The sequence below is a fragment of the Telmatherina bonti genome (assembly GCF_933228915.1).
Source record: "Telmatherina bonti genome assembly, chromosome: 15".
Lineage (NCBI taxonomy): Eukaryota > Metazoa > Chordata > Actinopteri > Atheriniformes > Telmatherinidae > Telmatherina > Telmatherina bonti.
Window position 1 is genome coordinate 28817988 of NC_136613.1, and position 144179 is coordinate 28962166.

General features: G+C 39.3%; 2 protein-coding genes and 1 long non-coding RNA gene across 4 annotated transcripts in view; 1 reads left to right on the forward strand and 2 right to left on the reverse strand.

Annotated features, from left to right (window-relative positions):
• Window positions 1-16195: 16195 nt before the first annotated feature.
• ramp1 (receptor activity modifying protein 1) lies at window positions 16196-112752 on the forward strand (the record flags this gene model as incomplete). The annotated part of the gene is made up of 3 exons (XM_079254550.1): window positions 16196-16253; window positions 78340-78475; window positions 112497-112752. The coding sequence occupies 3 exons, from the start codon at window positions 16196-16198 to the stop codon at window positions 112750-112752; spliced, it is 450 nt and encodes a 149-aa protein (XP_079110676.1).
• Window positions 59591-61335, reverse strand: LOC306766992. The gene is made up of 3 exons (XR_013771607.1): window positions 61235-61335; window positions 60693-60907; window positions 59591-59696 (listed from the first exon to the last, which is right to left on the reverse strand). It is a non-coding gene; the product is annotated as an uncharacterized lncRNA (long non-coding RNA).
• A 23240-nt stretch (window positions 112753-135992) lies between the features above and the next one.
• Window positions 135993-144179, reverse strand: part of ube2f (ubiquitin-conjugating enzyme E2F (putative)) — a 68547-nt gene continuing 60360 nt past the window's right edge. For both annotated transcript variants that reach the window (XM_079254824.1, XM_079254823.1), the window contains one exon: window positions 135993-136793. In XM_079254824.1, coding sequence (XP_079110950.1) covers window positions 136743-136793 — 51 coding nt within the window. In that variant the 3' untranslated portion in view covers window positions 135993-136742. The remainder of the gene's footprint in view (window positions 136794-144179) is intronic.

A 144179-nucleotide genomic window follows, 5' to 3' on the forward strand; every position in this document is an offset into this window, starting at 1 on the left:
ATGTCTGAACGTACAATGGTTTATATGGACTGGGATGTAATTCATTGGCATCTACATTTCCCTCTCCAAGATTTTTATGAACCCCTATATCCTCACAGAACAACAGTATTAACTAAGTAATCTGAGTGGGGGAACAGTGTCTATTCTTTTTCACCAATGGGAAAAATCTCCTTAAAACTCTGAAAGTTATGAGGTCATTGAGGAGCCCTTACCTTTGTTGAGGTTCTTCTGGTGGTCGGGTATTGTCAGACACCCTGCAGGTTGTAAAACTTTCTGAAAAGACCATAAATTTTGTCATTCACTATGTTGCTTTAAGTAATTCATGCAGTTAGAATAACTAATAATAAATTTTAGTGTTGATACTCTGAATGAAATAAAATAGAAAAAAATGCTTTATTTTTAAACCCAGAATACCAGGATAAAATTATTTATTTTCATGTTTGCTTTTAAAGTTTGATTTTATTGCCTAAAAGAAAAATAAATATTTATATTTACTATCATGTAAATAAAGTGCACACGCATTATAGGTGTGTTGGTGGGGATCTGGTATACACTGAAGCGTTTCCCTGTTGACCATCTGCTCTGTCTCTAGGCTAACCAGCTGCTAGTTTGTGTATCCTCACACACACACTGTGGTGGTATAGCAGCAAAGTGTCATATGTACAGAATATCCCACTTCCACACACACTCAGACATCCATGTAACAGGGCCAATTACTGGTCCACACATTTGTCTACTGGGTTTCCACTCAGTGCTAGCTTTCCTGTGTCTTTGTTATGGCCACATTGAAGGCATGAGTGGACATCATACCCTCCTGACTACCAGGAAAAAAAATGTGTAACTACAAATGTCCACTAAGGAAGATTTCTTTTTAAATATTGTGGTAAAACATAGTTATATTTATCTAAGAAATGATTAAATGTGTTTATAAGATATTCAATGGAAATATAACTACAAAATTTCAAGTAAAAATCAGCACAAAGAAAAGTATTATGCACTTTTGCTCTTCCCATAAAACATGCTTGTTGCAATGGAGGTCATTTTTCTTGAAGAGAAAGTTCACAAAGCATGTATTTGTACATGCCCTTGTTAACCAGTAGAAGGTAACCAATCACCGAACCTTATCCTCCGGGACGTCACAAGGATTTCCAAGTAGAAAAAACTCTCTAAATCGACGCGTTTTTCGTCGCCATGGAAACCAAATGGAGAGAATGCTGAAACTCAAACTCAAACATGCGTTTAGGTGATAAAAAAACAGTGCCATTCACATGTCTGATGAGGATTCAACACTGTAACACTGTAGAAAGCTCAGAAAACTCCAAATACCATAATAGCATCCCTTTAAAGGCCAAAAGGTGTTAGTTCAGTAGCATTCAGGGAGATGAAAATATTTAGGTTTACAAAGGTCCTCCACAGAGGACAAATTTGAACTACTGGTAGTCAGGAGGATATACAAGCTTCCACTCTGACACAGACACACACATGCATGCACATGTTCCACAGTGTCACACATACCACACTGCTCACACTGTAGAGTTAACGCAGTGGAAGGAGAGAATTTCTTCATCGCAGAGTCTGATAAGAAATGACTAAAGCTTTAATATGCAATATAGAAGTAATTTTCTGCATTTAACAAACGTACCTCCATGTGATGATGAGTCGGTGTGTGTGTGTACAGCGCTGCTGTCGGCCGATTAGGATGAAGGCTCTCAATGTCCTGTTCTGTGTCTGAGTCTCCTAGTTCACAACCCAGATCCTGGTATGAGTGTTTGTCATTAGTCAAGACTGACATGCAGTCAAGATCTGTGCAAAATCAGGAGAAAAAATGGTTAATCAGATTAAACCTGTCTGGTTTCTCCAACGCCACATTTAGTCTTCATCCCAGCACCGTGTGCTGTTTACACAAGATGGAGTTAGAAGTAAAAATGATCCCTCCTCTCGGTGTCATTGTGTTTCTGTGTCGCTGTTCTTGACACCGACTCTGACCCACAAACACATGAATGTTCTTAGTAGAGTGGTCACACATGCATTCACAAACAAGTCGGTCTTATACCTTCCTTCATGACTGGATGCTTTCAGTGCAACAGTAGAGGTTTTATGCTAAAAACCAGGATTAGAAAAGGAATGCAACTTATGTGCGTGTGTGTGAATGTGTGTGTATGTTAAGAGCTTATGTTGAAGTTATCTTGAAATCCTTGTATGATGCATATATATGTTGCATTAAGACATGAAATTTAATAAATAACTGATTAATTAATCAGTGCCCAAAGTAAAACCAGGAACCTTTTCGCTGAAAGCATTTTCTTCATTTGAGACTGAAAGGCTCAACTCTTATTTCTTACTGGCTGTTGCATTTCCAGGTCACATTTGCTGTGTTTTCCTGTAGAAAACCGTGAAACCAGAGAGCATCGTGGCAGCAGGAAACAGTGTTATACAGCAGGACTTAACAACATCGCTTTTATCTAATAAAACCTTTTTTTGCCTGTGTCATACAAAGAGATGATTATTTGTGTGCAAAGCAGATTGTGTGATCTTTTAAAATTGTGATTGTTCCTCCAGCTTTACACCAGCCAGAACAGATTTGTATTTAACCACATTTGGGGCGTTAAATCATATAATTGCATTAAACTGTTTCCCATTTATGTATCAAGGACTCATTAAGCTTTATTACCATTAACTCTCTTTCCTTTTGTTGCTGAGCTGTGGAGGCTGAACTTTAAATAATTGTGATTTTTTTTTCTGCAGAAAGAGCTGCTGGCTTCTTCTGAAAACAAGAGGATGAGTTGAGACTTCATTTGGATTTTAGAGATCAAGTTACCGCAGTGGGACAGGTTTGCACTGTGGCCTCAGAGCAAGGAGGTTGCTGGTTCAATCCTCGGCTGGGGCGAGGTTTGGACAGTGGTCTTTCTGTGTGGAGTCTGCATGTTCTCCCCGTGTATGCGTGGGTTCTCTCCGGGTTCTCTGGCTTCCTCCCACCGTCCAAAGACATGCATGTTAGGTTGATTGGTTACTCTAAATTGGTGAGTGGTTGTTTGTCTCTGTGAGTTAGATTTTGTGCGATAGACTGGTGAACTGTCCAGGGTGTACCCTGCCCTTCACCCAAATACTGCTGGGATAGGCTCCAGCTTCCCGGCGACCCATAGTTGGATTAAGCGGTTAGGAGAATGAATGAATGAAGTTGCTGCAGTGTTTGGTTGCGTTCATATTTACGGACTCATCTGCTTGAACGGTTCTCGTTATTTTAAGGCAGTGTTTCTAAAGTCCGGTCCTCAGGACCCCCCGGTCCTGCATGTTTTATAGGCAACCCTACTTTAACACACCTGAATGAAATAAAGGCTCGTTAACAGGCTGCAAAGAACTTGATGAGAAATCAATAATCTGACTCAGGTGCTTTGGAGGAGGATCATGTCTAAAACAGGCAGGGCGGGGGTGCTGAGGACTGGAATTGAGAAAGACTGTTTTAAAGTAATGAGCAGTTTAAATACCCAGCGCTTAAAGTGTATGTGCAGTTTAGTTTTTATACAGTTTTGGGTTCTGAAAACTGGAAGCAAATTTTATTTATAGGCTCTCACAGCTTTGAGTGGACCAAAATGAAATTTCATTCCCTTTTCTTCATGGTCAAATCTTTCTCTTGTGGTTAGAATTAGAACCAGCTGCGTCCAGCTGGACTCCCCCAGCACCTTCCTCTGATGTCCTCTACTGTTTGGTTTTGTGCTTGTGTTGTTCTCACTCATATGTACGTCGCTTTGGATAAAAGCTTCTGCTAAATGACTGTAGAATAGAACCATATTGATGATTAGTATGTAGTTAAAATGTTATATCACTGACACAACACATGAAGACTAATAAATAGAATGTGTGTTTGTTTTTCTTCACCTCATTTAGATATGGACCCAACTCCAGTTCTCAGTCCAAAGTGGCTTTCGAAGGTTAAGTCTTGGTTTTAGGATTAGTTATGGTGAGAATTAAGAACAAGGGTCAGGAATTCAGTTGTGAAAGTTAAAGAAGCACCATGGAACTTTAGTGGTGCCTCAGGACACTGCTGGGCAGCCTTGGCACCAGGAATGTATATGATAAATGTCACTGTTTGACTAAACCGACAGAAATGCATATTTTACGGTCAGAAAGTTGCATAGTGCTACTTTGAGTTTAAGGTGGGGATCAGAGCAAGGCCGGGTTATTCAATGGGCATTATAGGCACAGACCCAGGGGCCCACACCCACATGGGGCTCATGTGGGGCCCACCTAGAGCATAAACCAGCGGTTTGGACATGAAACAAAATGTGAATAAAAGCCAGATAGTTTCACTATAGTGTCTAGTGTACTGCTACTGGTACCATTGGCTGAGAGATGTTAGAAATGTTGTTTCACAGTGTGTCATTCACAATTTTCACAATGTTGCGATGGGGAAGGGGGCCCCTGGAACACTCTGGGCCCAGAGGCCTGTGCACTTTTAATCCGGCCCTGGGTCAGAGGATCTTATAGAGGAAGAACTTGGGTTTGTGTCTGTGTGTGTACTTGTACCTGAGTGACTCAGAGTCTCTATCAAAATCTGAATGATCTCCTCTCTCATGGAGCTGCTGACATTAGCTGCATAATGCAAAGCAAAACCGCCGCTGTGATCTGGAGTCCGCAGATCACTGATTGACAAATGAGAAGGAAGATAGGAAAAAACATTGGAGTGAAATCCTGTAATACAAGCTGCTTTCCATCCGAAGAATGTCTCCTTTTAATAAACCATCCTTCACACACCTTCTGCATTATGAAAATATAAACTTCCTTACCCTGAATGTCTCAGTAGCTCCTTGATCACCTCAACAGGTTTGTTTTCCCACGGCAACCACATGGCCATGCCCTCAAACAGGTCAATGTCTCTGATAGCGAGACTAACAGACATCACACCATCACTGTTTGGAACATTCACATCCACCCCATCCATTTGAGCCTGACACACAGAAACACACACAATTCACACACGCAATTAATGCTTCAGTCGGAGAAACACAGGGGAGTAAGTGTGTGCAGCAAACTGTGATGGCGGTAGGAGTGAAGACGAGGTTCTTTAAAGAGGGCAGCTTCAATCAATTAGCTGGAATGAAATCGCCCAGGCCAAATGAATGTGGGTCCTCATCACCTCATCACAACTACTGGAAAGATGAGTTATTTTTAGGCATCTTATGCACTGGAAACATGCAGGAGGAATACATTCATTCAGCAGAATAAAAACACATGCAAAGCGTTCCGGCTGTTGTTGACTTGTTTTGAAAAAGGCGCCTAAGGACTAGATATCATGTTTCCAGGCATACAGCCCCACAGGAACGCATTAAAGAGACGCTGTGCAACATTTTCTGTTGTTTACTGGCCAAAATCAATATTCATACACTTTTTTTTACATCATTGGTGTGTTCTGATCTCTTTTTTGTGTGTCTTACTTTTAATGTTGTTATTTTTCCATCCATCCATCCATCCATCTTCTGCCGCTTATCCGGGGTCGGGTCGCGGGGGCAGCAGCCTAAGCAGGGAAGCCCAGACTTCCCTCTCCCCAGCCACATTTGCCAACTCTGCGGGGGGGATCCCGAGGCGTTCCCAGGCCAGCCGAGAGATGTAATCCCTCCAGTGTGTCCTGGGTCTTCCCCGGGGTCTCCTCCCAGAGGGACGTGCCTGGAACACCTCACCAGGGAGGCGTCCAGGAGGCATCCTGACCAGATGCCCGAGCCACCTCAACTGGTTCCTCTCGATGCGAAGGAGCAGCGGCTCTACTCTGAGCCCCTCCCGGATGACTGAGCTCCTCACCCTATCTCTAAGGGAGAGCCCGGCCACCCTTCGGAGGAAACCCATTTTAGCCGCCTGTATACGAGATCTCGTTCTTTCGGTCACGACCCACAGCTCATGACCATAGGTGAGGGTAGGAACGTAGATCGACTGGTAAATCGAGAGCTTCACCTTCTGGCTCAGCTCCTTCTTCACCACGACAGACCGGTGCAGAGTCCGCATTACTGCAGACGCCGCACCGATCCGTCTGTCGATCTCGCGCTCCATCCTTCCCTCACTCTTGAAAATGACCCCGAGATATTTAAACTCCTCCACTTGAGGCAGGACCTGACTCCCGACCCGGAGAGGGCAATCCACCCTATTCCGGCTGAGGACCATGGTCTCAGATTTTGAGGTGCTGATTCCCATCCCAGCCGCTTCACACCCGGCCGCGAATCGCTCAAGCGAGAGCTGGAGATCACGACCAGATGAAGCCAACAGGACCACGTCATCCGCAAAAAGCAGGGACCCAATCCTGAGGCCACCAAGTCGGATCCCCTCAACACCTCGGCTGCGCCTAGAAATTCTGTCCATATAAGTTATGAACAGAATCGGTGATAAAGGGCAGCCTTGGCGGAGTCCAACCCTCACCGGAAACGAATCCGACTTACTACCGGCAATGCGGACCAAGCTCTGACACCTGTCGTACAGGGACCGGACAGCTCGTACAAGGGGGTCCGGTACCCCATACTCCCGGAGTACCCCCCACAGGAGCCCCCGGGGGACACGGTCGAATGCCTTCTCCAGGTCCACAAAGCACATGTAGACTGGTTGGGCAAACTCCCATGCCCCCTCCAGGACCCCAGAGAGGGTATAGAGCTGGTCCACTGTTCCGCGACCAGGACGAAAACCACACTGCTCCTCCTCAATCCGGGATTCGACTATCCGGCGGACCCTCCTCTCCAGGACCCCTGAATAGACCTTACCAGGGAGGCTGAGGAGTGTGATTGCCCTGTAATTGGAACACACCCTCCGGTCCCCCTTCTTAAAAAGGGGGACCACCACCCCAGTCTGCCAATCCAGCGGTACTGCCCCCGATGTCCACGCGATGCTGCAGAGGCGTGTCAGCCAGGACAGCCCCATAGCATCCAGAGCCTTAAGGAACTCCGGGCGGATCTCATCCACCCCCGGGGCCTCTCCGCCAAGGAGCTTTTTGACCACCTCAGCGACTTCAGCCCCAGAAATAGGAGAGTCCACCCCTGAGTCCACCAGCTCTGCTCCCTCATGGGAAGACGTGTTGGTAGGATTGAGGAGGTCTTCGAAGTATTCCCTCCACCGACCCACAACGTCCCGAGTTGAGGTCAGCAGCTACCCACCTCCACTGTACACAGTATTGATGGAGCACTGTTTCCCCCTCCTGAGCCGCCGGATGGTGGACCAGAATCTCCTTGAAGCCGTCCGGAAGTCTTTCTCCATGGCCTCACCGAACTCCTCCCATGCCCGAGTTTTTGCCTCGGCAACAGCCGAAGCCGCATGCCGCTTAGCCCGTCGGTACCCATCAGCTGCCTCCAGAGTCCCACAGGCCAAGAAGGCCCGATAGGACTCCTTCTTCAGCTTGACGGCATCCCTCACTGCTGGTGTCCACCAACGAGTCCTGGGATTACCGCCACGACAGGCACCAACGACCTTACAGCCACAGCTCCGGCTGGCCGCCTCAGCAATAGAGGCACGGAACACAGCCCATTCGGACTCAATGTCCCCCGCCTCACTCGGGACATGTTCGAAGCTCTGCTGAAGGTGGGAGTTGAAGCTCGCTCTGACAGGGGACTCAGCCAGACGTTCCCAGCAGACCCTCACAACACGTTTGGGCCTGCCAGCTCTGACCGGCTTCCTCCCCCACCATCTGAGCCAACTCACCACCAGGTGGTGATCAGTTGACAGCTCCGCCCCCCTCTTCACCCGAGTAGCCAAGGTATGTGGCCGCAGGTCCGACGATACGACTACAAAGTCGATCATCGAACTGCGGCCCAGGAAATCCTGATGCCAGGTGTACATATGGACACTCTTATGCTGGAACATGGTGTTCGTTATAGACAATCCATGACGAGCACAGAAGTCCAATAACAAAACACCATTTGGGTTCAGAGGGGGGGGACCATGCCTCCCAATCACTCCCCTCCAGGTCTCACTGTCATTGCCCACGTGAGCATTGAAGTCCCCCAGCAGAACAATGGAGTCCCCAGAAGGAGCACCCTCCAGCACTCCCTCCAAGGACCCCAGAAAGGGTGGGTACTCTGAACTGCTGTTTGGTGCATAAGCACAGACAACAGTCAGGACCCGTCCCCCCCACCCGGAGGCGGAGGGAAACTACCCTTTCATCCACCGGGGTAAACCCCAACATGCAGGCACCAAGCTGGGGGCTGATGAGAATACCCACACCTGCTCGGCGCCTCTCACCATGAGCAACTCCAGAGTGGAAGAAGGTCCAGCCCCTCTCGAGGGTACTGGTTCCAGAGCCCAAGCCATGCGTCGAGGTGAGTCCAACTATATCTAGTCGGAACCGCTCAACCTCGCGCACAAGCTCAGGCTCCTTCCCCACCAGAGAGGTGACGTTCCACGTCCCTAGAGCCAGCTTCTGCAGCCGGGGATCGGACCGCCAGGGTCCCCGCCCCTTGCTGCCGCCCAGCTCACATTGCACCCGACCCCTACGGGCTCCTCCCACAGATGGTGAGCCCACGGGAGGTGGGGCCCATGTAACCCTTTCGGGCTGAGCCCAAACGGGGCCCCATGGGCGAAAGCCCGGCCACCAGACGCTCGCTCTCGTACCCCACCTCCAGGCCTGGCTCCAGAGGGGGGTCCCGGTAACCCGCGTCCGGGCAAGGGAACATTCATGCCCAGTTTGGTCGTCATCATAGGGGTGTTGTTATTTTTATTGTTGTGAAATGTCCTCGAGGGATCTTGAAAGGCACCTGTTAATTTTAATTACTAAATTATATAAACCAGGAGTTCGTTTAATTGTTTCATATCTAGTTTTCTCTCCTTTATCCAGAATCCAAATGCTGCTGTTACTTCCATCTGGATGATCATTGGTACATCTGTTAGAAGTTGGACAATGCAGCTTTATCATAAACAACATTTACAGGAAAGCCTTTTTGTTGTCGCTGCTCTGTTTCTGTGATCGGGGAAATCCTCAAACACTCGGGTGGGACCGTAAGTATGTGTGTAAGACAGGCTTACCAACAGGTACTGCAGGGAGTGTAAGTCTCCCTGCCAGGCAGCCTGCAGCAGCTGAGCTTGGGGCTGCAGGTGAGGTCTTGACATCCACCCCACCAGTTTTTCCTGGAGCTCAGGTGGGCTTACGTGGAGCGCTGTCTGCTGGTTGCAGTTACACAAAGTCAGATCAGCCTCAGTCTTCAGCAGCTCCTTCACCACCTTTTAAAAAGCAAATGAACAACTTTTTATTTTATCATCAAGGAACATTTCTAAGTCATAAATGCAAGATGTTAGTTGAGGATTTTCAGCTCCTTTCCATTCACAAGGAGAGTCTCGCTTCTTTGTCATTCTGACGTCATATGGGTATTTTGAACATGGCTCCCCAAGGAGGATACAGAGGAGGTGCTAAAGGAGTTGAGTGGCTTTCACATCCACACATGTTTTTTGTTACTGGAGGGAAAAATACTCGCCTCACATTACAGGATTGTTTTGTGACACCAGCAGTTGGTGTTTTTAGGAGAACAAAGTGGTGCTAGGAGACAAACGCCTAACCCAGGAAGCAGAACACAACCTTATGCACAATTCTATACACACACACACACACACACCTAACTAACCTCAGTCATGTTGTAACGACAGGCAACAATGAGGGCAGTGCATCCTCGTTCCTCTTCATCTTCACTGTGGAAGGCCTCCAGCTCCTCCCAGCTCTCAGTTTGTGCTCCAGGGCTCATTGGAAAAACCATTTCATCATTTTCTTCCTCATGCTCTCTTTTTTGTCTATCACCATCATCATCATCGTCGTCATTCCCTCTCTTCTTACTCGTCTCCATCCCTCACAGGCTGCCGGTCATGCCTGTGTGAGCAGAAGCCAAAGACAGGAGCAACATCTGAGCTTGAACGGTCTTTCTACACACTCTTTGCTGTGTTTCCCTACAGGCTCGTTCTCTCAGCTCTATCTGGCAATCTGTTTGTTTGTGTGATTATGCTGTTAGCCCAGTGATGTAACTCTCTAATGACCCAGTGGTCCCTGAAGGGACCACACAGAGGCCACGATAGGAAATATTGTCTCACATTACAACTGCACGTGGGGCACCATCTAATAAGTCCACAGATGACATTGTACATATTTACATACTCATGGATCCAACCATAGTCTTTATTAATTTAGCATTTATAAGCTAAATTAAAAGAAGCCAATAGGATTGACTAAGGTTTTAAATGCTTTTTGATGTGTTTTGATGTTGCTCATCAGTAAAAATGTGTGTTTGAGCAATAAAAAAGTGTCTTTAGGGACTGAAAATCTTCTGGTTTAATGTTTGATGACAAAGAGTTCAAATAGCGGAATATCATCAACAATGAAATGGATGACTTAGACCAGCATAGAACATATAAAAAGTGCTCTTTGGTTATTAAATAGTAGCATCGTTACTTTCTACTGCTGATAGTCAGAGGCTGAAGAAGATGAAGACCAAAAAACTTTTTGTACTTACTGTATTTATTTCAAGCCGATCCTGGGTCTTGTCCGAGCTGCTGTGGGCACAAACAAACCCTTGATCCTTTTCAAAATGTTTCGCAGTTGAGTGTTTCCTCTCTTTCTTTCTTTTTGATCCTGCATGCTTCTTGCTGTGCGTTTACACTTGGTTGCCTTGGATACAGTCAGACAGACAAGCAATGCTTTCAAATACCTCCAGGCTATTTGTTGTTTTTGTTACCTGGCATATTATTATAACTGAACAAGACTTATTTGTTTTTATTATTATTATTATTATTATTATTATTATTATTATTATTATTATTATTATTATTATTATTATTATTATTTCATTTACTTTTTCTTTAAGCTAATGGCATTTACTCACGTGTAGGATGAGCTTTAGAGGGCTGAAGTTGCTTGCTTTCCAACTTTAAATGATGAATCTGTTTAATGGAAAAGATCATTTTATTATTCTCAAAATACAGTGGAAGGGGGGTAAGAAGGGTTAATGCATTTCAGTCTAATTTCTTTTACTTAGTTCACTCACTTTCATTGATATTCAGACCAATTCACAATAATCCTTTTCAATAAAACATATAAAAGTTAAACAAATGAAATCTGTTCAAATGATAGTTTAATCCTGGTCGTTATAATCAATTTAAGTCCATTAATTTAAAAATAGGTACCAGGCATATTAATGTACATACATGTATGTAATGTGTGTTCATGTAAATAGACAAGATTATAGCCTGTGATTCATTTCTAGCTTTGGTCTCTTGGCAGATAAATGGACTTAAAACAGTAAAGCACTATGATCTAATACACAGACAACTATTATAATATAATATAGGTGCAGAACATAACATTAGACACAAAAAGCAGATTTATCTCAAAAGATTGAAAATGAAAAGGGAACCTTTAGAATTTATCTTAAAATTTCAAATAACAAGCATGAGTGTTACGTGTGGTCGGTACATCGCTGGTGTGTCTTTTACCACTGCTTCAGGCTGTTTTAATGTTATGTGTAATTATCAACTTCTCTGATGGTTACAGATTATTTGTTCCAGGAATGTGTGCCTCTGAAGGACGAGACCATTTCCCAGAATTTTGTTTTCCATTCGGAAATATTACAGTCTTCTCTCATTGATGAATATTGGTGCTTAATGGTGAAAGTGCATGTCCATTCAGTACTTTAGAAATGCAACACGTGTCCGACAATATTATATAACTGTGCTGGAAATGTTCAGATATATGTATATTTTATGGAGAATCTGATGTTGAGATATGCTAGTGGTTGTATATGAGCAGGTTGTAAACAGTAGTTTAGATGAGAAAATGTTATAAGATGCATAGAAACCAAGGCTGAGCCTGAAGTAAGAGACAGATGTACGTGGCGGATAAGACGTAATTAGGTTTGTTACTATTTTTACATGTTCTTTAATGGTTTAGTAAAAATAAGGAATAAAAGAAAAAAACACAAAGTTATAATCCAATATAATTTATTATAATCATATTCATCCCAACATGTTATCCAAGTCAACAAATTCAGTCCAGTTCAATCCATTATTATCCAGTCAAATCCAGTTCAGTACAACCACACTCCAATTCAATCCAATTTATTATAATCAATCAATTCAGGCCAATATATATTATTCAAATGAAACAAATTCTATTGAATTTATCCTCTTTGGTGCCCCCAGCCCAGCAAATGCAGCTCCATTGTTCACACCTCTCACCAACCATCTCAGTCAGACAGTTATGAACCTTGGAGTGACGTTGGACAATAATCTCAGACTCAATAAACAAATAGACTCTGTGGTCAGGGCAAGCTTTTTTCAGCTTCGCCAGTTGGCCAAAATCAGATCCTTTCTCACTCGTCAAGACCTTGAAACAGCCATCCACGCATTCACGTTTGGACTATTGCAACGCCCTCTACATTGGACTCAGCCAGGCTTCTCTGCACCGTCTACAGCTTGTGCAGAATGCAGCTGCCCGCCTTCTCACCAACACACGCAAACATGACCATATCTCCCCTGTACTGTTCTCTCTACACTGGCTCCCGGTTCAGTTCAGAATTCAATTCAAAATCCTTCTGTTTGTTTTCTGCTCCATCCATGGACTTGCACCTCCGTACCTTTGCGACCTCCTGACTCCTCACCAGCCCAGCAGAGCCCTGCGCTCCTCTGATCAGCACCTCCTGGTGGTCCCTCGGTCTAGGTGTAAACAGTGGGGCGATCGGGCCTTCGCAGTGACAGGGCCCAAACTCTGGAACTCTCTGCCTCTGGAGTTACGCTCCATCATGGACCTGCCTCTGTTTAAGGCCAGGCTAAAGACTCATCTGTTTAGATCAGCCTTTGGCTGTTGAGATTTTTACATGTGAATGAACTGCTATTTTATATTTTTACTTGTTTTTATCTTTGTTCAGCACTTTGGTCAACTAAGGTTGTTGTAAAGCGCTTTATAAATAAAATTTGATTGATTGATTGATATTCAAAATGAAACAAAAACCATTTTAGTTTATTTAGTTCAACTTTAACTTTGATCAGGATCAATATAGTTAAAAACAATAAAAATAAAAAAAACAAACTTTGCATTGCCTGCAGCCCTGCATCGCAACACCTGCGTTCCACTGGACTCACAGCAGTCTGACTGGCACATATCTGGGATGTCCTCTACTGTTTAATGTCCTGCTTGTGTTGATCTCTCACATCCAGGTCGCTTTGGATAAAAGCATCTGCCAAATGACTGTGGAATAGAACAGAATTATACTCCATATTTTATGTGGAAAAGGAGCTTTGCATGATAGGAGGTCCTTCAGCCATCTACCCCTCCACAACACTTGACCATGAGACTAAATTTAAAAACAGGAGTGTTTGATGGTGGTAAGAGAGCTGATCAGACCGCCAGAGGCATCATGGTGTCACGGGGAATATGAGTGAACTGCATCAACTCGATGATCTGCTTCTATCCGCCCACCCAGCTCTTACATTCCCGCGAGCTGTTTGTCACTTCAGGAACCTGCTTTACTGTAAACATTGTGTGAGTAGATTTCTTTCAGATGTGCCAGATCCATTTAGCTTCCTTTGTAAAGTCTTTCTGCGTCGAGTGTTGTTGACTCAGTGTTCGGCTTTGTCTTCACAGGCCCTTCCTGACTGAACTTTTGCGAGGCCTGGCGTGGAGAAATATCCCATCTCTCTGTCAGAGGGAGATGATTTGACATGCCGAGTTTTCAACCAATTCAATCTGCTTTTTGTTTCTAAGCTTTAAAAAAAAACACACCATGTCATCACATGAAGCTACACAAAGGTGAGAATAACATTGACGCCTTGCAGATGAGTCATCTACATGCTTTTGATTCACATGAAAATGTATTTGAACTGAGCTCAAAGCAAGCTGCAGTCAAAGAGATGCAGCTGATATACACTTCAAAAAGCCACAGTTTCCCCTTCGTTAGGAGAGAAATGCTCAAATCCAGCTTCAAATGAGAATATTGTGCTTATCATGGAAAACAAAATCATTTGTCTTATGCACAATAAATTGTGTTTTTCTCTGATTAATCTTTCAGTACATTAAATTAGTTGTTTTGCGAATAAATAAAGAAACAGGAATAACAAGTAGTATAAAGGACCTTTAAGAAATTAGCAGTGGAAAATAAAGCATCACAAAAGAACAGGGCAGAGACACAGGCAGTTTATGCACTTTCCTAAAGTCTTGATGCAAACCTCATTTATTTATGTTTTGCTTTTAAGAATCCATATTTCAGCTTTTAGGTTTAGGTATGTATAGTGAGCAATAGCTGTCGTGCATATAGCTCTGCCGTGTGCGGTTTGACTTTAAAAAGCTGAGAAACTGGACAGGTAGAGGACAAACTAGTTCTGTGGAGTTAAAACCAACATCTATATCACATAAAAAAGCATTTGGATGTGTTGTCCTGATGGAAAACAGAACAGAAAACCCATTAAAGACCTGAGAAACAAAACTGTTCACTGAAGCCTCGTTGGAAATGGTGTCAGTGGAAGGGCTCAAGAAGCCAGTCTTTAGGAAGGGAAATATGGTGAAAAGAGTGAGCTATGAGCATAACAAATGTTGACAAGTCCTCGCCAAAGATGTGAGCTCAACATTGTTAAAGTAGCGTTGGATCATCCCAGCAGAAGTGGCATAAAAGGCAGAAAACTTCCACAGGGCGGCTTGGGGAAGTCCGTCAAGAGAGAACTTGGAGAATTTTTCCTTTACTTGAAGAAAGTTCAAAAGAGCTTGTCTGAAAGGGTTCAGATTGTGAGAAAGAATAAAAAGGCAAAGACCTTCAAATCGTCTCTGGTCTTTAAATGTTGAATTGGGCTCACCACTGCACATATTTTCTGCCTTTATCTGACATTTTATGAAAAACACAAAGCTCTGTTTAAACCCAGCCTTGCAATAAACGACACCGTATGAATTTCCACTGAGCCTCATAATAGCAGTGTGCTGAAGAGGTTTGAAGAGAATCCAGTGATGCGTTGATGAATAACTCAGATCAAAGAAAGTGTGCATTTGTTTCTCTGTTTATGTGCAAAAACAACTAAACTAAACTAAAAAAAAAACAACAAAAAAAAAACCTAGCAATTATCATGAAAAATGAAAGGAAGTTTGAAGTGTTTCCAGTGGTGCATTCAAGATCTAATTTATCGCCATAAAAGAGTGGTGTAGTTTGTTTTGGTTGTTTTTTCATCATCTATTTAAAAAACATCAATTCACCATATAAATATACATGAAATCATGGATGGAAATAAGACACAGCTTTAAGCTATGTAGTCCAATTAACATGTTGCTGTATAGTCCAGGTATTTAGTACAACTACCTTTTCAAGTCATTTTGTTGCAGTTCAAGCTTTCAGATTAAAACGTTTTCATTTAGTTTCTCAGTGGAAAAAGCATTTTTACATGTGAACACTAGATGGCGATGTTTGAACATATTCAGAGACAATTTAATCCTGCAGAAAAATACTGTAAACTGGCTGCACTGCACCTTCATCACTTCATACACACTTCATACACACTTCCATACACACTGATAGATTCAGTTAAAGATAGATTAAGGTTCAGACAGATGGAAATATGAAACTCAAAGAACACATTTAGACCCTTTGTGGTAAATTAGTTCTATCTATCTATCTATCTATCTATCTATCTATCTATCTATCTATCTATCTATCTATCTATCTATCTATCTATCTATCTATCTATCCAGTAATTTGCCTCGTGCCTCCTCATGTAGTCTATCTACAAAGAAGTGGAAAAGTAGCAGCAGTTAATCCCCCCCCCTCGCCCCGTCCAGCCTGTCCCCCATAGCCCTCCCCCCCATAGTCCTCCCTCTCCACGCTCCGCTGGTCCCAGGCTGGCGCGTCCCTTCCTCCCTTTTAACCATCTGGACGGGACGATTCGCTGGAAGGAAACAAACAACAAACAAACAAACAAACAAAAAGAAAAGAGCTCCAACTTCCCAACTCGGCATGTTTGACGGCGGGATGACACAGGATCGGTGACAGGAAGCCTCGGGGGAGTTGACGCACAGCGGGGACGCGGAGCGAGTCTCGGCTCTCCCCCGAGCACTTTGCGCGAGGTGAGGCGGCTCGTGTCGCGGATGGTTAACCACATCCCATGGATTTATCAACAAGCAGCCACTTTCTGATGCTAACGCTTCCTCTCTGAGCTACTCTTGGATCTCCTCTCTCCCTCCTCAAAACTTCAGTCTCCGGATCGTTTTGGGAGCGACAGGATGGGAACACACACCGGCTCGGCTCTGCAGAAACACACACTCCTCTGCTTCATCATAGGTGAGTCTCTCTCACTCCCCGGCTGCTGTTAACCTGCGCAGTAATGGATGAAATGTTTCCTTTGTGGGAAAACACCGCTGGAGAAATGGCAACATCTGACTGAGTGGATGGAAATGAGCGTAAAACTGTTGGACTGGGAGCTTCATGAAAGCAAATTGAATCACTATTGTGGACACTGAGGGACAAAGACAGGGACATTTGTTTTTATGCAGATAAGTTTTCAGCAGAATGAGAAGTTTATTGCAGTTAGTGGCTTATATCTAATAAATCTGTATTTAATGTGTTTAAAGTAACTCATAAAACCCAGTTTAATATTCAGTATGTCCAACACTTGGTTTTATTCTCCTACAAAATACATTGAAGGATTACATTAGGTATCCAGCACTCTGCTTTCCAAGTAAGCACAATAACCTTTGTTTAAACTGGAGGAAAGCAGCACTGAAAGGCATAAAATGTTTAAAGGAAACAACATTTAGACTTCTTCTTTTCAGAAAAAGGACTTTAAAACTATTCATTAAGAATCAAATGGTCTTTTTTTTTTTTTTTTTTTTTAATACACACAGCGGTGTAGTTCTGAATGTGGCATCAATGTTTAGAACAAGTGGATGAAGACGTGTGTATATTCCTGCACAGCATCATTTGTTTGTATAATTACCTAAGAGAGCAATTAAAAACCAGAAAGAAACCCTGGCAAACATTTCAGTAAGACTGAAGAAATACACCCACATCACTAACCCTACAGTCAAGAAGAAGCGGCTTATTTACAGATAACAAAACAACACAGATGTGACACAAAGCTGAGACTCTTATTTCTCCGAGTGCACCGGAAAACTCAGGCGAGATGAAAACCACCTGCATACGCTCAGATTTAAAAATGATCTGACATTTAGGTCGCAGTTCACCTGATCCTGCAGTTTTCTGTGGAATTACTGTCTATAAATCAGCCGGACATGTGGGTGTGGGCTCCTCCATGGGTGTTCCACTGGAGGGACTGTTAGTCTTTTGTGTGCTTTTAATGAAATCTCTAATTCTAGTGGAGATGTGGGGCCTGGCTGTAAGAGGACAGTCTGAGATCCTCAGCAACATCAGCAGCACTGAGACGATGAGGAAGGAGGCACTCAGTGGACAATGTGTGAGAAAAGAGAAATTATTGTATTTTTCCCTTTTTAAAATTTAAACAATTATTAATTTAATTTCATTCATCTATTTAAAAAGATTAAATCTTTATATTATATTATATTATATTATATTATATTATTATATATCATACTATATATATTATATTATATTATATATATTATATTATAATATATCATATTATATTATATTATATTATAATATATCATATTATAATATATCATATTATATTATATTATATTATATTATATTATATTATATTATATTATATGATATTATATGATATTATATTATATTATATTATATTATATCATATTATATGATATTATATCATATTATAATATATCATATTATATTATATTATAATATATTATATTATATTAATCATATTATATTATATTATATTATATTATATCATATTATTTTATATCTATTTTCTTTCTTTTTTTTTTTTACATTTAAATTTGAAGTTTTATTATAAACCAGTCTCAGAACGCAGTCTAAACACAGAAACACTTGTATGAAAGTAAAAAAAGAAATACCTGAATGAAGTCAGGAAATCTCTATTCCAGTCCAGTAAATTCGTCACGTAGCTTATCAGCAGGTCCCAGGTCGTGTTAAACATATTCCTGAAGCCTTTGGTGATATATCAGCATATCTTTTATCCATTGGTTCCACTACGGAGGGATTGCATACCTCCATTTTAATAGAAATCTTCTGCAGACCAGCAGAGAAGAAGAAGGAGCTGACCCTCCATGAGTGAGTGGGAAAGTTAATGTGTGTTTGAGCGGCTGTTACACCAAACCACGCTGCTGTTGGTGGCCTGATGTCACAATCAGAATCATTAGAAATGAAATCGACACAGATTCTTATACAAAGCCATCTGAGGCATGTACAGATAATATTCTGAGAAATAGAAAATATCCAGGAAGCAGCAGTTGTCTGGATGAACACGTCGCCTTCTGCAAACACTCCAACGGCCACCAGATCTCAGTCCAGCAGAGCAGCTTTGGGTTGTGGTGGAACTGGAGGTTCTCATCAGGAGTGTGCAGCGACTGTGATGCTTCATGTCAACATGGGGATAAAAATCTGATGGAAGTTTCTAAAACTTTGTTGAATCCAAGAAAAAAGCTGCTCTGAAGGCAAAACGGGGGGAAGGAAGTGTCCAGCGGCTGCTGAATACTGGGAGCTGTGGAGCCCTTCATGAATAGGTGTGTTCTTTCCAAATCATGTCAGATAAAGTTAATGTAACACACACACACACACACACACACACACACACACACACACACACACACACACACACACACACACACATATAACTGTCCATGATTTTCATGCCTCATTGTGCGATCAGTTAATCAACAATGTGACACAAAGTGATTTACATTAAAAACTTTATGAACCGACTAGAAACATTTTTACCAGTCAGATCACACATACACACAACTTACAACACACGCTGATCACACTCACACACATATTGTCTTTAGCAACACCTTCCTAACTCACTAAGTGTTGCTGTTTTGTTGCTGTTTTGAGCACTGAGTTTAGTTTGATGAGGAGAAATAATCCGGGGAGGATCCATCGCTTCCTTTTAAAGATGGCTTCTGGTCAGCCATGCTTCCGGCGTGTGTGCGTAAGCTGCACTGAGATGTGTGTAAAAGAGAAAATGTGACGCGGTCGGGATCCGGCAGAGGTTGAAAAGCTACAAACTGATTCCAGCCAGCAAGAATTAAACACAGCAACGTCCTTTAAACCATCAGGGTGCGGCCATTCCCACAAACACAGGTGTACATAAAGGAACACACACACACACACACACACACACACACACACACACACACACAGACAAACAGGACTACGACAGGAACAGAGGAGATGATAAAACACAAAGAACTAATCAGTCAAGCTGGGAGAATTCCTGACAATAAGTGAAGCACAGGCTTGATGTTTCTTTGTTTTTACCTTCTCATCGTGTTCAGAGCTTCGCCAGAAACCAGATAACCTCCACTTTACGGTCCGTCGGAACCTATTCATGTGACGTGTTGTCTGGACGGTCAGAGATCAGACGTGGTTTTGTTTATTCAAACAGTGACAGTGGAAGTCGGAGTGAAGAGCAGCCTGTCGACAAGAGGGAGCGGAGAGGTGAATATGTGAAGAGTTCAGAAAGAAACGAAGACAGCAAACGTTTATCATCTTCCTCATCTGCGTCTGCAGCCTTTTAATTCAACTTAACTTAATTTTTATAGAACAGATTCATTTAATCTCAACATAGAGTCCATATATAAACCAGACGATCCACATCAGTTTTTTATTTATTTATTCATTTTATTCAATAAATTAAAACATATGTTAAAATCTGAACTTATCTTCAAGTTAAATTTGAATAAAATAAGGAGTAGCTGAAGTCAATTCTTATATTATCTCCCCCCTTTTCACCCAACCATCAGTACAATATATAATCAAACAAACCAAAAATGTCTATAAAATGAAAATAAATCTTCAGAACTTAATCAGGTTCATGACATCCCACAGACTAAACACATCAGTTTCTTGTCATCCCCAGTTTACCACACATTTTTAAGCATTTTCTCACAACATTGGACATTTAGTAAATTTCACAGAATTCATAATATCTGTTTAAAAAAATCTTTATTTCTCCTTTTAAACAAGAATTTTGATGTTAATTCTTTCACTTCTTGGTCAAAATTAATCCATTTTTTTAAAAGAAATCCTAAAATACGGTGTCCTGAAAATACCCACATTTTTAAATTAATAATGACTTTCTTTCTTTATAAATATTTTCTGAATATTTTCTGGCAACAGATTTTTATTTGCTTTAAAACAATACAAGTAAAATGTTATAGTCTACTATTTCCTGAAATTTCAACAGTTTATATTACACAAATAATGGATTTGATGAATCTCAGTAAATGCTTCCAGTAATGATCCTAATGGCTCTTTTCTGCTAAATGAATAAAGGCTGTGTAACTGTTTTATATGTACTTCCCCGTACTTCAATGCAATACGACACATACGGAATGAACGATGCATTAAAAACATTATACAAAGCTTTACTGTCTAATGAACCTTTGATTTTGTGAAGAACTGCAATTGTTTTTGACAGTTTTAGTTTCGTATCATTTATGTGTTTTAACTTTTCATCAATTATTAGTTTGAGCCATAAAAACTGTGTTCATGTAAAATAATTCACAAAAACCTGCCTAGCTAAAGAAGCTGATGTTCGTGCTTATGATATTTGTTCAAACATACACAAAACTCAGTTTTTTCTACTAACTGAGGGAGAAATGTTTGTTTAAAAGGAATATCCAGAATCCAGCAGCCAAGACTGGGAAAGTGGATCATCCAGGTCCAGACAGTTGGGACTCCCTCAGAAGGATCTGGGGAAAATAATCAAGTCTTTTCTGGTTCTGGAGCGCTCCTGCTGTTTATATTGTGACCACGCTTTTGGCACACACTCTTCTGTTAAAGGTTAAAGAATAAGAGAGGCGGTTTAAGCTGATTTGAATAGTTTTATTCAGCTCCAGTCGAGGATTGAAAGGCATTAAATGCTCTGATTGTCGCTGTTTACTTCCACCGAGCCGTCGTATTCGCTCACATCGTCTTCCTCATGCCAATCACTAACTTATACATCGCTGTATGAATGGGCTTCATCTTGTGTTATGTTGGCGAGCGTCGCTGTTCAGTGATGGCTGCACTTTCTTCGACTTCCCTGACGACAACCACTGGAATGTTTTGCCCGTAGCTGAACTGCAATGTGAAGCCTGATGGCTGACCTCAGGATGACGTGTGTGGAGCAGCAACAACATGCTTCCTACCCCCAACCGGTGTGCTTGTAATAGACTTAAACACATTTACTGCTAATGTGAAGACGGACACGGACGTGCAGCGTCGCACATAAAGTGAAATACACACATATACACACTTACACGTTCTTTGTGATGCTCTAACTAAGCATTCAGGTAATCTTACTCAAATGTTCTGGATTCATACAGTTGTGAGTCATCACCGCAACCACGTTGCCTCATTTCTCTTTACATCTGTTTTTACCTCAAACGGCAGCTTTTAAAGTTCAGTAAAGATGCTTTTTCTGACCCCGCCAGCTGGTCATTGATAATTTTTTATCCTGGCTGACTAAGATTGATGGCACACTTTAATAAACAGAACATGCCATTTAAATAAAATCTATTAAATTCCCATTATAATCATTTGTCCTTTTCTCTTCTTTAATTTCCTGTGCTACTTCTTTGGTTCAGGGAGTACAGGATGGATAAGAGGGAAGAGAGCAGATCACTCTTCCTCCGTCCAAATGAAGGGCTTGCCTCAGAGAGTTGCGTTAATCCTCTTCCTCTGAGGTGATCATCTTTCAAGTGACAGCTCAGGATTCAGTTTGTATTCATTCCACATATTTCACTCAGAAGCAACTTAGTACAGAGAAGCGAGGTGACAAAAAGGAAACACTGTGGCATAATTTACAGGAAAACATCCGGAAAGTCAGACATTATGTTATTATTGTTGGCAAAGTAAATGGTACAATGTATGCCGGCTAAAGTATGAGGTTCAGACTGGATCATGGGCCTGTTTGGGTAACATTAGAATAAAGAAAGAAAGAAAAGATGCTTTAATTCATTTTGTTCAGGTGGATCATTCATACTTTCATAAATCCAGCTGTATCAAGGACTGTTTAAGCTCACAGGCTTTACCTGATTTAGTTTTATAAGAAAAAAAAAAGAAATAAGTTTGTTTACCTTTGGAATTAACAAGCTTTGTGAACTGGAGGCTGGAAGCACGTGGTCTTATCCTCATCCGTGTCGTGGTGCTCGGAAAACACACCCTGACTGAACACACACACAACAAACAGCACAGCCTCAGAAATGTGGTGGACTTGAATCTGGATTGCCAATAAGTAAAATATCAAGTTCTGTTTCTCATGTTGTTTTACAGTAAACCTGTTTTTTTGTGGATTAGATCGCAGGTGGAAACAGCAGCTTAACTTCAGCGCTGTTGTAAATCTGCTGCATTAATGGGACACTAAACTGATTTAGACTAAAGATTTGGTACAATCTGCTGGGGTTTCTTTTTTTTATTTTTATAAATATTATCACACCAAGATAAACAAATTTGTAATATTTCCTTGTTTTTTAATGGCTTGAAGTAATAGATCCTTAGGAAATGTTTAGATGCATCCATCTCCTCGATGGGAAGCCAACACATCAAGACCAAGAAATATGAAACAGTTATCAGCAGAGCCTTCAAAATATCTCTGCTTTCAGTACATGCCTGATTAAATAAATGTCACATATACTCACTATATTATCAGTCAATTCATTTTTCCACAAATCATAAAAGTGGTGTTAGCTCAATTCTTTCATCTCCTTTATTTCAAGATATTTTCCTCAAAGTACTATTGTACAGGTCTTCACATACCTCTCACTAGTGTCACCTTCTTGGTCAGTTTAGTCACTTTTACCTGAAGAAGATGGCAATGACTGAATGCTGACCTAGAGGTTTTTTAAAAAGCAGTTTATAAGCTAGTAAATGACGTTAGCGTGGCTTCATGCATGATTTACGTACAGTCCATGTTCAGAGTCGGCATTACTGCAGATAAGTTTCCCAACAAACAAGTTGGTTCAAGATTTCCCTGATAAAGCTTGAATTTCCTTAAGAACAAACCAACCATTTAAATAACCTAATCTGTAACAAAGGATTGCCATCAATGCAACGATTGTTGCCATGGTGTCGGTGAATGAAACTGAGTGGGCTCTCTTTGGCAGAAAATACGGTTTATGCCGATAAATTGTAGTTATCTCCTGGTATTTAACTGCATTACTAGTTTATTTCCATGCAGTGGATGTATATTTAAATGTTGGTATAGTAAAATAAAAAAAGTAAAATGAAAGCATGTTTGTATAGCCCACTGATTTAAAAGGTACTTAAACCTTTATTTAAGACTTTGAGACTGGAGAGGTTTATTATGATTTTTTTTCATTGATATATATATATATATATATATATATATATATATATATATATATACACAATATGTGGAATATCTCTGCTGACCAGGTCTGCTTTTATCAGTAAAGGTTTGGACTCTGGTTCAAGACCATACAAAAAGCATTATTTAGAAGCGTAAAGCGGCAAAAGGCTATAAAAGTCACCTACAACGATTTGGCTGTTCATCAGCCCTTATTAAAACAAATTGAAGTTGGAGGAAATTGAGGCCTGAAGCCTCTCGGAGTCGCATTCTGCAAGAAATATATAACCTGCCCAGCATGCAATAACACACAAAAGGTAATAGCGAAGCATCCTCTGAAATCTCCAGAATTATTGAACACAGACTGACCAGGGATTAATAAAATCTGCTGTAAAAAATGTGATTAATTCAGACTGCTGTTGGTGTGACTGGTGTTAAACTGGCACATAACGGCATAAATACACATAGCAAACACTGCAATTGCAATATTTTTTCATTTGTCAGGTCTAATTTTGGATTCCAACAGCTCTTTAGGGAAATAACTAAAACAGATAATGTACACCAACGCTTTCTATACACAGAATCGCAGGGATATTCGCCATCTTGGGTGTATCCGTGGCCTGTTTATGTCAGTTTGGCAGTGACACTCATCTTTTTAATTTCCACCTTATTCAGAATTTCTGACAATTGCTTCATCTTATAATTTTTGGAATATTTTATTAAAAAAAATGTTTTTCATCATGCCAAAACAACATGAATTAATGAGTCCAATTGACATGTTTCCTCACATAATGCCAAGAATACGTTTATCTATCAGAAATTAATCAATGTATATAAACAGATGATTTGTTTTCAGAACCAAAAAATATTAATAAATGTTTATTTGATAAAAAATGATCAGTTAGATAGTGTAGTTGCAGCTCACAGTTTTTAGATTTGCAGGGTTTAATTTGTAGAATGTCTGCATGAACATATAAGGATGTGTAGTTTTTAAGATTCATGCCAGGTGTAGGAACTTCCACTAAATACCAAAAGCAAAAAAAATACAACACCTGAAATTGGTTGCTGTGCAACCTGACTTTATTCCATCGTTCAGCAGATTGTAAGAGCCTTGTCACTGTGCGTGGAGGTGTAGACCCAAATGCAGGACAGAATGGAAGCCGATGGGTTGCGGGACCAGGTTTTATTCCTTAAACTAAAACTAAACTATACAAAAAACATGACAGAGACAAAACAGGTAACTACAGATAAGCTTGCAAAATGAACCAGCACTGAAGAACAGAAACCAAGTAGTATATATACACAGACACAGGTGGAATGACTTAACAGAATGAGTCCAGGTGAATCTAATGAACGGGAAATCAAAGCAGGAAACGAGACACGAGGGAACTAAACAAGGAAAATTACAAAATAAAACAGGAAACCAGAACTTAGAAAACACATGAAACATCAAATAATAACAAAGCTTAGCTATCAATAATCAGTGTCTCTGCTTCGTAATGACTTTTCACCACTCTGTTGTGCGAGTGAGTGGTGAGCAAGTTTCTTTTCAGAGTGTTGTAGACATGTTTTTATAATATAACACGTTTTTACCAGTTTACCAGTCAGAAATCTGAAAATGGGTCGCCCTGTGCTCCTAATGGCAGAGAAAGCTGTGGTGACACCACATGCACATTCTCTGTCTCTAATGTTTTGTGTTATTGGCAAAATTTCACATGTACTTTTATGCTCACTTGTGGATAAAAACTACCCTAATCTGTCACTTAGTTAGGAGTTTAAATGGCTATTAGTATAAATATCTAAATAGCCAATCACATGGCAGCAACTCGATACTCTTAGGCATGTACACATGGTGAAAACAACTTGCTGACAGTAGGAAACAGCTGATCTACTGGGATATTCATGTGTAGCCAGGTTTACAAAGAATGGTCTGAAACAGAGACAGTACCGACTTAGCACTGTTGATGGATAATTGTATGTTGCGTCAGTATGGGATTGCTTGACTGCTGCCCTTCCACTTGGAAGTGCGGTTGGTTGACTGATGTTCTTCTACCTCATACCACAGATCTTCTTGAAGGCAACAATGAGAACATAAAAAAGCTGCAGGCACAGACAGACAAACACCCCCCTGATGCTGATGCATTCTCAAGAGTCTGAGATGTTGCCACCAGACACAATAATGTAAATATTTATTTTGAGTTTTTGCCACAAGTCCAAGTTAAACTCTCAACAATCCAGAGGACATGGATGCACAGAATTTTGAGGAAGTATTGGGCTTTTTTCTGTGTCTGTTCTGCTTGAATAGAACATATAATTCTGCTGTAAAAGACTCAAGGGGACATTTTTAAGCAGCTTCATAAATCAGCGGGGGTGGATGGGAGCCAGTGACAGGTAGAATTGCTTTAAGAAGACAGAAAGAGATAAATGAGGTGGGCGGGGCTGGATGGTGAAAGTTTTAATAGTACTGATATATAACTGTGTTTGCTATGTATGCTGTATGTCCTTTGTGTGTTTGTGTGCAACCTGAACAACGGATCTGCCCCCGGGGCTTTGGCTGATTAGATAGATGGTTAGCGAGGGGTTTTGGAGGAGAGTGAAGCTGACAAAAGTAGCCATGCTCTGGTTCAATACAACTGCTTTTCACATTGTTTTAGAGTATTAAACACAAATTTAAAAAAACATACTTTGAATCCTATACTTTCCTTAGTGATTCTCGCCATCAGTTCTTTTTTCATTGGTATGAGCTAGCTTAATGGTACGAGCTAGCTCATAGTAAGCTAACATCATGTTTTTGTCCTGTTGGAGGATTTTTTTCAAAGGAGTGAATCCCATAATGAACTCAAATAATCACTATAGCTATTCCTAATGCAATGTATGGTTAGCTCTGATAAGAAAGTTTCTATACATTACTATCAATAGACTTTAGTTAGATCAGTAGTGTAGCTATATTTCTAACTGTTGCCTTTATGGTCTATTTCATACATATTCAACATGATTGATAAACCTGGAGGTTTGCTTATAATTTGTGTGTAATATTAACTATTTCCTGTCTGTCTTCAGTTTAGAGTAAAAGAGAGCATCTGGCATCATTCTTGCTGACACAAGTAATGGTTAGGTCTTTATACGTTAGTTGTAGATCAGTGGTTACACTGGAGGACAACCAGCTCTATAGTGAACCAAACCACTCATTTTTGTGTTTTACTGTCCCTCAATTCTTCCAACCTACCTACCAAACAAAATGCTGATGTATTTTGCATCAGTCTTCATAATGTTCGGTATTTGGACCACATGTGACCAGATGTAGGGAGCTGGTGTAGAAGTGCATGTTGTTTGGAAGAGTTGTTGGAGGTATATCATTGGAATGACACATCTCTATAAGGTTTACTAATTATGGCCCCAAAATTTTTGCTCTCTGGGATGGTACAGTGACTGCTTCATGATAGCTTCCACAAGCTGGCATTGGTGTGGACAGTGGAGGGAGTTTTTCATTTAAATGTCCTTTAAACAGACTTGTGCTGGGTGGGCAGATGTGACTCACATCAGGTGGTGACGTGGCTGGGTTTCAGCAGCCATGCTCATTGCATCAATGCCAAATGCCACCACCAATGTGTGAATGTTGAATGAAAAGTAGGCCTAATGTAATTCAGCGCATTCTCAATTCCTGCTTATTTACACACATAATCAGTGAAAAAAAAAACATTGCTCTTGTTACTATCCTGCATATTTTAAAGTTATACACCACAAAGCACATAGACAGAAAGGCAGTTTAAATAAAATATACATGTTGGCTGACTTAAGTGACTCAAGTGCACAATGAATTGCACTGTATTTGGTAACTTAGAAGTACTCTAACAAACTACTTTACTTAGTGAGTAACACAATTACATCACTTATTACTTTTTTAGAAATGTAATTCTGGAATATAATTTTTGTTTTTCAAGTAGTATTATCGAACACTGGTCATAGTAAACACTTGCATCAACAGAAATGCATTACTGAAGTATTATACTGCAGCTTACGTTAAAGTGAGATTAAGGTCAAGTGACTTAAATGGTTTGGGGAAAAGTATTGCTGACAGCAGCACGGCAGTCTTTTTCTGTTTTATTTATTTAAAATTTTTGAAGACTCCTTGGAGACAGAAAATTTACATATTCCAACCTAATGAAATAGCTTTAGTCACAATGTTGCTTGAGGGTTTGTAAACCTTCCATAATTTTCTGTATTTCTGCATATTTTCAGAACATATTTCCATAAAATTCCCAAACTAGAGAAGAAAGAGAGAACAAGAACCAAATTAAGTAAATGAGAAACACACACACACACACACACACACACACACACACACACGCATAGAGAAGAAAGAGAGAACTAGAACCAAATTAAGTAAATGAGAAAAAAAAAACACACACACACATATATATATATATGTGTGTGTGTGTGTGTGTTTCTCATTTACCTAATTTGGTTCTAGTTCCCTCTTTCTTCTCTAGTTTGGGAATATATATATATATATATATATATATATATATATATATATATATATATATATATATATATATATATAATATGTATGTGTGTGTGTATATTGCTTGTGTGCGTGTTGTGTGAAGTTGCTGGATAAAACATATGTTTGAATGTGTATCATGGCAACCACAAATGAGATTCCTGAGAGCCTCAGAAAATGTGAGCTGTTTCTGCTCATAGGCTGGAAACAATTGTAAAACTATTTGAGTACATGTTTTGGAGAAACTGTGGCCAATTAAGTCTGGCTTTTTCAGAGGTTTTCTGAGGACACTTACTGTGTCAATATGAGTTCTGCACATTTCTGTGACCACAATAGGGTGCAGGTGGAAAGCAGCGTACGGGTCAGCGGAATGGACTAACCCCATTAGCACACGCTCACGTATTCACCAGCTTCACATGCTCCAGAATATTTGACACATTTGTACATTGTCTCACCCGTTAATGATCGGGACGTTGTACTGGGGGCCGGGTTGGAAAATCGCAGTTGGAAATCTCGAGTGAATGATGCAGACGTGTGTGTTTCACCATTCCAGCATGTGTGACAGCAGCTTTTTATACTGGCTAATGTTAATGTTTACAAGTCTGCCAGTCTGTCTGGAAGCATCATAAATAACAACCCAACAGATGATTTCGGTTTAAGTGAGTCAGAAAAAAAACCTTTTGATTAAGCACAAGGTCTTTGCTCGTGCGTGAAACATGATGGCTGACCACAGTGACAAACCAACGTTCATGGAGCGATCATTCTGAATCATACCACTTAGTTATTGGGGAAATGTCAGGACGTTATTTCATTTGCTGAATCTCAACAGGAAGTTGAAGGTGCAGTGCAAGGATCCCAAATCCTGGTCCTCGAGGACCGGTGTCCTGCAGGTTTTCCAAGCGTCCCCGCTGCAACACACCTGATTCAAATCCATGTGTGTTTAGCAGACAGGTGCAGAGCTTGTCTGATTCTGAGTCAGGTGCGTTCCAACAGGAACACTTGGAAAACCTGCAGGACACTGGTCCTCCAGGAGTAGGTTGGGGAACCCTTGTGTAGTGGGACTAGTGAAAGACACACAAATTGTTCCAATAAAAAATGTTGAAAGAAGAATAAATCATGAGCATCATAGCAGAAATTGTGATATTTGCTACTGTCATCTTCTAATATTGCTGATTTACTCTGCATCTTTTCCTATAAAACTATAAGATAATAAGTAGGTAATTCCGCTATAAAGCTTACTATTTCAAATTTAATATTTGAAAAGACCAAGTCAATGTCGAGATGTCAGTGTCAGCCCAACAGAGCCATAAGATCTAAAGTGAGATGTTGACTAGAAGCAAACACACAACACCCCAAAACTAAAGCTGTCTTGTTTGGAAAAATGAGCTAAAATTCCCTCAGTCTGACAAACAATTAGAAGAAAGCTCAGACAACTCTTATGGATGCACAACCAAGTCATTAGAAATGAAAAGTTTCTGTAATCCTGGTATTAACACGCATGTAATACCAGTTGATTCTCAGCAGTTATGATTATTTCCCACATTTAATTTTGTTTTATCTGTTTTAGAAAATCAGATAATGTTCATGTCATTTTAATGGAACAAACAAGAAGATTGTATTGGGTTAGATTCACACATGTGTGTTTAAAACCTAGCTTAGAATTGATTCTGCGTGGTTCTTGTGGATGCTCCTAGTGGGATCAATTCACATCAGTCTCTTAACAGAAAACTGAAACCTTCATATGCAGGTTCATAAAATTGTACTTTCTCTAGATCAACCTTTCCAGGAGGCTCTTTTCTTTACATCGTGGGTTGACTCTGAATCAAACAAAAAGTTCAAGCTTAAAGAAAAGGCAAGACGTACTAAGCTGTAGCGAGGTCGCAAGCAAAACAGAATGCAGCGTTGTAATAATTTGAGTTAACTATTGTGTTTTCATGATCTTTGCAGGCCAAAACTGTAATTCATTTCCCAGTTTGTTCTTGAAATCCAAGAAGTGTGCCTCAAAGAGAAAGAAATCTGGTCAAACTGTTCACTTCAGGCAGCTGCTCCACATTTAACCTTACATAACAGCAACATAGTGAGCCCGTCACAGCGGTTCACTCAACCAGTGCATCGGGCTGGAATTTTCTTTTGAGGATTTTTATTTCTAGAGTTCACTCTGTTTCACATGAACCATGTGTCCGACTGGTTTGATAGAAAATATATCTAGAACTAGGCTGCTTAAATAACATGTTAATGGCAACAACCTGAGGGAGGTATACTTAAGGTGACCTCATACACTCTGGTGGAGGAGCTGTCTTTTTTTACGCTCTTATGCATCTTTATGCTGAGATGATCATTTTTAGCAGATTGTGGCTACTGGAGACAGTGTAGACAAGATGAAGTCATATTAAGAGCTTGTGCTAAATATTTCAGTTTGAGCTGAAAGATTTTCACAACTACTTGATTAATTGCCTTGACAGGCTCGATCCCCTGAGGATGAATCCTGTTGTTGCTGGTGATCCTGACATTTTCTGCATTTCCTCACAAGATTTACTTACCCTTTTGCATTAAATGCCACAATTGATTTCCCCATTAATTGGGTGAAGACACTCAGAAACCATCAGGAGGTATCATAATAACTCTGATGATCTTTAAATCTCTCAGATTAAAGTAAGAAGCCCACTGGATTTGGCTGCAAGTTGTGTTGTAGCTAACGCACTTAGCTACAATGGAGAAGATGGTTAATCTTCCGTCTTCTTAAAAAAGACATGCTAGCTTTGTCGCTCACTATGTTTACATGAAAAATAGAAATTTAGTTAGTCTGACTAAAACTGGAATTTTTAAAATATATATGTTAGCTGGATTTACACTTTCATTTACTGTATACGTTCAAATACATGTGGCCTAGGCGCCATTAGCATAGTCCGATTCCTGCTCTGGGCTTTGAGCTAAAAGTAACACATGAAGTCTATACAGCGAAGAACAAGAAGGACAAGAAGAAGAAGAAGAAGAAGATAAAGAAGACGAAAAAGAAATAATAAAATTTTATTGTTTAAAAGAAGTAAATACATTCATTCATTCTCCTAACCACTTAATCCAATTCAGGGTCGCAGGAGCCTATCCTAGCAGTCTTTGGGTGAAAGGCAGGGTACACCCTGGACAGCTCTCCAGTCCATCACAGGGCCACACAGAGACAAGAAAACCACTCATGCCCACTCCAAGGGGGAATTTAGCTAATTTTAGCCAATCAACCTAACATGCATGTCTTTGGATGGTAGGAGGAAGCCAAAGTACCTGGAGAGAACCCACGCATACACGGGGAGAACATGCAAACTCCAAACAGAAAAGCCACTGTCTAAACCTTGTCCTAGCCAAGGATTGAACCAGCAACCTTCTTGCTGTGAGGCCACAGTGCTAACCACCATGCCACCGTGCAGCCTAAGTAAATAACAGAACTGTCAAATTCACCCCTTGTCATAATCAAGTTCCAGTTAGGTTTTTGGTCCGTCATTAAATAGATCAACTGGAAAAGGTCCAATATAACAAGCTACAAAACAGAAAACAACATACCCTCGCAGAGTCAGACGTACTTCACCCAGTAAAATATAAATCTTCACCATTCCTTCTAAACCAACACAAAGCGGCCAGTTACATTGACCTAACTGAGCAAAAGTAGCTATAACTGTAGATATAGTAGATATAACTGCTATTTCGGAGTATATTTCTAAGCTAACACTATTAGCTCAAAGAACTTCTCCTTTTAGAAAATAATTTTCAGAGCTGCTGCAGCAACTTTTTGGAGCCGGAGTCTGGATAACTTATACATCAAAAGGTTTTGAATGAATGACTAATTGGCAGTATTAAAAACAGTGTTTCCATTTTAAAAGTTTGCTTGCGGTCGCTCACTTATAGACAGAAAAGTAAATGTTTACATTGCAAGCGGTACTTAATTTGATTTCTAACACATTTAATTTGTGTTATCATTGGATCTACTGCAGAGATTATGGATGTATATGTGTGATACAGAAAGGAGCCTTCTCGGTCAGTCTTTTTCTAGCTTAATAGGTTTTAAATAATGCATATGGCATTTTAGGGTAAGGAATCCCGGTGGCATTCACTCTCTGCACAGATCAGATTGAGGTCATGGATTTGAACTTTTGACCTTCAGTTCCTCCTTTCTGTTTGTACCAGAGGCTTCAGATTTCCTACACAAAGTGTGTCATGCAGGGTTTCAATGAACACTACCGGATATTAAATGTTTGCAGCCTCTTCATCGGTGGAAATCCTCTCTCATAGGTTACATTGAAAATAGCTCACATTGGAAATGTAAGTAGAAGTTTTTGAAAAGAAGAAAGGATATCATGAATTGAATAATACATAGAAGCTCCAATGAAAAGCCTTCCACCAGAGAGGCTTTGATTATGCCTCTTTCCACTGCTTCTGTAGCGTAACTTACCAATTTACTGGAGGGGATTTAGTATCAAATTGAGTGAGGCAGAGCAGAAAATCCCTAATTGGACCAAATGAAGGTGATTGTTTAGTACAATGACTTAGAACTGTAACAGCAGCCAGTATGCCAGACATGTCATGAAGTTTAGCACAAACTGAAGAGAAGAGGAAAATATATTCTAATGCCAGTGTCACTCGTTTGCCTCATTTATTTATTTGTGTCATATTTTACTATGTGCAAGAAAAAAAACTATCTATTGGGTTTAAATGTGGAGTCTCTTAGTGTTCATGTTAAGAAAGATCCGAACAGTTTCAGCAACACTCGGCCTCCCCTCTAATAACATGGGAGGGGGTTAATCTGAAGCCTGTAGCCGCTGGTAAATCTGGACAAATGGCCCTCTGCTCTACAGTGATCACCTGATTTTACAGCTCATCAGTCTGTGACCACCCAGCTTCATATATTGCTTTGACCTCAGGTAACCCGAGCGTCTTCCTCACTTTCAAAAGGCTTTGCACGGTTGGCTGAGAATCTTTGTACTGTTTGCCTCACATGCAAATTAAAAGATTAATAATACAGTAGCTTCCATATTCTCCTTGCGCCTCTTTGACAATTTGCTGCTATTAAATTAACATTACGTAATGACATAAGATTATTTTTTTCCCATTAAGTTCTTCTTCCTTCCTTTCCGTGCTTAGTCTCTATCAGTCTTTTTATTAAAATGAATTCTTATGCTTAATAGGAAAGTGAGCAGTGTAAAGTAGGACATAAAAGCCCCACAATGCATGGAGGGCTTCAACCCAAGTACATAACCTGATACTCTACACAACACAGGGAAGGAGGCTGGGCACTAGTGAACATCAATGCCACTAAAACAAAATAACAAAGATCTACATCGTAAAGATAACCGCTTGTGATCCAAATCCACCATGGAAGGAGGAACCATCATGGAAGCCTCTGCATGACGTTAATCTCAAACAAACTGAAGAAGTTCTTCCAGTGCCAAGAAAAGACTGATATTTATTTTATTTGCACAAGTAAATCAGCCGTGTGTTCAACGTGTGGGTGTGGGACAGCTTATCAAGTGTGTGGGAAGAACATTTTCCCTCAAATCTGTTTGAGAGATGTGTCTGCAAAAATATCCCATGCAGCCACTGTAAAGTACATGGCACAATTATAATAACCAAAGTCCCGACAGAAGCTCAAGTAAAAGCAGAAGGAATGTCACCACAGGCTTTTGCTACCATCCTTTCACAGCACAGCCATCTTAACGGGACTTTTATCAGCTACAGTACAAGCCCAGAGAAATTGTTACGGCTGCCCCCAATTGCCCATCAACCCATTTTTCGTTCAGCCTGGAAACCATCATCTGGCCTCCCCTTGGTTGGGATTGGTTCCTCCACGTCACCTGGTCTCGTCGACATCTCTGCATGGCTGACCTCTGCTCCAATGAGGATTCGACACCTCTCTGATCCAGGATAAAAGAGCGCCAAGTTCTTCATTCAGTGGCAGCTGTGTGGTGGTTGCAGCTTGCCCCCTTTGAGACTGGGTTTTTTGGTTGTTGGTTTTACAGCCTTGTCTACCATATTGTTGGTTTTTGTGAAGCTTTTGATCTGTGCTGTTTTCACTATTTAGTGACTTGAGTTTACAGGTGTTTGATTGTTTGTGTTTAGAACCACCTCTGTTCTATATTTTGGTTGCACTGCCCTTCCAATTGGGCCTGTATTGATTTCTTTTTATTTTTCGGTGGGACAATAAAGTTGCCCAATATACTTTTTGGTCTGGCACATTTGTTTTATGTTGCGGCTCTTACCCCTAGACTACAACCCCTGGGTCGTAACAGAAATGTATCAGGATCTTACTGACTATAGTCTGAGGCTAAAAGCTTCAACAATACTTCATCATACTAAGAGTAAAACTGTGTTCTATGAACATGAAACGACTGTTTAACTTTGCTGTGAAATCTTCCTTTTCAGTGTGTGATTTGCGTGTTTCCTGCGCAGTCTGTGCTCTTTAACTTTTACTGATGCCATTACCTGATCAGACCTTTTATTGCCTTAAATCACATGACAAACACCTATTTTATTATATGCAAACATAACTGTGGGGGGAAAAAAAAGAAAGGAAGCAGAACTAATTGTGTACACAATATTGGTGAAACTGTGAGACTATCCAGCCTGAATGCATCCTCTGAGCCTGAAGAGTTACAAACCACAGTGGAAAACACAAACAGTCTAAAGACATACATAATTCAACAAAAAACAGGGAAGTTGTGGATAAAAGACATATACTGCCTGCTTTGACATAAACCATGAGGAAATAGTGGAAAAATGTCCAAGTCCAACAAAAGAGCAAGATGTAACGTTCGACAGCACATAAATACGGATGAAACTCCCTTCTTTCATTTTCACATTTTTCTGATTAATGGCTGGTCATGACTGGTGTGTTTGCTTGTAGATTTGCGTGAGTATTTATGTTTATGTGATGTATAGAAGTGTGCTTTTGCAAAGCAGTAACCCAGTTGTCACTGTTCCGCCTCAGCAGCTAATGAGCAGCACCCAGGCACTGCAAGGTAATGAAGCATACAGGAATCAGCCTGTGCAACATAGTGTGTGTGTGTGTGTGTGTGTGTGTGTGCCTGTGTGCGTGTGTGGGTGTGCATGTTGTGCCCTGTCTGTAGCCATTAGCAATTATGCAGCACCCATGGAGCCAATGTGTATTTCAGCCTCATGGCACTGTTAGGTTGTACAATATGCCCTAAACACACATGCACGCGCACAAACACACACACACTTTGGTACACCATCATATGCTGTCATATTTGACAACCACTCTCTGGCAATGGAAGACAGTATAACACACATACACACACATGTTTAACCATGACACACAAATGAGTTGTACAGTATCTCGCATGCGTGTGAACACACTCGTGATGCATTAAATGAATCAGATATGCTTTGCCAGGTTGTAGCTGTGCCTTTGAGCAAGGCGCCCAGTTCATATCAAATGTCAAGACAAACCGTATGACTACATTATAGTTGCTGATACAGGTTTTTCCATCTCAGCAGTCCCAGTGTAATTTGTTTTGACCAGTAACGGCGACGAGGGTTGAATAGTTTGACTTAAGAGATAAGGTTCACACAGTTAATGGCTCCCCACAAACAGAGGAAAGAGAGAGAAACGGTGGCTGACACTGAGACTCCTACCTCTGCTGGAGTGTGATCTTATGTGATGTATTACCTCTCCTCTGCCTCCAGTGTTTAACCAGATACAAGGGCAGAACAAAAGCAGACAAAGGATTTATGCCTCCGCTTTGTTTTGGGGCAGAACAGGAGAGGAGAGAAATCAGAGAAGACGCATCCTTCTCAGTTCAACATGATCCAGAGTTGTATGTGTTACTGCCTCTACAGGCACAGTGTTTAAACCTACAGATTCACAAAGAACTAACAGATGTTATATTGAAGAGGTCAGTAATACTCATGGTCTGAGACTAGAAAGAAAACTCTGGACTCTAGTCACGGGGTTGTATAATAAGAAAACTGAATGAAGCAGCTGTTTGGTGATTTAAGATCCGCAGGTACTTGAACTGGTGTGTGTCCATTACCTGGTCTAGCAGTGTAATCCCAGAACTACTGCTCTATGTTTCCGTTTCACCCCAAAGGATGTAAATAGACAGGAATATGTTTGCTACTTTTGGCATATTTATGACTATTCGTAATCTTTGTTGTGTTTGTTTTTCCAATTTGAGCTGAAGCCACACACTGACACAGTGCATGGGCGTAATCATGCATGCAGGCTGTCCTCCCGGTGTTTATCAGTATTGAAAAGTAAACTAAACATATTGCCAGCCAGAACTGATCCCCTCACCCTATGATCTGTTTTATGCAATCATTGCAGGAAGGCCATGCAAAAAAATTCTTATACTGAGCACAATCCTGCAGGTGTCCTATGCAGTCAATAAAATCTATTTACCTTAATTTGTTTTTCAGCTACTGTACACTGTGAAATCTTGCCTAAAAGATTTGTCTTGTACTTTTCTTTTTCAACAATATTTTGTGGCCAGCAGTGAACTTAGTGAACTAATCCAAAAAAAAAAACCACAACTTGAGCAGACCTTACCCTTCCTAAACCAATACAAGCATGTGAAAAAGGAAGTTTATCTTCTTTGATTTAAATAGTTTAACCTGTTTTGTTTACATCACGGAAACAGCAAAAGAGATGTTATTTTTATATGTACAGTGTACAGTTTTCTGGCACATCAATCACATTAATACACACTGTACATTTCTGCTAAAAACTCAGCAACTTTGGCACTAAATTTAGTACTGTTTCAGATTCCTCTGTTAAATAATAAAGCAGCTATCAAGTCTAACTACTCTATCTGGCGATAATGGAGACTTTTGGTCACTATTGTGAAAGGACATACTCTTTACGTCTCTCCGGGAGCAGCAGCTACTGCATAAGCTACTACCCCACACCATCATCCTGCAGTCAGAGCAGGATGTAATCCCCTCTGCTGGATGACCAGACTGAAGTTGCCACTGACTGTTTCACTGTTATTGAAGAGTGTGTAAGCATAAAAAAAAAAGAAAAAATTAAAAACATTTAAAAAGTTAAAAGTACTGTAATATGTCAAATACTAGAGCTGTATTTAAATGACTTTCAATAACATTTTTACTTTTACAATATTAATATTTTATTATTTGATTTAGTCATCCTCCAAAGTCAATTAAAATGTTTATTTGATTTTATTTAATTACAAAGCATGTGATTAATCAATTATTTTATAAAGTAAGATATATATATATATATATATATATATATATATATATATATATATATATATATATATATATATATATATATATATATATATATATATATGATAAAGAATAAAGGACGTCTTGCATCTTGCAAGGTAAGGGCGACAAAAATACCCAAAGTCACTGATTCAGTAGAGCAGTTGGGGGCCATGTCCCCCATGCTGGGGACTCTGGAAAGGTCTCAAGGTTGAAACAAACAGCCACCCGGCCTACCCAGTGGAGATGGAAGCATGGGTGAGGCAAAGGTTTTCCACACATACACTACGATTCAAAAGTTTGGACACAGTTTCCCATTAAATTCAATTGGAGAGTGTGTCCATACTTCTGACTGGTCTTGTATACATGTTAGACATGGTTGAGACAACAGATGGTAGTTACAATAATGAAATGGTAAAACTTTTAAAAAGCAATGTGAGAAAACAAAAACACTTCTAGGATAACTTTCCCAAACCAAATGGTGAAAATGGGTGATTGAAACGGATGATTCATAAGTCTTAAATAAAAAGAAGACATCCCCTGTTATCCATCAGCTATTAAAACCAGGTATGTACACCCTCGGATGAGCAGGACATGATCTATTGAACAGTGCCACGATACACTAATAAACACTGAACTCAGGCAGTGTGTGAAAATCTGAATCCAGCTCATGATTTCACTGCAGAACCACATTTAGCAGCAACTTTAAGTACATGTTTTACATGACATTGCCAGTCACATTGCTGTGTTTTAAAACTCATTCTTCTTTACAAGGTTGTTTCAGTTTATAGAGGTTGCAGCATCCATTTAAGAGCATCCTGAAGTTCCCTCCACCGCATTTCAATCAGGCCTCAACGTGACTGAAATGCTGTCGTGGCTGCTTCATCACAACTTCATTCTTTTCTTTAGTCCTTCTGTTGTAGATTTGCTGCTGCTTGTTCTGTTGCATGAGCCAGTTTCTGCCGAGCTTTAGCTATCAGTCATGGTCTTTCATTTGACTCGACTGGCTGACTCCCGACCGTCCCCTCTCCACCTCCATGCTCGGTGATTGGTTTAAAGCGTGCCAAACATCTCCACTTTGGGCTCATCTCTCCAATCAACATTTTTCCAGACATCTTGTGGTTTGTTCAGATGTCACTTTGCAAAACATCTCAATTAAAAAGCAACTTTTTCCACAAGCAGGGAACCTTTTGTGTGTTAGCATCACACTTCTTTTTACGATCTTAGTGCAACCCAGTGTGTCGACTTCACAGCAAGAAGCTTTTTTCTTTTGTGTTTCTACCTCTAATGTCTGCAAATGTTTCTGACAATGTCTTTCTGAATCTTCGTAGGTTCACGAGCCCTCTGCTCATCTCTTATCAAACCTCTGACACGCTCTATGTGCAGCTTCACTGCCTGCTTGGATGCACCCACTCATAACAGCCAATCTAACTCCAGCCCGTTTGTGTGTATATTTAGGCAGTGCATGGCCTTTCTCCGCTATCTGAAGTCACCACTGTGTGGTCTCGCTCATAAACAAAGCCCACGCTGCTTTGTTATTTTACTTGTTATGAACACACTATCTCTAGGTTTACATCCCACTTCTGTAGACAGCTTCTTATGTGCAGACATGAGAGTTATAAATGCAGGTACCCTGAGCTATACATGAATATTCAACTCCACGATATTGCTGATGCTGAAAAGTGTCATCTGAGAAAAAAAACACAAGCAGAATAAGTGTAAATAGTTACTGTTATGTGTTTGTTTCAATGCCAGTATTTTTCGAAAGGAAAACATCTGAGAGAATAATATGCAGGAAGGGCTTGGTCACTGTTGATCTTTGTTGTTTATGCAAAGTATTGTTAGTGAAAAATAAAATAAAAAAAAAAACCAAAAAAAAACAGGAAGATGAAAAGCAGCAAAAAATGGCTTAATTTTAAGGGTTAAGAAAGAAACTTTATTATTGTGTAAATCAGTTAGCTTTAATCAGAGGTTATAGAACTCTTTTCTCACCGTTTCTTCCAGTGTAGTTTAAATCTGAAGCACATTGACCCTTAAACACTGTGTGTTGCACCGTCATACTGTCACATCTTCACTAAACAGGTGATTTGCCGAATTGGAGCATGGTACGAAGATATGTCCTTATTTCTTGGAGGTCTCCATGTACACCATGTCTAATTGTCTTGTTATCTCCCTGCTGGGCTTCGTAGATAACATGCTACCCAGTGGTGCAGTTCATGTCATTGTTCTGAACCTTTTTATCCACATTAACTGTGTGCTATTACCACAAAGAGCAGCTCTGGTCAGGCCTTTATCACTGCTGAAAGCTCTGCTTACTGTAATGATTAGCTGGTGATGGATGGAGCTGAACTTGACAGAAATAAATGTGGCGGGTACATAGATGTCCACGTACACAAGTAACAATGCACTGTTTGATCTGGATGTGTCGGGCTGTGTTTGCCTGGATAAAGGTGTGTCTGTTTACTCAGTGTGACATCACTACTCGGTTTATTAAGGAGTGCGAAGAAAGTGTAAATTTGTGTGCATGTCTGTTCAATTAAATCTGCAGTTTAGTTCACCAGGTGCCTTAAGAGAACTTGAATCAATGAAAGCATAATTGAGCAAATATATTGATTAAAAATGTGAAAAAAAATCAGATCTTCAGCTGTATTAAACAGATAGCACTACATGGCATCACCTGCGTCCAACCAGACTGGCAGCAGCCTGACCACCACTTATCGATAACGTCCTTTACTGTTTGATTTCTTGCTTGTGTTGTTCTCACTCTCAGATGTAAGTCGCTTTGGATAAAAGCGTCTGCTAAATTACTGTAGAATAGATATCAGTGACACATCCATCCATTTGCTTTCTTGGCACTTATCCGGGATCAAGTCCTGGAGGAGGCCATGTTCCCCAGTCAGCTGAGACATACAGTTCCTCCAGCATGTCCAGGGGTCTTCCCCAGGGTCTCCTTCTCCAGGAAGCATCCCAACCAGATTCCCCAACTACTTCTTCCTCTCATTGTGGAGGAGCACCAATGCTTTTCTGCATCCCTTCCGGAGAGCTGAGCTTCTCACCCTATATCTATGAGATAGCCACCCTAGGAACCTCATTGCAGCCACATGTATTTGTCATTTTATTCTTTCTGTCACTACAAAAAGCTCATGGCCATAGATGAGGCTCGGAACAAATGGACCAGTCAATCGAAAGATTCTCCTTTTGGTTCAGGTTCTTCTTTACTATGACAGGCCTAGAGAGAGTACACATCTCTACAGATCCCACACCCATACTCTGAGAGCAGGTTGAAGTTTGCAGAATCTTTTCCGTTGCTGGGTTGGTAGCCCATTGCATACCAACACTTGGTCAGATATGCATCATGTGTTACTTGGAGAAATGCAGCGTTCCCTGGTCTTGTTCCATAAGAATCACATGACATGTTGCCTTGGCAGTATGGAATCTTACCCAGAGTTTTTGCAAAAATGCATACTTTACTTTACTTTTTTTTTTTTTTTTTTTTCATTTTTATTGTTTTTTCTAACTTCATTTTATAAATATTTGACTTTTTAACTCGTAACCATCTCAAGCCAGGACATTTCATAACCTTCATCAAACGAGCTGATGTCCTGTACCTCTGACAAACAGAGTGGTGGTCAAACAAACCAATATGGTTAATATGCAAGAAACATGAAAGAATATTTTCACAGTTTAGATGCAAGTTGACACAGTGGATAGCTTAAATAAGCTGAGCTGTGATGGCATAGAGTCTTACACCTTCATTGTCATTGCTGTAAGAATCAGATGTGACTTTCAGACTACAAAGATGGAAGAGAGTAGGAGAAAAAGAGCAAAAGATAAAAAAAAAAAAAAACAACTTGTTTTTATTGCCTGAAGAAGCTCACAGTGAAAGTAGGATGCAAGCCAGATGCCACTGGGAAAATTGTAAAAGCTCTGTAGTATTTTTAAGTCAATGCAAGGCACGAGGTCTCTCCAACCTTAGAAATGCTGAATGCTTCCCTCTGCTTTCATTTTGACACCACTATACCTGGAAACTTGTTAAGTCTGTATATATGTGGCTGGGATGACTATATAACTGTGAAGATGTTTCACTCTGATGGTCTCTACATATGGAGAGTGACAAACGACAGCGTCGTACATCATGCTCTTAGATCACTTGTCTCCAAGAGATTTGATTGGTTATGATATTGGAGAGAATTTGAGCAGTTTCAAAGCAGCGCAGGACACATAAAACATCAAGGATGAAAAGGTTGAATATTTTGCTCAAATTGACAAAAATCTTGATGTTAACTGTACTTTACAGAAGACAAAGACCATCTTGGTCCATCCCATTATAAAAACAAGCAAACAGCATGGTGAATGTCATTATTTGATGGAGGATCCAGAAATATTCACGTTATACATGATCAGTCAATAAAACCCTCACTCTTTGGATGAAGTGTCATGCAACAGTGACAAAAGCTGAATATTCCCATTCACACGTACTTAAAAAAAGGGCAAAGGGCCACGCTTTTCACCTCATCACGAAGAGACATTGCCCGTTAAGAGAGAAATATTTAAGTTTCAGATTGGAGAAATACTCCTCGGTTCAGTTCCTGCATATCTTGAATTATCTGATACTTCCGATGAGCTTCATCGTACTGAAGCAGTTGAAAGCAAGGGAAAGATTTAAAGCCTATAATTTCATCACATGTAGATAAATGAAAACAGTTTGGATTTGGACAATTTATGCTTTGTTATTGCTTGTATAAGCACATGTTTTAGCTAGATTTTTAGCACCACTGATGTGTGTTTGGTGTAAACAAACTGAAACTGGCTGTTTGACTCTATCATGACTTTGGTTCTTCATCGGAACCCAGACTATCTCATCTTCAGCCTAAAGATTGCCAAAATACTCTGGTTAATGAAGCAAAAACATTCATTCATGTTGAAATTAGCTGAAGTCATGGGCTGCTGTTGGCTTCCAGCTGAGCAATCGCAATCTTAGTGAATAAAACACAAAAGAATCTACAGCTTTACCACTAAACAGCAGAAACTAACAGCAGAAAGGTCCAAACTAACCAAAGCAAGAGATTTATAAACCTTTAACAAAACAATCTCTGCAAACTCTGCCATGGTTTGACTCTGCTCCTGTTGATCTCAGAGAAAGGGTTGCGAGCTGCTTTTCTTATTGTCTTTTTTTGTGAAATCTATGGTTCATTCTCTCTTTTTATGACTTCACAGGAGCTATGGGCTAACCTCGATCAGTCAGAACGATTGGAACAGCCAAGAACAACAGGCACAGAAAGTGTTTCAGTAATCAAAAACTCGTTCTTATCGACAATAGCTTGATGCAAAAGTAATGAATAGCTGATGATATAAGCCCCTTAAACAACAGAAACGAGTCCTCTGCGCATCAAAAAGTGACCATAAAATCCTGTGCATTGAAAACTGATGCAAAGGGATCCTGATCAAGTGTCAATGTGTCCATTTTCATCCCATATAGTCTATAATAGTCTGTGGAATTCCCACAGATCAACATGGGGGTCTTTTAAAGGCTATGGGAGTGCAGGTCCAAAGGTTGCATGTCCTCTCTGTGTCTGCATGGGTTTTCTTTCCACTGCTCTAGTTTTCTCCCACAAATCTCAGGCCTGCATGTTAGTTAAAGGCTTTTTCTACATGATGAGCTGGTAAGTCGGTGTATTGTTGTGTGTCTCTGTGGAAGCCCTGTGATCGACCGGCAGGCTGTCCAGGTTGTGGATCTCCACATATTGCATCTGTTAATATCTCATTAGCTGCTCCTTGCATCAGTAAGCTTTCCATGGAATCGCAGATAAGTAGAAAAATATCTGCTACATCAGATCTGGATTTCAATCTGATGGGAGATAGAAGTAAAAATGGGGCCAAATTGGCAGCATTACTTTCCACTCCTGGGGCTCAGGTGGGTAGTAAATTCAAATGAAGAATGGAAAAAAGATGAAAAAAGATGAATTCATCCATATATAATAGGAGGGGAAAGGAGTCGTGCTCACCATCCCAGCACACATCTTGAAAGTTATCATTTTCCAATTTGTCTCTTATGTTTCTGTTGCCTTTAAAGAGCTGACATGTAAATGCTTGAACATCTATTTTGAACATTTAATAGCAAGATTAGTTTTTGTCTGTATATTGTTAAAATGAGCTTTGCTTTTGTGAGTCCAATGGTTGGTTTGAGCCAGTTTGTCGTATACGATTTTTTATTTGCATTCATATGACGTTTTAAGAATTGACCCACTTGAATGAGTTAAAAAAGCAATTACTTTGCAGAGTCATCTCTGCCCTTATTAAACATCAAATCAATTATATGTGCAATTAAAGTGGTTTTACATGAGATAAATAATAATCCCCCCAAGTGTAATCCAGGTGATAAAAATCTCCAAAGATCGTGTTATGAGAGAAGCCATACAGCTTTTTTATTTAGCAGATATTGATGGCTGCATGCTGGGTATTTAATGTTGTATTTGGTTTTTTTTTTTTTTTTTTTTTTTTTTTTTTTTTTTTTTTTAATAATAAATCCAGGATGGGTGATTAGTTCCGGCAAAGGAGGAAATATAAAAAACAAACCCCATTTCCTCTGAACTTTGACACTTTTCTGAGCAGTGGTGGAAACCTCTGATGATCACAGTTAAATTGTGAAGTTAAAAAGTACTCTGTGTGCCTCTCTTGTTAGTTTGATTCCTTTATAACCATTCATTAATAATCAGGTTGTTAATGTAAATTTCCCCAATCAAGGCATAATCTGACCCTTGATGATGCTGAAAACAAGCTTGTTATGAGAAAGGCAGCTAAACAACGTTGACAAGAAGCCATTTACTCTTCCTTTGACAGAGAAATACCTTCATCACGGCTTCCATATTAAATGCAGTCCATGAAGAGCTGGCAGTGTCTGATGTGAAAATTAAAATCACTTGATGTCCCCACGTGGCCTCATTCCATGTGTCTGTGGATATGCCTTCTCTTACGTGGAGCCCTACCAGGTTCCTTCTAGTTGTATTGAAATTCTGAGGCGTTCTCCTCGACTGCCTTTCAGGAAGCATTGAAACCCTGCAGCATAGTAAGCACCAGGGCTTAATGATAACGCTAAGAGGATGTTGGAAGTAGAGAGGGGCTTGTTTTGATTCATGACCATCCCAATGTGCCGTGTCAAGGTTGGAGAACTGAATAATGTGTGCAATGCAGTGAACCCAAACAACCAAATGATACTTGGGAAGATACTTGGTCAGATATTATCTGATAGGAGCAACAGCTTAGACAGGCATCACTCTTGTGGAAATATAGCCTTTGTTTTTATCTGTTTTCTAAGCACACACCTCACAGGGGAGTGTTTCGTATACTGTCTCGGCTTGACAATGACCTAAAGAGGGACAGCAAAGAAGCCAAAAGAAAAAAAAAAGCCCATATAAACCCAGTGCAAAATACAAATGAGGAATCTGAAGGCATATGCAGGCAGTCCTGGTGAGCTTTTATTTCACACCGTGTTGTACATAAAAGCATCCACATGTCCGAATTCATGAACAACGTTCACAATTTCCACTTCCAGTTATTAACTAAATGCTCATTTAGCAGCACTGATTGATGTTTTGTGCCTACATGCCCCCACAGCAGGACACTCCTATAAGCTATAAAGAGGACTGACTGATGTCTTAAAGTATGAAATTACGCTGTTTGGAGTGTTGGTACATTATAATTATGGATGTGCATGAAACAACCAATCAACATAACAGCAGACAGCAAGGAATCTAATTTAAAATGTAACATAAACAAAAGCAGATACACACTGACGGATGTAAGACACTTAAAGTGACGTGTTTGTCGGTGCAACAAGCCGATTCTTTACAATACTGAAAAAGATGAAATGGAAAATTGATTATAGTGACCAGTCATCACTCAAGTACCATTGTTGATTTGCTGTAAAATGAAGTTCAGTAGTTTAACTACATCATTTTTGCTTCATATTTTGTTTCCCATGTCCCTCCCCCAACAAACTCTGCACAGCGATGACTGAAAGGTAAATGGGTTCACGCCATTTGATTGAAATAAAAAAGTGAAACATGGAGCATGAACTCCGGTGTCTGCAGTGAAAGACTGACACCCTAAATGGGATCTTTAAAAAAAAGTTGCCCAGTTATTAAGTGTTAACATGTTGCAGTGGCTGCAGAGCTGATAAATGCATCGCTCATTGTGACGTATCTCTTCTATTCCACTCAATTATGTAAATGCTTTCAGGGATGTTCGGTTGTGCATGAGCCCTTTGGGTTTGCAGCTGTCTGATTAGGAAAGACCGCAGAGGTGGAGGAATCATTCATTAGTGCGTGTGAGTGTGAGTGACACGGCCGGAGGTGGAACTGTGATACGATTTAATGACAGCAGCTGCTGCTGCTGGCCACCGGCGTTGCTCTGTGCTAAATCACCGTCTGCATCTTTCACTGCATGCACAATAAAATAAAAAGAAAAGAAAAAGCGATTCGCTTTCATTTGGAACTTTGTATCTTTTCTGAGAAACGTCGGAGTCTGAATGTCTTCACATTTGTTCTCAAACAGTGTTTGATAATCAGCTGTAAAGATGTGAAGGTAAAATGACTGAAATCACAGAATGCACAGATATCCAGCATGAGTTGGCATTTTGAATTTTCACAGCACTGTTGTGGGCAGAGGAGAGAACGACTTTGACATTTCATAGGCGCTCTAAGAACCCTGTCATTTATATCAGAGGAGTGTAATCCATCAGGTGCTCAGGAAATTAGCCAAACAAACCAAACAACACAGCTTTTTTCCTTTTATGCTGCCCTATGTCGCTCTGCTGCTTGCAACTCACAACCAGAGCTTGTCATTTCCTTCATTTCTTCATCATGCATTAGAGCATATTTTCTAAACTGAACTAAAAAGTCCTTTGCTATATCCCTGATGCCTAAACATGGAAAAACTTAATGCAACCATTATAAAATTATCGAAATTAGTGCAAAAACAAACCAAAAGCTGAAACCTAGCATTGACTTGTTACTTCCCATGATTGAAATGGATTTGCTTTGCACAAAGTTCAGACCGTATCTACGGGGCCTGTGCATGGTGAGGAAGCTTAATGCATTGCCTCCATGCAAGGCTTCATGGTGGAAGTGCTTCTGTCTCCTTGGAATAACAATTGGAAATATTGACCTCTTGTGCTTTTGTCGGCGCAGAAATACCGCTTCGCCTGTACTGATCTGCTGGAAATGTGATGGATAGCTGCGCTTGCAACTGGTGAACAATGGTCCTCCCTTGAACGCTGAAGAGAAATGCAGCATTAGGGGAAAATGTCCAGTTCAATGAATTTGCTTCCATATGACTGATGATCATGAAATTCTGCACAACCTAATTTACCTTTCAGTTCGCACACTTTTTTAATGTATTTAAAGAAAAAAAACTTGTATCTTTCTAAAGGCTGCTTTATTTTGTTCAGCTTCAGACATGTAAAAGGTTCCACATGCAGTGTGTAAAAACATTGTATGTCCTTCCACCCATATTCAGCCGGTGTTACGTCACATTTCAGAGCTTACTGGCCATATAAGGTGCTTTTCATCTGGATTACTAACGACATAAACATTTCAAAATCACACCAAATGCCGTCATGACATGTTTATCTTCTGTCTAAGTACATGCAAACATGCATAGTTTTAATAAAGTCTTTTTTCTCCTTCTTTCTGATATATTATGCTCACATATGACGGCTTCTGGCGTGTAGCTTACTGCACTGTGAGCTCTCTCCAGCCAGTAAAACACACTCTGTTGTCTTAGCGCTTGCTCTGTGCTTTTCTCTCTTTTTCCTCTCTTCCTCCATTAATGTTTTCTTATTTTGTTGCATTTCCACAGTACATGTTCAAAATGCCCAGTGGGTTTTTAATCGGTGTGTAAAGAAAAGCTTGACTGCAGGGATGCAGTTTGAAGGTTGCAAAGTTACATTAAGACTTGACAAGAATAATTTGACAAGAATGTTTTTCTTTATGTTTTAATCAATAAAACTTCAAGATTTACTTTCATTTTCATTACTGCAGCTAAAAACAATCAAACATTGTCTGATCAGTTTCATGGTGACTGATAAAATCATGATAATGATCACTCATGTATTAGTAATTTCCTGCATGCTGAATGATAAAGGTGGCATTCCTCTCTGATGGACATTGATGTGAAGACCTTCAGCTCATATACAGCACACACACACACACACACACACACACACACACCTACACAAATACAAACACAACAGACTTTCATCATAAGGCAGATGGCTGCCCTCCCTGAGCCGGGTTCTGCCGGAGGTTTTCTTCCTGTTAAAAGGGAGTTTTTTCCTTCCCACTGTCGCCGCATGCATGCTCAGAATGGGGGATTGGATTGAAGTCATGATTCAATGCAATCATGTTGGTTTCTATTATAGGTTATGTATGAATTGGCTCGACATGATGTATATGTAAAGTGCCCTGTGACAAAATTGTTGTGAAGTGGTGCCATACAAATAAAGCTGAATTGAAGTGAAGGAAATCTTTCCTTATTGGGACAAGCTTTCCTCCATCATAATTCTGCACTGGTTGTTGTTACATGTTCTGTTTTTTCACACTATAACTTGACTTTAGAGCTGCAGATTTAGAGCTAAATGATATAGCATGTGACACTTGACGAGCTCAGCATGTCGCTCCATGTTAAACGCAGTGCAAACCCAACCTTATTTTCCTGCTCACTGTGACGACGGCGATGCGTTAGGTGTATAAAAATGGAAAACGTTCTGATTTCCTCCTGTTCCAAATGGGGAGAGATGCAAAGTTAAGTCATGTGAAGTGTCAGAGATGCCCAAACTTTTTTGGTTTTGGAGAAGAAGAACTTAGATGTGCGTCATCTTTTTTTTTCTTAAAGGAAAAAAATATGCATTAAATCTGAGTAACTTCAGATAATCCAAGCTGGGCTGTCAGACAGGTGGGAAGAGGAACACGAGTCAAGGTAGTGGGTGTTTGGATGCTGGATCAGGTGAGAGGGCAGCAGTGGCTAAAAATACCTCAGATCCAGAGCCAGAAGCCAAGGGTTTCCTTCTCTGTGGATCACTGGGAACAACATGATGGGAAGACACAGCAGACTGGGAAGTTGGGACATTTGTGAACAAATTTGGCATCTAATTAGTCTTTGAATTAAACCGCCTGGCTGTTTGTCATTTTCTCACTGGCAGAAGTGGCACGCTGTTTTCTGAGGATACTTTTCAACCCGTAACTGATGTTCACACAGATAGTCTCTCAACCTGTCTCACTGCAAACCTGAAAGTGGCCCAAAAACTACTAAATCTTAAAGTCAGGAGAACGTATTATTATGATACAACTAAAGAGGCATCTCATCTTTTTTTATTGACCAGGTAACAACTTCCACCTCCTCTTCCAAAGATGCACAATACCGCGTTGCTTTGACCGTGTTGCCACAGGGTTTGTCTCCATTTGCATGAAAACAAAAAACTTTTTCCGTTTTGGACCGTGAACAGTAACAGTGACATCCTGATTGATTTCAGGTGTGTGACTTCATCACAAGGTAGTCGCACATTATAGTTTGTCTCATTGCTTTTGTAGTTGTGCAGGAACTTGTTGCTGTACGTGTCTTCTCTTCCTATTTCATCTTGTGGCTTTGTCCATTTTCTTGTCTGTACTTAGTCATTTAGGGTTTGTGTTTCGGTTGCCATTACCTTGTTTTTTTTTATTCTGATACATCTTGTTTTTTGCTTATTACAGTGGGTTTTGCTTCTTTTCCCCCCTTGTTTCACCTCATTTTGTTTTGCTGTATTGAGTTAGTTGTTCCACGTTACAACTTGTGTCCAATCACAGAAACGTAGAATCAGAAAGGGGAAGAAAGTTTCAGTAACTTCCAATGTGACATGGTTGCTGGTGTCAGAGGGGATGTTCTGAGCACATCTGTCCTCATCACAACACATGAAAACCTTGAAGCAGGTGGAGTACAGCAGCAGAGGATCACACCGGGTGCCTCTGCTGTCAGGTAAACACAAGAAACTTAGGCTGCAATTCACAGACATTCACCTAAACTGGACAACAGAAAATGGAAAATGGTGGTGCAATAAGTTTTCATTTACGCTTCCACTTCCAGATGGTCAGGTCAGAATTTGGTAAAAACGTGAAAGCTCGGATTTATTCTGCCAGTAGTGTAATGTGTGTGTGTGTGTGTGTTACCTATTCAGCATCATTTAGACAGCGCAGTACTGTAGCTGAGCATGTCCATCCCATTCTGAGCAGTGTAGATGAGCACGTCCTCTGACGGATACTTCCAGCAGAATAATGCACCATGTCACACCTCCAACTACTTTCCTGAACATGAAAATGAACTCTCAATCGAACAAAGCAAACAGAAGATTTTAAATGTTTCCAACACTTTGGTGAATCTTTAAAAACCAAGAATAAAACCAGTTCTAACCCAGTACTACAAGATGTAGCCATTAAAGTGACCAACCTAGAATTCTTTGTTTGTTGTGAGATCTTATCGTTCCACTTGGTTGAGTTCTGTCTCTTGTTCTGTGTTGTCATTTGGATTAATTGTGCATAAAATTTGGACCGTTATGAAATTCCCCCCCTGTGAAAGTGGTATTAAAGTTTGCATTAAAGTTTTGCTTTTATTCTGCCTGCTGTGTGTGTGTTAAACCTCCTTCACTCATAACCCCGAGAGATTACAGCATAGCCTCGCTAATATTCATGGAAATAAAAGCACTCTGACTGAACAGTGTTTGCACAGATAATCGATCCACATGTCATGTCAGAAATGTAGATTACAACAAAATAACTATAATTCAAAATGACAGAAAGTGGGTTAAACAAGTGAATCAGACACATGAACACTTTCCCATTCTTCAGACTGTTTGCACACACAGTGTGTATGTTTGTGTACATATGGAGCTGTTTAGGCTTCATAAGGCAATGTGGAAGCAGAAAAGATGACAACAGAGTTTAAAACAATAATACGTTTTGCTAATATAAACACCTTTAATTGCTGGTGGTTTAAATTTTGCATGAGGGTGCTGCTCTGGTGTTGTTGGAAGAGTTTGCCAATGTGCCCCTGAAAAAACAAAACAGAAGGAAAAAGCATCAGAAGATTTCTCTGATCTTCTGGCACAAGGGGACAGCTGTTGATGCAGCAGTTTGGGTTTTGTATGGATGTTGTCCTGCAGAAACGTCTGCTGCTGTTCCTCTGATTCACTGTGTGTGAAGCTGATGAGCTTTTTTTCTGCTTATCTATAAAGGCTCCTTCATTTCTGTGCTTACACGGTTGATTGTTCCGTTGCTGTTTTCCCTTCAGCCGTTTTGTTCTTCGTCTGTCAAATAAAACAGATTTCCTTTTTCGCTGCTTCACTGACTTGTTTACAGTTTCCGTTCAGTGAAGTGGCTCTGTTGCGTTCACTGTCATCTGTATTTAGTTGTTCAGAACATGTTTTTATCTGACTAGGGGAGTGTCTACATCCATCCTTGCCTAAATATGGACGTGTAAATCGTTCTTTGTGGCTATAATTGAATTAGGAGATGAATCAGAAACGAACCACATTTACACACGTCTTCTAAAGCTGGTGGAAAGTATGAGCGCCCACTTTTCTGGCTTTGTTTGCAATTGCAGTTTTACTCAGGAAATCACATAGTTTTAAGCATCTGGAACTGTGTGAATGTGAATGCAGTATGTCTGCTGCTTTAACGCACTGAAAAGCTTTTTAACGTTAAACCAGCCGGCTGTTTTCCAGATTATTCTGCATGGAGGATTGTTAACAAATCATTTGGGTTTTAAGTTTTCTATGAAAGATTGTGTGTGTTGTTCTTCTGTATGTTTAGATAATTAATAACAATCTCAGACAGCTTTGATATTTAGTTTTCCAAGTGAGTTTTTTTTTTTTCCACCAAGTGGAACTATTATGTCCATTTCAGGCTAATTTGTTTTTATTTCTGAGACCAGAAGGGCTGGGATTGATGGAGTTATTGTCACAAATCGCTTTATTTACTTCAGACCGACCCTCTCCGTAGGCTGTCAGATCAGCCTGCGGGCAAAACCAGTGGATTGAGACTCTTCCGCATTAAGCCCCGCCTCCCGCCACTGCACTACATCGGGAGCGCGCACCTCACCTGCTTTCGCCATCATTGTAACATCTCATAAACAGAAGGATTAGGCTAATATGAACTCAATAAAAAAACAAAATACAATGTCAACACACATCATACAGCCCTACATGTTGGAACCTGAATCAGACCCTGAAAACGAAGTGGAAAACAGCAACCCACAGCAACGAATGCAGCAGGATGTCTCTCTTTGGTAAACTCACCAGCCATCGTTGGAAATAACTTTATCCCACGTTTTCCACCCGCCTGATGTATTTGTACATGCCCTTGTTAACCAGTAGAAGGTAACCAATCACCGAACCTTATCCCCCGGGACATCACAAGGATTTTGAAGTAGAAAAAACTATCTAAAACGACACGTTTTTCGTCGCCATGGAAACCGAACGGAGAGAGTGCTGGAACTCAAACTCAAACATGCGTTTAGGTGATAAAAAACAGTGCCGTTCACATGTCTGATGAGGATTCAACACTGTAACACTGTAGAAAGCTCAGAAAACTCCAAATACCATAACAGGACCCCTTTAAGGGAAACTACTTAAAAAGGTTGTTTCACATAATTAAGCAAGTCAAAGTTTCATTGCAGTCTGGGGAGGAAAAAGGATTTTTAGGCAAATAAAAAGTGTGAAACGGTGCAAAGCCCTGTGAAAGGAATGAAAACACTGAACATTACATTAAAACTCAAGCGATGTCAAACAACTTGGGCATTACTGAGAGAGCAAGTGGCTTCGTTCAGAAAGGAAAGGATCCATCAGGTAAATGCATTGTACTGCAGGAGCAGGTGTTGAAAAGTCACTGTGTAACCTGCTGGTGTCTGTGGAGTCTCCATGCAGGATGCTCACAAAGCCGTATTTCAGCCACCAGTTTTCAGAAAGAGAAATGTTTGCTGTGAGATCAGAAGACTCATTTCCAGTCTGTTTTACTCACTGATAAATGCAGCGCTGCACGGGATCCCCACGGTGTCCCAACAAGACTGCCTTGTCTGCAAGGTGGAGGTAGAGGAATGTTTCGTGCTGGAATAATGAGGGGTGAGGTGGTAGACCCCTGTGGGGTACACAACTTCTGAAAAATAGACACAATATAAAAGCAGGAACTCTCCAAAGCTCCAAATGAACCATTTAATCTTCAGTTGTTCTAAGATGAAACAGTCGTTTATGTCTTTATTAGGCAAACTTTACAGGATTGCAGCTACAGAGAAAGCACCAATCACAGGAATCCTAATAAATCACAACAAAAAAAGTAAAAAAAAGAATGTATGTAGAGTGAGAAAAGATATTTACAAATAGATCTGTTGTGTTCAGACTCCATGAGCAGGTCAGATAGGAACATCTGTAAAACGTCTTCTTCATGCACTTTGGATGCAGCCGCCTGGTTTTAAACAAGCTGCTAAGTGCACACAGTGTGCTCGCATGGGGTGGGACTTATTAATTATCAGAACTGTAGAAAATCCACGAGAAATTTGTCAAAGGTTCCTCGGTCCAGGTGCAAGTGACAACGGGGATCAGTCATTTTCAGTAGGAAGTCCAATGTTTTGGAATACTTTTCCCCATGAGCGACGCACCGACACCAATCTGCCTCTCTTCAAGGCAAAACTTAAACTCTTCATTTAAAAAGGCCTTTGGCTCGAAGTGTTTTGTTTTAATTTGTTCTATTATTTTAGTACTTTACATGTTTTCAGTTTTAATCAGTTTTGTGAGTTCACCACTTTCTATTATATTTCCTTCATTTTAATGCATATTTGTATCCACATCCATTTAATATAATGTCAGTGTTGTTGCACGGTGCTACAGAAATAAACTTTAATCAATGGATTGATTCCAGTACTGAGTTTAGCCCCCTTTCTTATCTCCATTGGGTCTATAACAGAGCCAGACGTCATAATTAACATGTTAGCTGTATGAGTACAAAGCAGGACAACTCAGTTCAGTACTACAAGAGCCTCAATCCAACAGCTTTTCAATGCAATCCAGCTTCAACTCAAACTAAATGGATCTAACATGTATATATATATATATATATATATATATATATATATATATATATATATATATATACAAACTACAAGGTATTCATACATCTTTTTAACTTTTGTTTTCAGCTGGAGCTGAAGCATGAGCCTGAGTTAGCCTAAAGGCCTGTTTACGGTGAATGCAGAAGATAGACAGACCATCTTGTTGGTCTCCTGATTATGTGGTTAGATCTACAACCCCTAACCCTAACCCTAGCCGTTATGTGACGAACAAAACACTTGACAAGCAATACCATCAGAAACTGTGGGGGGTGGGGTTAAGTTGTATGGAAACGTAGACATGTAACCAGCAACCAGCATAAGTAACTAACAAAAGAAGAAGAGGAACAGGAAGATGATGATGCAGAAACTGCCAATAAAAGAGACACTAATGTTGGACAGAAAATACATAACACACACATAAACAGGAGTGCAAACGTCAAGGGACCAAAAAAATGTCAGAAGTGTTTATCATCTGACTGTCATTTGATTCCCTGCTTTCACACAGAAAATGATGTCTTGCAAGTTTGGATTCATCACAAGTGAAACCGTATTGTAATTGAACGTGTTGCCGCCTTGTTAGATCTATTTTAGCTCTTTGAGTGAATGTTCCATCACGGCTGCCAGAAGATGCAATCACTCAAGACTGGACCAAGAAAACACCCCTCCTTTTATAACACTATTATTACACTGTAACAGTAGAATTTCCTTTAGGCACAAACTGCCTACTGCAGAAGCCACGAATAAAACTTTTAAGAATATCCTCAAACTGTTTCATAAAGGCATCATCAAGCAGTGCACTGAAATTTGCATTTTTCTCTCAGGAGCTCGCTTCCTCAGTAGACTCCCTGCTGCTGTATGTATTTCCGTCGGATGCCTGCTGAGGAGCATGCAAGAAATTCATAAGGAAAAAAAAACATCTTTAGACTTAAAAAAAGCAACCTACAAGATTTGACAGTTTTATTCAAGCTCATTTGTCACTTGTCGGCTAACGTTTCTCACATCCTAAACTCACTGTGATGTCCAGATGTACTTTTTCTCATGCGAAGTTTCAGTAATGTCCATAAAAATTCAACAAACTTGCAACTTCCACATTATATCTGAACTTTCTGATTTAAAGTTGGCAGTGAAAAAGGGGAAATAAATGAGTTGATAAAAGTGAAATCACACTCATATATTTCCTCTGCATCATTTTTATTTAGAGCTTTATTTCACTGACACCGCCTCTGTCAGTATTTGCTCAAATTGTGAATATCATGTTGCATCTTTCACTGATGTTCATTTCAGCCTCTGCTTTAATTTCACACTTGAGCTTTTAACATCTTGTGCTTGTCTCTGTTTATTTCATATCTTCTTAATATCTTCTCAGTCATGCATGTACTCAGACACTGTGTGAAGTCGTGATTACAAGCATCAGCTTGCAGTGTGAGGAGACATCAGCTGATCAGCAGCTGTTAAAACAGACTCAGAGGTGGGGGTGCAGTGATATGCACAAATTAAACAGAGTAAGTTACAGCGCTACGATTAGAAACACCACAGAAGTTTCCAACTTCAGGTGATCCATTAACAACACAGACACAAGAAGTTTATTTCAGAAATAAACATTAAATAACTTAATAAAAACTTAATGGCCCTTTTACCTATTATTATTAATATTATTATTATTATTATTATTATTATTATTATTATTATTATTATTATTATTATTATTATTATTTATTAGTAATTATTATTTATTTATTTATTTATATTATCATTATATCTTGTCTGGTTGGACCTATTTTAAAATGAAATGAAAATGAAATAAAAAAATACCCCAAAGGGAAATTCAATATTGTAGCCGAGCAACGACGAAGCTGATGACATCACAGGCTGTGTCTGGTGCGGTGCCAGGTGTTATATAAACCACTACCAGAATAACACAGGTAAACTCTCTAGGTAAATAATATGGATGGAGGCACACAGCTAACAGTTGTGCATATCTTCTCCTTGACAGTAACATCTCCAGGATGATACCAACACTGGTTAACCAGCACTGCAATTCCACCACCCTTTAGCTTTCCTCTGTGTTGTCTACTGCGGTCTGCACGGACCGTTTTGAAGCCCAGTACAGACACATTACAGTCAGTGATGTGTTCATGCAGCCATGTCTCAGTGAAGCACATAATACTGCCCTCTCTGTATTCTTTCTGAGACCTTGTTCGCATCTCGAGCTCATCCGTTTTGTTAGCTAGCGATCTCACATTACCCATTAAGACGGTCAGGAGAAATGGTTTAAATCTCCATCGCTTTCTCCGCTGTCTGACTCCCGCTCTGCTTCCTCTTCTCTTTCTTTTCAACTCCATCAGGATTTGATGTGTTGTTTCACTGATAATCCTGATTTGGGAGAGGTTAATCAGTTGATCCTGATTGTAAACAAGTCTTTTGTTGCCATGGAGACTCATCATAACAAGTCTTGAAAGAGCCAAAAATATGTAGAAAAATCTTTCTTGCAGCACACCCTCCAAACCGGCATGAAATCCTCAGGAAAAAAGACCTAATTTCAGGTAATATCTATGTGAGAAGAGTTTGTACTTTTAAAACATCAAGATAGCAAGTCAGCTACTACAATTTGCTGCCATTAGACGACGCAATCCAGAATGGAAATTTTGCCTTCAGAATCACTTTAATTCTTGGTGTCATCTATGAAGTTTGCATGTTCTCCCCAAGTATGAGTGGGTTAGGTACTACGGCTTCCCCCATCCACAGTCATGCATGTTAGATTGATTGATCACTCTAAGCCCCCTTAGGAATGGATTTGAGCATCAGTGGTTGTTTCTCTGTGTTGGCCCTGCGAGGGACTGGCAACCTTTGCAGCATGTAATCCATGTTTTGCCTGATGATTGCTGGGATAGGCTCCAGCTTCCCTGCCACTTTTAATTGTATATTAAAAACTGAATGACTGAAAGTTCCTCTTTGCTATGGAATCTACACACTGTAGGACAGCTGGATCTGACCAGAAGTGAAGAAGAAAAAAAAAGAAAAGATAAGCCATATAGAAAACAATGTGATCCTGACAAAGTTGACAACTGTCAGGAGCACCAGAATATCTCTGGTAATCCAAGCTAAAAATAATGTGAATAAACTTTCAGTACAACACAGTGACTGTGTCAGTATGCAGAATAGAGGAAGATTCTCTTCTTCTTCTGCAGAAGACGAAAAAGTAATGATTAAACTTAACGTCTCACTCCCAATGCTTGCACAGGCGCACCTAACAAAGTGCCTGCTGAGCACATAATCAGAGGGAAGAATAGAGACAAGATAAACGCTGATATGAAGCAACCAGTAAAATTAAATCAGGGGAAACAAGGGGAAAATAGGAAATAGACAAATAAAAGAAAAAAAGTTAATAATGCCCAGAACACAGAACTTGAAACAAAGACACACATCGGATACGTGAATTTCCAAGCTGAGAAATTCCTTGAATTTCCCCTCAGGGATGAATAAAGTATCTTTGATTTGATTTGACTGATTTGATTTGAAATTCTGATATGGAGCTCAATTTGTCTTGACTGAAGGCACAATGTGTTAGTTGTTTTTCAGTTTCTTTCTGTGTTTCATAATATTTAATATACCTATTGAAGAAAAAATCTGTCAATAACGACAAGGCTGGTTCTGAAGTGAAAAGATTACAAGGTTTATTGAACAAAGTTTGAAAAGTTAGTGCAAATTGCAATTTGGAGAGACCGTTCAGAAGTCTGTTTCGTACGGTGGCCGGGAAGTGCAAAACAAATTTACATCTTGTAAAACACTTTTACATTTTCACAATACAAATTTACATATTGTAAAACACTTTTACATTTTTGCGATACAAATTTACATTTATGCGAAACACTCTTACAAGTTTACCAAAACACGTTTACAAAGTAGTCATGTAAACAGGAAGCAAATTGGTAGAAGAATCGACGCAGAGATGTTTTGTCTGTTTTGTGGAGTTTACTTTCAAGTATTAGGGCAATTTTGTGGCGATTGTGGTCACAGCTTGGGTTTTCTCGCAGATGTCGAGGGAGAAGAGGTTATTCTAATGGACTGTCTTGTTAAATATTTTAATGAAGGCCACACATACGGTGTGATTGTTGACATGATGGAAAGGCTGCACAATGTCCGCTTGTCTTTGCGGACCGTGAAACTTAAATTAAATGAAGCCGGATTCTATCGTAGAAAAAATTATTCATCTTCATTCCAGATAAGAAATGCGATCAGATTGGAACTTCGTGGACCTGGACAACTGTTTGGCTACAGGACAATGACCCAGGTGCTTAAGCAGAAGTATAAACTTCGTGTGAGGAGAGACAAGGTCATGACTCTTCTGCGGGAGCTTAACCCTCGAGGTTGTGAGACGAGGGCTAGAAGAAGATTTGTTAGACGAACATATCACTCTTTGGGACCGAACTACATGTGGCATGCGGACGGCTATGATAAACTGAAGCCGTTTGGTCTTGCCATTTCAGGCTGCATTGATGGTTTTTCCAGGAAAGTGTTATGGCTCCACTGTGGACCCTCAAATAACAACCCGGCAGTTATCGCTCACAATTTCCTGGAATGTGTGCAAAAACTTGGTGTTGTTCCTATGAGACTACGGACTGATTGCGGCACAGAGAACGGCATCCTTGCCGCAATTCAGAGTACCCTGCGCGATTCTCACGGAGACTACTTCTCTGGAGCCTCCAGCCACATGTATGGTACATCAACTTCAAATCAGCGTATCGAGTCCTGGTGGTCCACGTTCAGAAAATCCAGGTAAATCTGCTTTGTCGGGTTCACCAAAACATGACGATGGTTGTTATTTTATGTCTCTATAATCTATATCACATTGGACTAGTAGATTTCTTTCGTTGTTTGTATATTTGTGTTGTATTATTTGTGTTGACATTACATTTGTGTGGAAGTATTTAATTTGTTTGATAAACAAGCCCTCACAATTCTATCTACACACTCCTTTAGGTCTCAGTTCTGGATGGACCTGTTTGCAGATCTCAGAGACATGGGACATTTTAATGGAAGCCATCAGCACCAGTGTCTTCTGAGATATTCATTTTCTGACATTGTTCAAAGAGACTTGAATGAGTGTGTGAGACTGTGGAACAGCCACAGGATTCGTCCCTCCAGAACAGCATCATGCCCAGGTGGAGTGCCCAATGAACTCTACTACTTGCCTCACAGGTAAGAGGATTTGTTGGACTGCAACAAAATACAATAACTATCCACACAACGTAAACATGTTTAGAATTCAGAGGCTGAATACCTAAGACCATATTTCCTCATTGTAATTACATACCCATTGTGGTTTTCACTTCCCAGGCTGTTAATACCTTGTTTTTTCCTCGTTAATTTTAGCTTATATAGGGGACTAGTAACTTACTATTCCACTGCTTAGTGCAACCATGATTTACTTTGCAGTTGACATACTTATTGAATCTTGATGTAATCCTCTAGGTTTGGCTCACGAGACTGTGGGTTTCCAGTTGAACAGACTGAATTGGAGGCCTTTCCCGAGTCACAGATCACAGTGCCTTCTTGTGGAGACCAAACCATGCAGGAGTACTTGGACATGGTCATGGAGCACAACCAGCTACAGAAGCCAAAGAACTGGGAGAGTGCATCAGACATTTACTTGAGACTGACAGAAATTGCCCAACTGTAAATTGTAATTTTTTTTCCATCTAAGATTTCTATAAAATAACTTTCAGATGACTAAAACATTTTATTAATAGTCAAATCAGCAAGGCAATAAAGAACAAACTTTCATCATTTTACCATCTTGGGTTTTATTTTTATTTCAAAACTGGAATTATTCCATTTGTGAATATTCAGAAACAAGTATTATCTTGATAAAGTAACAGTTTGGGCTGTAACCATTAAAAACATTAAAATTTCAGGTCTCAGACACCATAAACAGTTTATTGAAACACACTTGGCCAAATGAAAAACTCAAGCCAAACTTGGCCTTGAAATGGCCCACGACGTGAACACCAGTGAAGAACTTTTTTTCTTCCCCCTCATACCATCTTATACATACATACATACATACATACATTTCAGGTTTAACATTTTCCTTTCCACACTAGAATGTAGTATACCAATGTTTCATTATAAAAATAAAATGCAACTATGGATGTTACATAAGTTTAACTACCATACTCAAAATTGCAGAACCTGTCAGCTTTCTTTCAAAAGCAGCCAAATCCTGGAGAGTTTTGAATCCCAAAGTCCATTTGGGACTTGAACACATCATAAGTGCTACATAAAGGCAGCTTAATTGTGTTTGCGCAAGTATTTGCCATTGGAAATGGAGAATTATCCAGGAACTCCATTCTTGGTGGTGGATCCAATCCAGATGGTGGAAGAGAAGTCAGGCCTGTTGCAAACATCAGGATGCCTTCAACAGTCAAAGCGGCTTTGTGTTCTGTAAATATAAAAGATACGGATAAACAAGTGAATAACACTGGTCCCATCTTCTTCAAGCTGTAAGAAAGCAGTAAGATGTTCCATAATCCATATTTGACCAACTAGGGAATATCTGTCTATTCTGGGACCTCGTCCACTTTGAAGACAATACAGTTTCGGGTCAAACTATTTTTTAAAAAAAACTGAATGTGAGAAGAGCTCCGATATGACAAACTGTTCACAAAGAAACACTTAGGCAAATGAAAATGACCCCATTTGACCTTGAAATGATACCTGTAATGTGTACAGCAGTCTATATGACTTGGTTATTATTTGATTCCAAACCAAATGGAAATAAAGGAACTTCTGGCAGAGATGGAAGTGACTCACACACAGACTACACAAATGTGGCCTCAGGGGTCCTCCTAGTCACGGTTTTAAGCATTATATGTTTTAGGCTGCTATAAGCAGATTTTGAATTATTGTGCTTTGCTTTGGGGTAGGGGGAAACTTAATTTTTCCTTGTCTCAGGTTGTGGCTTCAAGTACATATTCGTACATACAACCATGAGTAGCTTACCACCTTGCATACAAAATTATTTAGGGGAAAACACTGTAGTTCTCTGATGATTAATCAAGCAAGTCTGAAGTCAACATTTGTCACACAAGTCTGACTCGAGTGGAGTCATAACTAAAGGTATTTTGGCTTTTTCCAAGCTACATTACAAACAAGATATGTTTACTCAAATAGACTAAGTATTGTTGTGCACATCACTAAAACGAAGAAAAAATGCTTCTGACAGAAAGTGGTCAGAAAGCAAAATACATCTCAGTTTGATGCAAATCCATAGTCCATACCACTGAAAGCTCTTATAATGGGGTATTTGCAGATAAAAATGGGATCACTGAGCAATCAGAGATTTACCAACAAAATATTATGCAGATAATGGTGTTATATGTGATTGGTGAATATATGGATAAATTGTCCTCAGAAGTGATAAAAGTGAATCACACACCTTCGCAGTCTAGGAGGTAATCTGCCCAGAAGCTTAAAGTCAGACTCTCCTGGTGCCTCCTATTACTCCCTAGAGGACTCAGATCAGGTGTGAAAAGTCTCTCGAGTTCCACAGCGGTGAGTGGGTTGTGTTGGAAGCACAGGACAGGAGCCAGCAAAGTTGGGTGTTGCTGTAATGCAGTCAAAACCTTTAGAGTTGAGAGCCCCTCTTTGAATCTGGAGTGTGGAGATCAAACACATTTGTCACATGCTTAGCAATGCCATATTAGTTTCTAAGCAAAAGAAAAAACAAGCAAAAAAAAGAAACACATTGTAAGGTAGAAAGAGAGGGAAAGTTAAAGTCCAGTCATTTCAACACAGCTTGCATTGCACATGAAAAGATCTTAACATGTTTATTAACAGAAATATAAAAAATAATGTCCAAATAATATGTTGTGCATGCTACTGCAAGCTAATGAGAATGAGTGCCAGGATAATAAATACATTTCTTACATGTATGTACATAGAAAACTGATCATTTAAACTAATTCATTTTTATGTTACCTGTCAATAACGGAGGAGTTGCGATAAACAATATACCATGAAAGGTAGTCAGACACAATTTCTGTCTTTTCCATGATAGTCGTCACGTGTCTCAGACAACCTGCTGTCTGTAACATGGTACTGTGTCTCATGGTACATTCTCGCAGGGCATCCAGCGTAGCAGCATTTTGAATCTGAGAAATATTACAAAGATTCAAAACCCCTTCTGAATAACCGCATGCAAATACTTGCAAACAAATGCAATAAATATAAAAAATTGTGAAATGGTTTAGGGTAAACTGGACCTTAAAGGAGACTGGAATTTAGAAAAGTCAAATTTAATGAAGAAAAAAAAAAAATAATTAAAGGAAGTCTGTAACAAAACTAGAAAATATCCATTGGCTAAATACAGGCAAGCTTACACACAACCAAAACAGACAAGAAAATGACATATATACTTCAAGGTCACAAATAGTTATTTTCATAAGACTCCAAAAACTGTACCTAAATCCAGCTGTATCGCACAAAAGATTCACTATTCTCACCTCATGCAAAGCTTTCCCTACTTCTGTATCTGTCACTAAATCAATTGTTCCCTTGAATGACTCCTGGCCCACAAGATGGTTAACAAGATCTTCAGAAAGGAAATGGGGCCCTGGACCTCCATGCACAAGTGATACAGCAATCATTTTTCCAGCCAGGTAGTATTCATCCTCCTTCACAGCTGTGGATTAATAGCGAGGTGACAAAACAAAAACCACTGACAAGCAAAAGGATGAGGCATGATAATCATTAATATTGTGACAGACATGCTCATGACTCAAGTAGCGGTAGTATAGCCCACGGCTGTTAAGCTGTCACAAGAAGACGTGGCAGTAATAGACCACATCTAAAATTCTTAGGAGAGTGTGTATGCCCCACCCCAATAAAATATAACTACTATTAATATAGTATTATTGATAATTGTCACATGGTACCAAAACTCTGGAAAACTACCAGCAAATGTAAATGCAGTCTGATTTATGTAGTCACTGATATCTGGAAACCAGTAGAGACCATATCAAGACCTGTCGCGTACCTTTTGCATTGTAAACCAAGAAGCGATGACCATCTGGTCCATCAAATATGGGTCGCTCTTTCAGGCATTTCATCAGTAGTGATAGAAACTCTCTTCTTGGCCCCCCTGTGTCCAAGCCCTCTTCTAAAATTCCAGCATCATCACTGAATTTCACCAGCATGTCAGAAGCTTCAGAATAAGTTGAACGTCTGAACCCTCTGACTGCACCATCCCAAATATTACATTGTGAGATGTTAAACCTGCTAACTTGTGTATGGTCAATAACACTTGCAAGATTGGCGATAACATCGGGCAGCAGAAGGTCAGTCTCTTCACTACAATGACATTAAGTTATAATTAGTGGTTAATTCACAAAAAGCACAGTTTGTTGTACAAAATTAGTTATGACATTTTGAAAAGCAGAGAAATAAACTTGCATTGTTGCATGCTGAATGTCATTCTCATTTCCTGTAACAAGCTCCCCCTCCTCCTCTTCCTCAACATATGGAGCATACAGTTCTGTGTATTGACTGTTGGGAAATTCACACTCCAAATAGATTAACCATTCTGAAGAATTACAGGAAATGTTTAATTTTAATCAAAATATTTTCAATTGCATGCTCAGCTAATGAGATTCAACCTCATCATTTTTTACTCACCGGTAACAGGAACTGGGAGCATCTTGTGCAGAGAAAACCTGATCTTCAGAGTCAGATATTATTATCTGAAAAAGACATTAAAAATGCCTCAAACAGACTGAACATACTCAACCAAAGAAATTAGCATGTGATATTTCACTGCACCACAGGTGGTGCAGTGAAATACACTGTATAATGCTTCTGTAGAATCACAATAAAGTTAGTATTTTTTTTCCAATGCATAGATTAATTATTTTAAGAGATGGATTAGCCTTGCCATTATCCAATCTTTTTAACAGTAAACAGAAGAAGCCACCCACTGCAGTTAGTTAAATAAAAAAAGCTGAACAAAAACACAAGTTAGTAGGCATTGAGTACATTTCAACTTGCAATAATGTATAAATACCTCTCCATCCTGGACTGCGGATGAATGTCTCTGTTCATTTCTGAAACAGGATCCAATTCATAAAATTACTAACCCTATTCAGTGTGATTAACCAAGCAGTCTACTTAAATCCAGAAGAAACTGATTCTTAATATCATATTTCCTCTTCTACTTCACATGTATGAATGTGTTCAAATCATAATTTGATTAATATCCTTATGCAAAACCTTTTCCCCCCACCTCACTTGTTGAGGTTCAGACCTGGGTGTGCTTTGGCTTGGTGGTTGATAGGGCTAAGAGGGAAAGCATACAGTTATGTTTTTTTAGGGGAGAAATGTTTATTTTAACAAAGTCTAATAACATTACTTAAAATAAGAGTAGCTATTGGCTGGAATTCATTCTTTTAGTTGCTGTCTACATTTTGACGGTTTTCTAACTCTTTTCATTGAGTTAAACTGTTGGTCGAGCCAAAGAAAATGTTCAACATTTAAAAACACTGAAATTAACTGTATTTAACAGTTGAAAATCAAATTACCAGAGTGTCAGCCAGGTTGAATTCAGCAGGGCTCCTTGATGTTATGATGATTTCTGAATCTGAGTTGTCAACATCATTATTCTCTGGTAATATTAAAAAAAAAAAAAAATAAATAACAAAACATTGTCTATAATACAATACTATACAAAACAATCCTAGCTTATGAGCTTTTCAAACCTGATTCAAAGTGTGACTTTTGACAAATGAAGAGGGTTATTCTGGAATAAGCCTTTCCAGTTTCTTTTTTGTACTCCCCCAATTTGAAAGGTGTGTCAGACCCCGGCACATTTAAAACTTCTGAACAATCCGGGTACAGGAGCACAAATGGTCCAGCCGCCATATCTTTATTGAATGCCCTCATTTTCTGGACAGCATCTTTTAAAAGGTCTGGTGCAGATATTTCCGGATCAGTGAACAAAGGCAATGTTCTCCCTCTAGCAGGTTTTAAACCCATCCCATGCTGAAGTGGCACCATCAACCCAATATTTATCTGGAAACATAAGAATACAATGCATTATACAAGCGCAAATACAGTGCTGCACATGTCTAAAAGACAAAGAAACAGATACTGCACACACAAGCTTGAAAGAGAACAAAACATACTTGTACATGTTTGGTTGCCTGTTTAAATCTTTTTTGGCCAACATGAAATGACTGGCGCTCTTTTGACTTGGCACTTCGAAATTCCATGAACTTGTCAAAAGATGGGCATGGCTCTTGTTCTGGAATGATTCAGTTTCAATGTTAGTATCCAACTGCTAGGTGCAAGCAGCTCAAGCATTTGTTTGTATGAAGTACAAACATTTTGCAACATGACCAGGGTAGGAAATTCACTTTTGCTTCCACTAAACTGCAATTCTGTGAATCATGAAAATGTGTATTTATCTCCTATCAACTGAAACTTTAATCTACTGGTAATTCCAACCCTAAATATAAAGTAAGTTCTGCATGTGATTTCCTCATTTCAAAAGAGAAAATATTAGTTCATCTGTGATTCCAGGGTATCTGGTCTAGCATAATTTCTAATGTTATGTGCTGTGTGAAACTGACAGGTGGATATTTTGATACTCTGGCTGCTTGATCTGAACACTTACTGTGTACAGATCCACATGTATCCTTGTCTAACTCAGAAACAGCTGTAAACAGTGTTTACACTATAATGACATGGCTTATTTTACCAAACATATCTCCACATGTAGGTCCCTAGATAATGAAGTTTGGAAACCCCTCTTAAATTTGGATAACCACTTATCAAAGATTAATCGATTTTTTTACATATTTTATTGTTACATATAAATAACATCAGGTGAAGCTTCTGTTGACCGATCATGTTTTTACTTTAGTATTGAATATTTTTAGTATTTTTAGTGTAATATATGAACTACATGAAACTAGCATCCACATGACATCTAAATGGTTTGCTGACAAGTGTCCTAGGGCAAGACACTGAACCCCAAAACTGCCCCCCGATGTGCCTATCGGGGTATGAGTGTGTTGAATGAGTGTGTGTGTGAATGTGACAAGTAGTGTAAAGCGCTTTGAGTGGTCTGTATGACTAGAAAAGCGCTATAGAAGTACAAGTCCATTTACCAAGTCCATTTACATAAAACCATCATTAATAAAGGACACCTGATTTTACTGTTGTATTGAACCTGTTCATGGGCGTAAGGAAGAAAAAAACCCCACAAGACTGGTGGTTCTTAATTTTATGTAAATGCCAGTCAGTGTAGAATAAGGAGCTTTGGTTACACTTTATCCATGAGTGTGTACGTGCACTTACACGAGTGTGAGCATTATATGCCATGGGATGGCCTGAGTTACGACTAATGTATTGACTTTGTTTGCAGGTCCAGCCCTGAGAGCATTTTTCCAAAATTCTATGCACGTTACACGTCTACGATTAATCTGACATTTATAAAACGTATACACATAATTTAATCCACATACAAAACTAGGGTCATGGAAAAAATGCGGCACTTACGTGGCTTAGCGTGTGCACCCCGATGGCTCGGTCCAGCGGTCTCCTCACCAACTTTATTAAGGACATGGAGGGAGCGTCCACAAAATTCACAAAAAGCGGTCGTTCTCTTCAGAGAACTGCCACAGAACAGACAATACATGTCTGTTCGTGTCCTGCTGATTATTGTCAAATGAGGGGCTTCCTGTTGGCGCTCTAAAAGAAGCCCCCACGATAGCACTTCCGGGGCAAAACTTTGTAAAAGTGTTTCGGTAAACTTGTAAGAGTGTTTCGCATTAATGTAAATTTGTATCGCGAAAATGTAAATGTGCTTCACAAGATGTAAATTTGTATTGTGAAAATGTAAAAGTGTTTCACAAGATGAATATTTGTATCACGAAAACGTAAAAGTTTTTAACAAGATGTAAACTTGTATTGCGAAAATGTAAAAGTGTTTCCCTGCATGTAATTTTGTTTTGCACTTCCCGGCCACCGTAGTTTCGAGCCTGGAGTCTGGAGGGAATCTAAATGAATCAGAGACTCATATTTTAAACACTTGCATGAAGGACGTCAATTGCATGTCATAATGTCATGCTACTTTAAATAGAAGAACATTTTGTTGCTTCTTAGAAGAGGTCAGCTGGACCGCTAAAGGCTAATCCTCTCTATTGACCTTCAGCTGTCTGACCTCCTGACAATGAAAGCTAACGATGGGACAGGAAGAAGGTGATAGGAACCAAATGCCAGATGTTCACCCTAGACTAAGCTTTACATCCTGACCTCTTCAGCACAGTGGTAGTCATAATGAAGATACTAAGGACTACAAAGACTGCAATATATGAATATCTAAAGCTAAAATATGAAATTCCATCACATATCTTAGATGTTAATGATGATGATGATGATGATGATAAGAGACAGAAAAACATCCTTCAGTTCCAGTTTCTAAAAACCTGCTGAATCAAATTGCCAGATGGCGTGTTGAAATGATGGATACATGGAAGGAAACTGTCAGATATTTTTACACATGGACGGGAGGCCTTCTGTGAAACCTGGTTCAAGAGATCAACCCAGTGAGCAAGAGCTTTTAACAGTTTGTGAAAAACCTTATTTTCAGGGTCTGAAAATCAAACCTACAAACAGAACTGTGAAATGAATGTAGCACCTACATGGCAGAAAGCCTTGCCCACCTCTAGTTTTCACTCTTTCCATGCTGATGGATGGAAGAGAAGGCAGATGTGCAAGCCTGAATCATTTCAAGGTTTAAAGGTGACCTTATTTCTAGTTGGAGTCCAAAATCAATATATGGTTCCAGCAGGAAATGGGAGAAGTTTTAGTCAATCACGACCTTTACTCCAGGTTCACTGCGCTTTCCCTCGCAGAGTGAGGGAGAAATGTACATTCAAGCACCACTGAGAGGTGAGTCATGTTGAAGAAGAAGTAAAGTTGTTGTCACAAACTGTTTGGGATAATTTGGAGAACAGGTGCTATTTCATGTCAACACATTTTTACATCAGTGTCATGTCTGAGTCTGTAAACTGTGATGTTTTTTCAGTCACATCATTTGCCATCTCAAAACATGCTTAAAGTTGTCTAATTACCTTCAACGAAGTTGTCCCTCCATCCAGATTGCAAACACAAACTTCAGTCATTTACGTAATGCCTTGCAGCCTTCAGGCTTCCTCACGTCAGTGTGCATAAACTCAGCCATCATTAGCAAAGTTCAGTTGGCCCACTCATGTGAAATGGATGTTTTATGAGAATATGCAGTTTGCCACCAAAGCTGAACACTCCCTTAAGCCGCAAATCTTTTATTTTTATTTATATTATTGTCATCATTATTATTATTATTATTATTATTATTAATAATAATAATACCTTGTTGCAATTGTATAACAGAATATTTAGAATATATATATATATATATATATATATATATATATATATATATATATATATATATATATATATATATATATATATATATATATATGTATATATATATATATATTTTTTTTTTTTGTTTGTTTGTTTGTTTTTTGTTTTTTTTTTTGTGCTGTTGCAGGATTGTTTTTCACTGCAAAATGAGATTTCTCTGCAACAGGGTGGCTGTAGCTCTGGAGGAAAAGCAGTCAGCTTGCAACTGGAAAGTTGGGAGTTTGATTCCCTGACTATGTGCTGAAGTGTCCTTGGGCAAGACACTGAACCCTGAGTTGTCCCCCAAAGTGCCTATTGGGTGTGTGTAAATCACTTTGGATAAAAGCATCTGCTAAATGGCTGTAGAATAGATTAAAACTTCTCTGGAGCAGCTCAACTCTTTTAACCCTGTTCTGCTCGAACATTGCTGTCCCATAATGACATCTGCGTACCTCTGCAAGTAAAAGGCTTTTTGGATTACTGTTAGGAGTCAGTAAAAGAAACACTTAAAGATTTGTTAAGATGTACAAACATCAGAACTGTATACGTGTTTTAAACTCATACAAGATGTAACATAGCACAAATGGGAAAAAAAAATCAGACTTGCCTTAAAAAGCACATTCAGGATGAAAAGGAATTTCTTTGGACTGATGCAGCTGCAACCCTAAACATCATCATAGTACAATATGGCAGTTATCTCTGCAACAAAAAATGATGCAGAGTTAAAGAGGTTTTAGTACAGACAGTTTCAGTGATATCCCCAAAGTGGCCATTTTGGCACAGTTTGGAAAAACCTGTTCTAAAAGTCACCCATTACTGGACTGTTGGTTGTAAAAGGTTAAAGTAGACTAGATTAGATGAATAAGTCTCCATTAATTCAGACTGGTGCACCGGTAACATGACAAGCATCTCAGATGGTGGATCAATGGGAAGAGGTTTCTAAGATCTACCTGTCTTAATCAGAATCAGGATCAACTTTATAGTTGCTGAAGGGAACGGTCTCATGGACAACAGTGCAGTTGTAATCATAGTACAACAGCTATGAACCACACGAAACAGATAAGTGTCTACTGTATGTCAATAAGAAAGAATATATAAGAGGTAGGACACTGTACTATCGCAGTCGACCTGTAAATAGAATAGAATAAACCATTCCACAAAAATAAAACCAATTAGGCCAACATGGGGGCTTTCTCATGGAGATCCTCTGTGTTGGGGGCCACACCTGTTTGACCGACGGGGCTGTTGTGCCAGGAGTGTTGGTCGGGGTTCTACGCTGCAGCCATATGGCTGCCCCGGCCTGGGCGTTCCCTGTGGCTTTGTCTCTGTTGGTCACTCCTGGGGCGGCTCCTGACATGGACGGATTCCCCAGATGTTGTTTCCTTGCAGCAGTGTCAAGCCAGGTACAGATGACAGAATCCTGAAGTTTGTAGTTTTTATTCTAGCATCAACGGTCAGGGGAAGGGTTGGGTTGTGTGTGTGTGTAGGTAACGTGCGTGTGTGTTTTTGAGTGTGAAACTGTTTTTATTTTTATGTTGTTAAGCACTTTGATATGCTTTTGTATGAAAAGGGCTATACAAATAAAGTTTGATCTGATTTGATAAAACCAAATAATATTTAAAAAGGGCACCAACTTCTGAAATTAAATCCTAACACTGGATGACAGAGCAAATTACACTTTACTGATCAATAACAGCTTAATCTAATCTATCCCAGGTCTCTAAGGACATAAGGTAGTTTGTAAGGGATGAACACCAATGTGAGGAGGAACGACTGCTTGCAGCGATGCTTCTTTATATCTGCTAACTCTGAACCGCTTCCCTGACATAGCTCTTCATCTTCAGAGGAGAGCAAATAACAGGGATCCTTCTGAATCCTTTGAGCCAGGTTGACTGTGATAATATCAAAGAGGGATTGAAGGGATGAGTATTTTTGTTACCCATCTCCTATGTGGCAGAGTTTTATTACTGTGTATCAAACCACATGAGAGACACTCCGAGTGGCCATCCCATCGACTTTCAGTGACAGAAGTGTAAAAAGTTATCATAATCTTCCCACTCATGCTGCACAATCTGAGTCTTTACAAAAAGGAGCAGTCTCTGAGCCACTTTGGCACTCGAGAAATAAAAATGAACATTCCATCTTATTAAGTTATTGATCCAGATACCCACGTGCTTATATGACCTGACCTCAATATGGCTTTCCAGTCACTATCGGGTCATGAGATCTTATTGCAGTTGGATCAAAAATCATTTCTTAGTCTTAATGGTCTTTAAAATTAGATAGTTCTTCTCCCACCAAGACATAAAATTGCTAATAGTTTGATCATAAAACTGTTTGGCTGACTACTTCTGCACTCATTTGTGAGCAGAGCACAAGGAAGAGGAGTGCTCAGGTGACACCCCAGTTCTGTTGTGTTTCACAGCAGAGAGATTTGCATTGACATTTACTTGTTGTGACCCGTCTGTCCAGAGAGAACACAGCCATTTAATAATCACCAGATTTACCTGCAAGTTTAAAAGCTTCTGAACAAACAGATGAGGACAAACGGCGTCAAAAGCAGAGCTAAATTCTGTGAACAAGACCCAGGCGTAAGTGTTACAGGAATGTGTTGCACTCATTTGTGCATGATACTCCCTTCTCAGGTGTTCCTTATTGTGCTGATGTGTGGCAGCTTCTTCCAGCCAATCAGGTGGCCTTTAAAAGACCTCAGGATCTGCGTGTCTGGGCCTTTTGGCCACTTGCCATTCACACTATGTTTGTATTGTGCATCAGCTTAGTGACATTCTGGGTTGTCTGTTGGTTATTGTTGTTTGATATAACCCTGAGCATTTTTCCAGATTGGCCTTGTAGGGGAGAGCTGCCATTTTGTTTTGTCATATGGGGTTCTTTTCTCTTGTTTATGTTACTGTAGGGTAGGTTAGATGTAAGTTTGTACTTTGTTTTGTTTGGTGGGTAGATAAGTTGTCCTTTTTGTTTTGTAGGCAGGGGTGTTTTGTTACGTTGGCCTTGGCTCTCCCTGATGCAAATGGCTGTCTGGTGTTGAATCTGTGACTGTGAAGGTCTCTGAAGAGTGAATAAATGTACCCATCTAAGGTTGTAACCTTGCTTCTTTAGGTGTTACTCCTTCTTAGGGACGTAACAGTGAGCCTTTGAGTGTTTGAGATGTTTACAAATTAAGTGAGAAACATTAATAACAGGGTGAGTGCTTCAGGGGGTCGAGGGAAGAAGAAGAAACAAAAGTTTTAATAATCTTAATAACTTTACAGCACACACTGTTTGCACAGGGACTTTTTCCAAAGAACAGGAACAGTGTGAATATCTGTGGACCTCTGACAGACAGGAAACCAAATGAGAAACAGGTTTTTAGTAAACCAGCAGGCAGACAGACGTCTTGTTGCACATTTTTTACAGTTTTAACGCTGATCAATTCAGTGATAAGACATAATCTATGTGCTCAGTAGACACTGATGGAGAAGAGTTGTTAAAAAGAAATCAATCATTAGGCTTTTTCAAAATCTTTAGAAGTGCCAATATGTTTCTTCACAGTGTCCATGTTGGCTTATTTTATTTATACAGTTCCATGGTCTTTTACTGTGAGGCTGGGCGATACTGCAAATTCTGGGAATGATAGAATAACAAGTAAATTCATGGTAAGGATCTCTGATACCGAAAATGATAACTATACTGATACCAATACTGATGCTGATTCTGATACTGATACTTTGTGTGTCATTTAAGGATTTTACTTATAATTATTGATCACGCTTATGATCATAATAAATCACAATACAAGAAATTGTGTCGTATAAAACATTTTTTATCAACAGACTGAATGGCAGAGCTGCAAAATTTAAATTTAAGCATTTTGTTTGTAAATAAAAAAAAGTAAGTGATGAATAAATTAACTCTGTAACCTACCATTAGTGGGCGATCATCACTGGAGCGGCTCCTCGTCAACAGCAAATGTAAAGGAGTGAGAACAAACTCTGACACAAGACTTTATCCAACACACCTGAACCATGTGAATGGCTGAATGACATGAGGAAAAGGGAATTAAGCCATTTGATTCAGGTGGATATGGGTTGCATCTAAAAGTTCCAGGATAGTACATCTCAAGGACCTGACTTGGGCCCCCCGGTCTAGCTGCTCACCCCATAAACAAAGACGATTCTTTAACACAAAAACTGAAACCATTAACCACTAAGACAATGACTAGTAACACCGACCACAGTGTCTGTGTTGTCAGCTGAACAGCACCACCAGAAGCAACAACAAGCACACAGAAAAAAAAAAAAAAAACAGCTACCATGGTGGTCAACAGACTGGGAGGCCACCACGCCACACATGAGCCAAAGCTTGTTTTCAGATGAAGTTTGATGGTCTAAGCCTACAGTACATGGTTCGGCTCAAGGTTTAAGTGGCTACTTAGTGAAATATTATGGATCTTTGTACAGTGTCTGTGTTAAAAGCATGTGATCATAGTTTGTGGGTGACTGAATGTAATCGCTGTGTTGCATGGAATGGAGACAGGATTCTCCTTCCTCCACAGACTTGCCATTTAGTGCCAAAATTACTTTATTTTTTTAAGTTACTCCCATCACATTTATTAAAAATTTTAAGAATTCTCTGTTCCATTGAAGTGGATGTGAATTATCAGGCTAAGTTTCTTTTTTAATGCCGTGGGAGGATGAGGACAGTCTGGTCTCCAACGAGCTTCTGATGCACGGCAGACTTTGAACAAAAATAGTTAATTACTGTATATGCTCTTGGAATAACTTGTTTTGCAGAATGAGAAATTGCTAATCATGAAGGACCATTACTTCACCAGGAAAGTTTGAGCTACCATTTGTTCAGATCCTTTGATTAAATTGTGTTTAAGCAGGCGAAAGATTCATGTTTATTTTGGACAGCTCTCCAACACACACAGTTCCCCCCATGGAAACGTTTATCATCAGTACTGGGAGTAGTGTGCCCTTTATGTAATGAAGTGGAAAGTCAGAGTCCAACATGTGGGAGGCAAAAAAAATCTAAGCATACCGGCTGATATTTTTGCTTGATCTTTTTAGGTTTACCAAGTTGCTTAAGATTCATAATCCTCACCATACTTCCATCTAAAAGGGGGTGTCAGCTCCAGTAGTTCACCTTAGAAGGGGAAGTTTGTTGTTGCTGAGGACTCAGTCTGATGTTTCCCCTCAGGAACTGTGTCCCTTATTTTCTTGTTGTTTTTTTAAATTTTTTTATTTTTATGTCTCACAAACCTTTTTGATCCCAGTCTTTGATTGGATTTCTGTAGACCATAAAAAAGATTATCAAATCGGTTTCATATAGCTGTAAACAAGTTATTCATGTGTATGATCTTCACTTTTCTGCAGTTTTGTGCATAAACTATTTTCCCATCTTTCCTTTACTTCTCACCATAACATGTGACCTTAAATGCAGTCACTTTAAAACTTATGACCGAATATTTAGATCTTTTATTGGGTTAACACTGATATTGGGGCACTACTAGAGACATCACACTTTAAACATGACAGACTGTGACCCAGAAATACCTTGAGACTGACACAATTATCACATTTCAGCATAAATTAGCCTGATCCACAATTTTTACATAAAGCAACCCAGAAATTCAGCAGTGACTATCAGGGCAAGCACTTAGGGCAGCGGGGAGGTACAAACATTGCCTTTTAATGTGATAATCAGACTGAAATTACTACCTTTGGACAGTGGTAAGGCTGAGTCTTAAAACAGAGTAAGAAGCTTGAAATAGGGATATGGCCCCTTTGCATCAAAAGAAGTGCTTAGGATGCACCCTCACCTCTCTTTTAAAGTTTTTTGGACATGTCCAACTTGAAAAAGACCCAGAGATGGACACCAAATTCAACAAAGGGATTATTCTTCAGACACATTAGGGCTGTACAATTAATTGGATTTTGATCGTGATTGCGATTATGGTGGCCACAATTAAATAAACCTGATCATCTACGATATTTACATCCAAAACACAGCTCTGCTGCATGCATCTCTGATCACTCAGGTTCTTAACCAGTAGTCTGCCAACCACCAGGGGGCGAATGCATGGTCAAGGCTTCATTAAGCTGCCTTAATACCAAGTTCGCACACCTTTTACCAGTAGCCAGTGTCATTTAGTAAGAGCACTCTGCCAGCAGCCAGTTAAGTATCGTGGGATTGGTTGGACATTTGAGGTGGGCGTGATTAACACGGAAAAGCATGAGGTAGACAATTGCCGCTTCCCTATTTTTCCTGTTGCAGGTAAAACAGATTGTTTTGATTAAACAGCTGATCGAGGTGGTAAAAAAATACGAACATTTTTACAACATGTGTCATTAAAGTACACAAAGCCTGCCACATGCACGACCTGCTCTGCCGCGGACAAAGTTGCTCGTTAAATATGAAATAAGCAGCTTCATTGCACAAAAAGCGGACATCGCTACCCGCATTGATCCGACCTTGCTTCAGACGAGACTTCTCGCGGAGGATGTAACAAGTTTTAGGCTGATGAGAGCAAGTCATGTCAAGAATGGAAAATACAGCTGCATCAAAACACTGATTAAGAAATAGTAGATCCCTTCATGGAATTACTGTTCAAAAGGCACGTTACCTGTGCCATATGAAATGTATATATGTTAGTGATTACCGAGGCCGGCTTAAGGCAGGGGTAAGAGGGGGCAAATACTCTGCCCCCTCAAATGAAATCCGCCAAAACTGCACAAACTACCTAAACTCTCTCCCTCTGCACAGAGCTGCGTCCCGGTTGTACAGCATTGCATTGGGGGAGCCCCCTCCTTCTCCCCCAGTGATCAACCAATCAGCATTTAGTATGCAAATGAGTTGACAAGCAGCCTGATTGGTGGGTGTCAGGTTTCTCCCCTCGCTGAGGCGCTGCAGCGGTAAAATTATAGCGAAGTGAAACTCAGTTAAATACCTCGTAGCGATTTACATCGTGAGATAGGCTACTTAATAACTAATTAACAATAAATACAGTAGTATATACCATCTATGTGTTGTGTCAACAGGTTATTGTTGCTTTTTTAAGTGTGTTAGCCTGTCAGTGGGCGCATTACTCCATCACACATGAATACTGGATGCGTGGTGTGCCTGCTGAGAACACGTCTGGCCTGGGTATTCCCGGCCCGAGCCCCAAACATTTCTCATCAAGCCCCGAAGGATCTTTCAGCCCAGAAGAAATAAGTTTACATTAACTCACTTGCCTTATAATATTAAATAAGAAGGTAGTTTTTTTTTTATTTCCTGACTTCAGTGAATGCAACACAGGTACAACAAATTGACCAATCAGAGAAGAAGTTTACAGAAGCGGGGACACCTCCATGTTTTATTGGCTGATAGCCCGGAGTTTTAGGCCTAATCTGAATTTATTTTGAATTAGGGTGGACATCTTCAGCGGTTAAAATACACATCAGATGATTTATTTTAAAGAGGAGATGCAACTATTGGCTTCCAGTGGAAAGCCACTGGGTCAACATATGAAGTAGGTAAACAAACTACTCATTTTGATTAGGATGTCTTCAAAGTGACATGAACATGAAGCAGATCATTCATGACAGTATTGATACTTCCAAGGTTAAGCTAGTTATGCTAAACCGTTAGCCTGGTATTTGTCTGTTTCATACATTTGCATTAAATCCAGTGGGAAAGTGTGTGTGAGGCTGGAAAACGTCCCGAATTTCCCAAAACCACGAAGGAGGAGGAGGTGCTGCTGGGAGTGTGCACGTGCGTGTGTGCATGTGCGCGCGTCGTGTTGCAATAGATTAAAACCATATACAGTCTATGATAAAAACAGCTTTAACATCAGTGTGGAAGTTTTGTTTCTAGATGCAACTTCAGTTCAGATGTAGATAGAAAACAAACAGCTTTATAATAATATTTATTAATTAGTTTACCTGCAGGTCTCTGGCTGTTCAGTTATAGTCCAGCTGTTAAAGACGGTTTTACATCTTCTGTTGCTTTACAATATATTTGGAATAGAAAACCAGTCTTATGATCGCAGCTTTTTGGGTGTTTATGTATTAATGAGGACGGTGGTCTTGTATGTGTGTGTTGCTCCAGGATGGGCTGTTGGAGACTGGGGGGGACACAGTAGACCACTAGACTGAGCTGTATTTGATGTTTGCAGTTATTCATTTTGAGATTCGTCAATATGATTATTACCTCTACCACGACTGTCATTTAGCATTCTTTGTATTTTAACAGAGGTAATATTGTGGGGTGGGGGAAAAAAGCCTGTTGCATTACATGTCAGCAGTCCACCGTGCCACCTTCCTATGATGTCCTCTAATGTTTGATTTCCTGCTTGCGTTGTTCTCAGTATCAAAAGTAACTCACTTTGGATAAAAGCATCTGATAAATGACAATAGAATAGAATAAGATAGCAGACATGACATAAATAACACAAGCAGTAAATCAAACAGGAGGGTGGATGAGTGCTGGTCAGACTGGTGGGAGTCCAGTTGGACACAGGTCCTGCCATGCAGTGTTAGAGAATTTTTCTTTTTGTTTGTTAAGATGAGGCTTCCTGATAGAAATAGTTAACATTTAATTTAATAATTTGATTCACTTTGAATGCTTAACTACCATATAACTGAGTGACCTGTCCTGTCGCTTTGCATTCCAAGATTTACTCTGGAAAATAAAATGTTTTTATTATGTTCCTATTCTAGATTTATCATCAGATTTATCCAACTATCCAGAAACGATAAATTTAACACATTTAAACCGTTGAGTAGCATATTTCATAAATATCCTAGATTATTGAGCCTATGTCCCCAATAAATGACACTTGAGTTGTGGGCTCAGCCCCCAATGTAATTATTAGTTAGTTTATTAGTTTATTAGTGATTATTAGATATTGTAAAGTAGGGACTGAGTTTTTAAAAAAAAAAAAAAAGAGGAGAAAGTGAATAAAATTAAGAAAAAAATGTAATGTTCTGTGTTAGTTGTTTTTGTTGTTTGCTGAACTATGCCAGCGTAGTTTTATATTATAGTTTATTGTTATTTGGCTGTCTAATGAGACATTGGTTATGTTGTTAGCTGTTAAAACTTTGATGATTGATATTTCTCATTTTTTTATTATTTTAATGTATCTATAATTTTTTTATTCCTTTCCCCCTCTGAGGGATTGCCACCTTATTGTGGTCGGAGGGTTTGCGTGCCTCAGTGACCCCAAGAGCTATACCAGCAGGAGCTTTAGTTTCAGGTGGGACACCCAAGCTGGACAGGTCTTTGGTTCGAGGCCTGATGAAGTGCAATCCATTTATTTAGAGTGTCAGACTCTAACAGTCCCATTAAGAAAACACTTACAAAAAACAATAACAACAAAAAGAGCACAAGCGTCAAGTGCACACGCATGATGCCCCCTTCACATATCTGCCTGCCCCCCCAAGTATGCATTCCTAGAGCGGCCTTGGTGATTACAATATTGATCAAAATAATCATGATCATTATTTTGGTTATAATTGTGCAGCCCTAAGTCACATATAGATCCCAGTTTGAACTGGGAATTCCTTTAGGATGTCCCGGGAGGAACAGGAGAGAGCAACTGGAGAGAAGGATGTCTAGGTTTCCTTCTTGGATGTATTACCTCTTCAGCCCAACCTCAGAGAGGATAGATGGATGGATGGATGGATGGATGGTTGGATGTGGTGAACTGGGCTGCATTCACACCAGCTTCACCAGAACTGGACTTTTTTTAGTGGAAGTAAAATACAAACAGCTTGAAGTTGATGGTTGAGTCATCTCTTGAGCTTACATAAATCACAGACCATAATTTAAATCAGTTGCCAGGCAACATAACAATGCAGCTACATTGGGCCTCTATACAAACATATGATGTAAATAATCAAGCTAAATCTGAACTTTATTTTCTACAGTCGTCTTACTAGACCAGGTAGACAGAGTGTGACTCAGTTGGTCTGTTGGTTCTGCTGTGCTGTCTTTCCTGCAACTGCAAGTCCAGGTCCACTTTGTCCAATTTTTTTTTTTTTTTTGTCACAATTTCCTTCTTCATGATTTAATGTAACTGATCATTTGATCTGGTAGTTTTTTTTTTGTTTTTTTTTTTGTTTTTTTTGAAACGATGTGAAATACAACACTTGTGCAAACATATACATATACAGGCAGGATTGATTTTGAAACTTAAGTAACACAACGATCTGGTGCTCAGATGAGTCCAGCCTTTTCTGTCATCCCGTCTCCTGGTTAAGAATCACTAGTTTTGGTGCCTATTGATAACTGCATTTTCAGCTTCTGAACCACATTTTTCTATACAAATGTGCCAGTTTGAATGCCTGATGGGAAAAAATGTAAAAAGGAACCAAAAAGCATGTGCATATGTTTAGAGTGCTGCTCATACATAACATAAATACAAGGGAAACATTAAGAGTTTTAAACTGATCACTTCTCCACATAAGTTCAGAATGGATGGAAAAAAAACCCCAAAAAACATCAGTCTGCGATGCCATGAATCAATCTAATCTGATTTACACATTTCCCTGTGATCTAATTACCTCCTCACCTTTACCTTCTCCCTTTTTCATTTTCATCTTCACTTCATTCTGTCTTTCTTACCGTCTCTGTCTTCCTCTGTCTCTCAGCAGTGTCTCAGTGTATGGTAGCCCAGGGGTGTGGGTCCCACTACGAATATGCTATTGAAGAATTCTGCCTGGCCAAATTCAAGCTGGACATGGAAGAACTGGATCAGAGGCAGTGGTGTAGTTGGGAAGACACAGTCGAGTGAGTATGATGTTTTTGACACTCAACAGAAAGAGCCATACATGTACAAACGAAAGCAGACTGACTCCTATAAATCAGTATGTTAAATCCTATAAATCACTTTGTATGTTGTAAACAACATACAAAGTGCTTCACGTCTGAAATTTGCATGACATTAAAAATCTGTCTCCTCTTTGTTAGTTATTTTAAGTAACCAGCATTGTTAATTACTTGTTATTATCCTTTTTTTAAAAAAAATAGATTATCTCTACAGACATAAGGTTAATTTTCATCATGATCCCTGAGCTTTTATGAGCGTGTCAAAGCTCACCGGCCACTTTAAGAGTAACCCCAATCTGTTTGGCAGTGGTAGATGTTGTGTCACTTTGCTGATTTTTTTCAAGAGAGCAAACTTTGTCTGAAGCAACATCCATATGCACAGAACTGATTTTCTTTTTTATACATATTTGATAAAAATAAAACCATTTCAAGAAATGCATGCGTCCACATAAAACACCTGAAAACACTGCAGTATATATACTAGGCTGGTCATGCAGTGATGGGGACAAACATGTATTAATGTGTCCTTTCCTTTTTATTTAAATTATTCGATCGCACTGAAAAAGGAGACGCTCCCCAATCTCATTGTACACAGAACAGTGGCATCAAACGGCATTCTGATTCTGATAGGATAATGAGCATGATGCAATGGAAACAAGCATACATAGAAGAAGAAAGTGCAGCATTTGAGCTAAAAACAATTTTTTTTTTTTTTTTCCCACAAATGGTGTCTTTAAAAGTCTAATCATATTTCGTAATCCTCCATGATTGTAGCTGTTGGCAGGGTTGTGATTACAGGTTAAAGATAAAAAGTTAATATGCATTATGTTGTAAAACAAGGAAAGAAAACCAATAAATTTCCAGTGAGTAGCAACTGTCTGGACCAAAATGCCCGATCCATGTCACAGATCAAAGGAGACTGGGCAGACTGGTTGGATATGACAGAAAGGTAACCACTGGTTCCAACCAAGGCATAAAGAATCCCATGTCTAATTAAACAGCCCATCTAACCTTGAAGCAGATGGCCTAAAGCAGCAGAAGACCACACCGAGTGCCACTGCTGTCATGAACAGGAAAGTGAGGCTACAGTTCACACACACTCACTAAAAACCAAAAATTAGGAGATGGATAAATTTGATTTAAATCTGATGAGTCTCTATTTTAGCTGCAACATTCAGATGGTTGGATCACGATTAGGTGGAAACAACATAAAAACATGGCTCCATCCCTCCTACACCTGTGATATACCTCTGCACACTACAGCCTATCTGAGTGAGCTCTCCAACGGCCCCCACAGTCACAGGATCTCAATCCAAAATAGCAGCTTTGGGATTGAAAGGAAGATTCTCATAGTTGATGTACAGCTAACGAATCTGCGGCAACTGTTTGATGCTTCATGTCAATATGAAGCAAAATCTCTCTGGAATGTTTTCAACACCTTGTTGAATCTGTGACACCGAGAATAAAGACAGTTCTGAAGGCAAAAATGGGTGCAAACTGGTACAAGCATGGTGGACCTAATAAAGAGATTAGAAACTTTATATCATGCTGGTTCTCTTTACGAGTCCACGTTTTTGGTCACCATTCAACAGATGATTAAAATCTGAGTAAAAGAACAGATGATTAATGTTGGTGACAAAAAAGGGGGAGTGTCCAAAGACAGTCTGAACAAAAGCTGCATGCCTTTGGCAAAAAAAAGAGATTGTTGGTATGTGCACATTTTTGTTCTGACTGTAGCAGATGCCTGGTGCCAGATTTTTCTAAATTACTCTTACTATTTGCCAAGTCGTATTGTAAAAGTCAGAAGAATTCATCTGCTGTGTAACAGCATAACAATTACATCATGTCTGACCACAAAGGTAAAAAAAAGTGGCTGATTTTAAGCCTCAAATATGAAAATTTTTGAGGCGGCCCATTACGCTTGTGAGAGCAGCTCATTGGGATGGTTGAGGACTGGTGCACCCTTGAAAGTGGCTTTTGTGGCAATATGGTCATGCTATAAATAGACCAATCAGGAGAAGGCATGTTTAGTCCTTTGTCTCAACTTCCAATTTTTAAAATTCAGATTCACTAAATCATTATTTGGACGACAAAGCTACTCTGTGTTCATGCGGGTTAGTTTGACAGAAACTTGGATAGCAGGATCAGTCTGCAACTACCGGTAAAGATTAAACAACTCCACGGTGCATCGTGGTGTTCCAGATCCTGCGTTGTGCATTAAAACCATGTAATGTATCGATCCGAATTGTTTAACCTGCTTATACCCACACAGTCCCACACAGTAAACATTTTATACCAAAATTTTATATTTTTTTCACAAAACTAACTAAATATGCTAAAATAAAAGAACTATATTATGTTGTTTTCAATGTACTTTTTAACCTAAACAACTGTTGAGCTACAGCACATTTCTTTTATTCACCTGTCAAAAGTCAGCGATCTAAACCAGGAGAATAACTCGTTGCTTTGGTGATGCCTATAACGGAGTGATATTAGAGTTATTTAACTCGTCAAACTACTTGTGCATGTATAAAAAAATGATGCATTAGAGTTCTCACTGACCATAGTAAACCTTTATATATAACACACTTTAATTCAATTCAATTTAATTCAACTTTATTTGTATGCCGCCACTTCACAACAATGTTGTCACAGGGCACTTTACATACACAAATCAACATACACATAATTTCAAGCCAATTCATACATATCCTATAATAGAAACCAACTGATTGCATCGAATCATGACTTCGATCCAATCCCCCATCCTGAGCATGCATGCGGCGACAGTGGGAAGGAAAAAACTCCCCTTTAACAAGAAGAAAACCTCCGGCAGAACCCGGCTCAGGGAGGGCAGCCATCTGCCTCGACTGGTTGGGGTGGAGAGGACAGGAAAGACAGAACAACATGTACAACTGCACTTATTCAGGAAGACCTGCAGAAAAAAGGAGAAATAAGTTAGAGACTGCAATATTGGCATATATTATTATACATTAATATATTAGAGAAATAGAGCGCGGTACTTCTCAGTGCATCAGGTAACATCCCCATTGCTACATAAGTAATGGTTGGCTAGACCACCCATAACTATAAGAGCAAAGAGCATAACCTGGATAGTTGGGTCCTGTACATGCAGACTCCAACTCAGGAGAAGCTCATATCCTAACTATAAGAATCATGGAAAAGGAAGGTTTTCAGTTTGATCCTAAAGGTGTGGAGGGAGTCTGCCTCTCGAACCCACGGTGGGAGCTGGTTCCATAAGAGAGGAGCCTGATAGCTAAAGGCCTTTCCTCCCATAGTACTCTTTGAGACTCTGGGAACCACCAGTTTTACTTTATTGCTCCACTTTGGTCAACTTTGTTTTTAAACTATCAAAATAAATTATATATGAGGGACATTAAGAATTTTAAATAATATAATTAAAATAAAGAAAAATATTAGGTCATTATGTACAAAAGACAAATGTGAACAGACTGGTTTTAAGTAGACATTTAAAAACAGATATAGATGAAGTGTGTTTAATATTTACAGGTGGTAAAGTCCTCAGTTTAGATGCTGCCACCACAAAGACACAGGGCCTTATGTATAAATCTGTCACATGCACAAAACCTGGCGTACGACAATTATAGTCAACTTTTGGGATTTATCAAAACACAACTTGGTGGTAAAATGTCCATACCTCCACGCCAACTCTGATCCTGGCGTACGCACAAAATCTGGAGAAACGGGAAACGGCGACACCAAAGGCAGAAAATAAAACCAAATAAATGGTGTGAAATTTGAGATATTTGTTCAAAATCAAACACAAACTTTCACACAGAATGTTGTACATTAACAGCATTTGCAAAAATTTAGAAGATACGTATTTGATATGGTTACTTACATGTAAAATGTCAACCACTAAAATATGTTCTGAAAGAGGTTAAAGATACAGTACAGATTTAATGCAATGCTTTGAATTGAACACAACACATATAACTGGTTTGGACCGATTATGCGGGTTGTGGTTTTGACCAGTTCTCTCAGAAATATAAGTCTTAGTCTCAGAATGCATAACCCTGGATGTCCAGGTGGAAAACATGTTTCAGTGGGGACATGACCTCAGACTGCAACCATTGACGATGGTCCTTGCTGTGTTTTTTGGCATGCCTTAGCTGTAGAGTGGAGTGGACGAGGAATCAGTTTTAAGGAAGGAGGACTGGAGAAGTAAAGAATGATGTGGAAAAAACACAACAGTGGCAACTAATTTCAAAGGGCCAAGTGCTTCACAGCAACGTAGCTTCGGAGCAAAACACTTTCTACACAGATAGAGAAGTTTTGTATTAAGTTTCAGAGGCAAATGAATTTATTCAGAGGGAATTTGAACATTAATTCTATGAGACTTCAAAAACACAGACTTTAGTTTGTATGTAATGGACGGAAATGACATTTGTAAATTAAATTGGACAGAAAAATATAATGACCAACTTTGTCTTTAAGGCAAACTATAAACTATTTCCCATTGAAAAGGTAAGAAAAGAACAAGAGAAGGCAGATGAATGAAGGACTGAAATGTCAAAAATGGCTTGGCTGGATAAAAAAGGTCACGCATCGCCACGCCTTGTCCCCATTTGAGGACGCACCGCATTCTGGCGAAGACGCCTCTACAGATCTTTAATTCACATCAAATGACATTTGGATTCTTGTTCGCAGCACCTTCCCTGCTCTCGGTGAGTCTCTGCTGTCAAACGGTTCATTTCCTAAGCCTTTGTGTCTGTCTGCAGCTGTCACATCAGTCACATCATGCAAAGTTTATATTCCACTCCCACCTCATAAAACACTTAGCAGTCTCTTACAGTCACTGTGGTCTGCATTATTAAACGCTATTTTCTTTCCATATTCTTCCTTTTTATTGTTCTTTACAGGCTTTCAGAATAAGAACTCCGCTGCCAAACTTGCTTTGCATGACCACTTTTCTTCTGCATAAAACATGAACTGAATTAAATACTCTTTTTCATGTCCTATAAAAGGCAACCACGATCCCGTCTGAAACTGTAACACTGTTACTTTCCTTTCCCGTCCCGCTCTTTCAAGTCTCTTCGCTACTTTGTTTTTCATCTGCTTCCTCTCATCTCCTTTCACCTCTGCCTTATCACATCCCCCTTGTGTCTCATAGATGTTAATGCTAAGACATTATGGGCCCCCCCGCCTTCAGTTTAATGACATCTTTAATATTTCTGCCCTCCACAAATCCCAAAAGAAGCACATTATTGTTACGGCAAAGTGTCCGCTGTATGCTCTCGTCTCAGTTTTCTCACATGTTGCCATCCACTCATGAAATTAGAAAATAGAGAAATGATGTGCACTGGTCATAACGCCGTTACTCACCACAAAATACAGGGATTAACGCCTTTCAGAGTGTAAATTGAAAGTTTTGAGAGTGATAGATGGAAGCAGGATTACCCAGAATGGAAGGATCAATAAATGAAAGAGTGTGTGTAACTTGGTGACAAGCACTAATCACCAAGCTGCTGTAAAGCTCATCAGCCGAAAATCCCCAAGCTGCATCTTTGCATTTCTAATCAGTCTTTTTGGGATGCAAGCAAGCAGCAAATGTACTAATGGCAGCTGTTAGCATGAATTATGTTTGAATCATGAGCGATCTGTAAATCAAACAACCTCAGAAGGCAAGAAAGCTGGCGGGATGTCAGCTCCGAGAGGAGGCAGCATGAATGGGCTTCGTCTCTTGCAGCCATTTGAATCCACTGATAGGAAATCAACAAGCTGAAACACTGGAAGTGTTTATTGTGTGCCAGTGAGTTTTGACTCCTCCATGAAAGTGAGTCAACATGTAAAAACAGGAAAACTTACTTGATAAACACAGGAGAAAATTAGGGGGACTATTTGAGACACCTGAAGTTGATGTCATCTCCTACATCACCAGATGATTGTAACGGTGTGTTCAGACCAAACCCGTTTTGAGCGTTTTTGACGCTCAAAACGCTGAACTCTCGACGCTGGTCACTAAACTGCCACTTTTGTGTCCGACATCCAAAATGCTCCTGACACTCCTGACGCGTTTGCCGCTTGTCTGGAGCGAGGGGGAAAGGCGGCGGAAAAGAGAGGAGGAAAGGCGGAGCTTTTCTTCCGGTCAGTCTGAATGATGGCAGATTCAGTAGAGAGATGGCATGGTTTTATTTAATAAATAAAGCTAGAGAACGTTGTCGTAGGGCAGTGATAGTCAGTGTTAATGCAACAAGAGCAGAGAGCCGCCACCCCCCCACCCCCAAACAAAGCGTTGCTAGGCAATTTATCCTGCTACGTTGCCAAATCAGAAACATTCAGCTTTTTAGCAAGGAATGGTTATCCTAAATATTGCACGGAGTCGCATCTCAGCCCCGTGTCTGGGTTCACCACAGGAATCCTCCAGCAGCTGCGAGCTGATCGCTCTCATTGGTTGACGCCCCGCGTCAAGCGGCAAAAGTTCAGCTTTGTCCATCTCTGGCTTTTTCCGCGCGGAACACCGACACTCAAAATGCGACGCGAGAAAGCTCGACGCCGTTGCGTGGGGAAGGGGTCTTAACACACCGTTAATGACCAACTTGGCCCAGTAAAATGAACCTTGGAAATGCTCCTGCGGTAGCTAATTTAACACCTTTAGTGTGTGCCAACCACTGTTTATTGGATAGTAATAACACATTAAGCCAGATGTGAGTTCACATCAACAACTGCTTTTGTCTCACTGAGATCTACAGAATAAAAAATAAGCCCTCGCTGCTAGTTGACGTTTACATTCTAGCCTTAGCATTGTGACTCATGCTATGACCCTGTTGAGCTTCTGTTGTTAATTTAAGCAACATTATAGATAGGGGTGGGACTTTAACACGTTAATTATGATTAATTAATTACAGCAAAATTAACACATTTTAAGCGTTTACATTAGAAGCAACTAATTAGTAACTTTTTGTTGTGATAATTAAGACTTTCAGTGAGTAACATGAACATTACCCGAAGCAGTGTAAGCCCCTCCCCGCATCCAGAAGACCAACAAGAAGCTTTGTCCCTGCATCCAGCTTCAAGCTGGATTCAGAGCAGGAGGTGATCACCTCTGATGCATGACCAGACTGAAGTTGAGACGGATTGATCCTGGGCCTGGTTCACTGTCAGATTTGAATGTCCATTAATGAAGAATGGGGATGAAAAGATTTTACAAGATAAAAATATTGTAGTTTAAATTAGAAAACAGCTTCAGCTGTTAAACTTAGCAAGGGATGTCTTCGATTTCTTTTTTAAAGTTTCAAAATTAAATAAATTTTTCCAGACCTTAATAGAGTTATAATATTTATGCCTGTGTATATTATTCTATTTAGACATCCACTTATATCCACTTAAGTTAAAATAAAATTACTTAAATACTGGACAGGACAAAAAATGCTTTTTGGGGGAGGTGTTGTTTTGTGGTTAAAATTTGATTAATTAAAATTAATTAAATACAAAGCCTGTAATTTATTAGATTAATTTTTTTTAATTGAGTCCCACCCCTAATTATAAAGGGACACGGCCCTGCAACACAAATGGCACATTACTTTATTGGTACTGGAAAAAAATCTCTCTCTTACCCTGAAAGACATCGGCAGGCCTCATCATTAGCCAAAGAAAATAATCAGACTTCTTTATAGACAGTGGGGTTTTTGTATATTTCCAATTTCCCCAGGTATATTTCACATTTATACCTCTTGGTCCTCCAGAGCCTTATGTGAGGTCAGACCATTTTAAACTCCTTCATAATAAACATGACACCCACTATAGTGTAGGTCACTGCCTTCACAGAGGTGGAAGTGTAGATATTAACTCTGCACCCATGCAGATGATGGACTATAAACTATGCTGCAGCCATCTCTATCTGAAATAATCCATTTAGGTTGTCTCAGGTGGATAAATACATAAGTGTAACATGTTTATGTAACTGTCATGTAAAAATATACATTTCCTAAAATGGTGTTTTTGTCTTCAAGCCAAGAGATACGTTTTATTTTGTTAAATGTCTCAGAGTTTTGAGTTCTCTTCTCTGCACTTGTCATAAAAACATTGAAAAACAAGGAGAAAAACTCCTTTGTTTTAATCCTGTGACCACTGTGACTAAATTATCCATTTAAGCCATTACTTGTTAGAAAAACTCCAGCACAACATATACCAAACAGCTCATCAAAACCTGGATTAGCCGTTCCTTTCTGCTGCTCCAACTCACACCAGCACACAATGAAGCCATTATCCCTCCAAACGGCCTTTGGAGATAAATTGAAAATGCTTCTTTATCCTGTAAGCCTGTGAGTAGGCAGGCATGCAAACATGTCTGACTGACAGATGACTTAGTTGGGTTAATGAGAGACAACCCACACCTTTTTGCTAGTATACCGCTTTGCTAAGGAGTAACACCGGATATGTGTCCATTCCTGTACATAAGGATGTTAAACTTCCCTGTGTCAGAGTAAATTGTGCCTTTTTATTTTACATTTTCATGATGTGCTGCTTGGTATTTGTTCTGTATCCACAGGGCCATCTTTATCCACATTAGCATGTTAAAGACGCTAATTTGAGCCTTTTTTTTTCAAACTGCAGCACCATTTAGAGTTGTAACATACGTCCCAACTTCAGGCTAACATCTAGGAATCACTGTCATGCTTCCAGGCCTTGTTAAATAAACCATAATAAAGACAATATTTTGGTTTTAGGAAACTCTGAATGCTCTTGAACTTTGCAGCTAACCAATTAAGTATCTGTTCACCTGGCGTGGGGCCAGTTATTCTTGTTAATAAACCTAAACAGACTCCTGCTGTTGTAATTATATCAGCCTTAAATGTCCAGTGTTGATGAAATGACATGTAATTTAAAGAAAAATGTTAATTGCAACCAGTGAGAATATATCCCAGCATCTCCCACATGAACAACAAAAGCCTGCTGTAGAAGCAGCCTTTGTTGTAGCCATTGTGGGATGTTGATGGTGCAACAAGAAAGATCTGGGGGGGACGCGACATGTCATGACCCACATCGTGGGCTGTGACAAAACAAAGAAAGGACATGCAAAACACTGCCAAAATATACTTTATTTAGAAAAGTAGAGCTGTGTTGATAAAAAAAAGACACAACCACAGAAGACCAAAAGCAGCGAAGACCCCTTCCCCACGCACCAAGAACAAACAAACGCACGCTAGCACGCGCAGAGGACAAACGACATTCAACCAACACACGTCTGCACTGTGCAAAACTCAAAGCAGATGAGTTGCACAATAGACTGTGACAAAACGAGGAAAGGACACACAAGTTACTACTAAAATGTTTGCAGGATGCACCACAGCCAGGTGATCTGATGAAAAGGAACCACCCATTTCCCACAACACCCTATGAACAAAGGACAAGTTAGCATTGGGATGCAGACTTGGCTCAGGTTTGTACATAAATAAGCAAGAAATGAAAATCTAGTAATCTATATAACTCCATAATAAATATAAATACTACACATAAACATATTGCGCTAAAATAACATTACATCAATGCAAATAGCAGCGAGGAGTTGAAGTAGCAGCAAGGTTATTATACTATGAACGTATTGTGGTCCTTGTTTTTTCCTTTTACATTTTTTGATGGACTTGTTGAACGTGATTATACCTCTTAGAATAAAACAGCCCATGGATATGAAGTGCTGTCAAAGAAGTTTAAAGCTTCCCAGTGAACACACGACAACTAACTAAAATACCTGCCAAAAAGAGTCAAATAAGTTTTAATTTGGAATTAATAATTCAGAATTAAATAATTCGGAATTAACGTATTCTATGAGTTTATATGAAAATAATAATTCCAAATGGAGGTTTACACAAAACACGTCCTCACTTAATTCCTCTTTAGAGCGGCGGGTTGGAAAGAGTTCTGATTGGACAGAGGTGCAGGTAACGAATGAAGTATACTGGAAATAAACAAAGTTGGCTCCATGCTTCTCGTCTTTTCAGTCGTAACTTGTAAAAACTACATAAGAAGCAACAGTTTTGCAGATATTTTTATTATAATTTTGAAGTAGTAGCACAACACAAGCATACTACTTCACTTTTTGCAGCAACTGAGAAGAAAGACAGACCACCAAACACGGGAGGCAAACCAACGCCATTGGGACAGAACAAGGTAACGAGCATACACAGAACGACCAGAATTAACTTAGAGCAGAATTAAGGGTTATATGACAGAGGAATTAAATAGTTTGGAATTAAAATGCGAATAAACCACCCACTTACAATGGAGTTAAGTTTAATTCCGAATAGAAATTTGCATTTGGAATTAGGTGTTTACATGGTCGTTTTTCATCAGTTTAAAGCGAAATTAACTTTTTTTTTTGGAATTAAACAGGAATTAAAACTCCCACGTAAATGTAGCAAGTGTCACATATTCTGGTTTCACATGAAGCTCTGCAAGCCTGTTAATGGTACTAATGCTTTAGACCAGTGTTTCCTAGTCCTGGTCCTCAAGTACCACTGCCCTGCAAGGCCGATGTATGCTCCTTTATGTACCTTAATAAACTTTAAACATTGTCATACATCAGAGCATCTTTTACATTGCTACAGTTCTTCAGTCAGTCCATCTAGTCAGCAGTGCTGACTTCTGAGTCCACTTTCATGTTTTGATACCAGTTTGTAGCAGTAATACAGCTCTATAAAGGTGTTTATAACTTTCTAAAAATACCAGAAGAAGTAAAATAATAAAACCACAGTTTTTTTTTTCTTTTTTTTATGTTCTCAGCTTTTAATTTGGTGGGTGTTTTTAACAGTCATCTTCCTGTTATTTTACTTTTTGTCTGGTTTGTTTCTTTTGCTAGTTTTGTGTCTCAACCCTCGTCTCCATGATTTCCGGTGGTATTTCTTTATTTTCTGCTTCAATTGATGGATACCTAAGCCCCCTGAAAATGGACCAAATTACATACATAACTGATGCAGGAGATGGCTAAAACCGTCCATTTGTCTCCCCTCATCTCATTCTGGCGTGCTAAAGTAACGTTGTCTCTAAAACATGCAGCATTGTGGTATTTGGACCAGAATTGGGAATCACTGCCTTAGACATATCATATGTTGGAGCATTGAGGCTTCACAAACATGTTTGTGAAGAAATATTGTAGGATTTTGTTGCCATTAGTTGCCAGCCTCAGAAATATTAGAGGCCCAGGACAATCTTGATGGTGTTAATGCTGTTGTTGGTTCATTAGCACTGGTTATAATACAGAAGTCCATGTAGACCAAGATCTGCTTTGTAATGGAGTAAAAACAAGCTTTTCAGATGTGCTTCTTTGCTATTTTCTTCCAGCTTTGTCCCCTTTGCCCTTAAAATCAGATATAACTAAACTTTCCTGGCTCACGCTAACTCTCAACCAATCAGCATTTAGTGAATATTTGGTAAAGGCATCTTATGTATTTACATTTAGCTACTTTGACACTTTTCTACATTCTCATTCGTTCAACTTTTTAGTTAAGATTCCTAAAATAGTAAACTAAAAAGTTGTTTTGCTTTTTTTTTCATTCCGACATAAAGACAAAGCAAAACTGTTGTATTTGGAGTAACTGTGGTCATCGATGTCAAAGAAATGTTGAAGAAAAGAGCTTCCAGCCGCAGTAATTTCATCTGAAATGGAACATTAAGCAACACCCTATCTGCTGCTTATGAACATGTTATTCATCTACTGAACCTACTTGCTGCAGTAAGTCCATCTGCTCATCTTCCTCCCTGTCTCTTGGTTTGACCAGTAAATAGTGATTCATTACACAACTGGGGTCTCTCCGGCCTTCGACATATACACAACTTCTCTAGCATTAAGCACTTTTCATAAACACTGTGCGAATCACTCAACCTCTCTTTATATGTTTACTTTTCATTTTCTGTATGCAAAATAATACTCTTACAACAATTAATTTAAAGAATTTAAAAATGGCTTTTTGTGGTTATAAATAACCACTATGCCCCAGAATATGACTTTAAATGTCCTCATTACAAGTCAGGTTCTCATTTACAACATGATAAACCAAAATGCTGTATGTTTATTTTATTATGATCAAATGTTTTGACTCATACAGGCCTAATTCTATTCCACTCTTTGCTGAAGTGGAACAGAGGGGGTGGGAGTTTAGTGTTGAAGCTGTCAAGCACTTAGATTAATTTCAGTGAGCAGTTTATTCCTATAAAAATGCATTAACCCACCGTCCAACTTACTCCTGTCAACCACAAAGATGTGCCTGTATCACATCACAAAATAAGATGGCAAACTGGGACCATGTCAAAAATAAACTGGTTTTGTGTAAGAAATAAGATGTTGATGGATTATGCTTTTGAAGGGGTGTACCGTCTCAGTTTCTAGGGTCAAGGGAGTAAAAAATCAAGGGGAGTGGCTCATATGTATGCTAAGCACTTGGTTGCTTTCCTTCACTTCCTCCTCAGAGGTCTCCGTAAGGGGTCAGCGTAAGATACATGCAGCAGACAAGATCGCTACACACGCTACATTGCACCAATCCTAAAAAGAAACATAGCAAAACCACAGGGAGAAAATGAGCTTGAAGACTCTGCTAAGCACTGGCATCCAAACCAGAGACCGTTCACATTCCAAGCAATTATAATGCAACAAAAACATGAGAGCAGCACTGTTCACTTTAGAGCTTCTGCTAATTTCTCAACATCAAGCGAACCAAACAAATGTGTCATATGAAAGCAGAGACCCTGCGGATTGCAAAGGTGTTTGTCTCATCACCATGGAACAAATACTCTGTTAGCTAGCAGTCGGAGGTTAGCAAAATAACAGCCTACTAAAATCATAAATTATGTCTTAATGTTGCTGTTTTGTGGTCAAATGTTTTATTTCACCTTAAAAAAAGACAAAAACAAAAAACAAACAACTTTCGTAATGTGTTGTCCCATTGTTAGACATTATTAACATATGTTTTAGTCATAGAAGAGGGAGGTATAATGAATCATTCTCTCTTCCTCTGACACACTAATTAGGTTTTAACATCTTTCTTAATGTTTATGATGTTTCATAGGTGAATTTGGGGTTTATCCTGGATTCTCCAGACTCTGATGATTGATAGAGGTGTCATTTATCACCATCAAATGATTTATTCCTCAGATATTTACCTTTGTAACACTTTCCATAAAAACAAACTGCTTAGGTTCACTTTTTGTCTATATTTGCACAGTTCCTGAGGAACTGCACTGCTATCCTTTGGTTTTTACTGAAAGTAATGTGGTTTGCTTTTTGGAGGAGATAACTATTTACTCTTATAAGATGTTTTCAAAATATTTCAATATAGGACCTGGGTTTCAGGCAGGGGGCAGAAAAAATACTCCTGTCCAGCAGAGGTGAACTGAATTTTACTTATTTTACTTCAGTAATGAAATGAAAGAATTCTACAAAAAATACTTCACATCTTTAAAGTAAAAGATAAGAGATAAAAGACTTTCGGTCCTCATTCAAATGACGCCTCAGGCTCTGAACACACTCCTCACTGTGTTGTATACAGGGCGTGAAGAAGTGTTCATTGTGCTCGTCAACCTGTGAAGCACTCAAACATTTTCAGTGTTTTCACTGCTCAGAAACTCTCCTGTGTGTTTTACGTTGACATGGTTAGCATTATATTCACCAGACGGTGGCCCACTTTTCAGAGTTCACTTCCAACTTCAATGCAAGACGACAATGAACACAGAACAGTAGAAGAGATTGAGATAGAATACACACTCGGCCTGTCCCCATAATTTAATACATGAAACTGCTGTTTTCTTTGTCGCACTACACATTTCAAGTTCTCTAAAATTTTACAAAATACGCATAAAAAAATAAATGACGACAAACAGAGGGCTCCATCTGTTTGAATATGCATCAGCAGGACCTTGTCCTGCATTAGCGTGGGCTAACAGCTAGCATTTGGGAGCTAAAACTTAGCATTTGGTTGCTAATCTAGCATTCATTTGACCTCAGGAGAAGATGTTAGTGACTGCTTTTTTCCAGCTAATGTCTTCTCATTTCAAACATTCATCAGTGCTAAACAGCTACAACCCCACCCTGAAACAGTCAGCAGGCTTTCTTTGTAGCACAAGACTTTAGCTTTTAAAATGGCTGTGGTGGCTAAAGTGCGCGGTCAAGCTAGGCCACACCTGCATGATTGCACCACACAAGGACATCCAGGCCCTACGATGGACTTGCGATCTGTCCAAGGTGCACTCTGCCTCTAACTGGGATAGGCTCCAGATTCCCGCGGCCCTGAATTGGACTGACTGGTTAAGAAAATGGATGGATGGACATCCAGGAACTCTGACATGATTACAGCACGGCTGCTGACTTGTGAGTGTGAGTTTGATACTGCTGGATAAATACAGCTTTTTCTGCATAAAAACAGGCATAGCTGAATGTACATAATGTGAGATTTAAGGAACATTTAAGGGGATAATGCATTGTTAAGTGTATAAACCAGAAAACATGGAACAACTTGGAAATATGAGTCCTCTAAAGTTTGTTGACCCGAGCCGGTTCATTGTCATCTCCACCAGTGATACTGAAATCTGGGAGCACGACAGCTTCATCCGGGCTATACGATTTGTATGAGCTTCTACAAAAGCAAGGGACTATTTGTTTTTTTCTTCTTTAAGGAGTCGTTGTGAGAGTCAGATATCTCTGCAGTTATTTATTCATATTTGGGACAAATCTTTACAAAATTAAGAAGTTATTAAAGTTTTGTGTGCTGGCTAGTATTTTTATTTCAGAGTAGTTTCTCTATACCCACCACAAAGTGTTCTTTTTTTTTTTTTTTTTTTTTGATAAGCTGAGATGGTGTGTTTGCAGTGTAGTACAGCTGCTGGTCTGAAATGCATTAATACATTTTCATAGATTTAGTGTCCTTTGCAGATTTAATCAAACACTTGTACTTTAAATGCCAAAGAAAGCTGTTTTGAAGCTTTTTTTTTTTTTTTTTTTCTTTAGCTTACTGGTAATTCTTCAGAAGCCTCCAGTCTGGACAAAGGCAGGGGACATAAAAACAGAACCAAAAGCCAGATCAATACTGTCTGAAGTCCAAAGACAAATATATTTCTCAGTCATACTAATTGTCTCCTGTTACCCTGTTAGAAATGTTCAGCGCTGTAAGCTTTTAGTATAAAAATATCCCTACTGCTTTGTTGTGTAAAGTTCTCAGCCAGTGGGATTGTTTCAAGGGTATTTCGGTCAGTCATGCATGCTGCCAGTGGTCTGTAATAATTTAAAAACCCTTTGGTGGCTGTGCACACATCAGGTTACTTGCAAAGCGCGGCCAGATAAATCCAGCGAGCTAAGTTGCGTTGTAAGCTAACTTGAGTTCCACCTCTGTGGAGCAGTGTGATTAAACATCTGATTACTTGGTGATTAAAAATGGATTGCAGTTTGCTTTTACAACTCTAATGGCTGGATAACACCCAGCATTGCATGGATCGCTGCATGCCAGGAGCTGTTACGCAACTTTGATGAAATTAGGACGAGGATCTGAATATTTGCCTCAGTAAGGATGGCTCTTTATTAGCATTAGCTCCATGATGACAGAGACACTCAGTAATGACAGAACAGGAAGCAGCTTGTCACTTTCATCTTTCAGGCAGATAATGGCATTTATCCAGTGTTTGATCCTAAATAGGGATCATTATTTCCCTGCATGTAGTGCATGTGTGTGTCATTGTTTCTAAATAACATTAAAATTATTTGAACTCTTTAGTTAATTAAAGTTATTTTAAGGCTTTAGATAGTTTCCAACTTATTTCAATGACTAAATATCAATACCAGGGGTATCCAATGTCAGTCCATACGGGCCGCTGTCCTGCAGGTTTTTTATGTATCTCTGTTCCAACACACGTCTTCCTTCAAATGGATCCAACAGCCTGTCAAGTTCTGCACAATGACTGATCCATTTGACTCAGGTGTTTTGAAAGGGGATACATAGAAAACCTGCTGTATTGTGACCCTCGAGGTCTGGAGCTGGAAACCTCTGATCTATGCAGTGTGTGTGATCTTACATCTGAGAGGTCAGTTAGTTTTTCCTTTACATGAATATTATAACATAGAGCCATTATAAATACAATCACTTAATGTTGTTCGCTTCAAGGAATTATTTATTACGACTCACATGAAAAGAAAGACATTTCTTATGTGAACCAAATATATAGTATACGTCCTGAAAACAAATGAAGGAAAGAAGAAAAAAATTAAATCAGCAGTGCACTGAATGTAAACATACATGCCTTTTTATTGGGGCTGTGACGATGTGCTTTTGTCCCGATTCGATTCAATTTCAATTTTTTTGGGGGTGCCGATTTGATTTAAATTGTGATTCCCACAATTCTTCCATACTGCAGATTTTTGTAGATTAAAAACAAAACAACAATGTACAAAACTTTTTTGGCTCGTCATATTTCTTTATTTCAATTGGGAAAAAAACAACACAGTAGCCAGACCATCATTCTGCTGCTATAATGCCCAAGAAAACGAATAAAAAGATAAATAAAAACAATAAAAATTACAAAAGTATTCGATTTTTAAACAAAATAATTATTTTTTATTTGTGAAGCAAAAAATCACGATATTTGATTTTTTTATTCGATTTTCCACTGCTACTTTTTATATAAAAACATGAAACTGTTTTTTTTATGGAAAATAGTCCAAAATGATGATAGAAACTCTTTTTAAACATGTCTACGCTTAGAAACATCATATGATACATAAAATCCTTCAAACTTTCACAGAGTCATTAAGATGCACACTGCTTTTCATGCTTTAGCCTAACTCCTCCTCTCGACTGAATCCCTGCAGACACGCATCCTGGACACTCTTCATGCTTTGACTAGACTCTCTGGACGTGTGTTTAGGTTTTTAATAAAGCAATATTGTGTCATTTGCTTGGTTTAAGTTCCAGGTCTTAATGGGATTTTTTTTTTAAAAAAACAAACGTTTACACCACCACAAATAAATCTCAAGTGGTCGGTTTGCCCTGAAAAAGATGTGCAACCAGCCACGAGAGCGAATTTATTCTTCAGAAAAAACCGGCACAAATCATTCAAAAACACTAGGAAACGTTCACACACACAAACACACACAAGTTACCCATCATGACTTCTACTGATCTGAAACCAGTACTGGGACTATAGATCTGAGTGTGTGTGTGTGTGTGTGTGTGTGTGTGTGTGTGTGTGTGTGTGTGTGTGTGTGTGTGTGTGTGTGTTCCAAAATCAACAACAACAAAAATCTGCACCATGTAAAAAGAACATATCCTTCAAACTTCCCAAAGTATTCTTGTACTTTTGCTCTCATGTTGCAAAATAATCAATGCGCAGAGAGAGCGAGTTGCGGGAGGTGTGTAGAAAAACAAAGCAGACATAAAAAGAACATTTTAGTTTGATGTGCTTGCTTGTGACAGTTTTTGGATTTCCTTGGTTCAGGATGGATGAATCTCTTCTTTCTCCTTTGTTCTCTGGATAGATCTCTGCAAGCATCCACGGCACATAGTCGCAACAATGAATACAATTACTGAAGACATATTTCTGGCTGACAGACCCATAAATCCATCGTGAAGTTCTCTTCCCCAAAGGAACCTAATTTCCGTCATACATACAGTAGATTGAACAGACGAAACTGTGTTATTTGAGCTGGTTTGCTGGTTTGTGGCAAGGCACAGCAAGCCGAAGACATTTCTCTTTAATCAATGTACAGTAATATATCCACAAAACAGTGGATTTGAGTTGAATTACAGGAATTTAGCCAAGCATATAAATACAATTAGGTTTTCACTTACTATTTATTATTATATTTCGCTGACAGCCAAAGTTCAACCCTATCAAAATCACTTTATGCAAAGGAGTTTGTCACTCCTCAGTAACTGATTCACGAAGCAAACAAGCAGGGGATTGTTCCCCGCTGAATAACTAAAGGTAATTCTTTCAGAAAGAGTGTATTGGACTGAGCCCAAAGGTCCAGAGCTTTACATTAGTAAGCGCTACGTACCTGTGATCACACCGCTGATTCTCTGTTAACCAGAGTGAAAGAGGCTTCATTATATTTTGAGGTTAAGTCTGAACTTTAGAACCCGCTTGGTTGTGGATGGGTTGTGTCTGTCTCGGAGACTTACGCCACACCAGAGATGAGGATTCATGTCGGACTCGCAGTTTGAGATTCGTAAACAGTCCTATTTTCAATATTTTTTTATCATTTTCGTTTCTCTTTCTGATCTCCTGCTGTGGTTTCTGCAGACGGCGCTCTGACGCATCGCGGATGTAGTCAGTAAAAACAGTGCCAGCCCTGGTGAACACGCTTGTTGCTGCTGCTCGAAACTTCATATGAGGAACAAATACAAAGGAAAAAATCAGCAAACTGCAACATTCATTTGAGTGTTGCAGGAGGAGGAAACACATGGATCTCCTAGAAGCGATGCTGGTGCTACATAAACTGAGTTAAGAGGACCAGTAGTGGTGCTGGGCGATAAATGAATTTAAATTAGCCATTTATGGCATTTTATGCCATTTTTTTCTTCTCATTATGCCAGTGCTCTAAAGTTAACAGATGAGAAGACCTCAGAACCTGAGTTGTGATGACAAAATTTAGGAACGAGGCGAGATTGACAGTGTGGGAAATGGAAGTGACAAAGTGTGACAGGATAAAGAGCCCAAATATCAGATAACGGTGGCGACGTGAGGGGAAGAAAGATGCAGAAGCTTCACATAAAGCCACTTTCCTGTCTTAGGTTCATGCTGTGAGGCTTATATTTTTCATTTAGAAGATCTAAACACATCATTTTAAATGTGACTTACAGTAATAATCTACACTGGATTTGATGTTTACCAGACATCCTGCTTGAATCTTTGCTGCAGCAGATGATTGTGTTGTCCACTCTGCAGGTATTGAACATGTCGCCACTGCAATAAAGAACAGCAAATTCAGCCAGTTATTTGGTAAACAGTTTGTTTTCAGGAAGGCTTTCACAGAGCCTGAGACAGGTCTAAAGGATCTAAAAGCCAAGTTGTTTCAGGAGGGGGTGCAACTTGAGCACAGACAGCAGCCAAAACTCCACTTGAAAGGCTTTCACTCGAGTACTGTGACACTGGAGGAACAAGAGAGGAAAGTAAGATCAGATCGAGTATAAAACTTAAACTGGGAAATCAGCTTTGATAAGCATCGGTGTGTGAAATAATAAAACTCTTTAATCCCACTGATCCTATCCTCTGCTGTGATTCTTTGATGCACCCTGAACTCCTTTTCCCCCAAAGGATCTCTCTTATCAGATGTTCCACTTAGTTATGATGAATAAAAGTGTAATTATATATCAGTGTTGTTTAAAGCAGCTTTCAGAATTGCCCCAAGCTCCTGCTCTACTCCTGAAAAACATAATGGGAGTTATGTTTTTAATTGTCAGCTATTCTGCCTTTGCATGATGAAAGCAGTACCTTGTTTTTATTCTGCTAAGCAAGGACAGAAAGCTGATATGACTCCTATCAAGTGAGGATGGTGTGATGGTTGGATCTGTTTTTTCTTTTTTTGCATTATAATTGGAAAGTTTAAAGCTTGTAAAGAGAGACAGCTGTATTCTACTCAGTTTTTACTTGCCAGACTCATGATTGTTTCACTGCGTACTGAAATGTTTGCAAATTTTGATCAGCAGTTTCTGTCCCATCCAGACGGTTTACAGTCCAGCCACAAAATGTAATATTTATTCAGAGATTATATGGTAAATCCACTATGAGTAATCCATGATAACCCGATTATTTGTCCTAAAAAGGACACTATCACTACAGTGTTGCTAGGATTCCTCTAATTTGACCCGTGTTTTATGATGAATCTATTTTCTGTCAAACTTTCCATCAATCACATTTGTTAAACTGATGGGAATGTCCAGTTATTGAGCAGATAAAGATCAACAAGCAACAAGAAAATGATGTTTATCTAAAAACAAAAACATTCTTCCATGGCTGAAATAGAGCAAAGGAGATGTTATTGACTCGAGTTGGAGTTTACTTGAGAGGCTGGTTGGTGAATGAATGCAAAGAGTGGCATAAATAGGTAAGAATTTAATGAAAAGTTTCTGTTGTCTGTTTGTTAAAATGAAAATATATTTTTCCTTCTCAAAGCCAAGACTTTAGATGGTTATGCAGATGAGGAAAATGTTGGTCACTGCTGGTCTGTGTGTTGTTTCTGCAGAGCTCTGTTTGTAATAAATGCTTTTCTTTAAAAACTGGAGGATCAAAAACAATAAAACAAAGTTTGAGAACAAACTTTATCAGTGTGTAAATCTGTTTTAGTAAAAGCTTTGTTTTTACACAGTTTTTTTTCTCATTGTTTCTTCCAGTTTAGTTAAAATCTGAAGCACATTGACCCTTAAACACTGTGTGTTGCACCGTTATACTGTCACATCTTCACTAAACAGGTGATTTGACAAATTGGAGCAAGGAAAGAAGATATGTCCTTATTTCTTGGAGGTCTCCATGTACACCATGTCTAATTATCTTGTTATCTCCCTGCTGGGCTTCGCAGTTCGCAGTTCATGTCATTGTTCTGAACCTTTTTATCCACATCAACTGTGTGCTATTACCACAAAGAGTAGCTCCATTCAGGCCTGTATCACTGCTGAAAGCCCTGCTTACTGTAATGATAAGCTGGTGATGATGGAATGCAACTTCCATCACATGTCCACATACATAAATGTCATCTGTTTCAGAGTAAATAATTTTAGTGTACAAAGCCAAGATTTGCAAGAGTGATATGCAGATAAGACAAGGCTTGGCCACAGTCGAGCTGTCTGTTTATTGTACAAAGTATTGTCAGTAGTAATTAACAAAATAAATACATAAATACATACTTTTAAACAAAATTGTAAAAATGGTCGGATGTTCTAAAGCTTAAATTTACAAATTTATAATTGTGGATATAGAGAAAAATTATGTATTATTACTGCATGCTAAAGTTTATTTTCAAGAAATAAAAATATGGGTTTTTTTCCCCTAAACTGTCAACATTACGCTTCTTTCATGTTGAGGAGCCACTTACACAGGCTGACATATTTTTTTTTTCTTTTTTTAAACCACACGGTATTAATTTATTAAGCACATAATTCCACTTATTGTGTGAAATGCTCTATTTTTAAATCTTGTCTTAAAGGTTTCTGTCCTAACTTTCCTGGTCAGGTCTGGCTGGTGAGTTTGTGGTTAAAAGTGGCGTGCGACACTGGACTGTGCCAGATGATAACCAGTGGTATTGTGTGTCAGGGAATTACACAATATAATAACTGGTGTTTTTAACTTTAGTTCTTTTTGATACATAGAATAAAAGCAAATCATTGGTAAAAATCCACTGGAGATGACATCAATGCCATGTCTGTGCAAGTGTCCCACAAGAGATTCGTGAGATTCGTTCCCAGTGATGGATGAATCATGAGTGATGCAATGCAATGCAAAAAAAAAAAAGTGGGAGAGAGAGTGAGAGTTTTCAGGGATGGAGAGAGGGTGTTGTTGCAGACGACATAACAACAATCAAAAACAATGAGGGCAAGAGAAAGCAGAAGAAAAGCCATTCCATTCAAACACTGGGCCTTATTCGCTGATCGTTTTTACAAAGAGATTTGTTCTCATCCTTACAAACTTTTTAAGACCGATTTGTTCTTTGACATATTCTATAAACACCTGGGAGTACTCCTACGAACATTTGAGAGTTGACATGTTTGAACAGTCAGTGTTTGTGTTGACTCCTGATATGCTGTTTATTTGAATACACTATTAAAATTAAAGTAATGTTTTTGACATGATGATATCTGTCAGGGGAAATTAAACCGTTGCATTGCTTCAGTAATAAGTTGCAGAGGGGATTTAATTCTCTCACTGGTCTTCCCAACACCAGTAATAAACGGCTCACATGCACATTAAGGCACCTTCATCAGCTCTCTTCCTTCAGGCGCTGTAAATACCACTCCATTAACGTCCACTTAAATGTGCTTTTTAATCATTAAAAACTGCCTTTTTATTATAATTATTAGTTTCATTAGGAGGTTACTCCCTGACTTCCTGGTTAACATCAACCTTCAGACTCGCCTGGTGGTTTTATTTAATCAGGTGCACCCCTCGCTCAGTTGGCGCTCCACATCTGTGTTTGGACTCACAGTGGGTCGTAATTTTCTTTTCTACTTGCAGAAGGTTCAGTATATGAAGAAAATAAAAAATTTCTCTCTGCTGTCAAACTTTTCCCTTTTGCCACTATATCACGAGGATGTGTATCCTGATAGGACACTAATATGACCGGAATGTCGTCTCACTGTCCAGGCTCAGGAGGGATTAAAACCTCATCTGTAAATAAAGCTCAACATGTGAATATTTATAAGCAAGTGTATTGCTATAAAAATTAGGACAAACCAGTGACAGTGCACATCTTTATCATTATTATCATTCATTTATGTTTCATTCATTTTATTGGCTTTGCAATATTTTTCCACATTTCGGCCTCACCTCCGTCTTTGTCTGCACATGCACCGTGATGTTTGACCTTTAATGAGCATTTTCAGGCACTGACCTATGCAAAGTAGGGCCAACTGTTAGAGCCTTTCAACTTCCATTGGGGTTGGTATTTATCAATCTCAGATGACAGAAATAAAATATGTTGTTAGACACATTTTGTAACAAAAAAAAAAAAAGGAAAAAATACAACCTTTGAAAGTTTGCATTAAGAAAAAGGGAGGACATTTTTTTTTTTTTCACTGGGAACAGTAGCAATATAGCAAATAATTAGGCAATACATGCCAAAATCAAGGCATAAAGCAGGATTATTTCAACAAATTTGTAATCAAATTTGTAATAGTGCAGCTGTCTGGCTCCTGCAGTCAGGTCAATACTGGGCCAGAGCACGGCTTAGAGGTCCAGATGCTGTCAGCCCCGGGGCTCTGATGGCCTGTAACTATTCTGGATTCTACATTATCTCTGCAATACCTGAATGCCTGAATTGGGGGGGGGGGAAAGTTCCTGTGCTGTAAAAGATGCAGTGCCTTGATTCTGCGACCTAAAAATCACATTCATGTGTCTGAAATTACCACACCCCAGTTGTTCAAACATTTAACACCATGAAAGTCCTATTTGCTCACCTCAATAAGACAGTTAACACCTTTTCAGTTTAGATTACAGTTCACTCATCACAATGGATACATAACCAGGAACCTTCTGACTGTGAGACAACGGTGCTAACCATCACATTAGCCCAGGTATGAAGCCCTTTATCCAGATTTAATCTCATTTTCATGTTAAATTCTTACATTAAAACATGATCTGTGATTGGGTAGTCTGTACTGTAAAAAAAACTTAAAAATATTAAGTGAAATTTAAGAAGTAAGGTAAGTTGTAAAATATTTTTATATAAACACACCTTGGCCAAAGACATTTTGTTGCATGGAGGTAAAAATCTAATCTAATCCAATCTTTTTTTTTAACCTTGTTGCTGGGATCCTCCATGTCAGCACACCTGGTGTGAAGTTGGCCCGGCTTCATTCTGATGAATGAGGCAGCTGCACATTTTCATTCATGCAGAGACGATGCTGGTGCGAGCACTGACAGCATGGCGCCACCTCAGAGATGACTGCAATTTTAAACTGAAGTTTGACTCAACAAAATTTACAGTTCTCTGCTTTTATGTACAGTGAGGCTCTGAGTTAATGGGAAGAGCAATGTCATAAAAACCATCAAGAATTAGTTGCTCCTCTGCAAGCAGATTTGCCAAGTTTTATTCTTTCCGTGTAAAATATGACATACTGAATGCTAGCAGAGACAGCACCTAAAGCACGTTACTGTTCATGAAGTAGTTTCACAGTTATTATTGTCTATCTCAAATCCTCCATCACTGCTATGTTTGAAGCGTTAGTGTGTGATATTTAATGTTTTTAGTGTCTAATTAGGTTGGTTGGGCAAGTCCATCTAACTATGGTGCAAATGTCATCCCAATCCACAGGGCAATCATTAGAAAGTGTCTTCCCACCACAATAGCAAAACAAACCAGCCCTGGCTGCTTGTAACACTGATGAGTTTGCCCAACCTGCACCTACAGTTTTGGAACACCAAGATGAAGGCATATGGCCCATCTAGGTCTCACCTGTCCTCAGGAGGCTTGTGTCGTGAGCACTTTTTGGAGAAAAGGTTGTCACATGGGGTGAAACAACCCCAAAGCAGACAAGCAACCTCGGTGTATCCAAGGTTTGAAAATGAAAAAGTGCCAGAGTAGGTTGGCAGGTGAGCAGGCAGGAAACAACCAAGACACTGGAGGAACAAAGTTCTCTGCTGCCTCTTGGTCAGGTTGTCAGTATACATGAATGGACCTACCTGGTTATAGATAAAAGTTACTGCAAGTAAGTGAATCTAAATCTAAATCTAATCTAAGTGAATAAGAGTTTACCGAACTTCAAAAAGTGGCAAAGAAAATGCTGTGGAGACCTGATGTTACCACAATTGAGACAGAATGTAGCAGAGACTGGTGCTCAGACCGGAACTGATATACTGAGGTGGTGATGAGACAATCCTTGTCAGCTGCTGGAAACTTGCAGCCAGAAACCAGAAGCTCCACCAAAAGGAGACACATCCATATTAACCACACATCACTGCCTGGATCTGCAGAATCATGGCAGAGGTGGGTGGGACTGTGGCACTGGGCCACTGAAAAAAGAAGACCTAAGCAGAACAGTAAAGTGAAACATCCCCATGTGTAAATAGAGCGTGCAATCGAACCATGAGAGGGACGAACAGTGGAGCAAGTTATACAATCTGTCATATTTTGGGATTTAGCTGTGAAATGGTCCCAGTTTGACCATAAACTACCACATGCTCTCCATATCCACTTCCATGCCATACAGCATCTATCCTGCTAAGATTGGCGAGATCAGCTTGATTGAAAATGTTCATGTGTTTTTTTTTCTACTGAGGCAATTCCTCTAGTATGTCCAATTTCCTGAAATAGCCATTTTAGAATTAAAAGTACAGTTTTCATAATCAAAAACAGCAAACATATAATCTGGTGCAAGCAGGCTCTTCACTGTCAGTCTCGGGGTTAGCGAGTGTTTCACTGGCTACTGATGAGCGAGCTCCTCCAGGTCTGTAGCGCTTACAACTGGGCCACTGTCGTTTTCCTGTTGACACCAGGTCATTACAAACATCTTACCTGTGTCCTTCTTTCATGTGTGTGTTAAATGATAAATAGTTGTTTATTTCAGTGGGTACACCATTTATATGGGCAAGTCACATGTTCATGGTTTTTTGAATAACAAATCAAAATCAAATCAAAGATACTTTATTCATCCCCGAGGGGAAATTCAGAGTTCAAACCAGCTCATCCAAGGTCAGACATAAAGACATGTAACATTAATGACAAAAGAGTAATACAGAACCAAGCTTAAGCTTAGGCCGTGCAGCCAGTTTACCAGCGCTGCCTTACAAGATAAGAACAGAGATACATTAGGATCATAGGGGGGGTCGAGGAAAAAAAAGTTCATGTAACTCCGGACATGCAGAGACATGTCCGGACATACAGGGAAAAAAAACCATACACTGAAGCACAAACTAAAACAAGACACACAAAGTCCAGGGAGGCGGTGAGTCATGTGGGAGGGGACTGGGGGTGGTTGAGGAGGGGGGACAGAGTGTCTATGAACATGTCTTCTTCCGTTCTCAGGGGGGGTTGCGTCGGCCCAAGGCCGCTGGGAAGCCGAATCCAGATATGATTGTTGTTTGGGTTCCAGGCAAGGAAAACAATTTGCCCTTGGCCTTGAGCCCATAGCCATTCTCAGACAGGCAGCTCCAGACAGCCGAATGGGGGGGTCAATTTCCACCGATTCTAGCAGACATCTTCTCCATGTTGCTATCAATTCTGCGGACCAGCTCCGAGACCTCAGACAAATGTCCAGTATGGACCAACTGGCATCCTGCTTACGGTCGAGTCCGGTCAACGCAAGAGTCTGTGCACTGCTAGCTCGGCCCATACATTACAGAATTCTCTCAGCCTGCCAGTTGTTGCCAGAATCTCATGGGTCTTGAGGTAGATCAGAACTCCACCAGCGCCAATCAGCAGAATCCCGATCACCAATAATCCAAAGATGTAAACATCCTCCACATCCTCAGAGGACAGAACTATCAGACACCTCGGTCTCCATCTGGCCCATGAGTCCTGAACGTATCCAGCCGGAAGCGTCCCCTCGGGACATACGGGCTCCCCTCTGTCCGATCTTCGGGTTGAGAAAATTTGATCAATTTCATTGAGAGACCAGCCAATCAAATCCATGATGTAAATTTGAGTGGAAGTAAATAGATGTAAAAGAAACCCCGTATAAATGAGTGAACAATGACATCTCCAAGGTGAGTTGTTTAAAGTTGGGGTCGGTAATGTTGGGGAACAAGCAAGACTTGAAAGTGGCACCCTGTCTTGGTTCCTCTCCCTCTGGTTTTGCTCATTGTTTGTTCCAAGGCTTTTTTTATTCCCAGCTTTTTCAGGGAAATCCTTCCTGCATTTTTTCAGCTCTACTCTGTATTTTGTTCCTAACATGCTATGTATATGCAGGGTGTGGAATTAGGTATGCGCTGGGAGGGGGAGGAGGGGAGCTGAAAGATGAAGTGTACAAAATATAAGAAATGAACAACTCCATTTCGGTCTGAATGTTTGGATTGGTCAGAGTTTTTACAGATTTACAGTAAACTGAGGAGTCTAACTATATTTCTTATTGCTCATGATTACAAAATGTAGACTATCAGGACGAGGAACCACTTCACCCAGAGTAAAAAAAAAAAAAATCTGAGCAAGATTACCTACCGTAGCTTTAAGTTTACACAAAGGACAGGTAAAAAAAATGCAAGTACTGTTTGTGCTTCTTGACTTCCACCAGTTTTATATGGAACATTGTGAAATTGGGTCAAATAGATTTTCAATCCAATAAATGAACAAAATGTATACAAGCTGGAGTCATACAGACAAGGCAAAGGGCTAGTTCTTAAATTAAAAAACTTTTTCTTCAAATCTTCTGAATCATTAGAAATAAAATTCTCAATAAAACGTCAATGGGGAGAGCATAAATTCAGTTTTTAATAGTCTTGTTGTTGGAAAAAATAAAATAAATTGCAGTCCCATTTCCAGAGAAGTGGGGACACTGAAATATAAAGGAAAATCGGATTTCAAACCAATTTATTATTCCTGATAGAATATTTAAAAAGATGTTGAAAGTGAAACATTTTATTTAATTGACAATATTAATTCATGTTGAACTTGAACTCTTATTGGATCTGCATTTGATCCACATTTCGGAAGACACGTGGGATTCATTTCTCTTCATCATTCTATGCTCGTCCTTCTCCGTTACAATTTACGGATGTCTATATGGCTCGTGTGTCCAAGGCCAGGCTGTCACAGATATACATCAGCCTAGATCTATGCTGTTATAGATGTGAGAACCCTGAGAGCTCATTAGTTCATGTGATTTGGACATGTTGAACTTAACAAAGTTGTAGACAGCAGTTTTCTAAACCTTGTCCAATTACTGAAATGGAAATCAGATTGGGGATCATTGCAGTTCATTGGAGAAGGAAATGAACACTAGTTCTGGGTTAAAGGATGAAACAAACAGTTTGATCAAAGGCGAATAAAAGACAGTTTTTTTTTATCTATTTAGTTTTTTCTCTTTTATTTTCTCTAAACTCTTAATGTATTTATTTTTTCTTCCTATTATTGTATTTCATATCTTTGTTTTCTTTCAAATCTCATGTATTCATGTTGATCTGGAAGGAATTATGGACACAGGAATTTTTAAAGGGATTCTTACAATTTAGGAGGAAGAGGTAGGAAGGTCAGAAGTCTGTGCTCTCCGAGTGCTTTTCTACTTATAATTGCATTAACTCCCCAGAGAGTGTGAAAGTTTTTAACAGCTTTTAATAGTTATGTTCTCAGTCTTAATGAGTAGGGTTTACTGTTCAGGTTTACATCCAATATGCTATGTAGCATTTCATGCATTGCAGAAGCTACTGTCCTCTTTACGTTCCTTCGTCCAGCAGAGTAAAGGAGCCGTTCTTCAGACAGAAAGCATGTTTTTTATGTGTTGGTTTTACTTATTCATTATGCAGATTTTACTTATTCACACTGTGCTCTTGACTGAACATCTCAAATTACAAAGAACAGCACGTTCCTACCTGATTCAGCTGCCTTTGTAGATTTCCTTTAATGTGTGTAATCTACCCCATCAATGGTATCCAGGCTAAGGATGGCCTGCTCATTCTTATTAATATGAAATAAACAACTGTTACCTGTTCTGTTGTCGGGCAGTTCTATAGCATTCTGGATCACTTCAGACCTATATAGGACAGATCTTATCCAGAACTGTTGTATACAAGAACATATCGGTTCTGATCATGAAATCATTTCTTTATTCCTGGTTTAAAGGTCCGCTTGAAAAGAACTGAGACCTGCGTTTGTAGGTGGACCGGATCCGCTTCTTTGTTCCGAATCAGAATTCATTTGGCACATTCACATTTCCTGAAACGAGGCGGACTTTCCGAGCAAACGAACAAGGATTCGAATCAAAAAGGCTGATGTGAATGTGCCCTGAGAGCCAACGGAATTAATTCCCACCTTATTTTAGCACAAGAATACCTTCACAAGCTCTGTTATTTGGTTTAGTGGAAACATGAACATCCTAGCATCTGATCCATCGTCCCCTTTTTAACCGAGACTTTTAAACAGAAATGCCAGCCATATAAGGCCAGTGTAAGATTAACTGGAAATTTTAATAATTAAAGGACCTTGTTTGTTGCTGTTTAGAATAACAAACATTACATTAAGTTGTCCTAATTCTGCCTAATTTAGATGAACTGTCTCTTTAAATCTTTTGCTGTCCAGCCAGGATGCTGAGCTTGACATTAAACATTTAAATGATTTATTTTTTATACTTTAAGGTTCTTGGAGATCAGTGTTAAAGTCAAAAGACGTCAGACTCATAAATATTGCAGCATAAAAATATTCCATACACTTACATGTTTTTACTGAACATGAAATGTGTCAAAACAAGGTGTGTGTGATGTGATTAGTGTCTCTTGTAGTGTGCTAAAGTAATACTGCATTGTTTCAGAGTATAAAACTCTGCCTCTGACCTGTTTTGGTGGCACAGTGACATTCATTATGCACATTCCTGGAGACGTTGTTGCCCTGCAGCATCCTGTGGCTTTTCTTTTCTTTTTGTCTTTTGTTTGGCGACTACAGATGACAAGTGGCTAGTTGGCTGACTCGGGTACATTTGCAGTGATGTTTATTAATGTGCAATGTTCCTACAATGTTTTTTTTTTTTTTTTTTTTTAAATGAATATTTTTAATTTAAAAAAAATAAATAAATAAAATAAAAAAAAACAGATACTGTACTTGACAGTTCACATGACTGTGCCAGCAACTAGAAGTCAACACTAGGCACGTGCCGTGAGCTTCAGGTTATGTAGACAAGCAGTCGCAAATTGCGCCGGACACACAAATAATAATTTAAATGTGTAGGCAGGTGAGTGCCTGCTAAATCTAAAACAATCAAGATTGTTAGACACCATTTAAAAAAACTTGCAAAGCGAGCTAAATGATTCAGTAGTAGTCCCCAGACTATTTTACTTTGTTTGTCATGACAACCAGTAGTGTAAGTTGACGTTTTTCCTCAAAAGAAATACATAAAACATTGTATAAGCCTCTCTAGCAGGCTCATCCCTGGTGAAAACGTCAACCAACTGTGAGAGCGAAGGGTTAACGGTGTGTTCAGACCAAACGCGTTTTGAGCGCGCAAAACGTGACGCGAGAAAGCTCGACGCCCCCTTGCCGCGCCTCCACATAGACTTTACATGGAAACCTGCCGCTCTTGACGCTCAAAACGCGTTTGGTCTGAACACACCGTAATTCACTATTTCTCTGTGAACATACGTACCATTGGCATAGTGCAGAAACGTAAAAAGGCAGCTCTTTTTATGTGTATGACTTTATATGGGGGAATGGACTGTGCATGCATGAACACACATCGTTGTGACGATATGAGAGGAAAAGGCAGTGCAGGACTGTGCCAGCGGCTTCGAGTGTAAAGCGCCAGTGTGAGTTGCGGAGCTTCTCTGCCTGGCCAGGCGATATCAGTTTCAAATTGATAAATGCTACAGGTTATAGGAAATGATCATCTGAAAGATTATATGGAAAACAATAATTGTAAAAGAAAGTGAAAATGATTATTATTTGGAATATTGGAATGATTCGATTTATTTCTCTCTGCCTTGGGGAGATCCTGCCTACTCTCACCACTGCTCAGCACACAGACTATTTTGAACTTGTGCAACTGGGAATGTTGAAACACTGCTTTATAATTACACAAAATCAGTTTAAGTGTCAATATACCTAAAGGGATCTTTTAAAAATCACTGCATTTCACTTTAAATTATAAGCCCCTCCCACCAGGTTTCTAATTCATGGGACACCTTTATAAAATCTTAAGCTTCCTCTGCTCTGATACAATTTTCCTGTAGCAGAGTTGTGGGGCCATTATCTAATCGTTTTATTATCCTAATCCATCCTATTGTTTCTTATGCACTGCAAAAACTCAGCCTTAAAAAACAAGAAAAAATATACAAAAATTAGGTAAATGCTGCTTAAAATAAGATAAATAATCTGCCAACAGAACAAGAAAATTTGGCTTGTCAAGACTTCCCAAAACAAGTAACAATACTCTTAAAAGAAGAGGAATTCTCTGGCATAAAAACTAAGAATTATCTTCCCTTTAAAAAGTAAGCATATGTGTACTCAATTTAAGATTTTTAATCTAGATTTCAGTTTTTGCAGTGTGCTTTCTGTGTGAAGGTTTATTCTCATTCTTAAAACAATATATGTCTCCAACATTCATAGTATACCGATGGTCGAGAAGTGGGAATATCTCTCCACAGCTGCTGACTTCAGGAGAGAAATTAAATGTAGACTTCCTCCAGAAATCATGCTGCATACCAGCGATTTAATAACACACAACACAGAAACTGGCTGGTTACGCGTGCACCATGACTGATTCAGAGAAGAGGACATGATCATGAGAGAAGGACAAAGTTTAGACAACCGACAACATCAGATTGTCTTTACTGGCTGGAGAAAGCTCAGAAAAAAGGCAGGATGGGAGACAGATGCTGAATTAGCCTTCTTTAGAGACTCCAAAAGTGTCAAAGTTCAGTAGTGCAGCTTTAAGAACGAGCAACAGGATTCCACAGAAAGATGTGAGACAAGTTGTGGTGGATAAAGTTTTGGGAATTTTGCTTTTGAGATGCCAATTTGAGGGCTATAGGAGGCAAAAAATGTATAATTGTTTTAATTGTTTTTCCTGAAGAATACGATATCACCAAATTTCAAAATACATGTTCACATGTTAATCTCCATCTCATCATTGCTTGTTACGGTAGTATGAAACACATAATAGTAGAGCTGAATGTTACAGACATTTGGCTGGAGCTGAAACTGCTTTGTAACGAAGGAAAAGTGCCTTGTGGGTATAACAATGAATCATAATCTTCTGTTATACAAGTTTTTTTTTTTTTTCTGTTTGATTAGGGTTTATGATTAACAGAAGTCTAAGGTAAACTATTTGGAGGAATACATGAGAATCACAAACGTTAAAGGTGAACAAAACTGCATACACACAGAAACTCTGCTGTCAGGTTGGATTTGCTTCTAATCTTAGCTACATGGGGGTGAACTCGTAACCAATGGCAGCAGTTTGTGTGTGCCGCCCCTTCCTGGACATTGATATTCCTTCTTTCTTCTTTTGTTCAGTGACTCAGAGACACCCCCAAAACCTAAAAGCTCATTACACCAGTTTCCTCCTTTTTTTCCCCTTCCCACAAATGATTTGTAAAACTTCAAGACAACAGAAGGGGAACGAGGTTCACAGACAGACAGCAAACTTGCCACCCGCAGCAGAACACAATGCTCTGTTGTGCTGGTGCCATGCCAAACAGCCCTGAGATGTTTACAGCTAAAAAAACCTTCCACAAAGAAAGACCTTGTGCTGAGGTGCATCCTAAAAAGCTGTAAGAAATTAAACTAACACATCATATCTGAGCTAAGCAGACTAGAGACAACCGCCAGAGCAGATATTTACCAGGCATGATGGTGATGAGCTGGTGGATCAACAGAAGTTACTCCCAGGATTGAATCCATTGAGAATTATCACCCAAGTTTGCCATTCCCTCAAAGCTTCTTTTAATTTTTTTTTTTTCCAAGCTTCTGACTTCATGGTTTGGAGCTGAATTATTTCAGTCAAATCCCAGAAGCCTCATTAAGCAAATTTTCAGCAGTCGCACTCACGTTTACAGCAAAAATGCCAGCAAAGGCTTTGCATTACTCCCGATGCTGGAGCAATGAAAATAAGACTTTCAACCTTCAAAGACTTTAATATGGTGGAGGGTTTAGGCTCACTGATATCAAGTATGCAAAGCAAAATTAAATAAATATAGTGTTTATTAGCTTTGATGCACATTGTAAATGTTTACATGTTCAGCTAACGAGCTAATCTCTGTCAAAAGCGTTAGCACTGCATTAGTTAACATTATAAAAGGAAAAAAGTACCAGTACACTGACCAGAACAACCTCTCTGCACAGTTCCACTACAGTGTGCTAGTCAAGAAATCATAGATGCTAAAATGTGTCCAATGTTAGCAGTTCTGTTTTATATGGTGTTGATTAATTACCCTTTTTTTCTCAAAGTTTACCCAGAAATATCTTTTCCAACCAGTGTTTTGTATTGTATTCAGATTTTGGAAATAAATGTTTGGCACAACATTAGAATAACGTACACCAGTTCAGGAAACTAATATGATACAGTATGATTATGCTAGCATACTGGCTACAAGCTAGCTGAAAATGACTGGGATTTATCTGCTCCAGTTTGAAGTCCACATTTGTCTTTAAAGTGACCAATTGTTAACGTGAAAGAGCAGATACTCAGTCACTCTAGTCACTCACAATCACAATATTGTGATTGTGTTGAAATAATAAGTAATGAAGCGTCTTCTTTCTTTATCTTTATTTGAGCTCAAACGTTTTAAAGTACAAGCACAAGGCCAAAGGTTGGTCCTTAAACATATAGTGTAGATTTTAGGTTAAACGTCAGATTAGGTTATAACGCATAAGATTAAAAAGAAGAGGTTTAACATCCCAAGGCCTCAGTCTGGCAACTGCACCCCACTCACAAGAAAGCTGTGGGCTTAGTGTTTAAAAAAAAAAACACAAAGTTGCACACTGGCTTGGCTGGTGGGTCATGTGACTAGCGACTTCTGCTTTCAACAATAAGAGTAGTTAATTTTACCATTAGCCATGTAAAAATCTATTATTGTACACAATTAACTGAACAACAATAAAATACTCCAACAATGAAAAGAAATAGCTGGGCAGCAATAACAACTATTAACACAAATTCAGCCAATCTGCACGAATCATGTCCTTCCAGTTTTATCCAATTACCATGACTTCAACAAATCTCAGCTCTTGTCTGTTACCTAGTCATCTGCTGTATTTTATTAACATGCAGAGCTGTACAGAGGAAATCTGACGTCTAAAGTAATCGTGAAGGATCATGCATCGCTCTTTGTCGTAGTTCATGGAATTGTAAACTACCCCTTTAGCGCAACTGGTTGAGCAGCTGCCTCAAATACAGAAACAACTCCTAAAACAACTGGCTCAAGTTCACATCTACAGTTTGTTGTTTAATCTTGTCAAACAAAGGCTATTTGGACATAGTTTAAATCAATTCCAGGTATTTCTGCAAAGAAAAAAACAAAACAAAAACACTGCAACTTTTCCCCAAAAGCTTCCACAAAATCCAGCATTGAGGTTACAATTCAAAATGTTCACTTGGAATTTAATCTTTACAAATGAGATATTTACTGCTATATGTGACCCTCTTTTGGTTTCTTTTTGTCATTCAACATGCAGACTCTACGGTGAGCTGACAAACTGCACATATCTGGTGGCGCTGAACATGGGGTGCTACTGGCCCAACCGAATGGTGGACGAGTTCTTCATCAGAGTCCACAGGCACTACTTCCACGACTGCTCGATGTCTGGACGACTACTTAGGGACCCTCCGAACCGCATCCTGGGCCCTTTTATTGTTGTCCCAATCCTAGTCACCCTCCTCATGACAGCCCTGGTAGTGTGGCGGAGCAAGCGCAGTGAGGGGATTGTGTAGTGAAGAAAAGAAGGGGACCACATTGACAAGACTCAAGACAAGAGGTGCTTTTCATCCCTTTAGGGTGACACTTTTCCTACCCTCAGCGACCGAACGATCTTTTCTCGTGAGTGTCTGTGTTTGGGAAAACAGTTGAAAGTGAGACCGGGGTTAAAATGTTGTAGAATCACAGAAATAGCTGAATAAGACTCTAAACCAGATCCTACACTGAACTGGTGTGAACCCATTACAAATGACATTTATTGATTGTCTACACAAATGGAAGTTCTTTGGGTGCTTACATGCTGACTTGCATCCTATCTGGACCAGAGGAGTGACTGCTGAAAGGATATTGTAAATATAAAAAGCATTTTAGTGGGAGAAACTGTTTGCAAAGAGAAATTTTGACGTAACAACGCTGTTACACATACAAGAATTGTTTTTGACAACCACAAACATAATGTCACATTCTGCAGCAGACAGCTCAGCAGGAGCAAAATGCTTCGCTAAAAACGATGAAAATATAACAAGGCAGACTCTCCGACTTCTCGTAGGGAACCCAGGGATCTGAAGTTTTGTGTGTGTACATACAGGGTATTGTGAAATATACAAAGTGTGTCAGTTTTATGAGTTCATGTGCTGATTCAGTGAATGTTTTATACATTTCATCTACAAACTACACTCGTGCAGATGGGCAGAAGAATGAAACTGATGTTGATTTCAGCTGAAAAAGCACAACAGAGGACCGTCACTGCAGGAGTGGAGACCAACTTCATGATGGTGATGCGTACTGAAACATTACTTTATGAATAAGCATGATAATTACAATACAGACAATTCAAAGCAGAAAAAGTAACATATTTAAACTTCAGAGAAAGCAGAAAGTAATGGGCTAACTCAGCTAATTCACCACCCTGCGGAGCATTGCCATAGCCCAAAAATACAGCTTGTATATCATAAAACTTGGTTTTTTTTTATTGATTTATGATCTCCCAATATAGTAAAGTGTGTTGTGTGAACTGTTTGTTCATTGATATTTTTGAATGCTCTTTTTCCTTTATAGATTCATTGACCTGTAACCTGCCTGTCAGCAAAACATTCTTTCAAGTACACCCACACTTTGTACTTTGTGCCAAAATCTCATGAAAAACAGAGGGTAATATTTGTAATGGAATGTCTATTATTCTGTCAGCGTGGCGTTTAATGATTTATTTTTCAAATCTATGCTCATTAAGGAAAGTTAAATAAAATGATTAATGTGTTGAATGCACTCAGCACCGGCATCGTTGTTTCTAATGAGATGATAATGCAAGTCTTTTCAGTGTGCCAATTCTTTATAATGAATCCTGCACAGATAATTGTATGTATTTGGCATTATGTGGGGTTATAATGAATGCACTTCAATAACAATGTTAAGTGAACAGAAAGGAGCTTAAGATGCATTTTGGACCACATTTATCTTCATGTTCTCACTGAATCCTCTACAACCTTGTTCGGTTCATGAAAATAAAACGTTTTTTTTTTTATGTTTTTCTCTTGTAAAAGATAAACAAAACCAGATCTAGCTACTGGCATATGATATTTCAGATAAGTTCTCCTCAGGGTGAAGTAATACAACACAAAAGCCATTCTGTCAATTCTGTCTGAGTGTGATGGAGGTGAAGACCCAGATGCAGCCAAGGAGGCAGATGGAACAAGACTAAACATAAGAAGACTTGGAATTGACAAGAAAACAGGACAAGACAAGGCCTGACTATGGATGTGTGTTAACGATCTGGCAAAGAGGAAACCGAGGGTATAAATACACTGAGGAATGCTAACGAGACGCAGGTGGAGTGGGTTTGCTAAGCGAAAGCAGGTGAACTACTGTCAGGAAGCAGAAAGCAAAACAAAGCACAATATGGAAATAAATAAATAAGACTGGAAACAATTAAGACCACAAAACCACAAACCCAAACCTCAAATTCATGACTTTGGCTTAAGTAAAGTCTGAATCCACGATTTAATAGATACATCCATTCCTGTCGTTACTGCGCTCATACTTCTGTGCATCTTTTACGTTGGCATGGTTACGAGACAATACATCCAGGGCAGTGCAGAGTTTATCGACGATGGTTTTAGACAATAGCAAACATGGCGACAGTGGAAGAGATCAAGATAATGTGGACACTCGGAAAGAGAGATAAAAAAAAAAAAAGAAGAAGAAGCGGCACTGTAGACAACAGTGTGGTCATTAAAAACGCAGCGGCTTCTTCTTCTGTGATTCTTTTACTTTTACTGGCACTCAGTACTGCCCCCACAGTTTCCAGAAGTACTGCTTCATGGATCCGTCGAGGTACACAAACATCCTGATAAAGCACCAAACTACACATAAAGATGCAGGAAATGGATGAAAGACTAGCTTAGAGCATAAACAAGCCTTTAGTCTAATAAAACCCAGAATAGAGCAAGATTTTCAGTGATTATAATGAATTTTATTGAAATTTTATGGAAATGAACGTGCAGTCTCTACCACTTTGTGTCGGTACAGAAACTTAAAATTAAATGTTTGTTATCTGTTTCCAAATTTGACCCTTTTATTGTTGTTACTAAAGCATTTACTGCCATCTAAACCAATTTCTTTAAAAAAAAAAAAAATGTCCACAGGGCTGAAAAAGTGAAAAAGAACATTTTTTGCTTTGTTTTTCTTTGCCTTTAACCCTTTAAAGTTCACACAAAGTTAAACAAATTCAGAGAATTTATAAGAAAAGATACTGCCTGAAAAATGACTTAATGTTCAGACTGAAACCTTGTTGTACCTCATTGTAAAGTTGGATAACTTTTAGATCTGGTCTTAAAACAGAGCCTTAAAACAGAAGATGCCTGACTGAAACAAACAAAAACCAACCTCCATCCCTAAACTCCTGACAGAAATGATACAAAGCATTAGCCTCAAACTGGACAACCATGTCATCTGGGAGATAACTGGTCAGCCGATTTGTCACAACCTGGACAGGATGGAGACCACACACGCTGCTGTTAAAAAAAAAAAAAAAAAAAGTTTATTAAAAGGAGTTAGCTTAGATACAAGCAAAACAAAACTAAACAAAGAAGAAGCCTGGAGGACGGGACTGACTGACTCGGCTATATAAGGTGGTTTTTCAGGCAAACTTAAATCCACCCACAAGTCTCCTGCAGGAAAAGTCCTCTTCTAAAGGTCCGATGTTCTTGCATTCCCACACAAATTTCTTTCTAAAGTTATGCGAATGTCTGCATCAGCGTTGTATCGGTGATGAATCGCTCAGGTTTGACCAGTTCTGACCCTTGAAATCATGAGCAGGATATGTGGCATCAACACAGCATGAAGAAAACGTCGATGTTTCCAACTAAAGCAGAAAAAAAATCTTTCAATCGCTGAAATCTTATAGATTGTCTTGTTTTATTAAATTATATTTTCTTCCTATTTAAACACCACCATGCAGATATGCATATTTTCCTCTGGGATCAATGTTATTTTATTTCAATTCAATATGTTAAAAAAAGAAAAAAAAAACAAACAAAAAAAAAAGCGTGAGAAATGTCACAATGTAAAATGTATGTTTTTATATGTGATTGCAATTTGGCATCCTTACAGATCTTTTCATTTCATGGGCATTCAGCAGATTACCTCACAACCGTCGGATTGATGACATTCCTTGACCGTCACAGCATTTCATCGACTCTGATGGCAAAGGTTAATAATGTCCATCAAAGCTTAAAGAAAGATGCAGAAATAAAAACTCACATTCATTTAAGACGACCAAGAACTCGCTGTGAGAGCTAACCTTCACCAGCAACTCTAACTGACCTTATTAAGGAGCTGACGCTCCCTGGTGAATAATTTACAGAGGACGAAGACAATCAGAGGAGACGAGCTCAGGCTCCATGATGGCAGCAGATAGTCATTATGCCATTACTACTTTATTACTAAATATCTTACTTTAGTAGGTAAACAACCCACGTAATTAACAGCAAAGGCTTTTATGTCAATTTTACAAATATGAACACTTTTCATCTAAAACAACAGTTTCAGATGGAAATAACGTCACATGATTAGATCCCCCTTGCTCATGCCGGCTTGGACCCTCTTCTGCCTTCAGAAATACTTTTATTCTTGGTGTCATAGATTCAACATGATGAGAATTCATCCAATATGAATAACAACCCAAAGACAGAGTGTTAAACTCCGGTCCTCATTATTCAGGTTTTTGTTGTTTAACTGCCCCAACACACCTGCCTGAAATGAAATGGATCCAGCAGCTTTTGTCCCGTTCCACACAATGACCTATTTGTTTCAGTCAGACTTGTTGGTGCAGGGAAACAACAAAGACCTGGAGGATAGCGGACCTTAGAGACCTAATATGGAGACTCGTCAGACCAGGCAACATTTTTCCATCTATGTTGTCCAGTTTAAGTGAGTTCATCTGATATGTAGCTTTAGTTTCTTGTTCTTAAGACGCGCCCCCTCCCCCGATTCTGATGCTCAGTTTGAACCTCAGCTCTTCACCTTGACCATGTCTACATGGCTATATGAATTAGTATCCAGACATCTGATTGGCTGATTTGGGTTGATATGGAATTAAACTGGTGTGTCTACTAAAGTAAGTGTTCTGTTGGTGAAATAAGTGCCTGACAGTAAAGTTTACTGAATTGAGCCGTGTTCCTGTTTGTAAATCCACAGAGACTCATTAATGAATCCATCCATCCGATAAATCCACACTTTAAAGGCTCACTAAGGGCCCAGAGCCCATAACTTTCAGATAGAAGTATATATTCCTTGACTTATTTTTAAAGATAACTAATGATACATGATCATGTTGAAACAATAATATGGATCAGAACCAGGTATGCTGCATCAGAACTCAAGGGACATTTAACTCATGAAGTATTTATTTGCATGCAAAGAATTCTTAGAAGAATCCCGGCATAGCAGTACTAGGTCTCAGTATTTTCTCATTTTGCCACACAAAGGCATCCATCTTATCCGTCTCCTCCATCTGGGCCACACTGACACTTAATTACTAGTCCTGATGGTGCCATTGTTGCCCATTTTGCTTTATTGCAATCAGATTTCGAGGATGAAAACCATACAAGATGTTTTCCCCTTGCTAAGCTGCACTGCAGTGACATGACCATAAACCACAAACACACACACACACACACACAGACAATGAAAAGGTGGTGTTAGAAGACACAGAGAACACAAACTTTTTGCTTCTGTCAGCACAGTGTAAAACAATGATGATGAAAACAGCAGCACACACTCGCCATGGACTCATGAATCAAAAGGCAGGAACCTCATTTTTCAGCTCTTTTAGATCAATGAAGTAAAATAAAACGATGCATTGATTAATCTATACATTATGGCTCCTATATGTACTAAAATATGCAATTTATCTGTAGACAAATACTCAACCAAGTAAAAGATATAAACACATAGATGGCGGCTTGTGGCTGTAAGGTTCATCTGCGGCTTGTCTTGTCTTACAGCTACGGTGTCGTCCAATGACCTCCAACCTTTTGTGGAAACTTTCCAGTTTCCCCTTTTGCAGTTTTTCTAATACAGGAGTGTCCAGAGTTGGTCCCTAAAGGCCACAGTCCTGCAGGTTTTTCATATTTCCCCGCTCCAACACACCTGTCTAAAACTAAATGGACCCAGAAGCCTACGAAGTTCTGCACAACGAATCAGAAAATCGAGTCATTGTGCCACGGTGGTGAGAATCCATCAGAAACGTTACACCAGTAAGAAGGTACTGGTTTACATGATAGGACATGATGTGGACCAGAAACTACCAACATGAACTGGTTTATTTTTAATCTGTGTGAGAATTGAAGTTTGAAGTAGTTCTTCTGAAACATGACCTGACTCACTGGGACAGAGAAACGTCTTCGGAACTGGAGACATCTTTAGTGACGCTACAGATCAATACAAAACCTGGCAGCAGGGTCAAACTGGCCTCTCCTTGAACCTCAGAACAAGAGTCCTATAAATTGCAATGACCCTAATCGATACATCTTCACATTCAGCGCAACATTTACTGTTGTCTCCTGCAATGAACCTTGAAATCAGATAAATGGTTGTTGAAACTGGAAAAACAGAGAGACAGAGATTTTTTTTCTGTGATGGGAGATTAATCAATGTCCTCCTGATTAACATGAACACAATTCAAAGCACGGGTAGATTTAAAAGGTCTCTAACATAGCCAAAGGAAAAAGAAGTGAACTCCTATTCAGACTCAGCGTTGATTGAATAAAAATAATCTAAGTAAAGTAACATAATTTCTTTTTTTCTCTCTCTTCCACCCTCCTCCCCCTGATGTCCTCTCATACTGGTGACAGACAGCATAATGTCATCCACAGATGTCTGCGTGATGTTCATACATGTCATTTTAAAAGCTCAGAACGCAGCTTCTCTTGCTCCCATGTGGTTCTGGTGTATTTCTGTCTTCCTCGCAGTGTCCCAGTGGAAACTTGTGCAAACATTTCAGACTGCCGTTGGACCGGCTGGGAGATGAAACCCCAACCAGCGATGCTGAAACGAGAAAGTAACTGCTTCAGGTTTTGTTTTAATTCTATAAAGGTAGAAGTAAAAAAAGGAAATGAGTTTCTATTTATTTATCCATTTAAGTTCGTCTTTCTTTGTGAGACTTGTTTGACTTGTTATCTGTTTATGCTTCTTTCAGATGAAATGGACACAGAATTGTCTATTTGGAAACAGTTGTGTGGAAAAAATAAATAGCCAGGCCTGTATTCATAGCTGCATAGATCTTGATGTTTGCATCTATAAAGCATGCAGCTTCAGTTTATCTTTTCATTACATTAAGCAGTTTCATCGGCCCAGTCTCACGCTCTGTACTCTGCTGCCTTGCAGATGTCTGTCTCTCTGGAGACAGTAGGACGGGGGAAGGACTGGGGACACAAAGGAACAAACAACGACACGTAGATGGATGTTCAGGCAAAGGATGTATCAGATAAAGATCTGTTGAAAGCTGGAATCATTACTTGGGAAACACTCTCCGTCTTGATTAGATCACATGTCATATGGACAAAGCTGAAGAAAAAGGGGGCCGCCACAGTGAACCGTCTCCCTCCATCCGACCCAGACCTCTGCATCCTCTTCTCTTACACCACACGACTTCATGACCTCTAACTATTTCCATAAATCTTCTCCTCGGTCATCCTCCGAGCTTCCAGCTGGATCGTTACAACCTCTGCATCCTTCTATTGTTACGCTGCAAAAATGCTTTCAAACTAGAAAGGAGCTAAATATTACTGAATTAAATGGACAGAAAAGGGGTTAGAGAGCGGCTGGGTGGCATGCAGATATGGTGTAAATACTGCTTTGATTATCAGAATCAGATCAGAAGGATTTCTAAATATCCGTTCACTCACACAGTTCTCATTATTAGGTCTTTGTTGACAGCAAGCATTTATCACAACAATCAAATAAGAATATGTCGTCTGCAAGGAATGAGATTTTAAAAAAGGAAAGAAAAACAGTCAGAAAAAGTTTCTCAAGTCTCTCCTTTACAAACACCAGTTTATGTTGAAAAAACGTGGATACATGATTTCATGCATAATTTATGCCCTCAGGATTTTTCAGTAAATAAACACACAGTGTGAACTTTCAACTGTTTACAAGAAAACTAAATGGGTTTTTTTTTTTTTCATTTTTGTTTTCTTTTTTTTCAGCAATTTGCCTCAGATTAACTTTTACTGTAACCTCTAGAACCGGAAAATCTTGATGCTAACGTTAAACCTATCCAGAGGCCTGTTCTACAAAGTAACATGAATGTATACCTGCAACATCTTCCTGTCACCTGGGTTGACTTACTCAGACATTCAGGATCTGGATAAGTGGTACTGCGAAGTAATTCAACCCAGTTTTCTCATTAATATCGGTGCACGCTCACATTGAAGGGGAAGAGTTTGTAGCCTCTGACCAAGGTCAAACATGGAGAAACCATACAGAGCATCCGACTTCATCCTACTACCATGGAAGTGCAGACATTTAGAAATATGATTCCTCCACAGGCCCTAAAACAAAATAATATAGTGGCTTCATCCAGCACTTAATGCAAAACGTCTGCAGAAACCAAAATGACTATTTAAAAAAATAATTAGGAAGCTAATTATGGTGAAAAACTCAAAAGCTGCTTGTGAGGCCAACGATGTAGGAAGCAGCTTCCAGGAAATATTTCTGTCCCTCACATTCTGAACATGTGGGATAAGGAGACATTTTTACATTTTACATCACTGTGGTTAAGTTTCTAAAGCAAGGTAGTTTTAGGATAATTCTCTTGTTTAAATGATAGATACACTACCAGTCAGAAGTTTGGACACACTTTACCTTTGGATTAAATTGAAACATGTGTCCAAACTTTTGACTGGTAGTGAATATTAGCGTGTCACTGCACCCGATGATGGGATCAACAGCAGTTATATGCTTAATTATAACAATATGATGGCATCTTCTGAACAAACTCACAAATCTTTCATGTGCTGACAGCTACTTTCCTTACATCCATGTTTTCTGATACGAGGCGCTTGCTGGGAAAAAGTGCTGACTCCTTTCCTGCTTGCTAAAACTGAAGCAGAGCCTGAAATATACATTAGAAAATGTGACGACATCAGAGCAGACAGAGCAAAGTTCTGGCCTGCCATGGAACTGCACAACCAAGCGGGATTCAACTCTCACCTGGGTGCATCACCATGACAACTTATCGCAAGCAGAGTCAGTAAATTACGGTGGCTGGGAGGTGCAAAACAAGTTAAAAATAAATAAATAAATAAAAATTTGATAACAAAATTAACTTTTGAAAACTAATTCACAATTTAAAGAACAATTTCAATTTCAAAAATGAAGTTGAAAATGTAAACTTGGTGTTAATGGAAAATTTAAAAAAAAAAATTTAAATAAAAAAAAAAACAATTCACCATTTAGGAAACAAATCTACATTTAAAAAAAACAAATTTATATTTCATGAAACATTTTTACATTTTTAGAAAACAAGTATATACATTTTAGAGATTAAAAAAAAATAGGAAAACAAATTCTATTTGAGGAAACATGTTTATATTTCAGGAAACACTTGTAAAACGGGCGAGACAATCTACAACTGGCCGAACACTTTTAGAAATCCCAAAACAAATTAACAAAATGCAGCTTTACATGGAAAGGGAGGGTTTAAATACTGGAAAAGTCACAGTGGAGAGTATGGAAAGAAACCTGATATTGGACTGGAGATTATAGATCATATTGTATTTCAGAAGTGCATGTAGGCATGTTGTCAGATGATTTTCTCTTTACTCCCAGTTATCAGATATTAATGGTCACATAAACCGGCTCATTGGTGCAACACGGACAGTGTGTCCCAGCGATGGGCCTTTGTGTGGTGACTATCTGAATGAAAGGTCAGCTCCAGGAAATGACAGAGACTGCAGGAAGTAAAAGAAAAGAAAATATTGTCGTCATTCTTTCAAAGAAACCCGAGTTGAAATCTGACTTCTGTGTCTAAGTGTCGGAACGGACAGTCGGTAGTAGACATAGATCCAAGTGAATTTTGTACAGATCGGTTGTGGCTGAACAAAACATCTTGACTGGAACTTGTGTAATGATCCTTCCCAAATCAGATGTTACTGAGGCAGAGGTGCACCAGTGCAGCACAGGCTCAGGGGGATCTGGGAAGGCCGGCTCCTGGCTTGACAGGCTTCTCTCTGAAAGGTTTCACATAAACTTGAGAAAGGAAAAAGAGAGAGGGAGAAAAAAAAAACACCCAACAAGATTCCTCAAAACAAGAAAACTGAGCTTTTGCCGATGTGGTAGCTCTTTGGTGGTGGATGTTCAGACAGTAGACTGAAGCTTAAGCACCACCACACTCAGCAAAAAGATAAAAGCCAAACAAAAAGTTCCTGATAGTTCAGTTCACACGTTTTTAGCCTATTCTGACAGGATCAGTTCTAGGCACCACTTGGAATTAGTAAAACTCGTGTCTGCGATTTTAATCCCCAAGTTGGTCATTTGTTAACTAATAATTCCTCCACAAATTACTGACTATATTTTGCTGAACTCCAGAAGAGCAGGCGATATTACCATCCAAAGCAACTGGACACCTCTGTGCTTTGGTGAGATCTGACAGGTCTATTTGTTTCCTGGATGCATTTTATTTCTGTTTTGGTGAAGAATGTAGGCTACATTGGAGTCTTTTGACAGCTTTCTGGGTCCTGGACCAGCAAGACCCTGTCAGCCCATTTTCTTTTTGACAGAGGCAAAAAGAAAAGGCTGAAAAGGAATAATGTAGGGTACAAATGGTGGGTCACTTTGTGCACTACAATGTGTGGTAAAAATTTTCTAGTGTTTTTATCCCTCTGGGTAAAACTTGTTTGGGTACCAGCTACTTAGCCTCCATCATATCCAGGAGATGTCTATAAATTCTGATCAATTCTCAGACCAGTTATTTCATGTCAATCTGTCACATGTGCTAATTAGTTAATCACAGGAAAAATTAATGCATTAAAAAAAAATGAGCACATTTATTGCGTAACTTTTTTCAGTGGACAGTTTCCTGGAACACTGATTACACTGATGCACGCTGTAGACTTCCACCAAAAACGTAGCACTTTGGTGCTACGTTAAGCTGATTTTCAGAGCCCTCTGGCAACTCTACCACAAGAAAATGCAACAATCAACAAGCTTTTCTGGTGTTACTGGAAACCTTTGGTGAGTAACGTAGGAGCACATATCGTCAATACTTCTCTGTTAGCGGAAGAACAATACATCCTGAAGAACACACACTAAAATTATCACTTTTTTTCTGTTCGGCTTTCACCAGTGATGTTTCCTATTTTTTTAAACTACTGTTTTGAATAGAAATTAAATTGAATCTGTTTTTCCAGACATTAATGGACCCTGAGTTTACGGTATTAATATCTGTGTCTTTTCTATGATTTATTCATCCACCAACATCCATTTAAATTAAAACGTGGGGCTTTTTGACCAAATATTCATATGCAAGTAAAATGCAAGTAAACATCATTAATTAATTAGAAAGCCTGTAACTAATTAGATTGATTTTATTTAATCTAGTCCCACTTCTTGTTTAGATATGACAACTGACGTCTGACTACTTTTAAACTGGTCATCACAAAGCTGCATAAAGCTGGATGTGTTTGGTGTATCACACTTTATCAAACACTACAAGTGCTGCACAACGCCCACAAAACAAGTGTTTGTCCACAGAATCTTTGGTCCTCATGCAAACAACGTTGATTTGCATGGAAATGCAGCACACCCTTGCAGCTGGTAGTGCTGTTCATCCACATCAACAAGTCAGACTCCAACTGCAAAACTGCAGGAGAGCAACGTGTAAAATGCACTTTTAGCATTTATGTTGCTCCCTTTCAAAAAGTCAAAAGAGATAGAAGCTGATTTAATTACAGGCAGAAATTCATTGTTTCTCTTTAAGCTGGCATGACTAAATATGTTTTTGTTTGCAGTCTGCCAAGTTAATCTCATGGCACAATGAAACGCCTCCCACAGCTGGAAACTGTGTGTGGGCAGCTTTTGAAGCAGAACAAAAGAAATGGAGAGGCACTTACCCTGAGACAAACACTGCAATCCATACATGGAAACCTGTGATTTTACATGCATCTGCACATTCACTAAACACACACACAGAAAGAGGCACCTGGACATGTGCATCTAAAAAACACAGGTAGAACAATGTCAGCTTTTCCTTCAGTAAAGAAACGTAAACTGCATGTATCTCTTTTTATGGACGCTGTGTTGTTGTAACTGTTAAAAATACTGTATTTTTTACTTTTGGGAGAAGAAACTTGATCGGATCAGAAAATGAAAGCATAAGATTAAAAACAACAAAAAGAAGAGTGGAAATTTATTTTATTAAACCTTTCTTGGCTTTTGGTGGCTTTTCTGTCAGATTAGTCAATGGTCAAACTCTGTAAAATCTGTATTGACAGCATTCCTGTAAGTTATTGGTGACAAGTTATTGGGAAAAAAAAAAGGACGATAAAGCAACTTTAATATTTTCTGTGTTTTGTCTGTGTATTAAATCTCTGTTCATTTTAATCCTCCGACAGATGAATTGTTTTAAAAAAGAAGCACCATGATTTTTTTGCATGCAATATTTTTCTGTAGTGCTTTATTTTTATTTTCATCCAACCTTTTATTCTTTTTATTTAGGCTATTGTACAAAAATGTTTATAATTCCCACTAAAACAGTAAAGGTCTTTCTAAAACCCTGGTTTACTGAGGGTCACTGATGAAGGGGAGACACTGCTTGTAGTCAGAAGATATGCTGGCATATAAAACCGCTTGGAAGAACCTGTAAAGAGTCTCAGAGAGGCAACAGGCAGGTACAGGCAGTGATTTTATGGTCACTCTGAAAACAAGAACCCCTGGGGCCTTTAGAAGGGCATGAAATCCTTCACTAACTCCACACAGGTCAGATATGTGAGCGGCTTTCCTGACACCCTTGATTCTTTCTTTGCACGTTTTGATAAACAGCATCGTGGGGCTGAAACAGCAGGGTGGGGGGCCTAAACTCAGGACAACCACTCACCTGTACTTCAGAACGATCAGGTGAGATCAACACTAAGAAGGATTAACGTCAATAAAACATCTGAACCACATAGTTTCAGGCTTTGTACTGAAAACCTGCCCTGAAAAGCATCACCTCCACCTTTCAGCTCTCCCAGTAACAAGCTGCAGTTCCCTCCTTCCTCACATCCACCACCATTATTCCCATTCCTAAAATGCCCACCATCTCATGCTGCTGAATATCGCTCTTTCTGCCCTGATCATTATGAAATGCTTTGGTAGGCTCATACTGGCTCGCATCAAGAGCAACATCCCTGCAGACCTGGACAGTCATCTGTTTGCCATCTCCATGGCTCTCCACGCAGCCCTGAACCAGCTGGAGCGGCCAGACGGCTGCACCACAATGCTTTTTGTGGATTACAGCTTCGCCTTCAATCCTGCAACCCCCACATCTGTCCATCATGATGGTCAACCCCTTCCAGGCCTCTCACATTAACAACCACCTTTTTCTTTTGAACAAGGCAGATTTTCATTAGCCTGGCAGGCCAGACACTCACACTGTACCAGCGTGGAGTCTGGGGACTCACTCCCATCAATAGATTTCTGGCAGGACAAACAAGCGCAGAGTAAACCAATCAGAAAAATGGCAAACGTGACGTCAGTGAAGTAGCAGCCTTCAATGTCCAGAAGTGTTTAATAAAGCAAACACAACAGAAGAAAATAAAACATGGTGTGCAGTACTAGTCTGGCATGCCAGACTGGAGAGCTCTATATATTCAATACAGAGCGACTCTACACTGGTACAGCTCCAGTCGGGCATGCTAGGCTAATTTGAAGCAGCATTTACGGCAAAAAGAAACAAACTCCCGCTACGTTCATGCACCATCTTGAATGTTTTGAAGAATACGTGGTGAGGCAAGGTATGAGACAAGAGGCTCCTCAGATCAACCAATCAGAGTGGCCGGTTTGTTTAAAACCGATGCGAATCTCCATGAAGGGGAGGGACTCCAGACTGAGTCACCATGAATTGAATATATGGAGCAGTCCCAGTCTGGTGTGCCAGACTAGATTTTCATGTCTTCTGAATTCGATATTTATTATTGTTTGGTTGAATAGTTTCTTGCTTCGATGGGTACGACAATGTCCTCACAAACTATGATCAGCACATCAGTTATCCTGCTGATACTTGTACTTATATAGCACTTTCCTCGTCGTGCTGACCACTCTAAAGGCTGCTGGAGGGGGGGCAATGAAAGGTTCAGTGTCTTGACCAAGGCATGGTCAGGTCTGGAATCCAGCCTTCAACTTTCTGGTTGAAAGACGCCTGCTCTTTCTCTTGAGCTACGGCCACCAATGATGTTGGCGTAACACATGTCCAGTAGGTTCTGCATGATGGTAGGGGTTGTGACATATTGCTCTGAATTGGGTAGATGTGTGGTGATGTTGCACCTGTCAAAATCCCCAGTATGAACACTGGCTGCTCTAGTAAAGTGGTTTGATGCATCCGCAACAATGAGACCTCTTACAGGTTCAACACCACGTTGAGTGTTGTGCAGAAAAACAAAAGAGGTTCTGGTGGGTTTTAGAGGGACAAGGAGGACCATTCAGTACCCACTCAAACGAGGGTAGAAAGAGTTGAATCTGTTAAGTTCCCACATATCCAAGGACCTAACATGGTCGATTAACATCTCCTATCTGGTGAAGAGAGCTCAGTAAAGGTTCATCTACTCACGCTTTTCAGAAGCATGACCTTTGTCAGGGCTTTACCGTGCCGTATGCAAGCTGCATGGCACAGAACAAGACAGACCTATCCAGTACCGACTCATATGCATGGATGGGAATTTTCCTGATATTTCACACTTTTAGAGCTTTTGAGGAAACTTTGCTGCAGTGGAGGATAATTTACTTTTGAGGAGGGCAAAGCTAACACGGGACTTTATTTTTTTTTACCTGATGATCCTCATCTGGCAACAGACAGGAGCTCAAATTGTAGCAGCAACAACTTACAGCGACATTTCTGGCAGCTGCTACAGCCTTCACTAATTTCTGCTTGCACACTTACAACCCTCCCATCTCCACCTCGTAATCCCCCCCAGACCTCACACCTTTACACCTGCACTTTTTGGCATTTTTGGATATTAGGCAGCAGGTGGAGTTATGGAAAAAGAAATGGGTGTGGTTATGCTTTAAGGAAGCCAAAAGAGTTAAACTTGCCCTGCCGACCTTAACATACAGGTGAGGTATCTTAAAACAAAACTCGTCATGCTTACAGATAAAATAGTGGATTACATCATAAGAGCTGCTAGTTTTAAAATGGTTACTTTAGATAACGTGCACACTTTTGCAGGGGTGCACTGCCTGGATAGTATGACCGTACATGAAATAAATCTGAAAATAATGTGACTAGTAGCTACGATTGCTGAGAAGTTTTCATCTGTTTTCTATGCCTGTTAATTGCAGAGATTGTGGGGAGAAAACTCTGTTAGGGCTTTAGAGAAGGCATGAGGCCAAATGCCAAATGTCATTTTAAAAATAATATTTACTGGTGGGGTATGTTGGGAGAATATAAAAGGGTTAATATTGGTAAAAGACGACCCCATTTAGACCTTTTAAATTTGTTTTCTGCATGATGGTATTCATGAAGATAATTCTCCGTCTTCTCTGCAACATTAGCACTGATGCACATCTCAAGAGTCAATTCATTCACTTTGATTTGGGAGGAAAACAAAACAAGTAAAGTGTGTATGCGTGTCATGTTGAAAAGTAAGAAGGAGAAAAAAGATATCAAACCTTAACCGTGACAGCATTTTAGGTTATATGGGAGGGGTTTCCGGGCCAACCACTCCTCAGAAACAGCTTCCTGCATTTTTATTGAGAAGGTTAAATGTTTGCTGGATCAGACCTCTTGTGTTGGAGTGTGTCTTTAGATCTCAAGAGGGCACACAGTGAACCATCAAAATTTCTTGACTAGACTTAGCATTTAAATTTTTCTATGGATGCCTTTTCCTGGTTTGAGTCATACCTGTCAAACAGAAGACAATGTGCCAGCATAGATTGTTTCCACGTAAAAAGGCAAAACGTCAAGTGTAGTGCTGCTTATCACTTTAGACATGGTCATGGTCAAGATGGATTGAAGTTCAAACTGTGCATCAGAATGAGGAAGGAAGAAGATTTAGGTGACTGAACCAATCAGCAACTTGAGCCGGATGAAGCCTTTGCACAAGTGACAAAAGCTGCAGTTCCCCCCTCATCCACTAGGGGCTCTACAAGGGAGTCAATCTGCACAGAGTCCGGTGTTTTAAAAAAAAAAAGAAAAAAAAAAAAGCCAGCTTCATAGCAGAAATAGACATGTTTACAGCCTGACAGGATAGATAAAACAAAACAAAACAAAAAAAAGTGGTTCAGTGGGTCAGATTTACCTTCATGTCAACTGTAGTGGTGGGAGATTTCTTTTTTTTTTTAATTATTCCGTTTTGATGTTATGTAATCCTGTAATTCTGTATAATTAGGTCCTGTAATTCTGTATAATTAGGGATGTGTGCTTCTAAATGACAGGTATCTCATATCCAGTGGCAAGAAGGGTTCCCGGGTTAACAATATGCCTTAGCTTTAGCCTGGCTACCTCTGTACCTTTGTTAGCTAGTTAGCTTCCATTAGCTCCAGATTAGCTTGGTTAGCTCTTAGCTACAGGCAGTTTAGAGTTTGATGGGTGTCAGTCATTTATCACAGCCCACCCTCTCTCAGCTCCACCTCATCCTATTTTTATATTTTCCAGGAGTGGAGACATGCATGACGCTACCAAGATAGACACAGTTGGAACCCACCCAGTGAACTTTAATTCAGCTCTTCAGAAAACTACGGGTGACGTCACGATGACTCCGTCTATTTCTTTATATAAGGTCTATGCTTTGAATGTGGTATGGTTGTTAGTCTGAGTATTTCAGAAACTGCTGATCTTCTGAGATTTTCACACACAACCTTCCCTAGAGTTTACAGATAAATAGTCTGAAAAAGAGAAAATATCCAGCGAGCAGCAGTTGTCTGGACCAAAGTGTCTTGTTGGTGTCAGAGGAGAACGGACAGATCAAAGTAACTAAAACCAAACCAAAGTATGTCCAACATACAATGTCTGAACACACAATGAACATTTGACCTGGTTTGAACTTCAGCATGTTTAGTTGATTAAATGCCTTGAGATCCTGCCATGTGATTGGCTGATGAGCTATTTATGTTGACAAGGAAATGAAAAAGTATACCCAATACCATACATTTAATGCTATATTTATTGATAAAGTGTTTCCATACAATTACAATTGAAACAGTGTTGTAATAAATATTCAATGCTGTAATTAGATGTAGATATATAGACTTTGAACAAATAATAAAAGTTAATCACTAAAATAGAAGTAAAAGACCAAGTTATACAGTATAAGCCATAAAATAAATAAATTCAATGTGTCATCAAGTGCCAAAAGCCAATGAGGGGATTGTTTAATGTCCAAAGGCAGATTGTTTCACATTTTAGGAGCAGAAGTAGCAAACATTGTGTCCCCTCTGAACTTCTGTTGAGATTTCAGTAGCAGCTGATCAGCTGGCCTGAGAGACCAAGCGGGAGTATGCAAGCAGTCAGCACAGAGAGGCAAGCCAGGGTCAGGCTATTTAAGGATTTAAAGACAGATAAATCACTTTAAAATGAACTATAAAACACAGTTTCTGAATCATCAGCAGGTTGCCGCCTCACCACTTTTCACCAATGGTTTCTGATGTGAAGCGTGTGCATGAAGTGCTTTGGTTACAAAGCTTTCATTTTTGTTTTGTTTTTGCTAATAACGTCCTATTTTGTAATACAATTTAGTATACAGGCTTCTTAGTCTGTATGTGTAGTCAGCTGGGGACTTGGTACGCTCCAATCCAGATAGATTTTCAACATGAAAAATGGTGCAACTGCTACATGGATGGATGGATGGATAGATAGATGGATGAATGGATGGATCCCTGCAGGGCCTCTGCAGATCACCTTGGGGGTCAGTAGAAGACCTCGGCTCTAAATGAAGGGCATTAAATATCTGGTCATGTTTGCCTCAGCCACTTATCTAGTGTCACACATTCAATTATTCTCTGAAATGAAAAACTCTTTAATGACTCTACTTTATTGTTTTGTACTCTCTTGTTAAATGTTACATTTGTCTTCCAGCTTTTTGTTTTTATTCCGTAGTGCCAATGATGACATGCTGCTGTAATAAAATAATAGGTTTTGTGCAAAACAAAGCAAAAAAAAAAAAAAAAAAAAGAAACAAAACCAAACAAGACCAAAAAACATGCTTTTATAACATTACTTGTACAACATTAAAACGCAGAATTTGCAATCGGTCCATTTCTACAGACATGTCTACTCTGTACTACTTCTACTGTCTACTTCAGTGCTGAAGTCTTCATGTGGGAAATAAAATGTCTCTTTATTTTTGCACAATAAGAATAAATTTGCCACACAGTTTCAATTTCATGGCCCCAAAAGATTGAACGAAGAAATGACTAAGACGATGAGTCATACGATTTAAAAGAGGAGTGGGGCAGCCATCCTGACAGATGAGCTAAAAAAAAAAAAATGGTGAAAAGAAGGCACTTATCTTCACTTTTCAACTTTTCTGGTGGAATACAAAAACAGCATCTCCATTTATTCAGTTTGATAATTACACATTATTTCTTTAATGACTTCTTGCCCCAAACGTTCATAAAAATCCCTTTTAAAAATTTGTTCACTTTCACAGGTGCTAACTTTTACATTACGAACGGTTTTAGGTTCATCCTTTTGCATCCTTCTTTCCATAAACCGACCAAAATCAAAAATCGTCTCCCATCTTACAGAAGTCCTGCTGCAGCCAATTTATGTGATAAATGACCCATTGCTTAAGCTGATTAATCTCTCCTTTAACTTGGCTGGCAGGTGTGAGCTCCAGAGACACAATTTGTGCAGCTTCTCATTATTTTTTCACTCACTCACCAACACTGCACAAAGGACTGGAAACGTGTGCTTTGATATAATTGAGGATGCTTTGAAAATACTTGCTTTGGATTGTATTCAGACTCAACAAGCACTGGAGGCGTGTTGGGACGAGAAAAAACCCAGGAAAGTGCAGAAATATGATTTATAGCACTCACCTATCTCATTACCTGCTTGACGTTGTCAGCTGTCACAGCAGACCCAGGATAATGCAGCATGCTGTAGCCACAGGGCAACTCAGTGTTAGGATTGTGTATCCTCCAAAGCCAAGTGCAGTGACTGGCGTGTGTGTGTGTGTGTGTGTGTGTGTGTGTGTGTGTTAGACTGACAGACATCTGCACTGTTTGCAAATCTCTTTGAGCCAAGTTAAATGTGCGAATGGCTGACAACTGGGAGACAGAAACATTCTTGGGAAGTGGAAGAGTGTGAGCAAAGACAGCTCATGCTTCACTTCCAGTTTGGTAAAGATTTAAGGAATAAAAAGACTTTTATCTGTTCAGCAATTAATGAAGACCAAGCAGTGGTTGGCTAACCCATGCTCATGTGTTCATATGTTAATCTGTGATCACTATGCCAAACAGCTGGAAGCATGCTTATCATGTTAAAGCTCTCATATTGATTCTAGTCAGAAAGGACAGGCGCAAACATCTGGGAACATCTGGAAACTTGGTCTCTTGCCAGTGAAATCAAAACGTGGCTAGAAGGAATTTGGATTTTGAGCACCGATCCATATTGATTTGTCATTTATTTTCTAATAAATCCCTATAAATATGACAAAATATTGTGTTTTGGTTGGCTGCCATTAACATAATTATTCTACAGATTAGATGGATTCGTTCTTCACTCTGCTGACGAGACAGACCTGAGAAAAAGACTTGAGAGAAAGACTTGATTAATAGCTAGCAAATAGTGTTAATGCCGGCAGTATACCATGTAGTCCCTCATGTCTAGTGAGTTGTACGTTTATGACACAGAACCTTCACTGGTAAAGTGGTGAACTACACAAAGAAAACCAGCAATAAAGTACAGATATGTTTTGAAGGACTGGTTAAAAAAAAAATAAAAAAAATAAAGGAAACAACTCATAATCCAGTTAAATTTTTTTTAGGAATAACTCACTCCATATTTGAGGATCCATCTGCTGTGTCTGTTTGTTTAATGAGGGCATTGTTTAGTTCTATTGCCACTAGTTTCAGCTCGTATCTTTCTCTAGCGTTTGCATTGAGTCTATCAATATAGATTTGTGGCATTATAGAGGACTTTTTTTTTTTTTTATCTAAAAATCGATGGAGAAAACTTCAACTATGAAAAGTTGCGCACTTCAACACAGACACTAGTTTGACGCTGGGTTTGTTGTCAGCAAAGTCGTATAGCTGTGACAAAGATATAGCACCTTAGTGATATTGCACCTTTAACTTAGACTATTATTTTATTTTTTAACACTTAAAAATTGAATTAAAATATTTTAAACACTTAAAAAGTTGTGCTTAAGAAAGGAAAATGACAGATTTTTGGGGATATTCTCTTTTAATACATCTTAAAAAATGGATATACAATCTCAGAAAGAAAAGGTTGAGAAGTTGGAGAACAGGCTGTTGATCTTCCTCTGGCCAAAAGATGAAGTGAAACTTAATAAATAAAAAAAAATTCCCAAAAACACCCTTGGAGGAAATAACACTGGTAGCTGCCAAACTAAGGGACACAATGATGGCCTCTCCAAGAAGAAGTTCAGCTTAGAGAGTTAGTAAGGCTATGATAAAGTACATTGAGTCAGGCATAACATCAGAGGTTAGACACTGCCATGATGGTTAACTGTCCTGGCAATCATGCAGCACGGCTTCATAAGAACAGAAAGTAGAGTTAGCCTTGGTTACACCAGGAAATGCTTTAACGCACCGGTATTTACATTTGCTTTCAATGGATCTGTTTGACATACTCTTGGGTCCATCATTTTGGCAGGGACCTGTGTTATTGGCTGTTTTATCATTTTTCATGAGAAAAAAAAAAAAAAAAAGTGGGCCGTAATAAGAAACCAATCGTAAGAGGAAACCAGAACATGCTTAAGTCACACCGTCTCCATTTCATACTGTAACTTGACCCACATGTACACACACACTCCAAAAGCACAACATGTCCATTTTTACACTCAGACACGCAAACATACTTCCACCACAATCTTGATAAACTGCAACCTCAGTTAAACGCACCATCCGGCGGATCATACACCCTCGCCTCTTACAGACATGTGAACCTGAATGGAGAGAGATGCAACTTGAACTGGAGGCACAGTGTTAGCAACCTTCTATGCACTCTGTACCATCGCTAGCTAGCTGCAACGCATCGGTGCTAGAAAATGGGTATGCCTGATGGGAATTACAGTGACCACTGGTCACAAGGTGTCCTGATTTTGCCACTGTGCTCCAGCTTGAAAATTTTAACTCCTCTGGGTGACAAAAAGCAAAGCAACAGGTGTGCAACTCATTTCAGTCATTCAATGCAATGTGAATAAGAAGCATTGTGTAGGAAGTTTGAAACACTCTGCAACTGACGCACACAGAGAAAATAAACAGTAGACATTTAAAGCGGCGTCAGCTCATCAGGTTATCAACTGTGCAGCTGCTAAATAAGTTGACTGGCAAAAAAAAAAAAAAAGCACTGAAGTCAGGAAGTTATTCCAGTAGCAAACATGCTAACTGTCTGTGGCTAAGTCGGCTTACTTTCCACAAATCCTCTCCTGAGCTTGAAAACACCTGATTTTGCCCAGCATATTGTAGTTCAGCTTGTATACAAGTAAGAACAACAACAAAATCACAATAAATGAAAACGGTTTGCACATTAGCAAGCTAGCCAAGTAACAGGCCTTCCCAACTGGCTAGCTTGGCTTTCAACTGTCTTTGTGAGCCTCGCCTTGCATTTTTGACATACCCACATTCAGATATTGAATTCACTCAACAGAGCACTGTGCTTGTGAAGATAATTCCCAAAATAAGTCATCATGGCATCACTAGACAGATGTTTGTCACTGCAGATATGATGAAATAAATTATTTTAACATATGCTCAAAGTGCTAGAACCCCACCATTCACATATTTTACTCTGTCAGGAGTTACTGAACGTTTTTACACCTTGCATTCACTTGCATCTTTGGTGATCCAAATACAAGTAAAAATCTTTAAGTATAGATGTGAAAGACACGTTGAAGAAGCCCAAAGATCCCAATACTTAAGAGTACATTCCTAGTGGTCTGAAACTCGTGTTCACTTTTCCTTTAAACAAAGAAACCATGACTCCTGGGTCAACACAAAAGACCTCCTGCTCAGGTGACACATTCCACATAATCCGGGGGTTCGATTCAGATTTTTCTCCTTGTGTGTTTGTTGTGTGTGTGTGTGTAAGAAAAGTCAAATGCACTGCATGATTAAGTCAGAGTAAACCTCTTCTGTTTATAAGTCTCAGCAAAAATTACCACAAGTTAAACTACAGAGTGCAGTTTCAAGGATTTGGGTGCATCGGAAACTAGACGTTGCCTTTATTTCTTGCAACAAACGTACAGAGCCAACAGTGGCTCCAAATGCAAATGGCCTTTTATATGCTTCAGTATTTAATCAGAAGTGAGGTCAAACAGAGCTTTCCAATCCCACAAATATGTCTTTGTTGACAATTTGCTTAGTTCAGTCCCCTCTCAAGCTTCATCTCTTAAGGAGTCCACTAAACAACCTCCTGAAATGAACTTAATGAATGTGCCTCAAGTAGATGGAAGATGTGTTGTTTCAGTCATCCTGACTGAATTTACTTATTGATTTGGCAGAAAGCTTTGGACAGGTGAAAACAGGTGTTCAGATCATTGCAAATTTGTCATGTGACTGCATCTGTTGTCCATGTGCAAAATGTTTTCAGGCATTAAAACAGAATTTTGAGCAAAGGCTGGAAAGTTAAGTCTGAAAAACTTTGTGGTTTTAAGCTTGGGATGCCATCTTCTTGGTTTAACCTCACAAATAAACACCAGTTTTAGCTGTAAGTAAAGTTGTGTGCTAATTTTATAAATGAAAGATGGTGTCGAAATCCACTATGACACCACTTTTACATAAAACATACAGGAGAGTGAGATTCACGCACCATTGGTCACTGGTGACTCCTACGTAGACCTTTCAATGACAGGTGTTTATATATTCAGTGGTAAAAACCGTCCACATTTCCAGACCAGCTGTTCTAAAGTAACATTATTACCAATTTAGGGTTGATTTTCCATCAGATGGTCTCTATTGACAACAGCCTTCTTCTACAGTTGCTAAATAATTCACAACTTCCACCAACAAGCAGTTAGCAAAATTTAAAGCAGATAATTTCATCAATTCACATTTATATTTTAATTGGTTAAAAGTGGGCATTGGAGGGGTTACACAAAGGACTGCTTATACGTCCTGGATACGAAATGAAACCTTTATCAGTTGAACCTCGTTGCATCTCATTACAGAGCCAACTTACCAGTACGATGAGAGAGCACACTTTGGTTGCACTGCAACATTAAAACTCTTCATCTTAAACATAAAGAAGGTTGAGTGTGTGTTTGTGTGTGGATGGATGAAAACAGAGTAAAGACAAAAAAAAAAAAAAAAAAAAAAAAATCAGACAAGTGGAGGCATGAAGACAAGAGATGAAGCTGAGAAAAGAACTTCTGGCTGTTTTTCATGACATGTCACTAGAGCTGAAAACAAGAGCCTTGGGTGTGTGTTTTTGTGTTTAATGCCAGGAGGAGGAAAAACAAAACAAGGTGATGCGGTCATTCACATGCTGTGTAATGGGGCTGCAGGCTTTTCAAACTTGTGTTTGTGTCAGAAACCAGCACGTACACACGTGCCGTACCTTCTTAACTACAGAATGCAGCGGCGTGCTTTCGAGTGAGGCTAAGTTTACTCCCATGCATTCTCTTCATCGACACGAACGTTGCAGGCACTGGAGCAGAGAACTGATAGTAACAGATATTCTCTTTTGTATGAGCGAATTCTTGTCTTCTCGAAAGAAATATCACATCAGACCGTATCGTTCGTTGCCATGGCTCCTTCCCGACAAGCCAGTAGCTGCCTCAGTGAGGCGATGTTGTTTATTAATCTTGCCACAACGGACAGATACTGCCATATTAAAACTCAGCTGATAAGGAGAATTAAAGCATGTTCTTCTTGTACAAGTCCGTCCTTACACGCATTTTTTTTCCTTTATTACATTTCATTCCTGCAATGTGAAGTTTATTGCAACTCGGTGTACAGGAAAAGGAGGAGGGGGTGTAGGCAAGGCTGGGGGGAGGAGGGTGGGGTGGAAAGAGTCAAAGAGTCTGCTGCTGATTCACACATGTGGAGGAGTGGGCCAGATAAGCAGAGGCAAGGTAGAGCAGTTTGGTTGCTTGGTGCAGGCGGATGTCAACGGCCGCTGCTGCTATCATCTGGCGTAGTGCTTGATGTAATCCTGAACCTTATTCCGGAAGTCCTCCTGGGTGGGAAAGAAGAGCGGCAACGTGTTACAGGAAAAGCCAGAAGTGACAAAACTATTATAAAAACTTGGGGGAAAAAAGGACAGTTAAAAGGTTAATAAAAAAAAATATGCTGCACCTCCATGTTTTCACATGATGATACTTAAGCTGCTGAAAAAGCTAAAAACCAAAGTGAGTGTGGCCGATTGTGCCAGAGTCAGGCTAATCGGAAGTGATGTGACTCATATTGAGGTCACAGACTAATCAAGTGTAAATAGATGCCTCCTCCTCACTGCCAACACAATGAAAAGAACGACATTTTCCTTGTAAATCTGATCTTTTTCTGGCCAGAAATCAACTTCACACACATACATAGAAAACAGGTTTTAACAGTGGGAGACGTACCTCCCCGGGGGGAGCTCCAACAACTTTCAAGTGAAGCTTGTGAATAAATACATTAATCATTGAATTTGTGATAAAAAGCACATTAAAAAAGAATGCAGAGGATGTGGTTGGAATAACAATCTGCGTTGGTTTCAATGCAATATTCCTGGTTTTCCCAACAGTTCCACAACAAGAAATGAATAAATGCCTGGTTTAGACTCTTTTTGATGTCACATATGACATATTTGGGCATTTTGGCTGAATTAGTGAGCTTCTTTGGGATCAAACAACACACTCATGATCCCACTGGCATGCAGGGATTGAGAAAAACTAAGCAAGTAATCCCCAAGAGGGAGTGAGGGGGCAGTCTGTTTCCCAGCTCTCTCTGAAGGTAGACCCAGTTTCAGACATTCAAAAGCCCTGAAATGAACTGTGTCGTGTCACAAACCAACACTGGTTGGACAACTTGAACATTATATGAAAGCTAAAACTGGAGACAAACCTGACTTGCATGTTTGACAATAAAGCATTTTGTTCTTTATATCTGATGCAGACATAATAACAGAGCTGACATTATGTTTCCAGTCAGAAGGTTGGGCAGCTTCATGTCTCCTTGACATGACTTTATTTTGTTACATCACTTTAAGTTGTGTGTACCATCTTCTCCTTTTAGCTTATTTTTCTTTCAACTTGATCATAGCCCTCCTGGATACACTGGGCATCTCTCTGTCTGCCCACCATCCATCTATTCTGTCAGCCCCCCTCTGCAGCTCTCTTGACCCATACCTCCTGGTGACATCTTCCCAAATGAGCTGTGTTTGTTGTGAATGTTCATCTCTGTCCTGTTCTAACATGCCTCCGCTATGCCTGCTTTTCCAATCATCTCATCTCTCCCTCCTGAAGAGCTACGGTCTGTTTTGGGGGATATTGTATTGGTTTGACTTGCTTGTATGTCAAGCATCATGGACACCATCGTAGACTTACATCAAAGGCTGTGTGTTGTTAATTTGAGCTAGAACTGATTTCTTGTTAAAGACCTTTCTTAGTCCAGTCTTTACTAAAACAGGTTCAAGCAAAACAATGCTGGGAGCAAAACACTTTGTAAATCACACAAACTGCTGTAACTGGACCTGCAGGTCAAACAGCACAGCACAGACATTTTTTTACTAGATTTAATGAGCACAGACACGGTGGATACAGTTTCAGAAACAGCAAGGCACCTATAGTGATGTTCAAAACTGTCTGAACCATTACTGTGGCCAGTTCACGTGAGGTGAGGTTTGACCATAATAACCCAACACTGAAACACTCCTGGGGCTTTTTACGAGGAGTTCCGACTCTTTCAACTCTGGATCTCATCAGTTTCTGCTGATGTCCGCACTACAGGCTAGGCAAATTAAGTCTGTTGGCGTGTGGAAAACATCTCTTTTTACAGGTGTAAGCTGTAGAGGAGCTTTACCAAGACGATAGCTGAGATAGAAAAGTGGGAAAAAAAATGGTGAAAATGTTGAAACAATCAGAAATGTTTAGCTCGTCATGAACTATTTAATTATAGCTTTGATATTCCTGCAGTGATACGATTCCTTGTTGAAACAAGCGATGACCATCTTGTGATTTTTCAGCCAAATAATAATTTTGCTTGTATTGGTGGAACTACACAACATGACTGACTGGTTTTCAGCCACTGTTGTGCTTGTAAGTTAACCGAGCTGCCAATATATATATATATATATATATATATATATATATATATATATATATATATATATATATATATATATGTATATGTATGTATGTATATATATATATATATATATATATATATATATATATATGTATATGTATGTATGTATATATATATATATATATATATATATATATATATATATATATATATGTATATGTATGTATGTATATATATATATATATATATATATATATATATATATATATATATATATATATATATATATATATATATATATATATATATATATATATATACATATGTATATATATATATATATATATATATATATGTATATAAGGACAGATGCTAGAGCACCGTTTGGGATAACGCCCGTTTATGCTCAACACAGAAGAGGGATGTACAGTTCCGTTCGTCTCCTGCATGTAATTAGTTCTTTTTCAAAGGGGTTAGCTAGCTGTCACTTGATGCAGGAAACTAAGCAATACTACCAGAAATTGCGGGTGCAGTGTTGATCTGTAAGTGGACACGCAACCCGCAAAAGGAAAAAACAGAGAAGAAAAAGGAACAGGACGATGATGACGCAGAAACTAGTCAATAAAAAGCACCCAAAGAAGACGAATGAGATTCAAAATGAAACTTTTGTGGTTTTATTGTTCCTCTAGTGTGTTTTGATGGTTGTAAACAACTTTATAACGATGTATTACCACCAACCGGTGTCAAAACAGGGAAGTGAACGATGAACTCTGCACTGCCCACTATCTAAAAACTGAATTAACAACTATGGCAATGTAAAAGATGAATGGAAGTATGATGGCAGCAATATATGACAGTGTTAGAAACAGATGCCCCCGTTAACATACCTAAGGAGGAATAAATGGGCTTTTAAAAGCACATAGAAAAAACAGGACACTTGTACACACTGCTGAAGCGACGTAGTGCAGTAGTTGCTGCACAGGACACGAGACTCACTTACAAACGAAACTTTTTTCAGTCTGGAAGAACTCTGGCCACTGACAGCCACCATCCATTCACAACTGCGCTTGGCATTTACGGGAACTGTTATGTTCATCTTTACCACGAGGTATCAGTAGTCCCTACAATGCTGTACTTGACAGTACATGAACAGATATTTTCACAATACTCAATCAAAAAAAAGATAAAATAAAAAAAAAGAAAAAACAAAACAGAAAAGATATTGTCAACATTTGCAGATTATTTTACTGACTTAACCTTTTTTTTTTTTTTTTTTTTTAACTTGATGCAACATCCGATAACTACGATGGAAAAAGTTAATGAAAATATTCTTACAAAGTGGAAAAAATTCCACAACTCCTGGAGTTAAACGGTATCTTTAGCGTCTGGGTACGAAGTAGAAGATTTCCAGTGGCTTTACAGTTTCAGCTCATTTTGTGTTTTCAGATTTCTATTATACCGATAGAGGATGCAAGGTTCTCACTTTTCATCTGTGGAAATAACAGATTCTGGATGAACCGTACCTCCAGAGGGTCCTAGCCCCTGACCTAAATCCCAGGGACCAACAGTGTACCAAAGAGACATTTTACCGAGTAAAAATACACCAGTAAAGTGGTGGTTCTTTCTGACAGACGGCGTCCGCAGTACCAAATATTTATGAAACATCTATTCTTGATTTCTGTTCGCAATTTTTTTCCCATTACCTCAGTCAAATGCGGTTATTTAAGGGGATATTTCTAAATGTTTTATTAAAACCTTTACACTCTGCCTTTAATGTTTGGTTCAAGCTACATTGGCAAGAAAGATCTCTGAACTGGCAGCTGTAGCTGAATAAACAGAGTCGATAAAGAGCGCTTCAATAACAATACCAAAGCCGCGCTTTAGGGAAATGGTATATTATTTTGTTTGTTTCCCAACATTTGCATTTTTTAACCCAAAAAAACCCCCTCACACCTCAGCAGTGGTTTCCTCATACATTGCTTAGAGGAAACCACTTGACCTGAACTTGTGTCGATGTAGCTGAAACACACTTCCTAAGTCCCACTGTGGCTTCGCTGTGGCACCATCTGTTGTTAAGATCTGCTCTTCAGACACACCTACATCTCTGACACAGAAAAGCTTTGGACACGCAGGACTTTAGAGATGAAGCCAACCACAGTTAGTCTGCACTTCAGAACAAGAGATGTGGATTACTTCTGGTCTAGCTAAAGATCAAGTCAACACATAGGACGCACTTCACCCATTAACTTCATCTGTTTAATTACTACCTAGGTCAAAACTGGATAGTTTATATTGAACTGTTTGTCAAGGATAAAGGCATCTTTATTATTCCTGAGGGGCAAAGTGGTTTGGAACCAGCAGTGAAGAAGCAGATATTATAAAACCAATACTATAATAAAAACTATGATACAATAACAACATATAACACACTCAGAAACATATTATCCCAAAGTAGTCATTTACAAAATAACAGCAGAGAAACTGCCCCAAAATTGTTTATTTATTATGGTGTTTTTATTCAACACTGGTTCCTACAATATTTTTCTACATATTGATTTAAGGGGGGTTCTGACCCGCAACATGCTTTTTGTTGCTTGGTGGCTTTACAACATAAAAACGGCATTCCTCTAAAAATGGTCAGGTACAAGGGTTAGACTTAAGATGAGTGAATAAGCAGCCAATGTCTAAAGAAAAACTTTGAAGTTAAGTCCAAAGAAATATTAAGACTGCACGACAACAAACAATTTCTGCCTCTGAAAAAGAAAAAGATGACAAAATGGGAGGAGGTTAAAAGGCGATGTTACTGTGCTGCACTGACATCAATACACTGACTTATGCAGCAGTTTTGCTGGCCAGTTAGTCACACACACATTGCTAAGACTTCTGTATGGTCACTGGGGTACGAGTGAGAAATAGATAACGTGAGAAAATACACGGGGTAGGACAAGAAAATAAATACATCAGCAGTGGGAAAAAAAGGAATGGTATGTGTATGTGTGGAAACAAGGGGAGAAGCTGTAAATGTTCGCAAACTTAATGGTGACAAAAACTCCAGCTGTGATGACAATGGTTTGAGTGGCTGTCCACTGAGGAATGGGGGAGTTCGCCGTTATGCTGCTAAGGGATTCATCCCCTTTAGGAGCTATTCTAATATTGAAAAAGTAGCGCAAAGCGCGACCGGATGGGGAGTTGTTGCTCACTGAGTGTGCCTCTAAGTGAATCTGCTATTTTGGTTTAACACTGCGTGAGACAGTATGTAAAATGGTGCTGTGAAATATATATCAGAGGGTGAGATAATGAACCATTACCGACTCAGACAGTCACTCTGCATGTCACGTACACCGGACTAACAAAGACACAGAGTGAAGAGACAACTACTTCAGAAAGTAACACTGTAACTCCATATAAGAGCAATATTTTACCTCTGGGAGCTCATAGATTAGATCATCTTGTGTAGGTTTTTCATTATATTTTCTGAACACATTATTCTTGATATTCCTTATCAAAGTAATACAAGATGATCAGTGTTATAGTAAAGGGGGTCATGATGAGCAGCATAGCTCACAATAAACCAGTGAAAGCAGCATAGAAGAAGTCACAATGTATTTGTGGCCCTGCGATGGACTGGCAAACTGTCCAGGGTGTACCCTGCCTTCGCCCATAGACAGTTGGGATAGGCTCCAGCTTCCCCGCAACCCTGAATGGATTAAGCGGTTTAGAAAATGAATGAATGAATGAACAATGTATTTAACACCTGATGGAACACAGAGGACTTGTATGTTTTTTATGTCTCTGTCTCAGAATGAGTAATATCACAACCTCTGCCTCTGTCCCGATGTTTGCTACAGTTTGTTGTTATTGAAACAGATGCTGGAAATCACAGTTTGCACACCTCATAAGGAAAACAATGGCAAACAAATAAGACCTCATGGAAAAACAACTCATGGACATATGGACATCAGAGCATAAACCCCTTTGTGAAGTCTTTTGTTAGAGATTCAGATTCAGCGTGAACTAACATGTTCACATGCATTTTAAAAGCCTGGTTTCTGGTCTCAGTGGAATTGCTTATGTCATTTTTATATGTAGGAAATTTGGCTATTAACTCCCGTAAACGTTTTCCCGTAAATGCTCTCACAAACATTTGTAAAAGAAACCGGAATAAAAAAAAAATAAAAAAAAACTTAACACACAGTAGAAGGAGACTTATAGACCTTTTCTTCACTTAAAAATCAGAGAAAAGAAGATTTATAGGGTAAAGATCACGACTTAGGTATGGATGATTGGTGCAGCTGGCAGGACCACACATATGTGATACAGTCAACCCTTTTACTGTCATCCACATGCACTCTACACTCACTTTACTTTGTTGCTATTTTCTCCTTTGCAACAGAAATCTGGCTGAGACTGCAAATTATTTTGACATTCATTGGACTGAATACTCCAAGTAAATTAAGGAATTGATTAAAAACTTTGTAAGGTCATAGCTTTCTCTTTTTGGCACCATTTCATGAATAGTAAGCAACAAAAGCGCCTCTCCTCCAGTGATCTGTATGGGTATGAAAACAGCCACTGCCAACACTGAGGATGATATGCAAATGAAAGCTTGTGAATGCACATAATTGATTTTAGACTATGTGAAACAGAAGCTACAATGAAAAGCCACAGGATTTTTCTGGTTAACACAATATTTGGGAAAAACTGATGGGGTTAGAAGAGATGTGAAAAGAAAAGATAAAGTAGTAGATTGAAAGAGAGTTGGTAAAGGAAAAAGGACTTTGTCTAAGCCAGTTTTATTTACATTTAGAAAGTTTCACTTTGAAAATGTTTTAAGTTTAGTAAAAATGCAACATCATGGCCAGGTGAAGCTCTACCCCCAAATTCAGGCTGTAACTACAATCAATTAAAAAATATCACAAAAGAACAAAGAACAGACTGAATGTTGAAAGAATCAGTTTTACTATTTCATGAACTGTGTAAGATCATGGTAATAATCTTATAGTTAGAGTGCTTTTCAGCACTGTAACCAGACTGACTAAGAGCCATAGTGCTGTTGAGCCATCTATTCCTTTCAACCTCAGCTGTGATGACTTTATGAGTTTCTTTGTAAACAAACTAGTTTCCATCAGGAAAGAAATCAGTAATAACCTTAACACTACTAATGCTATTTCATCTGCAGCAGCCTTAGAAACGTCTTTAGAAGCTGACTGTCATTTGGACCATTTCTTGCCTGTACAGTTCTCCGAGTTAACCAACATAATAGCTTCATCTAAACCTTTAACCTGTGTTTTAGACCCCATCCAAACCAGATTATTCAAGGAAATATGTTTCTTAATCA